Here is a 144179-nt window from a genome sequence, read left to right as displayed (position 1 = left end):
GGGCGCCATAGACGAAAGAATCTTAGAAGAACCACGAAAATGCTTATGAGTGGCATTGACACTGCTTGCCAGAAGATCGTTTTGTTTACAATAAGTTTAAGGAAAGTTTTGAATAAATACCAAAATTATATTGGTGTTTTATAAACTTACCCCCTTATTCATAGAGAAGTTACAAAACGTTTTAACTAATAAACTGTTTTGTCCCTCTCCAACAAAGAACAATTTGTTCTTTGACAGAGAGGGACAAAACAGTTTATTAGTTAAAACGTATTGTAACTTTTCTATGAATAAGGGGGTTAATATGTAATGGATTCTAAAATCAATAGTATCAATACGGATGAAGAAGCTGTTAATAAGAAAGAAAATGCCCAGCTTCCCCCAACTGTATAACAACCTACGGGCGAAACTTTGTGAAATTGAACCTGAACAATATGTAAGCATCACAAATATGTATGTAGATTGCATCACGTAAATGCCCAGTTAGGTTTATCAGTATGAGTCATATATGAATCTACCTTACAGCTAGAGCTAAAACATTTATTCACAAAAAGTAAGAAAAAAGTGAAGACGCAGGTTTTATCAGAACCTCAACCAAGACCGCGCTACCCGATTGAAATCCATTGGGTGCCAGAAATTTTACATTTTGATATCAAAGACAAACCGGTGCTTAGGAAACTGTTGTAAGTAGAAAACTCTCTTAATTTAGGCACTTACTCTAATAATACCTAACTGATTTCAGAATCGGCAACCGAAAGCTCTACATTATGTTATAATTATGATTTGTGCATCTGCAACCGAAAGCTCAACATTACAGTTATATAATAGTTATAATTATGATTTCAGGATCTGCAACCGCAGTGAACGTATCATCTATCTACAGGTGTGTGGGATACGGGGGACGACTGCTGGCATGACCTGGTCCTGCTGCCCCCGTCGCAGGATCCTGCTAGCACCTGGTCTTTATGCCCAGATCTTCATTACAGCCACACCACGCCAACCCTCCACGCCCAGGGAAGAATTCGCTACGTTAGATATAGCAGCTGGGCACAAAAGGGATTTTGTCATTGGATACTTCACTATTTGCATGCAAATTGAATGTGCATAAGTCTGAAATTCGAATTGATGACACATGTTATGTAACAGAGAATTTATCAATAAAGACACTGTGGAAGTTGTTAAACATTTTGTCGGGTCACGTTGATAAAATATTGCGGATGCGATAATAGCCACCTTGACATTGTGCATACTCAAATTTACAAGGTGACTTTCACAAGGTGGATTGAATTTGGTGTTACGTTCTCACATAATAGGTATATTTGCATAATTATTTCATCTTAAAACTATTCACAATCTATCAACGCTGCGACTTTCTAGCACATCCTGAAACTTGATTTAGTAGACAAGATTACGAAATGTCTTTCTCTGAAAGGAATATTTAACTCAACAGTTGTGGGGTAAATATTTCTTTGTCTTCAGCTGAAAATAAATATCCTTTGATAGGTTCCTGGCGCTTCCTCATTAGCCGTGTGAAGTCACGTATAATAAATTGACGTGATATTTCCAAAGAGTTGGTGCTAGAAATAGTGAAATGAACTAGCCGTATACTCGTAGATAGAAGTAATGTGGATGGAGAATGGATCCGCCTTTCTGCCATAATTAATGTTGTGTCTGAGTCATGATTTCAGTTTAAGATTGGTAACATTCTTCTCTTAGACATTCAGTCATACTTATCTAATTATATTTTGCGGTTACTCGGTTGATCGTCATTTAATTTAATATCGATAGGTGAAGATGAACGTAGTTATATATCAACTATATTACAATAACTCAGTATAATGCTTTTTATATGCATTAATTTTAATACTACACAATCATTATGTTACAAAAAATGGGTAAGTATGGAAAAACTATCCACCTACCCAATAACTACAAAATTCAAGTGATTCATCAATATGATTCATAAAACCTATTCACAATAAAATTTCAAACTATAAAATATTGTTCCCAAAGTGGGTAGGTAGGTGGGTAGTAAGAAAAAATAGGCAGTGGTTCATTAAAAAAACAGAATTAGGTAGTATACGCTACGGAAGATTCAGTAATGAAGGATTCAGTAAAGTGAAAGACATCCCAAGTGGAACATTTGCAAGTGAATACAAAGTGTGTGCCGGAAATAGCCTATATTATGAAGAGACAAGAGGCACAGGTTATGTCATGATCTTCAAATAAACTCATCAGTCCAGCCAGTGAGCCAGCTGATATGTCCTGTTACGTATGTATAATGCCTTTGCATAATGATATTTACCAATTATGCAAATATGTGGCTGTTTGATGATAGTTTATTTTGAATGATAGTTTACGTTTTGCCGGTGACTAGCAAGTGGTGAGAGGAAAATAGATTTTACGAGCGGCGACCGGCGTCGATAGCTAGGTATGAACGTATATATAGTGGTGCTGGAATGGGGCAATATTTACGTTTGTTTACGTTACACTTTTCTTTATAGGCTCAATGACACCATGCCTTAATAGATTCCTTATTTACCTATGATTTATTTTCGTATTCACTCAACGTTAAATTCGTACCTATACGCAAGTATCACTAAGGATGGATTTTGGGAAAAGGTACCTTGTTCAGTGATGGATTGGAAAAAAATCTTCTGTATTCTGAAATTTGGAAAAGATTGTCGATATCAACATGAATAGGTGATTGATGACTATGTCATCAATAGTCCAATAAGTATTGGTACTTTCTGATAATTTCGATCATGAAACCTTCACGAAATTTTAAACAATTACATAAGGAAGAGAGTGTTTTCCGCATGTGTCCATTCAAGTCAAAAACCCACATTTGAATATTCTATTGCCGTTAAAATTCCTTTGAGCTGTACATAATTATTTTTCACGGCTCATGACGTCAAACCAAATCAGCATAGCAGTCTCAGCAACTGCAGAGTTAATTAACCAAATAGTAGCGAGGGAAGGGAACCGAGAATAGAGTAGGTACCCACGTCCGGTGGTCAGCAATCGTGATTGTAGACTTGTGCGGCTTCCGGGTGCAGATTGGCTCTGATTGATATTGATTCGTATCATTGCTGCTCCGCGCCGGCAGAAGCGACACTTGTACGGATACCGGCAGATTCCAGATGGGGTGGAACAGTCGCAATGATTGTGATGTGCGCTGTGGTAGCGGTACTATTGTGTCAATCGTAATATGTGATAGCTAGACTGAAAGACAAAAGCCAAAATATCGAGCCAGATTATAAAATATACCCAGGTTGCTTGTTTATTTTACATAATCAATTTCTAATACGACGACAGGCTCTGAAAATAACCCTTTGTAGTTCCTTTGAAGTCAACATAGAGGAGATAATCTAGCGCCGCTTAACTTCTTTATTAAAACTCAAAAACATAAATGTCTTTAGCAATTCGATTTTACTGAAGCTTGTGATCTTCTAAAATGGGACACATATTATCGGCTCGGCTTGATCCCACGCCCAAAATAAAATATCATATTTCCTGTTGGGCGAGCTTCACAATTTCAAGTGTCGTTTTTTCCCCGCTGTCTCCGAAGCTTCGCGTTTTTTAAGGAACTTCGGCGCACACATGTTTCCGACACCGGCGGCCATGCTCTCAAATATTGTACGTTCTATCGGCGTCTTATTTCTCTAATGGTGTTGAATGTTTTCAAATAACTTTCGTCAGTAAATGTAAGCTTTATTTTGTTTTAGATGTTTTGGTAATCCGCTGCATCGTTCTTTTGTGCATTCTTTAGCAAGTTAAAGGTTATTTAATTTTTATATCTTCCGAATTCTTTTGACTTGTGTGTGTGGCTATGGATGATTATTTACCGGTTTCGCATTAAAGAACATCAAGATAAGCAGAGCTGTATGACATGTAGTACTGATTTGTCAACGTTATTGAGCTTGGACTTAAATTCCAGCTAAGATAGATCCAAGTGTATATATCGAAGCAGCTAGACCAGTTGCCTAGGCGTGTCACATCCAGGCCAGCAGTGCCGGTGTTCTCACGCGGCGGCGGCGGCGGGTACTTGCATAACGGCCTGCGCCTGCGCAGCACGTAACGCGCTGCAACACCCAGCATTACGCATGTGGGACATACGCTCGGTACTCGGGCGGTAGGATCAATCGCGTCTTGTGACCTCATTTTTGATAAGGAAGCGAATTCACAGTGCCCTTTGTGTTGGTTATTAAAACTAACTGGAATTATGGCACACGTCGCGATACGACTCGAATGGCGTGTAGTTGAGATTTGGATACCGGGTGTTGTTATAGTAGGACATGTGTAACTTAGAGTATGAATAACGACACTGGCAACTTAGTTCCGAAACAGTTTCATACTTAGTACCAATACATACCAATACAGTTTAGCAGATATGTAAGAAACTAATCGTACCCAATAAGTTGTGTTTGCAGAACCAGCATTCATGCTTGCGTAAGTGCCCTCTTTATAAGGTTCTGGCTCGTATTCTGTTCACGTAGATACATACCTATTGCTGAGCCCATTGTTCAACCTCATTGCAGCTACAAAGATATTGCGGCTCGCTACAGCAATCAAAAATAAGTATTTTCTATTAGTGCATAGTCATCTAGTTACGACTGCTCCGACCGAAAACTAATACTCGTACCTACGATATTTTTATCTTTACTTAATCAGCTTTGTCTGTCTCTGACATGATGGCACATGCTACTTTGTTCGCTACCACAAAAGCTCGTCCCAGAGATAACGTTTCAGGGATGACATGGGCACGAGACATCGCGATTGTCTAGTCAGATAAATGGACAAATCTCGCCTTCTCAACAAAAGATCGGATTCCGCGCCGGGACTCGAATCTGCATCCGCGGAAGCAGTAGGCGCCAGCTGCCGCATTAGGATCGAATGTCGAGGAGATAATAAAGGATTCTTTAATGCGAAAATCGAGACGCGAGTCGAGTGGTTCACGGTAAATCGGATGCAGACAATGCGGCCGTGTAACTTACACTACGGCGATTTGACTTGCGCTTGTGTGACGCGGGCACTTGGATTTACTATCGTTTCAGATTTCCGCACTTAAAGCTGATGTTGGGATTGATCTCTCGTATGTTAATGTAGTTACTATTTACTCTACTTTACTTATATGTAAATATTTACATAAATTAGTGACGCCAAAACTGTTAAAGCATAAGCTAGTGATGTTTTTAAAAGTATCAATGAAATGTGGTTGAACTTGATATTGAGTAATCGATCTAATGTTCCACAGGAGTCATCCTGGTGCGACGGCGGTGGCTCGGTCCAGTGACTCCTCGCCCCCGGACCAGGCGGAGTGGTGAAGCATCTTCATCACGATAGACAAAGAATTTACACATTCAACAGATATGACTGTCTTTTGATTGGTATCTAATAGGCTTTTTTTACCTGATGTATAGAGTCGAAATTCGTGTGTTTCAAAGTAAATTTTAACCCTGTTGTAAATTTACAATACGGTCTATGAATTTCAGGGTACCTATGTATATCTATCAGACTATGGTAGGTAGGTATATTCTTGCTAGTCTTTTATGTAAAATCAAAAGATCAAGCACAATTTCCTCCTTTTAAAAGTTGATTTCTGAGTATTTTCTACACGTATTAATTATTCGGGGAATCCAGCGTTGTAGATATTTATAAGCAGATCGTGATTTATGCAGGTGTTACCTACTTTATGTACCTGGTGTTGCCCGCTCGGGGCTCACGTTACCCATTGTGGTAGCTTGCACGCCCCGCTGGAGACGCGAGCTCGATGTCACAAGCCAGCCTTCCACCACCACTCCCCCAATACACCCTAAACCTTACCCACACGGAATAGAGTCTAAACAAAACTTAAGTAAGTACATCCAACTACTTTGTGGAAGCAGATTAGTCTCCGGTTACAAATTTAATGTCAACTTTGGAATGAAAAATAAAACGGTGTTTTGGATTGGATGAACATTGTAGTTTAAAAAAGGTTTGGTTACTGCTGTTTTAGATTTTAAATTGATTAGGATGCCGTTTTTTTAGTATTCGTCTGAGTATCAGTTTAGATGCGAATAAGTAGCCCTACAGATGAGTGAATTAATTACCTAATGGATGAATTGAATAGGTTCGATACATGGAATTAGAAAGTACTAGTTACTCGTAATTACCGATTGAACTTTAAATTTCGATAAATAACAGTTAATGTGGACTATCGTTCAATTAATTTAACACTTCAAAAACGATAAACTCTATAATTTAGATATTTATTACCATTAAATGTTCTATTAGACGTTTTACAACTTATTTCGTATAGTTTCCTGAGTCCTGTCCTATATTGAGTGGAAAATGTCAGAAGTTGGGCGGGCGGGACCGGAAGTGCCGTGACCGGATACGGTGCGGGCGGGGAGGGGACCGGAAGAGGGGGGCGGAATATCCGGTGACGTCCTCTCCCTTCCGGTCTTGGACTTCCGGTCCGCTAACAGACCGATTTTCCTGCTTCACCAAGGATATTAATAATGCGTTATCTTGTAGGTCCTAATGTTAGGTAGGTAGTAGGTTTCATTGTTCAAAGGGTTGCTGCTACTACAATATACATTGTACATAATAATATTCCTCATTTATTCTTTAAAAAAGCTCACCCAAATTTTGTCTGGAAGAGATCGTTTAGCGATAAGGCCGCCTATTGAGTAATAACCAGTGAATAAATAGTTATTTGTGTTCTGTTAAATCAATAAAGTAGCAATCTATTCTATGTACGTACATCGTACAACTTGCGTGCAGTGTCCGAGCGGTTATGTGGTATTATCGGTATTGCATAAAGTTGGATGTGGTATGTAACCGCCTGCAGTGTGAGCTGTGTAGTAATGGACCCGACCGACCACTGACCGAGATTCGGCTGCTGCCTTCCGCAAATACTTTATCACAAACTTATTAATTTTATAATATCCCCCGACGCAAAAAGAGGGGTGTTATAGTTATAAGTGTTTGTTTATTTGTCTGTGATAGAGTAGCTCTCAAACGAATTTTCGTTTAGTTTTTTCGGATGATAGATAATGTTACCCCGAGTCTACTTCGCCATATTTTATCAAAATCAGCTTAGCCGTCTAAAAGTTATGCTACTTTTAGAGTTTGCAAGAATTACACAACCTGGCAAACACCTAATTAAATATTAAAGTGCTTAAATAAATTGTTAACGATATATATTACCCGTTTGTAAGCTATAAATAAGTAGGTATATATAATTATAATGATCGACTAAGAACTTTCCTAATGGGCGCTACTACATCTTGCTTAGGATGTGTATAGAGATGACACTGCGGGTGAGCGTTTGAGCTAATAATACATTATTGTTACTTGTTCAAATCACTATAGTTAGTAGCTCGTTGTAGTAATATAGTCATAGGGCATGGCAGGTTTCATTCAAGATCCTATACATATACATAGGTATGTATGTAATCTTTGTTTAGTACACTCACGAGCAATGTAAAAGTTCCAGTGACAGTGTTTTAGTATGACCTACATAGATTTTTTGCCAATTATAAAAAAAAACAGTTTCGCCGCATAAGGGTGCTTTTCCACCAGAGATGTGCTATGCTACGATGCTATGGATGCGTTTGATATCCACCAATCATATTACACCAAGCACATAGCTTAGCACTGGTGGAAACGGATTCAACTAAGATATGTTTTTTGTATGGAATGATGCGTGCTATGGATGTGTGCTATGGATGCGTGCTATGGATGCGTGCTATGGATATGTGCTATGGACCATCGCGAGTGGTGTAGTCGCCCCCGTCGTTTCCCCACTATCGATACATAGCATAGCTCGAGATGCGCATCTTTCTCGCACAGCTACTTTGCGGCGGCGCATCTTCGTAGCGCATCTTCCTCGCACAGCTACCTAGCGTAGTATTGGTGGAAACGGTCACATATTTTCGTAGCGTAGATATCACATCTTCGCAGCATAGCTGCATAGCACATCTCTGGTGGAAAAGCACCCTTAGTATATACCTAGCATTGGTTGCCATTCAATTAAACTGTTCAAGTAAAATCGATAGTTTACGTTAGTTAGGTTCAGTCCATCTTTGGATGAAAGCTGTAGATTTTTCAGCAAAGACAAATTTTAATGAATCTACCTACCTGCCAAGACAAACCATTCCGGTTTAATGGCGCTGTCAAACAAAAATGTAAAATGTATACCTACAGGGTGTTGCAAAATTGGTATACTAAGCCGAATCCTACGTGTGCAGCATGTTATATCTAAGCCCGAAACTGAAATCAGAATTTGGAAATTCGCGAAAAAAAAAATTTTTTTTCATAGTATAAGTCACGTGACCAACAAAGTTTCTATGGAAAAATTGGAAAATGAAAAAAAAAATTCGCGAATTTTCAAATTCTGATTTCAGTTTCGGGCTTAGATATAACATGCTGCACATGTAGGTTTCGGCTTAGTATACCCTTTTTGCAACACCCTGTATATGCCTGTTTTTATAAAAAAAAACCTATATTCCAATAGTATAGTAACTAACTTAATGGAAGGTAGAAAATAGTATCAATCAAAAAACATTCATGTTATCTTTTCAGTTAAATATTGTATGTAAAACACGACAGAAAATAGCATCACACTAGTTGGCCACCTATCTACAAAATTTGTTCAAACCAGTGACTTCACTACAGTCTATTTTAACTGTTGTTAGGCACATTTCGTCACCATTGGGGTATTCCAAAACTTCATTATTTACTTACATAAAGAGATAACGCTCAATATTTACTTACACAAGAAGATAAGTTAAATCACAATAATCACAAACAAATAATTTTCAAAAAGGAAACAGTAAATATTTACCATGCCGTCATCTTGTTAGGCACGTATGTAATAGTATCTATACTACATATACATTATCATTATTATCTAATTCATGTTTCACGCTCCTCTACTGAAAACAATAAGGTACTTAAGTACTTACCTATATGATTGAGCGGTTCCGGAAACTTCTACTTGGCTCGCGATGAATATGCATTAACACCAGATAAACCTAATGCCTTATTGCAGACTTATTTAACAGGGTGTTTCTATGATAGTATTGCAGGTAGCTGCACTGCACATACTTTTCAGCGGTGTAGATATCTTGGTTTAAATTTAAACTCATGAAAAGTTTTTAGGCACATCAAAAAAAGCAATATTTTTCTTGCGCATGTCGAAGTTCGACAGTCGAACCTTCAAGCTTTAAATGCATTCCTGAAGGAATTAAAGTCTTAGCTCTAATAGTTTTATAAAGTCTATTACTTACATCAATGTTATACTACGTACGTATACGTACGTATACGTACGTAGTATGTACATACTACGTAGTACTATTCTATTCTATTCTATTCTATTCTCTGTGGGGGTGTTAGTACCTGCACCTGGCTCTCTCGAGTGGAACCTTTGTGCATATCCCCAAGGTCTAAACTGCCTTCCTAAGCTTGGACCATTTCCCACCACGCTGGTCCACTGCGGGTTGGTGGGTTCACATATCTAGATGTGCTAAATCTAGATATGCAGGTTTCCTCACGATGTTTTCCTTCACCGTAAGAGCGATGGTATACATTGTACTTAAGTTAAAAGAACTCATTGGTACATGTCAGCGACGGGATTCGAACCCGCATCTCTTGCGTGAGAAGCGGGCGCTTACCCGATTGAGCTACCACCGCTCCGTACTACGTAGTACGTACGCAGACATTTTTTTCCGCGTCAATCGCCATAATTAGCAGCTAGTGTTGATACAGCGTTCCACTTTTTATAAGCAAAAATATTATGCAAATATTACTTTAAGATTGAGGATGTAAAATCTACTGTGGTAAAATGTAAGTACATAGTTAGTTAGGTACGGATAAAAAGTTCTAAAGCATTGTAGATGCCTATTTGTGTATATCTAAATCTAATTTATGAAGCAGAGGTAGTATTATTTTGAAGTTTTTAAAATTTTGTCACAAAACGGAAATGAATATAAAGTGCTGAAAGGTTTATGTATAACCGAGTCCCGGTATTCTAACTTTTTGTAATCATTTTAATTTTAATAGTTTTATATAATACCCACTTCTATCTATTATTAGTAATTTACTTTTCTTCTAGCTAGGTACAATACATCTCGATGTCAGTTTTGTTAATAGAATGTTTGCATGGTCCCAAAAAAATCAGCAGTACATAAGTTATTAACACACCTACGATCGTATTTTTTCATATCTTATTAGATATCCAGAGTTTATGACTTTCGTATGAAAAAGGAAGGAAGGTAGGTATAGTTATGCGCACAAAAAAAAACTGTCCCTGATGTAGGTACCTGTACACTGTACTTGTTAACTTAAACCCTGAAACCCCTGTTTCGAAGCCTTGTCACTACTAGAATGCTGCAATTAATCATGGTTATTTCACAACACATCGTTTGTTGCTCAGATCATCACCTAAACTATAAATAAATGAATTGGTATTGTGGGGTGCCAGCAATGCAACTTGCTACTACTGAAACTTTCACATCATCACTTCAGGTAACCCTTCAGTGCAGTACCTAATTAATCCATTTCGCCTTGTGAAAACGCCCGTATTGCTTATTTTAATCACCAATTATGCAGCCATTAGTAGGATTCACAAAAAAACATATTCCCAGAAGCTTTCAGTCGATAACCGTGTAAAAACTTAAAAGCCTTGCTTATGATTGGAACCACATGACTCGGTGGCGACAAAATAAATTAAAAAACGATCACCAGATCGTTTTGTGTAAACAGAAAAAATGTAAGGCTCAATGCTCGCGAGACATTCGCTCCCGAAAACTCCCCGAGGGCTTCTAGTGCCATGGACTTGAGCGTTAAGTGGAAGCGTAAGCGACAGCAGATTCCTAACTTCACTTTTTCACTAACACACTAGGTGAGTGGCTGTGTCGCATCTTGCATTACTTAATATTATTATGTAGGTTGGCTTGGCTTCGTCGTAATTGGGGTTTTCGTAAGGTATACTTAGCTTATATTTTTTCATATAAGACTTAAAATTCATTTTAAACCGTTCATGCATTTCCAATAATAATCCCCTCCACTATACTCCACTTTCCCTACTCTAACTAAGTAGGTATATTTAAAAGCATCGTTATAGTCTTACGTATCAATTTCCCAATTCCTATAATTTATGTCTCATTTTCATTATACTTAACTATATAGTAGTTTTTATTATGTATCTATAGCTCTCCCGGTCGCTTATACCCATGGCTTGCGTATTCAAACGTCGAGGTAGCGTCTCAGTTCGTGTAGAAAGTCATTTGGAGCGTAAACGCTAACGGCTACGTTTTTTGTTGCTCACGAAGACTGGCGTGGGAACCGCACGGGGTCAGGTGGCGGTGCATGTGGCGCACCCCTGCGTCTGCGCAACATAAATAATAACTACACCTAAATATGTAGATAGGTACTAATACTGAGATTCTGGCGTCTTCGCGGGGGAGGCATCTCCCGGTGGTCCGTAAACAATAACACCGTTTGTTTATCTCATCTCTGATGAGCACTAAACCGCGCCGGCGCATGCGTGCTTCTAATAACCGCCATATTAAAATTCTCGATCTTCGCTATCGTTAATTGGAAGGTAACGAAAGTAGATGGTCAGCGGTGTGGATTTTATCGTCCAGCTGTAAGTGTATTATTAGAGTTTTACTACGCTGCGGGCTGTTGAATAATTTAATGTTTGGTGCTTGCTTGACGGTTTTTTTGGGATAAGAAAGTGCAGGTGATGCAAATTCCTTACTGTGAAAAATCTCGGTAGCTGCTCAGCCCCGTTTTGGCTTCTGTCACTTGAGCCCGTGGGAGGGGCTGGTGGTGCATCGGTACGAGAACCTCGCCATCTCGACGTGGGTGTCCGTACGCACGCATAATGCAAACTTTTTGCGCGGCCATAGAGATTTTTGTGCGTGAATGCGCAATACGCATTGTTCGGCGCATAACGGACAAACGCACAAGATAAACATAGTCATTGATGCGTTGTTTAATAGCGGGTTACTTGCGCGTGCTTCCAAATCTACAGGTCTATTGACGGAAATACAATGGGAAATACCTAAGACGCGGATTTTCTTGTGTGGTCCCATTCATAAGCCTCGACAAATAGTGTACGTAACCAAGTATAATACTGAGTAAAAAAAATACATGATTAGATATACGTTTCACATAGTGTGCCGAGCCGAGCACCGAACCTGTCAGCTTTGATGCGGAAGACTCGCCCACCGCGTTGCGTCACTCTCGAATCCGACACCGCCGGGCCTGGGGCCACTTCCTATTGTGCGTGCCGCCGCCGCCGCCGCCGTCGTAGGGTCACCATCACCGCACGGAAACAGGAATGAATGGTGGAATACTAAAATTTAGGACTATTGAGATTGGTGGAAAAGTTTACGGAATACGTATGAGAAACGATTCAGCTGATTGGGAGCACTAAGCTACCACAGACAGATACACAGACGCATTGAGGTAACTTTAACTAACACCCCTCTTTTTCCGTCAAGGCTTAAAAATCCTTCAAGACAACTTCTTACATGTAGGTACGCATACGCAACTTAGCCATCATGAATTTCAGCTTCTTGTTTCTGTAGGTAATGCAATTCTAATAATCACAGGCGGTACGTACCTACCTACTTACCTACCCATTTTGAGATTTTGTTGGCACTTGGAAATGTAGGAACTAAGTTTATGAGACTACTTTATCACTTTACTTACACAGAACTAATTTAATTACTTATCTCTCAACTGTAATGAGATAATTTACAAGAATAACTTTTTATCTTTTATAATTACTTAATACAGGATTTTCGATGAAGTCACGAAAATAACATGACTTGCATATAATATGTATGGTATTCTGTCTCCATCCCAATACAGTATTGTAATTAAATGTACAATTATGTTCTTGTACAATACTACAATACCAATATTCAATACAATATTCCTAACCATAACAAAAATATTAGGCATCCGACTATTATCTATTAGCCACCCACTAAAGTATTTTAGACGAGCAACTTATTAAAATAAATGTGCTATTTTTGCAAGATACTTTTTGTTTAGCAATCCGATGCTGTAATGGCTATTACAGTCTGAAGAATTTCCGGCTTCTAATTAACACTTTAGCAACGCTTCAAAAAGTACGTTCCGTATGATGCTATGTTATTTATTCTTTCAGTTCTGAAGCTGAACCTATTTTTGATTATTTTACGTACTTCCTTGTTTTTTAGGGCATTGGATAAGATATTTTGTTATTTCCTTCGATATAGGTACTTAATTAGACCGCTCATTTCGCCTTCTTTAAGAATTTTCCAATCGTTAATTAAGTAATTGTAAAAAAAATACATTATGAAAAAATCCAACCGTTCATGTATTACTTAAAAGCACTCAGATTGCACCAGAAAGTGAAATCACTAAATGTAAACGATTAGATTGTAGGCACCTAATAAAATGTAATTACGTGAATAATGAAGTCACAATCAAAATGCATACAAACCTGAAGATAAAATTTCATCCGCGGGAAAAACGATAACAACAAGATAACGTGGTTGCGAACTCGCCTCTAGATACAGTTCATTTCCTCTTCTTGTAACATGGTGACCCTGGCCGCTTCCCGGTTCAACGCTCGTCCGTCAACGAATGAGATCGCGGTGCGCCCGCGCAGCTATATGCCTCGTACTTGATGAAAGTATGTCCGTATTGTCCGGGCTCTGTATTCCCAGTGAGTTATGATTATAACTATAACTAGGTGTAGAGGTAGAGATATTCTCATATGAATAGTGTCAGCATGAGGTTGACTAAGGCGCTCGTAATTCAATGTAAGCTAACTAAAATTTGAAATAATGTTCCCTTACAGTATTGTAAGGTACTTACGAAAAACAAATTATGGTCAGCGTAGTTGATAAATAATTATTATAAAGAAATGACCTATTTCTGTAACATAATGGTTACTTTTCATGTTGACTGCAGCTGACATTAAACTTATGTGAGTGTTGTTGTGACTACCAATGTACCAATACTACCAACTGCCAATAGTCACACGTGGTTAAGTTTCGTCCGTATTCATTTCGTCTCTTTTACTCGGTTAGTTACTTACTTATTTTTTATCATGAACCACCCACAAAAAAGAGATTTGTTACGGCCTGTCCTTGACTTTAGGCTGTGGATACCAAGCTTCCGCCAAGTATGAATCTACGTTGAGATCTTCCGGGTTGCAAGATAACTTAAAGATATCTAAGCTGTCGCCATCTCCATAGCTATATTTCTACAGTGAAAATAGTTTACCATAAAACTGAATATGTGGATCAGGCGTTCATAACTTTATTATACCTCATTGAACTAATATTACTATTAGTTCAATGTGATTACCTACATAAATAAGTACTTAAGTAATTAATTATATCATCAGCATCGTTAGTTCAGAAAAACAAAATTAACTCTTGAAAATGTATAAGTGGTATGTTTAATTAGGAAGACACAATACCTATTTGGCTGCCTTGCCTAGATCTTTAGAAATTGAACAAACTCCCAGCTTTGTTTGATAACTCTAAAGTCTAATCCAAGAGAGTTTATTTGTGAAATTCCACCAATGGCTTAGTGTAAGAAGGTTTAAAGTAGCATATTCTAACTTCTATCTAACTCAGGCTGCAAGTACCTAGTCGGAGTTGTTTGTAGATCGTCATCACCATCCGACGCCATTAGGGCTACACGGAAGTAAGTGCGGGTGTGACATCGGCAATTCCAGGTCAAGAACAACCAGTTGGCAATTATTCAAACAACATTAAACGCAGGGCTTGACGGAAATTATGAATAAAGTTAATGAATATTCCTCCATCAATTAGCTGAACCTTTTAAGGTTAACTGGATCGAGGTGTGTTCGGTTCGGATGCGCTGTGTTGTGTGTTATCTAACCGGTGGCATCAGAATGATAATGGTTATACAAGCGTGCCGGTGGCTCGTAATACGTTGTGAGCGTGGAGAAAGCACGGCCTTGGCATTGGCAGTGGAGCGAGCAGCGAGCCGCGTCACGCAGCCCCGAGCTGACGCAGGCTCTAGCTCTCTACAATTAATACTGAGGTTAATTAAAATAATAGGCACCTACTATTTCTATCGAAAAGTCTTCAACAGGTGCACTACTTATATTGTTCAGTTGCGGACTACAGACTTTTTCGTATATTTCAGTAACATGGCAACTCTATCTGGATTTTCATACGACGTGCAGATTAATCAAGAAATATTCAGTAGTATGTGGTGGATGTTCTCGCTCCTAAGCAAGGCTCTAGATTTTCACGTAAGTACTCGATTACAAAATGAATGCTGGCCATGCTTATGTAGAGTCAGCAAGAGCAGGCGGCGGCAACGACCGCGTCTGCTGCTCGCAGTACTTGGTACTTGCAGTTGATAATTGGCGTGAATTTTCACGCGCTCATCACTTTCATTGTCAATGAACTTGGAAAGCGGGGATGTTCTATCATTGTCAATGTGGCAGGAATGCCGCTCTCGCCGCGACGTCGCGTGTCCGACCGCACGCGACTCGGTGACGCAATCGAATTATTCGATTCTTTCATCGATTAAACTTCGTATCGGTTTTATTAAATTGCCGATGACAAGCTAACACGCACTGGATGTTGATGGATATGTTTGATCACGCTATGCAAGGATTTTCTCTATAACCTACTGTTGTTTTTATTGTTTATAGATATTCTAGCATATAATTGATCTACTTGCAACACGAATCTGTTGAAGTAAGGCATAGAAATTATACTTTTGTTAAATGATCAAATGATCATTGCTATGGTTTCTAAAATCTCCAGAGGTGTGGCTCGGTGGGAAAGTCCGGTGAAATAATGTGATGCTTCATTGAGTTCCAATCTGAGGACACTCGGCCAACTGGCGACTTTTGCTGGACAAAAAATACTTTGGAGAAGCATAAACTTTTGCTATTCGTCCTATCCTTCCATCACATCTCATACTCATATGTAATGGAAAGTGAGACCTCCTGTGAACTGCGCTTGGGAACTACTTAAGTATAGTCTGCTCCAGCGCAGATGGCTGATGTCAATGAGATTGAAAAAAATGCTATAACTTGTTCAAATAATAGTGTTAGCTTACCTAGTTGTGGTGATCACGACTTCACCAAAACATTCAAATTTAAGGAAACAAAATGTTCCTAAACCTACATACTCCGGTAATTTTGAACAAATCAGAACTATTTGTTCCGTTTCCGCCGTAGAGTAGAGTTCCACTTCCGAGTTCCGCACTACATCAGCATCATACAATATAATGCAATAAATATTAGTATTGTGCGGTTTCCGTTTGCCCGTCACGTCATAATGATTCAATTCCTTTGTACCATGTCCTTGCCACCACACGGTAGATATTAACATTCAGTCTAGTCTAGGTCTTACCTGATTACCTAAACTAACTGTAATTTTTTTATCATTATTATTTTACTGCAAATTGGTAAGTATAACTATTTCAATTAAGTGGATTTAATTTATTTATTTATTTATTTATTTATTTATTTTTCAAAGGAAAACTTACAGCTAAAGTTTATGGAAAGATGCTAAAAATATGTAGTTGAAAGCCAATTACAAGTTTTCACTTATTAACAATGGAATACCTATTACAAAAAATAATCCTAAATGTAGCAGTAGCTAAACACGTTGCTATACACAAAACAAAATAACTACTCACAGTGTACCTATAATATGTAATTAACTTAAATGAAAAATGTATAAATACTTATGCCTACGTGTTCATTATGCAAATGCCAGAGACATATAATATCTAGTTAATAAATTACAGCACGCAATAATAAGTTGTCTTAAATAGATGAACTAAACTTATTGGTTAAATAATAGCAGATTGATCTAGCATTACTGCAAAAAATGTCTAAATCTGGAAAGTCTATACTAAGTGCATTAAAAGAACGCGAAGCTCTCAAAAGGAACGAGTTCTGCCTATAATTCGTATGAACGAGTGGAACATGCAACAGTGATTTGTGACGTAGTTGACGCTCAGGGACAAATAAATCGATTTTATTAAGTAATTCAGGACAATCGACATTATTCTGAGCTATTCTCGTGAGGAAAGTTATATCTGCTGCTTGACGCCTGATTTCAAGAGGAAGAAGATGAAATTGATTGCAGTGATACTCATAGCTGCGCCTAGGAATTCTAAATTTGTTACACAGGTATCTAACAAACTTTTTCTGAATGGACTCAATTTTAGAAATGTAAACGCCATAACGTGGGTTCCACACCTGCGACGCGTATTCCAAGTTGCTTCGAACAAGAGAGCAATAAACAATTTTAAAAGACTTCATTAAATTGAAATTTTTACAGGAGCGTATAAGAAATCCTAGTAATTTATATGCTTTTTTTACTATTTTATCTATGTGGTTATTAAAAAGCAATTTGGAGTCCATAATAACGCCCAAATCCCTTATCTCGTTACAGCTGGAAATAGTCTGATTATTAATAATATATGTACTTGAAAACATACTGCGTTTACGTCCAAAAGATATAGAGAAACATTTAGAGACATTGATATCCAACCTGTTCATTCTGCAGTAGGTAGTAAGTTTATTGAGATCATCCTGAAGTAGAGCAGAGTCCTCTGGACTATTAACCACTCTGAACACCTTCATATCGTCAGCAAACAAGAGGAATTGGAATGGTACAAGCCTTCTCAATACTTATAGTATTCTATCTACAGAGACGTGTAGAAGATATGTGGCCATTGATAAAAAAATCTTTTAAAACAAATACGACTCTACCGATTTCCATAGTAAAAAAATCACAGCTTTGTAATAAGTCGAAGGAACCGCGCCTCATTGGCCGCGTCGCCACGGTCCCTTCACTGAACCCAGAAATTGTACGCGCAGGAACAAATCGCTCCCACCATTGTCTCGGTATATCGCCTTACGCTGTGGGGGGATTGTTTTGCTTACCGTACTTATTGCTCGTTTCAACTCATAATATAAGTACTTAGATAGAAACTTTAAACTCTAAGCAAGTACCTACCTGTTATTCTTAGATAGGTTATCTATCTACTACCTACTATACAATACTAGTAGTCTAGGCTCTACTACCGGCTAACTACCGCATGAGGGACAGCGGGCTGGACATCCGCTCTGGAGCGTTTCTGATGCAGAGGATCTCTCTGGCTGAGGCAACGCTGCCAGCGCAGCGCCTGGGACCTTTGCGTCGGATGCGTTCCGGAGCGAAGACACATAGTTTTTTTTGTTTTTTTTGTTTATAGTTAGGCTAGTTAAGTACCTACAGTCATAAGTTTTTCTTAAGTTTAGAATAAGTTATTTAGATTGTATTGTGTACATAGATATTTACAGTTTGATTAAATGATTTTTCGCTAACATAACATTAGATGTTGGAAGGTACAATATAAAGGACTTACCTGAAGTATGTAAGTGAAGTGAATTTTAATAAGCACAGCAATCCCACTTCATGCAGGTGCAACTAAAATTAAGAAATTGTCTCCAACCTTTTCACAGCTAAACCAGGAAGACCCAATTTAATTAATTATGAACAAGTGGTACAACCGTAGTAACTACCTAGTGTATAAGTACCGCTACCTACAGGTGCCGTATTCAAGGCAATTCATAAATGCTAAAGCGATTCCGTAGTCAGTCCTTGAAGTTCTATGTCCCATGCCCCGTTTCTCACTTGAGTAAGTACCTTACCATATGTGGAGTTATGCATAGCTATAGTATTAGATAAATATAAATAAAAACTCTGAACTGAAAAAATCACTCTGAACAAAACTGAAGCTCACGATAAAGTACTTTTAGGCCCTACTGCGGCAGCCTGTAATGTTTATTAAATAGTAATTCGTGGGGACCTTACTCAAATGAAAAACCAGGCACTATATTTTTAACCGTGTTGCTGCGCGCTCATCTAGTTTGAACTCACAAAGCAACGAGCTATTCTAGATAGCTTTGGAACCACCGAGGTGTCGCGAATAGGAGGACCATTACAGTATGCGTAGAAGAAACTGGCCGTCACCGGCGTACTTCCTAGTGAAGGCCTGACGCCGGCTCGCGGGAAATGTCAAGGTCGCGCCGACTGGAGCCGCTCACTTCCTGAGCGACACCAGATCTAGAGCTGGATGTGGGCTTGTAGACGGCGGCGGCGATAGCAACGGTTGCTATTTTTATTAGGCTTGTATTTAAACCTCCACCAGAAATTATATGATACTGCCGCCAATAAATTCGAAATCTCCGCCAAAATGGATAAATCATCACCAAATCATGCTTCCCTAAATATTTTTGAAATGAACCAAATTATTTTTTACTGCATACTGTAAAACTATATTGACACCATTAAAATTTATTTCAAACCAAATAAAGTATAATTATCATCGCTATATAGATGTAACCAATATATTCTTTTATCAGTATCATTTTAATAATCATTTCTAACCAAAAAAAGTAAAAGTAAGTAATAAAGTAAAAGTAAGTAATTAAAAATTAAGTTTATACCAAATAATAAATAGCTTATCCCAAAACAAAGTCACTTTTTAAATTGCTTTATGAATTAATTAAATCATTAGTATGTGCCTAGTAAAATCTATCCGTTACGCCATCTCGACTCCCATTCGTGTGGCCGAGGGTTTGAATTTTGCCATGTACCAATAAATTCTATAGAAATAAGGAATTTAAATACAATTTATTATAGTTAAGTGCTTGGTGCTTGGGGTTTCTCTGATGGATCGTATCAGAAATGAGATTATCTGTCAGAGGACTAAGGTTATTGACATAGCTGTCAAAATATGCAAGCTGAAATGGCAGTGGGCTGGTCATATCTGCCGAAGAACCGATAACTGTTGGGGTAGACGAGTTCTCGAGTAGAGACCTCGAACAGGCAAACGCAGCGTGGGACGCCCTCTTGCCCGCTGGACTGACGACCTTAGGCGGGTTGTGGTTGGATGAGGAAGGCCGAGGACCGTGTGTTGTGGCGCTCCTTGGGAGAGGCCTATGTCCAGCAGTGGATGATTATTGGCTGATGATCATGATGATGATAGGTAAATGTATGTATATGAGTATGCGGGCGCGGGGGGATGGCGCCGCTCAAATTTGACCTTGTCCAGAAGGGGTGAATTTGCCGCGATGTATTGAGGTCAATGTACTAGACATCAATACATTGCGTCCACAAGCATCGCGCAAATTCAAAATTCATGCCGCACCACTCTTAAAGCCGTAAATGCCTACATATTAAAATTAACAAGTAAATCGATTACCTTTATACTATATTTTATATTGTTTTTGGGTAGGATAATTTGGTGATATAAAAAAAATTGAACACTTAGTTTTGGTGTCAATGTTTATATTTTAGTATAGCATAATTTGGTGATGATTTATCCGTTTTGGCGACAAAAAAGATTTTCTATTGTAAACTTGCAATTATTTCGAGGCGTGTTTATTTATTTTGGAACGTAAACGTTTTTTTTTAGGGTTTCGATTTTGGAGTTGATTTAATTAATTTGGTTTTAATTAATTTTTTTGGTGCAATGTATTAGCGTACAATTTTTTTTTTTGGTGATGATTTAAATTGTACCCTTTTAATTAGCTCCTGCTACCATTGCATTGCTACTTCTACTTACAGCTATCCTAATTCCCAGTTAAAAATGTTGCAGAAGATAAGAAATTATGCGAGTGTCAAATGTTAGGGATAATACCCCGAACGTTTAACCAAAGAGATTAAAAAAGAAAAGAAAGAAAAGATAAGATTTTTAGGGGCATATAAGTTCCTTGTAACATGTAGTGTAGTAAATAATATGTAGATCTGTATTTAACATTAATTTTCCGCTTCATCATAATGGTGTTTCATAATTTACGGTGTGACCATGGCTACAGTTTTCCGTGGGCCTTACACGAAATAACTTATGTCGTTTTACCTTCATAATAATATACTTACCTAATATCGTAGATGACACTTCCGCGGTGATAAAATCCATAGGAAAACCCTTAAAAGTGATATAATCTCATAAGTTCCGGGTGTCGTGGCGAGTCCCCTTGAACTTTTCTCGTAGGAAAACAAGGACAAGGGCTTTCAATAACGATGTCAAATAATAGTTTTAGTAAAGGTTGTGTAGGCAGTGGCACAGACATGGAAGTAGGATAAATAAACGAAATTACCAAAAGTACCTACTTTGTTCTAATTTTGTCAGCTTTGCTAGAGAAAAAAAATGGTAAAAGTTGTTTTTTTATTGCTATTTGTTTTTATTTTATAGGTTTATTTATGTTTTATAATTATAAATGTACCGGTGCACGTTACAGGATGTTTTTTTAGCTGCTGCTCTTATTGCGGTGGATTCTTCAATAATCTACAGTTCAGAAACATTATTTTTATAGTTCTACCTCAACCTCATTAAATACTAAATGCTCGTGCAATAAAAAGCTCTTGTTGTTATTATATGAATGTTAAAAATACCTTTATCTAAACATCAGTTATTTTATTACGTATACTTACTATACTTTGTACAATATACCTGGTACTTAAATAAAGGTGGTTTTTCTATCAAATTAAATGTATAAGTAGATTTTACAGCTGTCATATAGGACTCGTGCTTTATTTTACAAAGCATAAGTACCTTACTTACCTAACTATTGTTAATTAGATAATCTAAACGGGTCATGTATGGAGAATCGTAAATGGAGATAGGAAGCAGCCGTGTTGGCCCTCGAATGCCTGGATCACAGCAGTGGCTGCGGGCCCATTGTCAATATTGTGAAGCTTCAATAGGCCCCTCTGCGCTACCAGTGTCATTGACTTGCTGTCCTCGGATTTAAGAACTTTCTTAACGTAAATATTGCCCTTCAACTCACCACCGACCTTTCTTATCCCATTATACACTATGAAGGCAAAATACTTACTGAATATTATACTTACTTAAGCACTTAATTACTTTTGGGTATTTCCGAAGTTTATGTAGCTACCTACCTTATTATATTTTAAAAACAATATCGATCACGAATCACGACATCAAATAAACTTCTAAATTCGGAACCGGTAAGCACACAGGTTGCATAACAAGGAGGCGTATGTGTATTGTAGTTGAGCTATGTGCCTACGTGTACATCGTACCTAAGTTAAGTTATTTTATGAACAGGTTAAGAATAAAGATGAGCTTTATTTCGACTTAGAATTTAAAGTTTTAAATCGCCGTGGGAACAATGCTTCCGAAATAAACGCATTCTATCGAGACGGTTTGAAAAAAAATATTCATATTTATTGTATTTTTCATGTATTTATAAAATAGTACCTCAATAAAGATATAACTAAAATAAATGCATGGTAGCGCCATCTACTTGTTTCGTTACGAACTATACGTCCTTTAAAAGCGTTACAGCAAGCAGTAAGCATTCACTGTTTTCTTTTGACCGGTATTTTGATTATCCGGTAAGTATCGGATAATTTGCTTAAATTAATTATTCTTTTTTCGTATTTTTTTAAAGGTAAGTATTGGAACCATAAGCAGCGACGAGTGCGACGACTCGCTGCGTAAAAAGTAGATAAGCCAACATAATAGGTACTTTTAAATACTATAGGTAAGTAGGTAGTTACTACGAAAGATATCATAGGTATGTAGTAAAATCTTTAAGGACAATGGCTACCTACAACATAAACAGCTTTAGGACGCGTATTTAAATGCTGCCGTCGCACCAGGATCTGAATTTGCAATTTAACGCGTTATGGCATGCGTCCGCGCCGTTCCGTACATAGTTATTATTCCCGTTTGGCACATCGTCAACTGGGGTCACTGACCGATTGAAGGGTTAGGTACCTATCTTGGTCCATCAACCCGTCATTGGTTGTATTGCATTGGAAAAACCCTTGTTGAAACGAACGCAACCTCATTGTAGGGCAATGCAAGGGACGATGCTTCCTGCATTCTTAGCCGCTTACGCACATAATCCAGAGTTACTTACATAATAAGTACTTATTTATTCTAACTTGAAATTAAGTTTTCACTCAATTCTGAAATGTGCAGTCATTTTCATAAAGACAGACAGGCAGGCAGTTGATATTTTGATTACCGGTTTTTCACTAAACTTTAATAATAACTATTTAAATAAATAATAATTTATTTCATAGCCAAACTTAAGTGTAAGTACTTAAGTACTTACTTAAAAAAATCAAAGTTAACAAGCATAGATTAGGCTGTAAGCCATAGTGCATAAATAATATGTCCCCTGATACTCAAACTAGGTAAAAACCTGTAAGATGAGATCAGTGGTTGACCTTAGGTAAGTTTAAGAAAAATCTTGCTTCGATAACACCCTCAACTATTGCTAAGACATAGAGGTACTAATACTACTAATATCAGTCCCTCGTTAATGTAGCTTTCCATTAAAGCACGTGAACTTTTAATCCATAGTTAAGAGCATTGTCCTAACGATGTCACCAACACGACGCCACTTTGAAGATAAGTGCTTAATAAAGCTGGGCACTTAAGTAATTAGGTCGTTTGTGAACCTCACTAGTCAACTTCGTCATCCATTGCGTGAAATCCAGGAGTGACATGCCTCCCTGACGACGTGGCTTGGTTTTCCTTAACATCCGCGACTGGTATCAAGTTAGCATACAATAGACATAGACTGAGGGATTAGGGATTACCCAATAGCCAATAAACTGCAACGGTTAAGACCCGTTTCGATGTGTGGAGTGAGGAGGAAACACAATTACGTAATTTTAGTACCTACAATTTGATGATAGGATTTTTATAAACCCTAGTAAAGTATCTTAATTAGGTTATTTCTGCTGAATATCAAATAAAATACTTAATAAATAATTGTCTGAAAATTATTATGATACGTGCTTTTCTGGCCTGTATAGAGGAGCTTAAAGAGGCTTGTTTTTCTCATTAATTTCTACTTATACATAATAAGCCTAAACAGGCTTAAAATACATCCTTGAGAAAACAATATTGTTGGAAGCACGCTAGGTATATACTTTGTTTCTAATGTTGAGCTGGTTTTCGTATTTCAACCAGATTGTTTCTAGCCATTAGACGAGCTGTATGTTTCTTGGCTCCTAGTCTGAGGTCTGAGGTCTATTTAACTAGGTTCTCCGTGACATAAATTGCCAAGTCCGAAGTCCGAAGTACGGCGAAGGTGCTCACAGATTGCGGTCAGCAGGAAGCGAGTGTCAGCCCTGCATCTGCATACGGATGCGTGTTGCGTGGTCAATGTTGTAATCACTTCCAGACATCGGCAGGCACTGGGGGGTTACTCTATATACTGACGAAAATCGACCGAACGAGAACTGTCGTGCAATGGGCACGTTTAGTAAAACAAGCAGACCGAAACTTAGTTTTTGGTTTGATAGAGTGAGCCTCCAGTTCGGTCCCGTGCATACTTAGTCTTGGAGGTTGGAGCTCGCTGCATATTCATAACACCCTGGGGCTGGTCATATTTACTGTGGGGAATATTTTATGAGGATGTGTTGGGTGCGAGTTGGGATAGATCTAAGTAGGTGAGTAGTATGTTTCGATTCCCAGAATTCAAGTAAGTATTAACTATAAGTACGTAAGTACCTAGATACTTAGTTATCCAATTTTAATTAGGTATAAGTACCTATAACCTACCTTGGGTATATTTTGAGAATTCCTAAAAGTCAAACAAACTAATTCATATGCAAACAATGCCGCCAACTACTCATGTGGGTTCTTCCATGAAAGGAAGTAATAGGTAGGTGTATTACATATTTTTGTAACGAAATTCAGTGCGCATATTACTCATCAGCATTACAACGAAAAAAAGAACAATTGTTAACAGCTACTTGGGGAGTGTCAACATGAATAGTTTCGCGCTAGTTGGGAAGCCCGACCTTAGTGGAATACAAACGTTGGCGGCTCCTTATGCAAGACGCATGCGCGGTCAGCGACTCCCGGAGCCTCCCCGCCCGCCCCGCGCCCCCGCCCCCGCGCCCGCCACGTGCGGCCGTGCGCCCGCGCATACACTCAGCGAAAATGGACATTTCCACGAAACGATCAGCCATGAAATTTAATAATGTGCCGATGCCAATTTTATGACCGCAGCAGCTTCACAAAGCTTGATAAGCTTCCTATCTAAAAGTCGTAAAATCTGCCACGATCGTATCCTAAGTATCCAAATTGAGCACAGTTTCATAATAATTTCGTAAGTGAACCTAACCCATGAGGCGTTGCGTTCCTTCCTATAGGGGGGATGCTGGACATTCTCCTTTCCCAAGCGGTAGTATGTTTCGAAAAGCTTAGCTTATTCCGGAGTCTCGGCCAGTGCAATTTGGACCGAGAGTTGTTGGAGTAGAATATACATTTGGTGTGGATAATGTTCTTGTCTCATTGGGTAACCCCTTAGTGGCGCAAGTCGCAAGTGGTTGATGTAACAGTGCAACCCAACAAACATTTTACCCTCAGTTACAGCTATTTTTATAACTTTAACCTGTATAACTGTGTTATAATTATCTCAGTTCTAACAAAAAGCGATAAAGATGAGTTAACAAATGAAATTAGTGTTAACAGCAGGTTTAAGTGTTAAAATGGTATTAGTCAAAGCAATTATAATTAAGATGTTATAGGTTTAAACTGTTTCTAGAACCTAAAACTATACAAGAGTGCTCACTGACACCTGTTAACACTTATGGTTGTTAAGTGGTTTCCTTTAATACTCATATAAATCTTTAGGTGTCATATTGAATTTAGGCTGCAGGAATTGGTTATAAAAGAGATTTTGTCAAGAGTGCAGTAAGACAAGACTCTTACAGTGTTGGAAAACTCAACAATGCAGTTTTAATCTTTAAGGTTAACTTAACTTACGCTTATTGCGTTAGGCAAGTAGACTGTAAAAGTAACGGTGTTAAGCAAGACTGTGCGGATCGACTAAGACTGCATAATACCCTTGGCTAAGGGTGTTCTATTTCAAAAAGTGTAATAGATGACTTAGGTGAGTCTATATGTCTTAAATGTAAGTTCGCCATTTGCATTGGCGACCTAACCTATAAATTTCTGGGATAAACAATATTTTGCTTTAAAATACTTACTTATTTATGTGAATTTTGTCATTCCAGTCATGCCAATAAATTTATGAAACTAATGGAGATACAGCAAGGATACAAAAAAATACAAAATTGAGTCGTCTATTTTATATTTACTTATGTTTCATTTGAAATCCTTAATAAATTCGGAGCGCATTAAAATTGAGGTGGGAAATATGGTATACATTACAGTAAAATTACAATGGCATGTTATTTTCAATTCACAAAACATGTTAAGTCAAGTTAATATATTATATTTACTGTTATTTAGTAATGATCAATACTGTCACTCTAATACTGTCGCGTATGATTGCTGTTGACACTATTATTTTCAAAGACATACAACTTGTATGGTAAAAGTATATTCGATAAACGGTAACATACTCACTTAACCCTCTTTTACCAAACAAATAAGAGTCAGGGAGACAAATAACCATTCTACAACTACAACTATACCGGTAAAAGTTCTAGCTGAGAGTGATTAAACGCTCTTATATAGTAACTTTAGCACTTCAATGACACCGTACTACAGGCTTTCTATAACTTAAACACTTCAATGACACCGTTTTACAGCCTTTCTAAAGCCTTTACTCTCAAAATCGTGGGCCTCTTTCGTGGTTATAAGTGAGTTAGAGCACTCTCCTACACTCTTATACAGCTATGTCTTAACACTTTAATTTTCGAATGGAACCATTATACAAGTTATATGAGAGTTTTTTTAACGCTACCATGTTAGTTGGGAACCTTTCCGTTGACGCAACGCGGGCCCTACGGAGTCTACGGACTAAATTAAATACACGCACACTGAACGCGGAAATAACGCCTACCCTATAATGTCGCCAGCCCCCCCTGTCGGCTTCGTATGAGTAGGTATATCGAATACTTTTGCAAGATCCTGTAGGACTTTCTGTCATGAATTTGAATCAATTTGGTTTGTGGTGAATGTTATAGATTCATCTGCCTATAAAATAAAATTTAAAGTCAGTAAGAAAATGTAAAATAAGTACATAATTTAATCAGTTATACTTATCTGTGTAGTGATGATATTGCGAATTAGGTAGATGGTCGCACCCCACCACTGTCCAATGCAGTGGAGTGGAGGAATGAGCACTAATGTGCAGCTGCTGCCCGAACTGCTAGAGTGCTAGAGCCTCCGATTTGAGCGTATGTAGGTAGGTATTATTATGTTATTTCTATTTATGTATTCTATTTATACAAGTATATATTTATAGTTTATTATTATATTATTTATATTTATGTATTATATTTATTGTTAGGTACAATAATTATTGAGTGACATTGCAATTTCTTTTTTTTTTTTTGCACACCTTTAACTTAATTTCTCCTGTACTTCCTGTGGGTTGACTGGTAGAAAATGCTTTTAGCATTAAGTCCACCCTTTGTACACTTATTTATATATTTGTGCAATAAAGGATTAAATAAAAATAATAATAATAATATATGAATGGTATCTGAGTATGTATTGTGTAAGTACTTATAAGTACCTACTTAAATTATTCTATAGAAATTCACGGCCCATCGCGTTCTTCTTGGAAATTCTAGGCGCAGTTCTTTTGTTCATTACAGTCTTCATAATGGTATTATTTATTGGAAAAAGTCGACTGACATAACCGCGTCCCCTTATATGGCGAAAATACATAGTTTGGCGTGTTCCTGAACAATGGATGTAACAGTACCACAACTGCTTCTTATTCCGTTCGGATACGGACACGGGTAAGCTGCCGGGGTTACCAACTTTTACAGATTTGAGTAGGTACTTAACTTACCTACTGATGTTACACCATTACAGCACAAGACTGCTAATAGGCCGATATGAAAAATACTTAGTTAGTTGATTCGGTATTTTTCAGGTAGAAAAAGACGATAAATAACGTAAAAAATATACTTAAGTACCTATATGTCTGAAACACTTCTAAGGCACAGGAAATAGAAAGTAAAGTCTTGTTAGTTTATCTGGCGTTGGTCATTTAAGTTTGGTAAGTACTAAAAATATTTGAAACCATTTGATGAAATCCAAAAATAAAAAAAGACAGGATTAAAACCGAACTCAGGGAGAGGCGAATGTTCCTATTGTACTTTTTTGTCAACCAAAGGTTGAGGACTCCTGCAGTAGCCAGTAAATTCCATACATTGTAATTCAGATTGTGTGACGAACTACGGCTTGGTATGACACAAAGCACACTAAGCTCCCAACTACCATACTTCGGGGAAAATTACATGGACTTTTTACTATTCGGTCCGAAATGTACGGAAACTTTAGTCTTTGTTAAATCAAATACTTAACAAGAAAACAAGTTCTATTCCCAAGTTTCTAAGTAAGACCTTTAGAAGAAAGTTCAAACAGTCGGATTTTTTAGGTTCAATGCGAACTTATTTTTATTGCTAAAATATCTTCTTCATAACACCTAGGTACTGTTGCATAATATTATAACGATCCTTCAATTATTTGTTGTTGTTTGTAAGTTAGGCTAGACTATATTGATTATTTATAAAGTCTACATTCATAACAACATATACAATATATACATACAATTTGAAATTAAAAAATACCTACGAGAAAAACTTTTTTAACATGGCTCCATGTAGGTATCTATCTATCCATCTTTGAAACACCAAAAAGCAACAATATTTACTGTAAGTATAAATGAAAGCACGTGAATGTTCTCTCAAATTACATTTTAGTTTTATAAAGTTCTTTTGGCACCAGCTAAAGAAATCGCAAGTCCCATTGAAATAGGAACTTTACTAAAAAACTATAACAGAGATGCCGCACGTTTAATATAATCGCGGCATTTGTAACACCCCGTAGTAAAACATAAATAGGCATCATGTTATTAATTGTTCACAGTCTCTCCATTGTATTGAGTTTTCATTTCATATCAAATCAAACAATCAAAATAAAGTCCTTGAAGTCCTTCAGAGATCCTTTGTTGCTGGAACATCAACCCACTGGCTGCAGCACTGCTTTAAGAAAGTGCCTCTATATAGGTGAATGCTTCAGAATGTGATCTGAAGTTTACCTACCTTACTGTAGGATAGGGATGGATCTTACCAGTGTACTTACCACAGATAGTATAGGTAAGGCAATACTTATCTCACTCACTCGAAAGCTTTTAGTATTTAGGTATGTTGGTAAGTACCTACACAGTTTGGAACTTTAATAATTATTTCATGATCATGAAATAACTATCTGTTGTTAGCGTTTCCGTTACTATTGGCTTTGGCGAAGATTAGCTACACAGCGAGTCTACGGAACCCTCTGAAAACCTAGTCCGGAAAGGACTTGACGGCCCGATTCCCTTTTTTTTAACAAAACACGGTTGCCGAAGTTTTGACAAAACTTTGTGCAAGCCGCCGAATGAAAAAACATATGACACAACATTTATGTGTATGCTGGTGAGAAATGGCATTTTCTGATATTACCGATAGGTTTTGTTGTTCATTTTATTCTATAAATCGGATTACCACTCGAATGAATGTCTTTTTCGATTACAGCCGAGTTATTGTTGCTTTGTGATCGGCGGCATGTTTTGTGTAGCACTTTTTTGTGCTTTTACTATGTGCTTTACAGATTTTACACTATTTAACGTATTTAACCTATAGCTGGCAGGCAGTTGGGAAGCAAAATTTATCTATGTTAAATCACCTCTCAAGGAATTCAAGGATTGATTTCGCTACAATACAACAGTCTGTCCCCAGCCTTTCTCATTGAGCCTCTACCGTTTGATGGCCTCTACCGGCTACAAGCAAGTCTTCGTCGGCCCAGCGGGTTGGAAATGGAAGGACCCACGCTTCGCAGGATTTTAGGAGATCAAGCCACTCTAGTTAAGTAAGTATACGAAATAGGTAGAAAGGCTAAGCGCTGCGGCGATAACCCGGAGTTTCTTATTGTATACTTGCTTACTTACCGATTGCATGAAAGCTCTTTGTAACTTCTGAAGCCTTTCGTCAAATAAGAGTAGCCCGCTACCTTCACCAACCTTTTCGCGTTAATATAAGTACATCATTTAAGTTTTAAAATTTATCGCTCCGTCTTTAGAATGAAGTCCTGACCTGATGCTATCGGGAAATTTGGCGGGACCTCTGTAGACTAAGCATATCCTTTATTTTATAATAAAGAACTACCCAAAGGTAGGGAAGTAGAAGTAGGTACCTACAGTTACTGATAAATCATGATACGATTTACGACGACATGACAACGGCACGCGGCACGGGGCGGCAGCGGCGGCGTCACCAACATTATGTGTCTGACTGTCTCGGTAGTCGGTCTCCATTCACTTATATCAGTGAAGCCACAGTTCCGACGCAGTACGGGCACATGTCCGTATCAGTGATTCAGTGTTGCGTCAGTACTGATGAAAGTATAGTTATTAGCTTCTTGCTTTTATTCCTCAAAGCCATTATGAATCAAGGAACATTATATAGAAACTTCCCTAAATGTATGGTCACCCGAGTTTTCTTCCTCTGTTATTGTTCTGTAGTTTCACGAACATCCGTATTTTTCTTATCTGTGAGCTATAGTGACAGTGACAGCGACAGCGGTTTTTTTAAAAGCAACAAATGCCAAATAGAAAATAAGCTTTTTTCGCTACTGCTATATTATTCTTTCGTATTTATTACGTTTTCTCCTAATAAATGTTACAAAACTTAATATTACCGAAGGATAAAATGCAAACCACCATAAAGGAAATACTTGAAACGTTAGGGTAAGTTTATTTAGCAGTATACCGTCCAATACCAAAAATATCTAACACTGATTCATCTAATATAAATTTTACCGTATTTATACTTACTTTACAGATGTAATTTAGATGCTGATACTGTTTTGGATTACATACAGAATGATCCCAACTACGGGAACTGTAATTTGTCACCGAAACAAGTCAATGAATATGCACAAAGAATAGCAATAAAAGCTTCCAATTCCAAAGGCTTTTTGAAAAAATATGAAGATCTGAAAAACCGCAAGTAAGATTTTATTAAACTATTCTATTACACTCTCGTCATTTAAGCTAACTATTGTACATAAAATGCTATATAGACTAGACACACTTGTTTAATTCTTGTTTCAACTTAAGTACAACTTGTAATAGGATTGCATTGCATTAATATGTATGGATTTTTTAATTACAGCACAGACAACTTATCAGAAATCATTGCACTATTTTACAAACTAGTTGTGGAAGAAAAGAGGCCTAAAATATCTAAACCAAAAGTAGCTCCAAAACCAGTACTAGGTGACAACAAACATCAAATAACTAAGGATGATTTACCTCAGGTAACTATTACAGTAATTTTGTAGAATATTTGTAAGAATTCAAATTTATTCTACTTCAAAGTTTTTTTGTATCCAATACTTATTTTCTGGTTGAGTATTAACTTTTCTATTTTACCCTCAAACCCCTATAACTAAACATAACTTCTATAAAAATCCCCAGATAAAAGACAAGCTTCTGAAAGCCGTGGACGAGAGCAAGAAGCTGGTGATGAAGTCGTTTGAGGAGAAGGAGGCGAAGCTGCGCCCCAACTGGTACAGCAGCCTCGACCTGCCACACTGGCAGAAGGACCACCCCTCCATGTCCTGGGACTTCCCCAAGGAGACTGTGCCTATTGTTGCTTCCTTAGGTAAGAGATTGAAAGGATATTTGTGGATATGCTTGGTTTTATAAATTATTTTTATATAATAGGTATGTGCTTAGTGTTATAGACAAACACCTTCCATACCAATAATATATAATAATAAAATAAATTTCTGGCCCGGAAATGGAGGAGATCTTTGGTCCCTGAGGAGGGATAACCGGATTTCATCAAGTGCATTGGTATTATAAATTAATAATTATTCATAGTTTCATACCAAAATCCTGGTATTTAAGTGGTAAACACTTAAGGTAAAAATATCATAATCTTCTATTACAGCAAACATACCCATACCCTCTCAAGAAAACATAATCATAGAAGAGCTGCTATACCTCTTCAGCGGAGTGCCAGGCAACTTCATAGTGCACCAGCCGGTCAAAAACCTGTATGACCCCCGCACCTTCCTGATCTGCGAGGACCTGGACGATGCGTTGAAGCAGATCGTGCAACAGATGCTGCCGCTCGCCTCCAACTACTCCATAGTGAGGCGGTTCATTGAGCAGTGCAACATGTGGTCGGGGCAGGTGCTGCATGCTTTGGTTGCAGCTATTGAAGTGCTCTTGAAGGATTATTATGTGAGTTTACAGGAAATTTAACAAATTTTATGTTTGTTTATGCGGAGTATTGATATTTTTTAAATTATAAATTAGGTTTGATCTAAGTCACCAAATAGCAAAGTAGTAGTTTATTTCCACCTAAAAGGGCCTTTCTGTAAATGCTAAAATTAACTTCTACATTCTGGGAACCAAATTAACTTCTACAGTAGTGCACTAGTGGTAGTTCAAAAATTTCAATAACACGTGACGTGACAAATGCGTGTCGAACTTATGTTTTTTGTGGCTCTAGTTATCACATGTTTAACTATATTCCATCCCATGGGGAAAGAGGTCTTTCCCCGTGATATGGGATAAAGCTGTCGCCTTAATACCACTAACAGCAACCACTCCTCTCTCCACAGACGATGCTGGCGCAGCTGGAGACGGAACAGGCCTCCGGAGGCCTCAGCCTGCAGAAGCTGTGGTACTTCGTGCTGCCCACCATGCACACCATGCAGGTGTTGGCCGCCATCGTCACTAATATTGGGAAGGTGAGCTTGGTAGATGTTATAGTGAAGAAGTTGGATATACATATGATTATGATTGCATTCTACCTTGTGGCATTGTATTGATAAATTGTAATATGCCCTAGGAATTTCAGCATGCGGGACTGGCAGATATCAGACAGGCGTCCAGTGATTTTGAGCTCATTCAGGGTCACGGAATGAAGGCTGTACACGGTATGCGCACATCTTGCGCCAGATCAAAATCTTGAACGCATCGACTCTTGTTTTTAAGTTGGTGTTGTTGTTATGTTGATGTGGGCGGGATTATTTGAATTATTTCCATTGAAAGTTCGGAAGTTTGTTCGTATCTAATATCTTTTCTCTCCCCCCAGAGCGAGCTCCGCGGCGGCGCGGTGCTCACGGTCCTGCACTCCTCCACCCTCACCCTGCCCGGAGATGCGCGCGCGCAGGAGATATCTCTGTTCCTCACGGAACGAGCGAGCCGCCCGTACCTGCGCGCCGCCGACCTGTGGATCCACGAGGGCACCATCCGGGACCCCTTCCATGTGAGTTTACTACATCTGTAGTAGAGTTATTAAAGGAAAATGGGCTCGTATATAGAGTTCTCATATAACTTCGTCTATAGTGGAGTTCCTACTGGGTAAATGGGCCCGCTAGCCTTTTATGCCTATCAAGTATTTAGTACATAAAAGTACTTATACATTTTCTCACATACAAAGTGGCGCCTCTAGCGATAACTATCATGAAACTTTAGACTGAAAAATATTTGTAAATTTTGCATACTTTTTCCATAGACGCCACATTGTATGAAGAAACGTAATAAAACAATAAATTATCTTCTGCATGCGGAGGGCAAGTTTTGACGACGAGCTGCATTACATCAGCGCCATACAAATTCACGTTCATTTTTCACTATCCTAACGATGCGATATCGACGGTTACCTTTTCCGTCATTTGTTTTCTTGACAGCATTCCCAATAATTTCCTCTCACCCTCTCTTCCGCAGGAGTTCATGATAGAAGACAACGAGCTAATCAACAAGGAGGAGCTACCAGTAGACTATTCAGCCGACTATTGGGAGAAGCGGTACTGCATACAGCGCGAGCGGGTGCCGACGTTTCTGGAGAAGTACACGGATATCATACTGAGGACCGGGAAATACTTGAATGTTATTAGCCAGTGTGGTGAGTCCTTTTTTTGTATTATGTGTTTTGTTAGTGTAAAGGTGTGTACAAATATTGAGTGGTTGCGCGGGGCGGTCTTTCCGTGCTATGTATGTATGTACAAACATAAAGATAGGCGTTCCTGTAGTTTAGAAAGTTAGTTTCATGTACGTTAAACATTCTTTAATCATCTCCATAGATTTTATATTAAAAGTTTCATAATAGTGTTCGCTAGAGGCGCCACTTTGTATGCGAATAATATTTTCAGACTTTTATTAGTCATACTAAGGTCGTACTTAAACAAATGAAAGTTCTTTCTAATACTGTAACCATTCTCTATTCACAGGAAAGTCAATAAAGAAAACCAACACAGAAGAGTTAAAGTACTCTCTCCACGAACAGAACTACAGCGCCATTATACAAAAAGCCTACGCATTCGCCAGCAAATCCTTACTGGAGCTTCTAATGAAGGAATACGATCTCATGGGGCGACTGAAATCGGTCAAAAACTACTTCCTGATGTCACAAGGAGACTTCATCGTGCAATTTATGGATGCAACGGAGCAAGAGCTCAGTAAGAAGATCGATGATATTATACCGTCGAAACTGGAGTCGCTTTTGGGATTGTGTTTGAGGTGAGATTTGTGTTTTTTTTTATTAAGGCATGAAATTGATTTTACGGCTAGTTTAACCAGAATTAGGTAGTTTAATGGTTGGGCTAGATAATATAACTAATAAACTAGAATATTTGAGAAATGTTCACACTTTTCCTTTTACATTGAGAGTAAACAGCTATAATAAAAGCCACAATATGTCATACTTACTAGCTGAGGCCGATGCGTTTCTGTTGCTGCGTCGACACAGCTCTATCGCAAACTATTCAATGTTGTCATGCATGTTGCATGTTTAATCGTCTTATTTGTCATTTTTTTAAAATGCTTATTTATACAGAGTTGATAAAATCATTTTTCCCTTATTTCTTTGTAGATTGTCAGCGGCGAGCCACGACCCGTACAACGAGGATATGCGAGTGGAGCTGCTGCCGTACGACTTGCAGTTCCAGATGTTCAAGATACTCTCCATAGAGACGGAGGACGAAAAGGGTAAGATAAATTATCTTCAGTGAAATCTAAATCGAAATATACCTATATGTGTAAACTTTCCTCCTTATGCATAGAGAAAAGTTATAGGAAGTTTTAGCTATAGAACTGTTTTGTCCCTCTGTCAAAGAACAATTTGTTCTGTAACTTTTCTTTGAATAAGGACATTGCGATAGCATGGGTCAATTTTGCTGGCTATTCAAAACGCCTGATCAAGCTGCATCGCTTGCCTAATATTGACAACGTGACTACATTCCCTAAAGTTCCTTTGTAAAATGTTGAGCTGAATAGGTGGTCTCGGCCTGCAAGAGATACGTTTACACGGTTTACTTTAGTCACGTGAGCTACATGCATTAATCTGGGTTACCTTTTTATTAACTACTAGCTGTCCCCGCGCGCTTCGCTTCGCCTTAAAAAGTTTTCCCGTGGGAATTCCGGGATAAAAAGTAGCCTATGTTCTTTCCCAGGGTCTAGACCGTATGTATACCAAATTTCATTCAAATCCGTTCAGTAGTTTTTGCGTGAAAGAGTAACAGACAGACAGACAGACAGACAGACAGACAGACAGACAGACACAGTTACATTCGCATTTATAATATTAGTTAGGATTCGTATATTAAGATTTCCTAATTCAGTTAATTAAACTTATAGAATAAAAAACCTATTTCCCTATTTCACAGAATACAAACAGAACAAGGACTGTCCGCCATTAACCGGCATCGAGACGTTCTCGTTCGGCATGGAGGTGAAGTGGCCCGTGTCGCTGGTGCTCAACCACAAGGCGGTGGCGTGCTACCAGATGATCTTCCGCCACCTGTTCTACTGCAAGCACGTCGAGAGGCTGCTGTGTCGGTACGTACTGAGAGAGGACTAATCACAACACAGGAACTGGTAAATAAATACATTTATAAACTGAAATAGGTAGGTAAAGACACTAGCGGGATCCTCTTGTAGAGTAACTGCAAGATGGCGCTCGCAGCGGCCATGACAGACCAGTAGCGCCATCTAGTGTCTACCGGTGGAACAAGTTAAATGAGAAGCGTGCGATTTGCTTACTACTAGGGCCGCCTTGTGTCAGCAGACAGACTAGTAGCGCCATTTAGTGTCGGTTGGTGGAACTTGAGCAATGAGTAGCGCGAGATTTGCTTACAGTAAGTAGAGCGCCACCTAGTGTCGGCCGGCGCTACTTCATCAATGAGTAGATAGTTTTTTTTACCATTTGTGTATGATATGAGCTAGTAGAGAGACCAGCGTCTGTATCCATTTTCACATTGTCTCTTTACTGCGAGCATTATTATGATGTATGTAGAGCCAAACTAACCATCCTCTCCTTACAGGGTATGGCTCTACAACAAGGTGGTGAAGCGTTTCTCGGAAGCCCGCCTGTACGCCGACGCCTTCGCCCTCCGCCAGCGGATGCTGAGCTGCATCCAGCACCTGCAGTATTACATGTGTGTTGAAGTCATCGAGCCGTCGTGGTGCCAGCTCATACAGAGCTTGGATAAGGTTAGTGATACTTTCTTGTTTGTATTTAGGAGAATTCACGTATCTGAGATTCTGGAGCATGGTATTGTGAAATTTTGTACCCAAGCTTTATTCATACAGATTTGATTGGGACAAATGCGATTTTATTTCATTTTATAGTTTACATTTAACTGAACCATATATCATATGACAGTTTTACCGAGAGTGGCAGAAAAGAGCTATATGAGTTTAAAGACTAGAAACATGTCTTATTTTTAAGTGCTTCGTAATTTTAATGCTTAATGTTAAACCCTATTTAGACAATTAGAAATCAACTCTGTGGTCAAAGGTACAGAGACAATGCTACATTTATAACTGGCCTTGTTTTGTTTTATGATGGTAGAAGTAGAAGAAACCAATAAAATGCAAGTACAATGTTGTATATTTATACAGGGTGTTAACTAGAATGCGTTTGAGCGGGAAATGGGGGTTAGTATTAGTCTAACCAAGCACGTTTCTAAGAAAAAAAACATCAGAATCTCGAATATTTATGTTTAAAGTCTAAAGTAAAGTGGAAAGTTTTACCTTAATCAAAAACATGGTCACCCTACACAAACACATAACCAATGAGACATTCGATTGCAAAAGAACACACACTGTAAATTTGTTATCAACTTCACTTTTCATAATTTATTTGATGTAACTATGATTGTAATTAATTACACAGTAGGTAATAACAATTATTAAATAAAATTGAAATTATTCATGGTGATTAATGACATACTAATCAACAATTAAACAGCTGATTGTCATAAAGTTTGATAGATCGTACAGAATATAATTTATGACTTTCTAGGAGCTCAGAACAATAATTAAACCTTTTTACTCAGAATAAGGTTCACCCTTGATACTCACCACATTTTATTTTTCTTTTATTACCTAAAGATGCGTACAGACCGGCCCAACGAACGCCCACCGATGGACATTTATCATACATAATACAGGGGCAGATTGAGCAACGAAGGTCAACAAAACCCGTTTGTTGGCGTTCGTTTGGCCGGTCTGTATGCAGCTAAAGATAAAAGACCACAATGCATAACAGGATGATAACAGGGTCTACTTCAATGACGAATTGGTTTACTTACACTCGCTCATCTCGATTTGTGTTGTGTACTTGCGATTGAGACGTCTTTGATGACGAATAGTACGGAAATCCTCATAATAAGTATGGCCTCACTTTAAATACCAGTAGAATAATAACAATCTTGCGTATCATAACCATCGAGTATTTATGATAGTCATTACCTTCTCTGTGGATCTAGTCTGTCAGTCAGTCATTGTCGTTTACTTGTTTACAATAATTTTTTACAATTATTACCTAAAAGGGAAAAGGTACCTACAATTCTATCTTTTGATTACCAAGCCTTATTCCTCATTTCGTTTTATGTTGTGCTGTGCTGTGAATACGTGTGACCTATGTTATGAAGCATAAAATGAAAATGTTCTGTATTCATAAAAGATAATTGTGTATCAATAAAGTGATACTTATGGAGTAAAATGAAATGTCTACAATGGATTGGGTACTTTGAGTACCCAAAATCTCGGTAGGTACCTTGACGATGTGGCTCCACGAGTGTGGTGCAGATGCACGCATACTTTTTTATTGACCTTGGCTTTGAATTGTTTGGCCTTGATCTTGGCTTTCAAGTTCATGGTCATTCTGTCAAACGTACCTAAACCTGAATAGGGTGACTATGAAATTTTAAAATGTACTAAATAAAACTGTTTTATGTTGGTCAGCTTAAAGCAAATAAAATACGTTTTTTAATGTCTTATCGTGTTCAGTATCATCAGCTGTATCTACCATTTCCCGCTCCAACGCAATTAAGTTAACACCCTGTATAGTTTTATTTAGTATAAAATAGTATTTGAGATTCAAATTATTATTAATCAGTTAGTCTGACATAATATATTATTATAAATTATAAAAAAATGGAATCAATACTGGAAGCAATATTTTTATAAATAACTTACGATTACTTTGTAATTATCTTGTGTCATTGTTATTAGTCACTATACCGTAAAAATGCTATCGACAAGCTATCATACAATATAGCTTTAAGGTATAACACTATCTATTATCGTTTTATTGAAATAAAAAATAGCGAGGCATTACAATATTAAAAAGCATACAATACTAGATTTAGTAACAAATTAACATCAATCACTAATATTTTCGGGTGTTGGCCTCCAAGCTATTCAGGACTTTCTTTAAAGTCTCCTCCAGTCGATCAATTTTACTTTCATATTTTTCCAACTTTTCCTTTATGTCGTCAAATTCCGAGACATCATTCTTCTTGCTGATTACCTCTTTAGCGTGTTTCACAATTTTCCTGTCTAGTCTGTAGTTCTGACAACGTTCAAAGCAGCACCCTCCGGTCTCAATATCTTCGTAGTCATCCCCGAACTTTCCCATAGGCTCAGCGTGAGGTATCACTATCTTATTATCCTGATTCGGTTTTACAATGATCCTGTACTTAGGCAAAAAGTGAGGGAACAGAGTTATCCGTGTCGCAAATGGTTTGATGCACAGAGTCTTGGGTTTTACGAAGCTGATGTTCTGTAACTGCTCCGGCAACCACGACCAACATGCCCTAGAGGGCTTTGCGTACGATCTGACGTTCCCCAGCAGGACGCTTTCAAAGTATGAGATCATTCTGATTCGTGAGATGTGTCCGACAAGCTCGGCGTTGGCCCGGATCTCTTGTGTGTCGCTCACAGCCAAACCGTTCAGTAAGTTGAATAGAACGATGGGGATCATGAAGACAAACACAATAAAGATGATGTGACTTGTCAACGGGAAGGTACTGAACTTAATGGAACCGGCGTCAAACTCCCCAGTCAACATCACGAAGGTCTTGAACAAAGACTTCCCAGGGTCCTCAAAGAAGTCCTCTTCCTCATCTTCTCCGTTTTCTGTATTGTTGGGGTTCGGCGCTTTGTCATCTTCGTTTTGTATATTGCGGAATAGTGTGTAAAAACTCAGGGCGAATGCAATGATCAAAATGCAGTACCACAGTAGGAATTTAAAGAAATTCCATGAGACAGTCTTGAGCATCACAATGTTTGTGGATAATGTGGGAAACTGACCGATAAGCAATACCAATTCTGCAGACGATAGAAGAATAGCCACAGCAGAAAGTTGCTGCTTCGTTGGCTCCAATGCTGAGTCATCAAATACTATGATAGCAGTGACAAATATTAGGGCTATCTCCATCCAGTTTTCGATGCTCTGAAGATATCTTGTTGGTGATACCAAAAGTTGGAATACCTCCCGTATTATTAGAAGTACCAATCCAATTATAGCCCCAACGTGAGTCACAACGTTGAAAGCTTCGATGGAATCTGACTGCTTCTTCTCTACACCGTACCCCAGTATGATGTACAAAATTAGGCACAGCCATAGGAGAGAATAAAATGTTATATTGGCATAAAACAAACAACTTATTCTTTGCCATTTGAGATACAGGAAGCTGGTGATGACTGGATGCTTCAGTAGTGGCCGCAGATCTTCATTCCTTGTCATATACAGCAATGCATCTGTTTCTGGAGCTAAGATACTTTTGCATTCCTTCGCATTATTGATAGAGTTGTCCATGAGGGGTACTTTACACATTTCGTTTTCCAATGAGTTGTTAGGGTAGACGAGGAAGCTGTACTTCATGTGGATTTCATAGTCGTCGTCGCTCGGTCGCTCACCATTCGTCGTCAGGCATTCGTCCAAATAGGTCTCCAGGGTCTTGGCATTTATATCAGCCAGTGGAGGCTCATTAAACTTGTTTCTCAAACCAACGCATGCTCCATTCCTCAATAACTCCAATACAGTTTCTTGGTCTCCATTTCTAGCTGCATAATGTAATGCTGTATTGTCCTTGATGTCTGAACTATTTACATTGATGTTGATTTTAGGATTCTTAAGGAGCATCTCTAAGCATTCGTTAAAGTTTGCCTTTGGATTGTTTGCATACGCTCTCATGCCTTTAACAGATATTTGCAATAACGTTTCGCCATTTACAGAGTCAAAGAGAGTAGATTCGTTGTCAATGAATAGTTTGAGTATTTTGTGATATCCGTTTTGACAGGCTATAGCTATCGGTCGGTTATTGTTTCCTGGGCATGTAGCATTCGGATCAGCACCGGAATTCAGTAGGCATTTTGCTACATTCTCGAGTCCCTTTTCACAAGCCATTTGAAGCAAGGTGTTTATGCCGTTGTTAGCAGTAAAAAGGGAACGGTGGTCGTTTTTCTTCACAAGCTTCGTAAAGTCACGTACAAAGTTATCTTCTTCGTGGCGGCTGAGGTAGGAGAATAGTTTATCGCTGTCGATAGTTTCAGCAGCTTGAGTCGCCGAATCAAACTTTGCTTCAAGATGTGGGAATGCTTCTTTGAGGAAATAGCGTGCAGTTTTACCTCTATAATCCTTATACGTGTCCAAGTCTACTGGATCCTTGGCGTAGTCCAAAATCAATGAAATCACGCGCTCAAGTCCCTGCTTTGCTGCTGAATATATTGGTGTGACTCCCTTCAAGTCCGGAGAGTTGGCATTACAGCCAGCCTTAAGCAGTACCTCCACCATGTCTTCGTATAACGGAATGTCATGTTCTCTATCGTCTTCTAAATCTTGTATCTTTTTGATTGCCAGTAGCAGAGCCGTGTTTCCTTTGCTCTTGATATCAATGTCTATGCGATCATCTTCCAAAAGTGTCTTCAGCGCCTCTATGTTACCTTCCTCGACTGCGAAATGTATCGGAGCTGCGTTGTGAGTCTCGTTGATTCTGTTCACCTGCACTTCATGCTGGAGCAGTAGTTTGACGTACTCCTGTTTGTTCGGCTCGGAAACTGCCAGTTCCAGGCAGGTCTTGTAGTCGGGGTACTGGTAGACGTGCTCGAGGTCGACGGCCCCGTAGCTGACCAGCTTCTTGAAGGTGCCGAAGTCATTGGTCCTGAGGGCGGTCCTCAGCTGCACCTGCGGGTCAGCCCCGAACAGCGAGCCCCCGCGCGACAGCCGGTTGCTGTTCATCTCGTAACTGTCCCGCGTCATGGCTCACCGCCCACTGATCGCATCTGGAAAAGAAACGGTTTCGGGTCAAGCGATTATCCAATTAAACTGAATTGGTTTGCCGCGATAATCGGCGGTGCGTACTCGAAAATTGCTGGTTACATACTATCAAACAATTAATTAATGAATCGAACATCTGTGCGTAAACATTCTCACGGTTTGAAAATAAATCTCTATTACGGCTCCGCAGCTAAATATGAACAAATGTCAGTGTTAATTTCTTGAGCCGTCAGTCATGTTGATTTCATTAATGGCGTTAATTTTTTATCTACACAAGGTTGGGTAGAAATATGATGAGTTTTTTTATACAAAACACAAGTCACAGGACATAAACAAATCATAGTTGTTGCTGTAAAGTATGAGTAGACCGAAGCGCAAATAATAAGCTAAAATATTATATATAATATCTTAAACGTTTCTTATTTTTGGCCGTGTCGGCTGTCTGAATGATGTTGAACCTTTTGTACTTTTTATTTCTCTCGTCAAACGGAAGCAGATAATGATCCCTTACTATATTTTTTCTTATTTGCGGCGTTGAATCTGACTGTATGCAACAGTTGAAGGCAATTACTCGAAATTTCACCTCTCGTCATAAAATTAATGCTACACGCGTGCTTTACGCATCCATTACTTCGATTTACCTACACTCTTTTTATTCTTAATTGTGCTCCTATTATTCGACTATTTTCAAGGGGAAATGAACTTTATTCTTAAGCGATTAAAGCCTCTACGATTGTAATTTTTTTATCATTCCATGTTTGTGCTGATGCTCTGGATGTTTTATTGCAGTATAATTGAAATTAGGAGATGTGTGGAAGTAGAAATACATCGGAACATTCTGTACACGTTTGTACTTTATTTACAGCTATTTGCACCCGAACTTCTACTTTATAGTTGGGACTTTTAAGTAGAAGTTAGGCTGCAAATACCAGCATAAACAGTTCTAAAACCAAGTCCTTTGTCAGTCTCTGACTCCTAGACAATCTAATAGGAGCGCAATAGACAGAAGTTTGGCATTTATTATAATTATTTATCATTATCAATAATTGTTTATTATTCTAAGAATATAAAGATGCATCGATAGTTGTCTGTATCCCCCAAAGTACGTTAATTATTTTAGTTAAATCTAATTGAAAAACTTAGACAAGTATCCTTTATAAACCTATCAGTATCGTATAAAATTCCAATAAAACTCTAACCTGTAAAATACAACAAACTTTAAAACTAATAAATCGAGGTAGAGTGATTAATTTTTATTTTGTTTATCTTTTCTTTCAACATACATAAACGTTAAGATTTACCGTTTTGCTATTTGTATACGAACATTTTAAGCTGTACGCTCAAAACTCCCATAAGCCTAGCTATCATTTATCTTCGCGATGTAATTCGCTATGGACAATAGATAAGAAAACATAACATTTGTTACTGGATTATCTGTGGTTATACCAAATACCACGATTAAGCTTCGCTAACCTTAGACCGTATTTTAATCGTGGTAATAATTTGATTAATGTTATATTTTGATTTCTAAGTAATGTTTATGGGTGCCTCGCTTGTGAATCACTTTAAAATTAGGTCAAAAGCTCGTGCAATATGTTGTATGTTACACTAACAATAGCAGGAAGGTAAATAAATGCTTGATTTGTGGATTTGTTCGCATCGTCGGCAGAAGAGACACATTCGTTAGCAATAATAAGAAATTAATTAATTATTTGTCCGATGATCTAAATATTATAAGTGTCGATGCATTATCTTTAACGAATATAGTCTATTCGATAACTGATAGAGGAGTCTATTATTTTAAAGTAAGTTTAATATGGAATCACTTCTGATCGAGATAATATTATTTGAAACGGTACACCTACAATAAACCTACCTCAGTTGCGGTCACAGACCATATCGCCCCACTTATTGAAACATAGTACGTACAAGTTGGATAGAATAGAAATAGTTCACTCGAGCGATTTAACTTTTGTTCTCGGATGTTTACAAATTTTACATTCACACAACTGGCTTATATCTGTAGTGTTATATTGTTAACTGTGTGTACATCAAGCTACCTTTAGAAGTCAGTCAAACAAACTCTACATTCAGGACAAATGTAATATTTTACGTCTCAAGTTTATTAACTATTGTCATTATACAAAGTATAATAAATAGTGGATGATTATTGAAATTTGGTGTGTCGTAAGCCTTGGCATTTATTCTCAGATAATTGAATATAAGTACTCAATAAAGTTCAGGTCATTTTGCGTGCGCCAGCACTGATGACTTGCGATAAACATTGACATTTAAATCTGATCCTATTATTTTAAAATGCCCCTGGGCAATCAGCAAAAAAAAACTGTATGAAAGTAACCGCAGCTTCAATATATTCTATGTATTTATTACGTATCTATTATTTGTACTTCCAGAAATTCTATTTCATTTTGAATATTTTCATCTATTCTTTATCGTGTATGGTCTGAAATAACATCAGCTAACATTTACTTGTAAATGTAAAGTGTTTATCTTATGAATATCTAAATATTGATTCATGAGTAGTCGCTAGTGCTCCGTTTAAGTCGGTTTTCAAATCCATAATAGATATACTAGATAATACATACATAATATATACTTACCTATGTTTTTGAACGGCCATGTATTTACTACATCTAATCACCCATTACTGTGTCTATCTTGGAAATATTCTACTCATTTAAATTAACAGTGAAAGCTGGTTTAGTAAAAAATAGTTTAATGCCACAGGTTCCGGTCAAAGTTTTTATCTATTGATGTCCAACGAAAAGAGGCATAAAATGTGTATTTTTTTTTATGTAGCCTGGTTAGTGTCCCACTGCTGGGCAAAGGCAATGTAAATGTGTATGTACCTCTTAAATATGTACCTAGAGCTAGAGTTTCTTAAATATTTATTATGAAATTTATAAAATAATTGATATAGCCATTGTTGCTAAGTAAAGTAACTCTTTGAACACTAAATTAAAATGGATAACAGTTGCTGTAGGCCATCTCAAATCACGTAGCTACCGTCTACAGTAGTGATTACAAAGTAATTGTAAACCACGCCTCTCTTTTAGTTCAAAGATTTATCAACATCAGATTATTATACGCTACCTAATGGGATTACGGTGGGTCGGCCAAATTTATATTTCATAAGAAAGTTTCGGCTATACGTACTGTATAACCGAAACATTTACATACTATACATACATTTGGGAAAGTTTGTTTTTTTAATTGTATCGGTTGATAGTTGTTTTGTTTTATTTATTGGTTACGATTGATTAGCTTAATAGTGATCTTTTAATCTTGATCCCTATAAGCATATTAAAACAATTTACGTATTAACATAAATCTTGACCAGATTAGGTAAATTGTTTCTTGTTATGTCAGTAACATTCTTGAAATAATTTATTCACAAAGACATCTTATGCTTCAACCTCGGCTTTGACTTGTAAATAAATATTCTGTATTATGTCTGTTTAAAGATTATCTGTCGAACCTATTCGTCAACTACATTAGTCAGCAGAGGATATTTGTGTTGGTAATTTGCAATATTTTTATGAATGCGTTATTGATTTAGCAGACGATGCGTGGGCACACAGGTTTCTGTGGGATTTGCATTTGTTGTGTTTGTGTATGTGTGTGACTCAACTTGCAACCGACCCGCCTTGGCTCTGATGCAACCTTTCTGAACTCACTTTCATGTTTTCATAGTAAGTCAGTGTTTTTTTGCGACTTATTATCGAGATTTGCTGTCAAGGACTCAGAATTTAGTTATTCCTTCATCAATCTTCAATGCTTCTGACGGATCTGTAGGTAATCATAATATGCGGCTGAACTTAATCGTAATAAGTACACGCATAGACTTTAGTATGACATGTCAACCTACCATCTCTTATTTAAAATATATTTTTGAGTATTTTGGTTTTGTATTACCATTAATATGCATATAAACTAAAACTTGTTGGAGAGGCATAACTTCGATGGCGTCAGCTGATATAACGGAAAAATAAATATTAACATCCAAATAGTTCTACATAACAAAGCCGAAAAAGATTCTTGTAATTTCTGGACCATTGATGACCCCATATGGTATTGTAGCTTACAGATTATGGGCAGATCGTGACTAATATCCTCTCACGATAGAAAAATGTAATGTTCCGTATTATTATTTTACCTTAGATTAGTACGTGCTTTAGTCGAAAATCTGTTGTTACGATATATACATGTTTATGAGACTGCCAAATCGCGTATACCGTTGCCTCACATCCGCCGCTCGGCCCAAAAGCCTTCCGTTCCGCACATAACTCCCAAATTTAAATTTCGAAACGCTCGCAACATGCTCGCTCTTTGTCAACTGCTCTTCGTTTGTAACTGAAGATTATTCAAACATTTCTGTCGTGGTTTGTAAACATTATGAATAACGCAGTTGTGGCTGGAATTAGAACTGTTGGAGTGTGGATATTTTATGGTCTTGCTAATTTCTCATAGCTTGTTTGTATTGGCTACCGATCCGGTGCGTACCAGCAATTGGGTTATTAGTTATTACTCTGGATTTGATGCATTAAGTGAGCAAGAGGTTAATAGCCCGTAAATGGTGCAGCAATATGGCACATTTACGACATTGGAAGTACATAGGTACTAAAAGTGTTATAAGTACACTTGGATGTCTATTTCGAGCCCCGTGGACCGGAGCAGTCGGTTTCTGATTAGCTGTTTTTACGTCTTTATAGCTTTTTTGCTTTAACGCTTCGCTTACTGCCCCGTCTGGTCTTGTGGATCATACGCTACTACTAAGTTATATATATTTCTTGGTCTCATTTTGTTATCAATCGGCCACCTAAATCTATATCTATACATATAACTTCATTGCGTGGGATATGGAGAAAAGCCAGGCGAAATTTGCAGTGCCTTATCTTGGTAGCCTACTGCATTTTATCTTTATTGTTGTCGAAACCTCTCAGTTGGAAATATTCCTATGTTTACATAGTGTTGATTGTATTAAAACGCAATAAAACGAAACTCGTTCAGTCTTGAAACTTGTTTTTAATTCTTAATTTTTCAGCATATTAGTAGGTATAAAATATTCGCAGCTATAAGCGTAAAAATTGGTTCACTTATGAATTTTCTTCATTGAATACTTTTCTTATCTCGTAATATTTTGTACTTCACTGATTCCTTCACCTAATCACCAACAAGAACCCAAGCACACTAAACAGCAACACCATAGGCGCTGGCACCACCCAAGCAGAGTTGCAGAAGTCACCGTGACAGACGAAGCAACGCGCGTCGCTGTGACCTCTCGCTCTCTCAACAGCCACCAGCCCAAGGCAGACAGAGTCCACCTGAGCTCGCGGCACGCAGCCTCGAATCACGTCCACAGTATTTCCAGACGTGTCATCAGGTGAAGCCACCATCTTCAAGCAGCGGTATTCAATGGGCACCCTCGATGCGGTCCCAGGGGCCGGTTGCCCTAAGTTGTGCACCCATTCTGGGGACACCCAGTTTGAAGGGTCGCATTCTATCTTTGAACCGACCATGTAAGCGTGGTGCGGACGACATCCCAGACATTTTTGGTAGAAACACGTTTCTGCGTAAGCGCTGGAGAATAAAGCACTGATTGCGAATAATAGAAGTAACATTTTCACTTTTAAAATCATATAGAGATTCCCTTGTAAGACGCGTATACTGTGTGGACGCTGTTATCAGACTAATCGCGGTATCTTTATCAACTGTTGTATTTGTTATCTCTACTGAATGTATGCCAGACCGTAGGTGTTTGTAGGTGTGCCCAATTAATTTATGGACCTATTCCCTGTCCTTGCTAGGGTCATCGAGCCAATTTATTTATAATATACTTTAAATATCTGCGTTATTGACAAATATTTACGTACACAATATATCCTGATGACGCATTTTACACTAAACTCTACAATCTACATCGTCTAAATCTATTGATGGTTTCAGAATAATACTATGCTGGAATATTGCGGTTCACAACGAACGTGAGCGACTCAATTGATTAGATTAGTCTCAACTTCTTTTCTTGTTGTCTTTTCCGACTGGCCCACTTTTACTTCTCAAGTAAGATCTCTTGTAATGACAGTTTTTATTTATATTTTTGTTTATTTTGCTGTTTATCTCACTTTCTTTACTAACAAACAATGTTACGACGGATATGCGTGTTTGAGATTTGAAGCTGCCATTTAAAGAATACTACTGCATATAAAATTATATATATTTGATAGCTATGTTAGATTAAGGCGAAAACGTTTCTCAAGAAACGTCGCTGTTTAGAGTAATTTCGGATTCTGGTCTTTGCTTTTTAGACTGGCTTTACTTATCGGTTTCGATGTTAAGCAAGTGTTTGCACTACTCATTGACTAATGAATTGGTTTGAAATGTCACTTCGAATATTAGTCATCCGCCAGTATGTCACAAACACAATATACAACGTGCTCATACCTGGCTGCGAAGTGCTAAGTAATTCGATACAAATGAAGTCCATATTTGTACCAACTTATATTAGCTTCTCGTACGGAAGTCGGTAATTTATTCCGACGACCGTTCTTCGAGTTAGATCCTAAAATGGTGCCTAACGCGATATTGACCGATAAAAGTTAGGTACTAAGTACTTAAGACAAATGTATAATATTTTCTTAAGTCTTAATTTTATTTAGATGATATTATTTATCACAAATCGAGTGTCTGAAATTTTGTTCAATGAAGTCACTATTTTCAGTTACATATCTATTCTTCACCAACCTGAACTACAGCAGCTTCGGTGTATCACACACTCTTAATTCCCTCATAATTGCCAACTTAACCAACTGACCAAAGAGAGGCCATTAAAAGTAACAAACACATACATAACCAGTTTATCCAAGTCATTTGACCAGCTTAGTTAAACTGCGTGAGAAACAAGCATCAAGCCGAATGGTTGTCATAGAAGAATTGATGGTTTTCGAATGCAAGCCAAAAGCACCTGTTGCCTGTTCTGTTATAGGTCGATGTGGGTCATTTGGTTGTCGTTCAAATCCATGGGAAATATTTTATTGCCTTACATTTTTTTACATGATTTCTATGGCTTTCGACTTATGTTTGTTAAACACCTTTTAAGTTATGATCAGAAAATACAATATGGGAGTTATGCGGGTTTAGAATAACTTAAATATATTTATGTACCACGGTACAAATAAAAAGCTTGGTTACTGATTCTAATGTGTCTTATATGACGGCCACACTCGTTAATTTAAGTCTTTATCGACCATTTTAAGCCAATACTATAGCTACAATATGACAGAATCGTTTCACATCTAACCAATACCTAGGCAGCTATGTAGCTATTGTATATCTAGACCTAAGCAAAAGTAATTCTAGAAACAGGTTTCGCGAACCTCAGCCAGTTCATTCATCCGATGCATTCAAGTTATTTGCAACTTAACATTCATAGCTGTGTTATATCTTTCCTTTCCATTTTTAATAACATCACCGGATGTTCAGTGTCCGTTTTCAATAACGCAGTCGGGGGCACGCATACATTTCACGAGCACTTTATCAATTATCCACTTGTGTGTCCCCGTGTGTCTGTGTGCGTGTGTGTGTCGCCCGCATATTGTCCTGTATTCCATATAATAAGTGACGTCATGACATGACCTTGTTTTAGGGCCAAACATATGCCGAGCTCCTTTGAACTCTGTTGTGATGTGATGACTGATTTTCATGTTTTCATGTGCTTGTTTCAAAACATACACATTCGTTTTAGGTCGTTTCTAAAATCTTGTGTAGTTGAAATATTGAGTTTTTTGGAAAAATATGCCTAGTTTAGTTCGCCCTACCGATATTAAAATTTGACTTAGGTATGACGTATGTATGTATGTATTATTGTATGTAGGTATTTACACATTGTTCATAGTAATTATGTTGTATTTTCTCTTGTCTTGTCACACGTTACCCCTTTCTTTATACTTTATATTTCCTTTCAATGTGGTTGTCTGGAAGAGATTACTTTTAGTAATAAGGCCGCCAATTGTACCATTTTTCTTTTCTATGTTTGTGATACTATTTCGTTTTGTGTGCAATAAAGTGTATTTTATCTTTTATCTTTTTATCTTTATGTCTCTACCTATCTAAACAGGTAGCTACGAACGCCTTAGCGTACTGCGGAGTTCGAAGATTCGCTAACATCAGATCACTGCTTGATTAAGCTACTCACTGCACTTACCTCCAAGTAACATACACATGACTAACGATAATGACACTCCAGCTTACGAATGCACTTTGCAATACCACAGATATCCAATTGCAAAAACAACAGCACAGATTCCGCACAAACAACACAACTATAAAACACTTATATTTTGAAGTTTTTGAACCCACCTGTCGGTAAAACACCAAAGCACCGGGATAGGAAACTTGTGGGAACGATCACAATTGGCAGTTTAGCCCGCTCATGATATTTTGCGCAGGCGCAGGCGTTGTTCCTCGGCGGTATAGGAGAGACAAGTGTAGCGGCGGAGTGGGCGGCGCTTCGCCGAGCCTCGCTACTGACCACGGTCGCCCGCTTATACAATCCTACTGCTGACTATTGCCCGTTTAACATCAATGTTTTGGGCTATTAGCCTTATCTTCAGTGTTTACCAGTGATAAGCTTCCGAAGTATTGGTAACGGGAAACAATGCTCGAAAGTCTGGTTGGAAGTTTGTTTAGGTTAATGATGATCTCATCTGTACATGCAGGGATAATGTGCCCACTCGCGTGTTTGTTTGGGTCGCAGTGGTCGTTTAAATGAGCTCATTTGCAAAGTTAATGTTAGTCAAGCATTATAGTGTTGGCCTGTTGATGTACAGACGATTTAACGGTAGATGGAATGTTTTAGTTAACTAAACTATGTCTCGAAGGCAGCGTTTATTTTCACAAAATCTAGAGCTTTAATTGGGTATTCTTTTGCCATGGCTGCAATAAATCAGATTCATGTTTGGTGAGCCAGTAATGATTTATGATTCTTGAATTTTACGGATGGATCATTGTTAGTTTACCTTAAAAAATGACTGCCATTTTGTAAAGTTTTTTTGGCGAGTATTAGTATATTTAGCGGTGGGCGGAGCGAGGGCGTAGGCTTGGAGTCACAAGGTTGTATTACTCACTGCTTCTTGTACAATTGAGCCAATCCACCTGACCTATTGTACTGTTTCGTTTCGGTCGAAAGGTTACAATTTACTTTACAAGCTTTTTGTTTTTGTGTTTGATCTACACAGATGCAATCTATTTTAATTTTGCATGTAATTTATGGAAATAGACGTTTATAAATTTATTTTATTAAAATTTTGCACTTTACCTAATAAAGAAATAGTTTTAGAAGAATAGAAATGAAATAAAATAAAGATAACTTACATTACATTGACATAATTAAGTATTTCCTCTGTAATACCTACGAGTAGGTACTTATGATGTACTTACAAGACACAAGATAATCAAACCATATTTTTTATTAGGTAGGCACTTATGTCGTTATAATTTTAAATTGTATGTCTGTGTATTTTTTCCACAGGCCGCATGTTGCCTAAAAATATACTTACCGTTATTATTATTACCATAACCCCTCCCCACCCCCCAGGTCACAAACGTGGACGAGGTCCTCGAGCGGCACTCTGACTTCCTGGAGGCGTGCCTCGGCGACTGCATGCTCACCAGCCCGCAGCTTCTCAAGGCCGTCACCACGCTGTGCCTCGTGTGTGTGCAGTTCTGCACTTTCATACAGGTGGGTTGGTTTTGTAGATCGATGGAAGTGTAGGTTAAAGACAAAGAGGAGAGAGAAAGTTGGGGAGATTAAAAAATAATGAAAAGTAACTTCCTTTACCGTAATTGGGGTTTACAGTATACTCAGAGGCTGAATCAGCATAGCGATCTCGAGTGTTGTTGACTTAAGTCGATAGCTATTTCGATAGATGGTTTTATTCGTTTCTAAAGTTAGGGCGGATTAGACCCACGTCGAGTAACTTTTTACTCACGAGTAAACTACCAGTTACTCGCGAGTAAGCAGATTTTGCATTCTACCAAACCTGAAACCAAGATAAGTAGCTTATCCCAAGAATAAAATGTTATACCGCCAAAATTGACCGTGTAACGAGCTTATCCGAGAGTAATTTTGTAATGGCGGCAGCACATCAGCTGATTAGAAAACCGTCATGATGACATATAAACACATCTGTCAAAACATAAACAAAAGTACGTTAAAAGGCAAATTCTCAGAATAACAACAGCGAATAAAATATTAAAACATAAACAATTTCATACTATTATAATCTATTCAAACTAAGTTGGCAAGTCATTTCTATTGCATGCTTTGAAACGCAGCTATTTTTATTTTAGTTGCATTACAGTTTCGTTCCTCGTTCATTCAATTTAATCATGGTATAACTTGGTAGAATGCAAATGTACTTATCCCAGATATTTACTCGCGTATAAATTTAATTCCCGTATAGTTATTCTCGTGTAACGTGATGTTTGGACGAATTCACCCTTAGTGACACAAAATTACCTTTAGTGTCAAAAATATTGGTGATTCGCAGACTATATTATCGCGAATGCGAGTAGATAGTATAGTCCCTTGTTAGAGGCCTATAATGTCCAGCAGTGGAAGTTATTGGATGATGATGATGGTGATTCAAAATTTTGTCTAAAGCAGAAAGTGGACACAGTTATGCTCTTTTGCACTCTGACGTTAGCGTTTATGTTATTTTAGTTGTAGACACAGTTTATTCAAAATATATTATATTTGTTCTCTCTGGTTCTGGGTATACTTTATTACTCTACTTTTAAATTCTCATATTTAATATTGTCAGATAGACTGTCACTATTAACCTAGTGCATGCCCCCGTATACCTTATGTTTTAGTAAATAGAATTTATTAATTTCATTGTTATCCTATCTATCTATACTGACTTAGAATTTATGCCACCTTATTGAAGAAATCTTAATAGATATTATATTTATTTTCTAATACTTATATTAAATTGTTATTTACTACGTGTAATGATTTTGCTTTTTCTTTCAATGCTACCAATACACGTTAATTGGCAAAAGGAGATGCACAAATACTTCGTGGACGCGGAACTAAACAGTATGCTCGGATCTACGTATGAAAGTTCAGATTATAGTGAGGTACATAGCTGAAAAAATCATTAGTGCACTCGAAAAATATCACAAAATCTCATAACACATTCTCACATGTAAACGCAGCCATGCATTTATTTCGAACTGACACTTTAAAACCTTCCACCAATCAGAAGCTTTGTTTTTATGTTGGTGTTTTCCTATTGGTCGGAATGTTTTAAAGTTGCTCGTTCAAATTTGGGCTGTGTTTACACTATTTTGATTATTTTTAGCGCTGTCATGTGTTCTAAATTTGCAATGTATTGTTTTTCGTAAAGCTTCTTGTAGTGTTTGTGACTTAGGCTGATACATACCTACATGGTGTAATGTACAACTACTACATTTTGCTTTGTTTAAATTTTCATGACTTACCAATCATAGATGACTCACGTAAGTTAAATAACATAGTACCTAAGTATGTCCAAATTAAATGTATAATCAACCATTGGAGACATGAAAAATGCAATCTCTGATAGCGTTTTGTACCTTGATAGGGGCCTTCTTCCAGCAAAGCATTACCTTATACACTCATGAGCAATGAAAACATTCCAGTGACATATGTAACGTAATGGCAAGTGGAACTTCTTCATTGCCCTTGAGTGTATACCTTTTGCTAAATATGTAGGTACTTAATAATGTTTTCTATTGCCAACCCCACTTAATATTTTCATAGAGATGTACGGTCAGCTGCATAAGTAGCTATACCCTTTTGTACCTTGTCAAACTGACGAACCGTCAATGTTTCAATGACTTGATAGGCGGTTTCAGATTGACAAGGTACAAAAGTGTATAGCTACTTATGCTGCTGACTATCACAGAAAACTTTTCGTAATCTCAATTATTCAAGCTTTACATCTATTTCTTCCACAACCCCCAGGGCGCGGGCTGCGGCGTGGGCGGCGCCTCCTCGGGCTCGTCCGACTCGTTCGCGCGCTCCGTGTCGCGCTACGGGCTGCGCTTCACGGCCGCGCTGCTGTCCGTGCTGGCCATCATAGAGCGCATGGCGCGGGACAATAACACCAATAAACTGCTCAATATTAGCGCCAGGTAAGTTTAAGCGGCTTATAAGATCGTATGGGATATTTATCGTCGCTAGAGCGTAAGTGCTTACTGATGATCACTAACGCTTGCGCATTCAGAGACAAAATATTGGATGCAAATCGTATGTGCATTCACAGTTAAAACCAATGTATAAGAACAGCGCCTAAGAAGCAGAGTATCTGCAGGAATATTGCATCAGTATAATGCATAAGGCACTAATTAAATGCCTGCGGAAAGCTGTATCCTAACATTTCCAAAAGTGAAGTCAAAAGTAACTATCCCTACATTCCACAGATTAAACTTCAACACGTACTACGCGAAGCAGCTCGAGAAGTTCTGTTCGGACGACAAGCTGATGGAGAGTGAGAAGAAATCTGCAGCTTCCTAGCAGCGACCGCGGCGCGCCGCGCGGAGTCATAGCAAGCTCATAACACCGGTTTAAGCTGCATTTATAACGTTATATTTTATAACCCGGCCGAAAGAAGATGAAGCAATGACTATGGCTTTTAGAAGGAAGTGTAGGTTAGAAACTTGGCCACTCAATACAGTGAGCAAGTAAGGTGGCTAATCTTTATTCGCGTGGGTTATGATTTATAACAGTTGCCAAAGTTGTGAAGTTAGTGTTGCACAGTGAAAAAGACTTTGATTGGACACATTGGTATTATTAATGAACTGAAATCTCAAATAACTCGAATTGTTGATGTCAAAATTGTGTGTGTGATTAGTAGGTGTATGTAAGTAATCTCTTTTTTTTTTAAATCCTCCATTAGTAAGCAGACGAATATTTATACCGAGTGGATATTGGTTTACATGAAGACAAAATATGATATATTTTTGATATCATAAAAAACTTTCCTGCTTATTCATATTCTATTAGATAATCTACGAAAAAAGGAGCGTTAATCTACAAGTCACAGCTGTATCAGCCGAGTTAAAACTATATTTTCCAGAGAAAGAAATATTTTTTCCTAGTCTGCGGCCATAAATTCAGTCAGTATTTGTATGTGCAAGCAATAATAAAATTGGTGAGCTCTAAAACAGCCATCCAGTAAATATAATTAGATTAAATTACAGTATTTAAGTACAAATAACAATTAACTAATCCAATCGTAAACAGTATTTTTCGGACACTTTAAAAATGTAGCTGATAGTTAAAGCACAAAATTAAATATTAGAATCTAACTAAAACTACTTATTATGTACTAGTTATGTTAGGCTTATGCTTTTGAAGTCAACTCACTAACAAATATTCCTAATGTGATGCCATAACATTATTTGATAAGTTTGGAAGTAAACATAATTATAAATTTGATGAAAAAATAAGAATTCCATAGATTTAGATGTTGAGACTTTCCATTCCTTGCCATACTGATTCCATTTGGATATTTTATGCCATGACATGTTAGTTATAGAGTTAGATAATAAGGTTGTGTTGTGAATGTTAAAATTGAATGTTGTATAAAATGTTATACCCATATCTCTTCTTCCATTTAAAAAATAAATTTGTTATTAATTACATTATGTATTCCGCACCTAATTATTTGGGATACCCCCTGTAAAACTTACGTTCTATTGCAAGTTATTTTTATGATATATGATACTAAGTTTTAATGTCTAGTAAATTATTGGCTGAGCTATGTTGATTTTGAGTTGGCCAAAGAATTCTGTAGCTAGTTCACAATTTGTAGGAAAGTAATTTTGTTACGTCTGTTCTGTTAAAATATTGTTTATTAGATACTTGCCAATAGTTAATGTTTACTCATTTGCTAGACGAAAACATTAAATGTATTTTGGAACTAAAATTAAATTAGGAATCTAAATTTACGTAACTTTCTTCACTTTCCACGGTATTGTTCATGTAAATATTGCCGTTAAAAACTAATTTAATAAAATGCTAATTAACTGATCATCCCAGGGTTTTCTTAATAACACTCAAATAAATGGAAAAAACAACAGATCTTCAAGAATCCCAGTTTGCAATTTTAACTATCCAATATTTATATATACTATATATAAATATCGGAAGAAGGGGGGTAGTTTGAAAATGTATAACTGTATTCTGTCAGTTCTTTTCTAGTAACCAGTACAGTATACCTCCTCAACATTTCTCATATCCTGGTAAGTTTTGATATCTGTCGAAGGGTAGTTTGGAATTTTGGAAGTGCTCGCTGCACTGATATGTAAGTTTTAGGATAAAATTGCAAACTACCTACTACTACAGATATCTAGTAGTAGGTAGTTTGCTCTTTCACGTATACAGTGCATACCTCTTAAACATTTCTGGTATCCTAGTAGGTGAAGCAGGGTAGTTTGCTAATTCTTCGCTGTCATGTTGGCAAATTTCAATGAAATAATTCAAGAATACCTCCTAGAAATTTCTGTTATCGTAGTACTTTTCAGTATTTGAAGGGAAGTTTGAGTTTTCTTCAACGAGACACCTCCTTGATAATTCTGAGTCATACCGTAGTATTATACGTTTTCGACATCTGTAACGCTAGTGACATGACTGTAGGGGTAACGACATATAATTTAAATTTAAATCCGTTGCGTAAGTAACTATAGTAATTCTATAATTAAAATTTAATATTCCACTGTTATGCACTGGCATACTCGCATATAAATCTGTCAGCTTTCATTTCTTTCGGTAGCGATCAGATTTAATTTGAATACCTATATAAAAATTAACAAAATATATAAATGAACCAGTTTCATTATATTCTCACCTTAGTTTCTTGAATTCCGAAGGAATTATCGGAAGGTCGCAAGTGACTCATAAGCGAGACACTCGATTTTCGGTTCCTAAACTACTGTCATGTTTGATTTAAAGGATCTACGGGGTTTGAAAAAGGAATAAAACGAAGTTAGTTAAATGACAATAATTCTATTTTAATATAACAGACTTTTTAAATACCATCTTACATTGTGTAACATTCAATTGGTATTGCTCTAACAAGCGATCCACACGGGTTAAGAATATCATAAAAAGTATCATACCGTTTCAATTGATATCCACTAACTTGATGTAAAATAAATAAATCACTAACTGCTGGGGACATGACACAGATGACTCGAAAACGTGATTGTATGACACAACATGCGAAAGCTAAACAATAAATTCATAATGTGAAAGAGGAATTACTTTAACGAGTGAATTCAAAAATCTACAATCTAAAACTTCAATCGACTCAATTTTAAATACATAATTATACAAAACCATTTAACTAACCCTGTCTTTTAAAAGTAAACAATGAAATATGACAATTTCATGCACTACAAACGTTCAACAAGTCGAGACATTTGTCTTAAATTCATGACAAATAAAAAAAACATGAAAAGAACCTAAGCTGAATGAAAGTCACTAATATAATACAGCCACTATACAGTAATATCACTGGTTACAAGTACAATAAGTAATTATAATGAAAGCTAACACTATCTTATGTGCAACATCAACGAATGACCTAAAGTGACGATGTAAAGAATATGGTAACATTAAACTGCATCATATAAAGTGATAAGACAAGTACATATGTCTATAAAATCATATGCGAATCAAACAATATCACTAATATCATAACCGGGTAAAAGCTCATCAAACCAAAATGTTTTAAGCACCAAAAGGGCTACAACTTTTAACTCTCGAATCTTTGGAATGACATGATCAATGAAAACTAAATTGCGCCCAAGCATAAAAAAAACTTATGTGTACATAATTTACCGCAGGAAAACGCATTCGCTTTCATAAAAACATCTGCTTTGACTCTGTTTTTGGTTTAAACGTTTCTCCTTTACCAACTGAGAATCAGGACTAACTAAAATGCTTAATTATTAAGAAGAGAGCTGCAGATGTGGTCTGAAAGCGTGAGCGTTTGGGACGAAATTAAAAGGCTAATGCACATAATTTACCTACACTAAGAGTATGTACAGAGCAGCGGGCCGGGCCCAGTATTCACTAATTCACAGACTAGTTATCTTGCGGCGCTCCTCACCACATGTGCGTCTCTCGGATCTCGCCGATTATCTGTCCGGCGCGTTGTAATGCCTGTAAAAGAAATTAAAATGATTGAGAATGACAGACTTATTTTTCACTCACTGCACGAGAGTCGAGGTGGCACAGCGACGGCTTTAAGGTGCAGGGAATTATGCCTTCAGTGAGCGTCGAACAGGGCGCGCTTATAGAAAACATAGTGAAGGCGCCGCCGCCGCGATGCCATCGCCACCTCTACTCGTGCGAAGCGCCTAAAAGGAATCTTATATACCTGCTGTTAAATACTACTTAAATTTAGCAAAAAACAAAAGCCAACTAACCTTCAACATATCAGCAGCCTCCTTCCTCCTCTGAGCGATGTGTTCAGACTCATTGAGCAGCGTCTCCGCGTGATCAGATTTGTACAAGTGAGTCACCAGCTCCGACTGCAAGTTGTCTTGTACGAAGTTCACGAGGAAATGCATCACGGCTTTGGGAACTGAGTCCTGGATGGACTTGCGCACGATGTAGAAGTACGACTTGATCAGCCGCTCTGTGGAGGAAGGGTGAGGTTAGTTTGTGAATTGGAGGTAAATTTTTGGGATGATATTTGAGGAATTATTGCTATGGTTGCGTGTGAAAGCATCTGAGTATCTTAGCTGCTACTGTATGTACTTGCAATATTAATTCACAGATACAATATGCAACATTTAATACGTTCATGAAAAGTGCAAAATAGGAATCGTAGCATCGTAAAAAATGTTATACCGAAAATACACATAATTGCTTGAAAATAATACAAAAATATCGTTTGCTGCTCTTGTGCCATAACGTTTTTTATGTGTATTTCCGAGTTGGAGATAGTCAAGTAACAGGAAACAGGCAGTCGGTGCTTTCTAACGACATTTCATCTAAAATGTTATGGGCATCCTACGTAAAACTATCCTTAAATTACACAATCATAAACATACTAACGAATAACTGACCTCTACAACATTCACAAGACGGTTAAAATGAACGAACTAACACAACAACATGCGGTGCCCAAATGATTCAGTCACTTGTACACCAATTACTTCATACTTCACAAAACGACGACTTCATACTTCAAACGTTTGGCCACCTTTACTACATTAACGGCTTATTTTTCAATAGACAAGATAAACTTATCTAGGGAATACTTTTGATGCTGTCGCGTCTGAAAGTTATTATTAGACAGTGACAGCGCAAATGTTATTCCTAATACCCCATCCACACGCTCGGCGAACAATGGCTAACAGCAAACAGCAAACACTGACGTGTGGATGGGTGTTTGTCGTTGTTTGCCTGTTTGTGTTTGTGTTCGCCAGTGTTCGGCATCGGTGTCGGTTTTTCTTGCCAGATCAAAGGATGTTCGGCAAACAGTTCGCTACGTATCCACACGTCTGGCAGCGATCAGTATGCGCGCTAGCATTGCGGGAGGCGGACGTATCAACTTGCTACACTTTTTCGTTGGCGCGCATTTTTTTTATGTATGTTCACCGATTACTCCGCCGTTTATGAACCGATTTTGAAAATTATTTTTTTTTTGTATTGGGTTGAGCTCCCAAGTGGTCCCATTTTCTTTTCAGAATTTTATCTCACCCCTAAGGGTGGGTAAAGGGGTAAAAACAGGGTATGAATTTCCATTTTGGACACATATTAACCGATTCTAATGAAATTAAAAACATAAATATAGTTCTTGTAACAAAAAATATGATGGTGACCTTGAGCTGATCTGATGATGGAAACGGAAGGCAGTCAAGGGAACTCCTCAACGGTATATAGCAACTACCTCGTGTTTAGGCTTGAATGATTCGTATTGATTAGTAGGACTTTTTGGTATCATTTGCATCTTACTTTTGATTAAAAATTATTGCAAATAAACAAAAAAATATAATACCTATAAAATAATAATTAAAAAGAGGAAGTCAGTTTTTAATTTTTTTTAAAATTATTATTATTATCCCATCATCGTCTTTGCTTTCTTCTTATTTTCCTTTTTTCTTTCTCTTGCTTTAATTTATATAATAAAAATATGTCAACCCGAAAGTAATAGCTCGTCGTCCGCCGTGTTTGCCGGTTCGGAATGTTATGAGCGTTCGCCGAGCATGTGGATGGCTGTTTGTGTTCGGTGATTGTGGTTGGTGTTTGTGACTTTGTTTGCTGTTTGCCGTGTTTGTGACAAACAGCAAGCGTATGGATGGGGCTTTAGACAACATTTATCTGTCTATTGGAAAATCCGCCATAAGGTTAATAGGTTATTAGTGCAGCGCCAAGCAGAAGCCTGCAAGCTGATGGAAGGTGGGCGGCAAGCAGACTGGGGCCTCACCCACTAGATCACCCATTTGGTTCAGACTGACGCCAACGCCATCTGCCGAGAACGGCTTGTGACCGTCACACGCGTCGCTCCGTCCACCTAACATCAGAAACGGTCAAGGAACATGTTAGCACATTTCACATTAGTCGGTTAGTCACAGTGAACGACATTCTCACGATAATAAGTGACTATCTCTTCTGCCGGCCACATGTGCACCTCCATTTCATGCAAGCCTCGGTCTGGGCGGAGGTCATCTAGCAAAGTAAGGTTACACCATTGGCCTCATGCGAAAAACGTGAAACCATTCAGAAGTTATGCGGGAGTTTATCAGCACTGTTAGTTTTAGTACAAACCTGAATCTTATTAACAATATCAAAATTCAATTAATGAAAAATAATTAACGACGCTTGAAATTATATAAAAAATTAAGTATCATGACTGTTTACTTAAGTTTCCAACGTTCGGTACGTTGGAAACTTTCGGTACGTTAACTTCATAGCGGTGTTCCTACAATGCGTACCGATGACGTCACAATCATGTTGCAGTACATTAATAAATAAGTGTATAATATGTAAAATTACATTTAATAAATAGTATCAAGACTGTATACATTTACCTCGGAGTACAAAACGCACCAATGCGCAATGACGACACAATGAAGTTCCTACAATACGTACCGAGTACCGATGAGATTGAATTGCAATAGTGTTACAGTGTACCATAAGTACCGACAACGTCACAGTCTGAGCTACGATGACTATTACACTCACGGGCAAAGAAAAGGTTCCTCTGAGAAAAGCACCAAATTACTCATAAATGGAAAAGGCTAGCTTAATGATGCCTTCTGCAACATTGAAGTACATTTAACAGAGCATCAGGATACTGCCAACTAAAAAAGGTAATATTTTGTTAGAATTAAATGTTTGAAAAAATTGGGATAATTTGGTGTCTGATTTTAGTGAGTGGAACTTTTTCATTGCCTGTGAGTGTATTTACTACACGTATAGAAGACTCGTGTACCACCGTACAGTACGTACCGATGACGTCACAGTCGTGCTGCTCGCGGTCAGACAGCTTGCGCGAGGTCTGGCTCGGCACCTCGGGCAGCAGGTTCACCGGCTTCTGTGGGGTTAACACCTGCTTGCTGTCGGGGGTGCCGTTCATCTGGGGAATATGGCAATGTGACTGTTTAGGAAACGAATTATATCTTAATTACCTTACGTTTGAGGATTATTTTGAGACATGCGCTGAGTTGCAGAAAGAAACTTTAAACTGATGTCGATCTTAGGTAAATCTAATGCTGCCTTTTTTTTTTAATAATAATAATAATAACGTTTATTTATTGTTTCAATAGCCATATTACAACGATATATTATTATATAGTTTCACACAACTTAAAAATAACTTATAACTAACATGCAGAGCTGAATATAAACTAAACTTATAAAATTAAGAAATGTTGGGTTGTTGCAACGATAAGATACAATACAATAGATTGGCTAATCAAAGTGTACAAGTAAAGTGCTAGCGCCTAAAATAGGATAAATCCTGAGCTATAGACACTAGCGAACGCCCCTGGTGATTGTAGCCCAGTCAGTGTTAACGTTCGTATAATAAATCATCTGTAGAAAATAAGAGAGACAAAAAACCACTCGTGGGATAATAAAATTTAAATATTGAATACAAGACACATATAATATGCATTATTTTTAAAACACCAATACATATAAAATATATAAAAAGGAAATATACTGTGCGTGGGGCAAGAGCGCAGAGGTGGCTAGAGCACTATACAGCTGGGTGTAAAAAGCTTTCAGTGTCAGCAAAGTTAAGCTGTTGTAGCCATTTACTTATGGTCAGTTTAGCTATGAATTTAGGGAGATGATAAATGTTCAATAATTTATGTACTCTATTATATAGAGAGGCGCCAAGATAGCAGAAAAAGTTACGAGATAGAGTAAGTTTAAAGTTCTTAGTAGGTACAATTATATGGTTTCTTTTTTGTGCAGTCATATCATTATAGGGTGTCATAGAGTGTTGACGAAGAGTTGAATACAAGATAAAAAGCTGACGTACAGTTAAAACTTGGCAATATTGATACAGGGCATAAGTTGGGAAGCGATACGGTTTAAAAGTGGCTACTTTGAGAATAGCGCGTTGGGCCCTTTCTAGAATTAATAGATGTGTGATATAGCTTCCGCCCCATATTGTTATCCCGTACATTAAAATAGATTGGCAGAGAGCATAATAAACTGTTTTCAAGATAGGTGGATCAGAGATGTGACGAAGCTTTTTAAAGACATAAATTAGTTTACGAACTCGGGAAGCTAGAGCGTTTATATGTGGAAGAAAGCTAAGGTTACGATCGATAATTATACCTAAGTATCTGATCTGGTCGCAACTTTCTATTTTAGGACAATCACATACGTCAACTGCGCAGCCTTGACTGTGTGCGACTATTGAATATCTGCACTTTGGTGGAAGAGAGCAGCTCCGAGGAGAAAACAGCATGTATTTCGTCTTATCTGCATTAAAAGTCAGCTTATTCGTTATCAGCCAATTAAGGATGGCGCCGAGGCCCTGCTGCGCATACGAATGAACTTGATCCCAGTCGTTCCCAGTAAATGTAATTGCAGTGTCATCAGCAAAAGTGGTTATTTTACCATTAGTTATATGGAGGTTACACATTTTGTTGATGAAAATCAAGAAGAGGGTTGGGCCAAGAATACTCCCCTGAGGCACACCGAATTCAATGGGCGAGTACGAGCTAATGTGACCATCAATAATAACGGATTGAGTACGACCCGAAAGGTAGCTACGGAAAAAAGATAGTTGGGTACCTCTAACACCAGTTTCTTCGAGCCTTGCTTTGATAGTATACAGGCAGAAAGAGACAGACATAGATTTAATGCCAAAGTTCATTTCTGCAACTCAGCGTAAGATAAAGGGATATTATGGTACGAATGTAAAGGTGTCCACTACTGCCACTAACTAAAACCAAACGTACCAAGAACATTCGCCTACATGTTGCTCTTTTACCAGAAACAAAAATATTTTTTCGTTGCACATGCCATGTATACTTACAAATTAATCCGTACAACCCACCATGCCATACCATAGGATTGTGTTTTATTAATACGTCGTCAAATTAGCAACCCGCCTATTCAAACATTGACGTTTAGTGAGTTTGACAAGGTTCTAAAGTGTATAGCTACTAATAACTGGTGACATGAATCTACTAAAAGCCCGCATGAAAATAACATGACTAACATGATTACAGTTTTCACATTCGACGTCAAGAACATATCGAAAATCGGGAACCGATATCATCAACGAAATGGTTATCTGCAACACAGAAATGCGGTCGTTTACATTTGTAACTGTTAAAATTGTTCATACGGGCTTTTGTAGTCTGGTTTTGTAGTAAAACTGATGAGTTCATGCGTGTTATAATATTTTTATTGTATTCATCTTCGCACTTATTACATTTTTCTAAAGTGATTGGTTATAAACACGTTGTTTTGTTCTACGCAACTAAAGCTGTGACAATAGTTTATATCGCGACCTCTCTATGTAAACTACAAAGAAGCTGTGTCACGTAGAAGACATTTCATCTACAGGGTGTTGCAAAAAGGGTATACATACTAAGCCGGAACCTACATGTGTACAGCATTTTATTTCATTTTCGGGCTTAGATGTAACATGCTGTGCACATGTAGGTTTCGGCTTAGTATACCCTTTTTTCAACACCCTGTATTCGTTATCTTAATCGGTTACCTGCGGCGTGGTAGGTGAGTCGCTGTTGGTTTGCGACGGCGTGCGGTTCTCTTGGCCGTCGGTAATGGCGGGCACATGCTGCAATGTTATATGAACAGGTTAACTCTAGCGTACACGGCCAGATTTATGTGGGATTATTTATAAGTTTAAAGTTTATAGTTTTTTAGGTCTAAAAGGACTGCGGTGCGGTGTGGGTTTTTTAATAGGAAGTCAATCAATTTATTGATTAATTTAGCTATACGTTACGCTGTAGTATACGGAAATCTTTAAATTAAATCGGCTTATAAGTAATTCGGAAATCTCTTAATTTTCTATGCAGTTTAAGTAGTGGTCCAGAATAAATAAAGTAACTTGGATAATATATTTCGGTCAAGGAGCTATGTACAAAGGAATGGCTAACGTTGGGTACTTTACATTTGTTTTATTAAACTAAGGTTGCAATTAATATTTACCAACGTAAACATGCATTAATAAATCTATTAACTACTAATAACGCTTCTAAAATCTATGTCCGGTTCTAAAAAGCTAGCTGCATTAACATACAGAATGTGAAACTAATGACAACAATTAATTAGCAAAAAATGGGTAAAAGAGGGCCCGGCCCGTATTCTTGGCAAAATGATTATGAGAAACATAACATGAGGTAAATTAATCATGAGTTATGTAGCTATCGCGGCATACTGTGCTAGCCCAAACATGTATGTACAGTGTTTACCTGAGTGTTTGGTTCCCATACATTTTCCAACAACACTAGTGTGGACCCTCTTTCACCCATCTGACGTAGGAAGAGCTATGGACAAACTCTCAATAGAAATCAATAACATCACAGAAATAGAATAAATACATAAATATCAAATTCGTAATAGATAAAAGTATTTGTTAATGAATAGAGTACTTACGTGAAGAAATGGAAATGTGCAATATCATGCATAATTATCACATCACACGAAAAGCTTAGCAAAACTGAAATTGGTTTACTTTGATTGAAAAAGCGAAAACCCTCAGAATAGCGTTTTTTTTCCTTTTCTAATTCCAACTTTATTACTCTTGCAGAAATATAAAAACTATATAAATATGGTAGACGGTATCATGATTATCTCACCTTGTTCTAATGGTCTTTCAATACTTTCTACTTATCCCACTTATGTAACCGCCACAATTTTTACATAGTATCTATACCTGCACCAACCAAAAAAATTGTACCAACCGAATCAACCAAAACACCCACACCCACAGCATGCATAGCAAACAAAAGGTAGAGCAAATATCTACTTTGAACAGAGTGGCTACCGGTGAGGGGTTGTTCCTCGGGGTCTTCTGTCTGTAGGCCGGGCTGTGCTCCTCGACCAGACCGTCCGTGCTCTTGAGTAGCCCGGAGACTAAAGCTGCCTCACGGTGGAAGTCAGGGTGCTTGGTGTTGATGTATGCCAGCTCGATTGCTACCAGGTTCTCTACCTGGAATTGAAGATTGATTTTTGAGATATGTAGTAAGGAGTTTTAAGACAAGATCAGTCATAGATGGTGTTTGTAAAATACTTTTTGGCTGGTATGCAAAACCAAATGGGGTGGAGTAAAGTAAGTGATGTCCAAGTAAAATCTATACAGAGATTGGGTGAACAAGACTTAGGAGAATTTAGTCCTGGCTTATAACACTGTAGCTGCATAATTTTCTAGAGCTGTCTTGCAGTTGCAGTACGAAACACATACCATAGTTATTAACGCAAACGCACTACAAGATGGTGCACAATGCGGCGTCTCCCTCTCTCCAACAGACTTCCTATGAGTATAAGCAGTATAAGCGAGACGGCATACCATAGAGTTGGTGGCGGTAACCCACTTCAAACCAGTTACAAAGCTGCGAAACCATCCGATGCGAGCAAAACTCAATGTCTCGTTCTCTCCTGCAGACCTCCTGCGAGACAGCTGTATAGTCTACGTACCATGGAGTTGGTGGCGGGCAGGCGCGTGCGCAGTAGCTGCGTGACCACGTCCACGATGCGCTGGTGCAGGCGTCTCGCTCTCTCCTGCAGACCTCCTGCGAGACAGCTGTATAGTCTACGTACCATGGAGTTGGTGGCGGGCAGGCGCGTGCGCAGTAGCTGCGTGACCACGTCCACGATGCGCTGGTGCAGGCGTCTCGCTCTCTCCTGCAGACCTCCTGCGAGACAGCTGTATAGTCTACGTACCATGGAGTTGGTGGCGGGCAGGCGCGTGCGCAGTAGCTGCGTGACCACGTCCACGATGCGCTGGTGCAGTCGTCTCGCTCTCTCCTGCAGACCTCCTGCGAGACAGCTGTATAGTCTACGTACCATGGAGTTGGTGGCGGGCAGGCGCGTGCGCAGTAGCTGCGTGACCACGTCCACGATGCGCTGGTGCAGGCGTCTCGCTCTCTCCTGCAGACCTCCTGCGAGACAGCTGTATAGTCTACGTACCATGGAGTTGGTGGCGGGCAGGCGCGTGCGCAGTAGCTGCGTGACCACGTCCACGATGCGCTGGTGCAGGCGTCTCGCTCTCTCCTGCAGACCTCCTGCGAGACAGCTGTATAGTCTACGTACCATGGAGTTGGTGGCGGGCAGGCGCGTGCGCAGTAGCTGCGTGACCACGTCCACGATGCGCTGGTGCAGGCGTCTCGCTCTCTCCTGCAGACCTCCTGCGAGACAGCTGTATAGTCTACGTACCATGGAGTTGGTGGCGGGCAGGCGCGTGCGCAGTAGCTGCGTGACCACGTCCACGATGCGCTGGTGCAGGCGTCTCGCTCTCTCCTGCAGACCTCCTGCGAGACAGCTGTATAGTCTACGTACCATGGAGTTGGTGGCGGGCAGGCGCGTGCGCAGTAGCTGCGTGACCACGTCCACGATGCGCTGGTGCAGGCGTCTCGCTCTCTCCTGCAGACCTCCTGCGAGACAGCTGTATAGTCTACGTACCATGGAGTTGGTGGCGGGCAGGCGCGTGCGCAGTAGCTGCGTGACCACGTCCACGATGCGCTGGTGCAGGCGTCTCGCTCTCTCCTGCAGACCTCCTGCGAGACAGCTGTATAGTCTACGTACCATGGAGTTGGTGGCGGGCAGGCGCGTGCGCAGTAGCTGCGTGACCACGTCCACGATGCGCTGGTGCAGGCGCGGGAAGCGCAGCATCTCCTGCTGCACCTCCGTGCCGCAGTGTTGCACGATTCGCTGCATTTCCTCGTGCACCTGGGAAGGGGAGATAGTTTTATTGGACAAATTTAAGGCTGTAAAGCAATGATTTCAAAAGGAAGTATATACACCCTTCAGAACGTTTTGTTAAAAGAAAATGACACCCGCGCGCTGGCTCTAATTCATACAAATTATGACAGATTTATGATTTTTTAGGGCCAACGCGAGGGTGTCATTTTCTAGTGCAGTTGGGTCTGTCCTTACGCAACTAATATATAAGTCAATGCTGTAAAGTTAATGTGGAAAAGAAGTTTTATTTCTTGCTAGCACATGTAACAGAGCAAATCTTTGCGGATTACCAGTGTCCAATCACAAGGCTGAAATATCCATGCAATATGGACAGCGCTGTACATTTGAACTGATTCCAAGGAAACAGGGCAGGCGCTTGGATCGTTTCGATCACGTCAGCAGTAAAAAAAATCCTTACTCAACAGCGTAAGAGCTCAGATTCTCATCGCATTCTGTATCAAATTGTGACCCTACAGCAGCATACTACATAATCTGCCATAAATATGTGACCTACTATAGCCTCTAGAGACCCCGGGACCTCATACAAGGTCATAATGAGAAGACCCACGACAGGATTCAGACAAAGCAGCAGTTTGCAGCCGCAGAAATCTGAAATTTGCGAATTTTCTGGAGAACAGTACTACGATTACACCAACATACCAACTCAACACATCGAAGCGAGGGGTCCTCCAGGCGCCGGATCTGTCGCTTCACCAGCAGTTCGAACGACACCTCCGGCACGAACAGAGCGGGCCGCGGACCCGTCGCGTTGCGGATAGCCGTGAGGATGTCCATGCGGGTCAGACCTGGAACGTGGAAGGGGAAATAGTTTTACTATTATCTTTTTATTGATTGATTTTGGAAGCATGTCGGTTCCAACCATCATGCAACACTCACGAGCAATGAAAATGTTCCAGTAACATAGCACTAAATTATTCGTACACGGAGAAGGCTAGCTTAATGATGCCGTCTGTAATATTAACGTACATTTAACAGCGTATCAGAATATTACCAACAAAGAACCTTATACTAGCGTTTTCATTGCTCGTGAATGTATTATAGGTACAGTTGAATTGTTATATGCATATAAATTTTGTGTTCCCAAAATTTGGTAAAGGAAAAGACTGAATTTGGGAGGGCTTTAACAATAATACAGAGTTGGCGATGGACACTTCAATTTGCAGATTCTGCAAAGAAAGAAGAGGGCGAAACACCCACACATAATATATTATTTCTAAATGTGAAACTGTCTCTTGGTGAGTGAGATATAAGACATGAAGGCGTGACAAAATCATTTAGGCCACAGTACCACCTCAAGCCACCAGTTACCCTTCTCTTTTCTATAACTATGTAAAGTAAGTTCTTACTGTCTTTCCTTCTGTTTCTGACCGTGCCATCAATGGAGGCATTGAAACCGACCAAAGAAAGACCAACCATAAAAACAAAACAGTATAAACAAAAACCAACATACCAACTAACGGATGTATAGAATCCAGCGTCCGTCCAAACGTCTCGTGGAATATATAGCAGATCCTGGCGCCGCCACACAGCTCAGTCGTCTCAATGTTCCTGGCGGTCCCCTCGATGGTGGAACAGTAGGCGCTGGCGAACTTTGTGATGATTTGGAGGAGAGTCTGAGACTTGTCCGACACGTCTTCGCCGTAAGAGTTGAGCAGGCCTTGGAATTGGGAGATCATTACGTTTACGCGCACCTGGAATATTTGGAGAGTAACAGTAAATAGAAGGAGTATAGTACAGGAATGAAATGAAACATTGCTAGATGCGAAAAGTTGAGAAAAAAAGGGAGACGAGTACTTGTGAGAGTTTTACTTCATAATAAAAGTTTTTAATAATATGTACAGTGTGCTTCTCCCAATGACATTGGATGGTTATAGGTTGATGGTTTCATAGCATTTAAGGAAGGTTGTATAAAAAAGACAGCATTTATAAATTTAACGTTTGTATGGAAGTATATTGTATGTATTGGTACATAAAAATTGGATTTATTAGTTTAATTAGCTTATGGCATATGAATGGTGTTTCCACAAGTTTTTGTAGAACAGAAATAACTTAAATCGCATAGAAAGAGTCCCACGTGTTAAATACTTAGCGATGTTAAAAGGTTTCTCATATTTCAACATAGAATAGGAGGGACAAGATTTTATCATTGCACGTATGTAAAGATAATAATACAGCTGCGGTTTGGTAGGTGAGTATGCATTGATAAAGAAAAACCATGTTACGATAAGTATTTTCTAAGCAGTATCATTGCGTAATACGAGGGCGATACCGAAATGATCGGGAATAGAAAAAAGTACAAAGATATCATAATATTATTTACTTTTATTGTTTTTCAAAGTAGTCTCCGTGACATTCAATGCACTTTTTCATTCGATTAAACCAATCATTGAAACAGTAATTCCAGTCTGAAGTGGATACTGTCAAAACAGCTGATTTGTAAGCTTCGACCGCCTCTTCTGGGCCGCTAAACCGTTGACCACGTAGCATATCTTTAATTCTTGGGAATGTAAAATAATCATTGGGGCTCAGATCAGGGCTATACGGAGGATGGTCCATCAACTCCACGTTTTCCATATTTAAAAACGTTCTTGTTTTGCGAGCGGTATGAGAGCTTGCATTATCGTGGTGAAGGATTATACGACGATTCGGGTTAGTTTTACGAAGTTCTCTTACGACTTCCGGCAAACAAACTGTTGTGTACCAATCAGCAGTAACCGTCCTTTGTTCTTGTAATGGAATCGTAGCCACACGGCCAGTTTTTGATACAAACGAAGCGACCATTTTTTTCGACACGCTGCGTGAGCGAATAACTTTTGTTGGCTTGACCTCACCTTCGAAGACCCAAACTGCCGATTGATGTTTTCTTTCGGGCTCATATGAATAAATCCACGTTTCATCACCAGAGACGATATTGTAGACAGCATTTGAACTGCCTCCATTGAACCGTTGCAGAGCAGATCGACACCAATTAACACGAGCCGACTTTTGTTCCTCGGTCAAACGGTGGGGCACCCAGCGCGAAACTAACTTCTTGACACCCAGTTCTTCATGTAAAATGGTTTGAATGGCTGTCATACCAATGCTGAGAGAAGCCCGAATCTGCTCGTATGTCACATGTCTATCTTCTTTTATTAACTGGCGTACAGCATCGATGTTATCTTGTGTTACCGCTGTTTTTGGCCGACCAGTAGAAGGGACTGTGGTAAGAGAGGAACGTCCACGGCGAAACTCAGAATACCAACGATATATAGTCGTTTTACTTGGTGCTTCAAGTTTATAAATAGAAACAAGCTCGGCGAGACATTGTTCTTGAGATAAACCTCGACGAAAGTTGTGAAAAATTATAGCACGGAAATGTTCCCGCGTAAGCTCCATTTTTTACACCGACTTGTCAAATTCAAATGGTCAATACTCTTTTATTATTTACTTTTTTTAAAATTCGAAAATGGAATTATGTTTGAAAAAACACTACATTTGATACACCAAAAAGGTTTCACTCTAATTTATTCCTAAGTATTCTATTCCCGATCTTTTCGGTGTAGCCCTCGTAGGCAGATAAGTAAAAATTCGAACAATTCATCATTATATCACAGAAGCTATTGAGAACACGTAATTCTAATAGGAGATTACAGTATCAAATAAAGTATTGTTATTTGAACACATTCTATTTGCTTTTGATTTATTGATATAGTCACGTACAAGTGTTTCGATACTGTACGCAAATTTCGCTCGGCACAGCATGTGTCAGGATGGCCGAGCGGTCTAAGGCGCCAGCCTCAAGGTAAACCTTGCCCGCGCAGCGGGTATGAGCTGTTCTGGTCCTCTCTGAGGGCGTGGGTTCGAATCCCACTTCTGACAAATTATTTTATATTTTTTTACTCATTAATACATTGTTTCTTCATGTAATATTACTACTTTATGAACATACCTTAAGTTCAGGTAAGCAATCCCTGATGTGGTGCATGAGCAGTCTGTTGAGTGTTTTGGCTAAGTACGGAGTGCCGTTTCGTGATGCGATGGTAGGGTATTTTCTTTGAAGATACGTCGCCTCGTCTTTTAATGCATCCTGTAATAAGACAAAAATATACGACCATGACTAAAGTAATGCTTTATAGGTAATACAACTAATACATGACTTTCCGCATGATTTGACCGCCGGAAATGAATCGAAAGACGTCATACATCAATTACGTATACGGCGACATGAATAGACTATAAATAAACGATTTATGGGAACGGCGAATGTATTCCTTGTGCATAAAATAAAAGTAAGAGTGCTTCGTTTACCGTATGACTTCTATTTTAATAGATTGCGAAGATAAGTTATACATACAACGTGGTTTACTTACAGTAATAGTTTTGTTGTCTATGATGTCCTGTTGAGATCTGTTGACTACTCCAATAATGCCTAGTTTTACGGGGATCACACGACCGCATAGGATATCTATGGCATCGGTTCCTGTAAATGAACGATTAATTGAGTTTAATTAAGCCAATTAAGTAATTAGTATGTGTTAATGTATGGAAGAAAAAAGTTTGAGTAATGGATTGTGAAGATGACAATGGACCGTCATCGTCTCATGAGAAAATAATATTGCATAACGGTTGGATCGTCACATTGTATAATACAGTCAAATACTTTTATCAATTCTAGGCTTTTCAAAATATGAGTTTCAAATTAACATAGAAGCTACCAAAACACAAACCGGACCGGTACTTGGATCTTTAATTAGATTTAAGTGTAATCAATTTGTGATGTATTTTGTTTATGTGTTCTGTAAAGTGTGATTACAAACCTGCATCCATGAGATCGAGTTTGGTGACCACAGCTAGGGTCCTCCGGCCGTCAGGGTCCACATCTTTGGCCATCTTCAGCGCTTCACTCGTGGCCATGTCAGTGTTGGCCGCAGTCAACGCCAGGATTATGGAGTTGGGGTTGGCCACATATTTGTAGATAAGGTTGCGGATCTGACTTTCTATGTCTTCTGGCTGATCACCGATTGGCACCTGGGGAAGAAGTTTTGGGAATTAGAAAGCTATACATGATGACCGTTAATCGGGCACAGTAATTTTTTCATTAAGTTGACCATTTACTTAATGAAATTAATAATGTGCGATCTTTTTATGGAAGTAGGCACTTAATTCAAAATCGATACATTTGAAATTGAGCTCCAGTCCATCATTTTATCTAAAAATTACAATGTATGGGGCAAGCCAGCCCTTTTAACGATAAAATAAAGGATATGCTAATTCCTGTGAGACATTGATAGACCTCATTTATGAAGTAAACATGTCTTACAGAATGCTTTCATTATAATTACGGTGGTGGATTCACAATAAAAAAGATGAACTCAATGAATTGCATCTCATTAAAGATCATTAAGAGATAATTTACAGCATGAACTCTGGCAGGATTGTAAATAAACAATTATTATGTATTCAATGTTTTTCTCCTGATATGAATCATATTTAATGATATTTGTGTTGTTTTTGAAAACCTCATTTTTATGGTCCACCTCAGTATGACGTACATAGCTTACTGTACCTACATTTAATGTATAACGCTTTTGATTCGGAATTAATTTGTATGGCTTGAAATATAATTAGTGCAAACTGCATAATATTATCCTCCTTTTCGGGTTTAAAGGACACTGAAATCTAGAATTTGTTCCATTTATGAGGTCCTTTACAAAAACTGTATAAGGCAGTACTATAAGGGTCCTGTGAACTCCTTACTCCTCATATGAACCAAGGCATAGCTTACCTTGGTGATCCCAGGCAGGTCCACCAGCGTCAGACTGACCACCTTCGTGGAGAATATCTTCAAGTTAATGGGCTCGGGGCAGATGCCCTTGTTGCTGCCGGCCATGCGGTCCGTCTCGCGCTCGATCTCCACGCGGATCTCATCGAAGTTCGTGTACACCTTGTCCTTTGTGTGCAGGAACTTGCCCCATTCCTCCAAGTTCACTGTGCCTGCAGCAATGGAGAGTGTTGTTGAGCATTTGCGGAGTAGAAGATAGTAAGGAGAGTATTTGATGAATCTAAAGTTGTAGTCATGATCATGGTTATGGAAGGGATAAATGAATAAATAAATAACGTTTATTTCGTTTAAAGCTTAACCTAGATTACATACAAGGTTGGGACCACCTAGTAAGTAAACAATACCTGTGACAGACGGCCCCACTCTTTTAATAACATATAGTTAAAAATATTAATTACAATATAAGCTTAACTGGTTATGGAAGTGTTGAAAATGGTAATGATTGTTAAAGGAAAACGCAAAAATAATATAGATTTTTCATAATTTGTCAAAACAACATAGTATTAAGTATATCATTCATATGGTAACACTGTCCGTTTTTATAGTAACACTTGGTGGCACTATTCTAACAATTTACTTATACTAAGTATGGGGCCTATCTGATAAATATGACATATCGAGACATTCAGAGTAAAAGGGAATGCAATGAAATAGTGATGAACATACACAAATAATTATTTTTCTAAATACAAACCTGTAGAAAATATTGTGTGGGATATTTGAGCAAATGGATTCCAGGATGTGGACTCAGAATTCTGTTTACTAAGAGCTATACAGCATAAAATAAAAATATACATATAATTAAATAGATTCAATAAACCTAAAAAATACAATCATAATATAAAGCCAAGATTGGTAATCGAACATAAATTGACTAGGGTTTCTCTAGGGAATCTATAATTATTATAGTAAATAATTGGCATGCATCCAGAATGCTTTCTTGATATACCTACAAGACATGAAAGTTTATGCCACTATTAAAATCTATGCAGTATTTATACATATTATGTAATATGTACATACATATTTAGTACAGAGACAGCCTACAAACATTTATTAAGAGATCCACCCATATTTCCTTACAGACAAATCATTAATAAATCAAATGGCAAGATAAAAAGTTCACTGTCACTGTCAACTGATATCAATTGATGTTAATATTTTCTACTACTAACATCGTATTGATACATTGTTATTTATAATTGAATGCCTTTCAGCACACGCGAGATATAGCGTGAGAGCAAAGTTTTTTACATTATGATTAAGACATTGAATTTGTATGATATCAGTCAAAGAGGAAGTGCTAGTAAATGTAAGCTAATAAAATAAACAAAAGGTTAAAATCCAAATGAGTAGGATAATATTGTTTGTAAGTATTTATAGTGTTGTATGACTTGTATGATTGTGCTAATTTGAGTAATATTGAAATATTAATTATAAAGTTACATTAATATTGAGTAGGTATTTTATGTACTTAGTAGTATATCTGAAATGAAATATTCTTTAACAACATAAAATGTAACTGCGCCAAGTTAGTTAAAAAAATTCAAATAAAAAAAAATGGGCAGGATTTGAAGACAAATAATCAAAGTTTATTTTCTTAAAAAGAATAAATACTAACCTTCTTCAGCTGAGCGATGTTCTTTGCTGTCTTTAGGTGCATACACCAGCTGCAACACAAGGGGTCTCCGAGTGACAATACCAGTGCCACGAGGAAGGAATGAGCGGCCCACAAGGCTCTCAATCACTGAACTCTTGCCAGAGCTCTGGAAATAAGAAATTACTTAATATATGACTTTGCAAAATTTCAATGCTTTTTGGTAAATTATGTCCCACCATGTAAGCTTTGCAAATGCAACACATTCAGTGATTCACCTATCAATCATTACACTACAGTGGTTTATTATAAATAACCCCATATTTAGTATTTATTGATAGGTAACAATTACCAATTCAAGATACAAAAAGTTTCCTGCAGGTAGATGTGTATTACTTTATAAGAGAGAGAGGTGTGGTGTGAGATTACTTTCTCTGTTGATTATTATTATTCCATTCAGAGATTAAGCTCAGCTTTGTCACAAACAATAATTAATCAAATCTAATATTAAATTGAATCAAGAATAGTGTTATAAAGTTAACTTTTCTTATTGAATAGTGCAGGCAAGCAACCATGATAATTCTTAATGTTGAGGTATTTTAATATGTACACATCTCACAAAGGTAATTCAGGAAGTAGGCATGTAGACTAATTTGGTCTGCAGTAGTTCAATAACCCAACAAAAAGTCATTGCCATTGGCATGCTAGTCCTAGAAGTATGAATGAATGTAGGACAAAGAACTATTTTGACTTCCTTTACATAACATGCAATGAAAACAGGGATATAATGTAAAATTGTATGAAGCATGTTTATCATGCCTTAGATTACGCAACTGTTTATGAGAAAATATACACACCTGGGTTCCTAAAACTATTATTTGAGGTAATTGGATGGCATCAGCTCCGACGGTGTTAAAAACGTCTTGCAACTTATTTATAACTGGAATTAATGCTTCCATTGTAAAGTTATGATAGAACTGACCCTACAAATATTTATACAACCACAAACAACGTTTTTGTGTAAGTAAAATCTGATTTTTTCAACAATTTTTATCAAAACAGACAACAGCCAACCGGTGAATGACGGCCATATTGATTTTGAATTTGATTTGACGGAAGTAGGTCATTCGTTCATTCATTGAACTATCATTCATAAGGCCACCGCACACCGACGATGCAGAGGACCTAGCATCATGCTAGTAGCATGGGCCGCATGGCGCGTGCAGCATGGACCCCATACAGCATATGACTAGAACCTGAGAACCTAATAAAATTTGAGCTGAAACTGAGTTTTTTGTGAAGATGATGAAGCTTACGGAAATACAAAAACAGTGGTGGTAAAATTTCAGACACACCCCATTGTCTATGGTAATGCTAGCATCACAGAATAATGTTGACATTTCATTTTGAGTTTTGACGTGACTTTGACAATTCTGACAACTCGGACGGATTTCATTGTTTGTGTGCAAACTGCAAAATATAAATTAAATTTCTTTCCTTTTGTTGTAATAAAAAGTAATAGGTATGCATGAATGTTTGAGTAAATTATACATGATTTACACCACGGAAACACTTATTGCAATTATCTGATTTTACCGTGCTGTTTCAGAACCCGCTAATCTCGCTCCGCTAATCTGCAAAGGTAGCTGAACTACCGGCAACCCACAATGCTTCGAGCTACAGAGGTAAATTGATTTACTCCCATAATTTACCCTTAAATTTACAGAATAAAATCTCAATATGTGTAATTAAATTTCAGGAAATGGGCATAGATTCTGGTCGGCACCCCACCAACTCTCAGTCGATTGTGTTTGGTCCGTGGCACATATCTTACAGCATCAGTCGCATCCTGCCCAGCATCTGCTCCACAAAAGTCGTCTGTGAGAAAGATGATAATAATTTCTGCCAGTTCTGTGTGTAAGTATATTTTGTGTACCTACTTGTTTTGATTGTAATGTCACCTAGTGAATTCCTTGGTATTAAGCCTGTACATTGTACAATGATATCTCAGTTCCAATGTAGGTATCTCTGTATGTTCTACATTAAATGCAGGGTGCAAACCATAACAATTGTATCTGAGGAATAACCCTTCTCTTCATACATAATTATCATACCTAGCTATACATACCATATTACTTATGAATCTCTACTTGTTTTGCAGATATTGCAAGGAGCTCAGCATTCCTCATTTCCCAGACATGGTGTTTCCTATGAACATTCTGACATTGAAACACAATGCCGGTGCTGAGCTGTCATTCAATCCGTTGGATGCTCTAAAGCGGGTGGCCGTCACTGCGGAGGCCATTGAAGTGGCTTGTGCTGAAGAATGGCAGGAGGCTAGGTAACTGTCTGCTGCAGTCATTAATTAATGACATTTATGTAATGTGAGGCAGTAATAATGCTTAGCTAGCTGCTAAAGCTGAAATATCAGATTGTTATCCACAAACAACTGAATTCTCAGATGTCCTTCTTGCTACCCCAAACACTGAGAGACAGACATTATAACTTATTATTTTTCTAATAGACCAAAGGCAAACAAGTGATGTCAATAGAACAAAACCAAATCATATTATAAAGTTTTCATTCATCTTGCATTCAGCAGCTAAATTATTTGTTTCAAGGTCTCCTTTTTACATCATGTGTGTAACATCTACTGAATACAGTTTGCTAACTATGCTTTGGTTCAAAACCATTAACTATGTGGCTAATTGACAATAAACTTTGCCGCAATTGGTAGTAGACATTATTGTTGATTATGAACATGTGGCTCAGTCACCGCCGGTGACTTACCGGGCCACTGAGATTTGCCAGAATCAGCCTAATTTAAAAGCAGCCTTAGTAAACAATTTGTATTTATTCAATAGACCAGATGCAGCAAAGAAAAAAAAGCCCTTTGATTGGACATTCACAACAGACTACAAGGGGACACTCAGCAATAACATAGAAGTGATTCCCACAGATGAACAAATCAATTTCGAGATATTGAAATTGAAAGATGAAATACTCTTCTACCATGATCTCACTTTGTTCGAAGATGAACTGCATGATCATGGCGTATCAAAGCTGTCTGTTAAAATTGTAAGTAAAAAAATCATTTTACATTGTACCTAAGTGTGCCTCTTTGACAATCAGCTGCTTCCTATATTAAACTAAGTACCTAAATAAAAATTCCAAAAACCAGTCACCTTCCCCAGAAAATTAAAAGTTCAAGTTATTTAAATATCGGGCACATGTCCGTCGACGATGTCACACCCCACTTGCAATGTGACGTGTTTGGAATCACCCATCGGCACGAGTCACCATTCCTTCGCCGTAACGGCCCGATAGCTATATAGGAGAACTTTTAAACCTTCATCATCATCTATCGCATTGATCCTCCATCACCTTTCAACCTTATCCAGTATTTGTTATATTTTCTATACATTTGATTTCTTTTTTGTTTTGTGTCTATATGCTTTTGTTTTTGTGTTTATTAGAATATTTTTGCTGTACCAATTAAATTTATTTTCTTTCTTTATTCCAACAGCGAGTGATGCCGTCCTACTGGTACGTGCTGCTCCGCTACTTTCTGCGTGTGGACGAGGTGCTGGTGCGGTCCCACGAGACCAGGCTGTTCCACCAGCTGAATACAGACTATGTGCTCCGAGAGTATACACATAAGGAGGACTTGGCCAAGGATATTAATGTGAGTTATTCTGCCAGGGTCAGTTAAGTTGCACCAGTCTAGTACAGGTTTGATAGTTTATCGTAAACTATAAAAGTTTACATTCTCTCGCATACAAAGTGGCGCCTCTAGCGGAACCTATCAAGAAAAAGTTTCTTACGATAATAATATTATTATCTGTCAAAAGTTTCATGATAGTTTTAACGAAAAAAGTGTACGTAGATTGCAAAACCCGTACTAGTTGTACAGGCTAAAATAATCAGCTGTCAAGTTAACTAATGTTGTCAATGTTGCTGTCAACTAACTAAAGGGAATAACCCAATTGCTTTTCCTTTTTTTCAATCTATTTTATAGGAACTTTTGTCACTAGGTGACGATGACAGTCCCATCATACCCTCTAATTAACATACACAAAACAATGAACTAAAAACTAAGAATGAAACTTAAAATAATACCTATAGCAATTTGGCTGCCAATGCTGGCTGATGGTCAGAACATGGCTCAGCCAATATACTTTGGAAGACTCCAACATCGAGTCTATTAATATTAAACTAACTGCTGCCGCCGACTTGCATTCCGGACACATTCCATTAGGAAATGGTATACATCATCTTCTACTCCACATTCATCACATTTGGGTGAAGTAAACCCGATTTCTTGATTTCCAGATGCCGACCAGTCAAATGAAAGAACCCGAGGATGTCCTTCCCATACTTACAGTGAAAAAGAAAAACATGGAAAAGTTAAAAATATCAAACCCTAGCTCATAAAATAAAAGTGTAATGAATTTTGGAATAGATTAAGCTAAATATATAAACTGAATATAATTTAATACCCACCTATGTCATTCTTTTTTACCTATACTTATGATAGTAGGTTATTTCCATGTCCTTTGTCCATTAACCTTTATTAATCAAGAAAGAAATTTAATGATAACAAAACTGATTTAAAATCTTGATTTCAATGATAAGTTACTTTGTAATAATCTCGGTTATTGTTATGTAGCTATAGACATTTTTATTCAGTTTAGCAGTTATGCTGCACCAACTCAGAGGGAAAAATACTGGTTATTGGCTGCGGTACCTTGTATAATTTGTTTAAAAAACGTAACCGTTTTAGTCTGACCATTCCAAATCAGTTTTCAAAAAGTGTATAATATTTATTGCCATCATAAAGACAATATGAAAACCTTAGCATTAGGTAAGCAAAAGTGGATAGGTACTTTATTTCTTTATGTCATCGTTTTGGCTCACTGTACTTCTAACCATTTTTTGATGCTAAATCTTTTTCAGTATGTCTGGTTTACTTGGCCGATGCTGTTGCTAGCCAAAAACTGCTACATAACATAGATTTCGTATACCCTCTGGACTCCCAATACGGACTGGGATGGCCTTCTACAATAAACGTGGAAGAGGGTCACGATATACTTCTGAAGCTTTCACGGCCTTTGCCGAGCCAAGAGCGATGTGTTATTACCACGGCTAAAGGTCAGCGATTTGATATTACTACCCCTCTGAGCAACCGGTAAGTGTACCTATCGTAATTATTATTTTCTGGTTACTTTCTTAGTGAAGTCCCCTGTTCCATTTTCGCATTCAAAAACGGTGGTACGTTCCTGTAATAACGAGCTCAGTTACCACCCCTTTTGATTGTTCTAACTATATCTCTTTTGCAACACTCTGTATGCCTACAACTTTCCGCCCTTGTATCACAATGAATTTACATTCCGGGGAAATAAAACCACTGAGGAAAAAAAACACTATGAATAAAACCCTGATCCCTCTGAGTTTGCATTGTCACTTGGGGTCAGGTGTCAGTTTCTTTGCATCAGACTGTACTTTACTATAATTTTAGGTTCGAGTTATGGGGTGAAACGAAGTGCGGTGTGCGGGTGAGGAATATTCAGAAGTCTGACGAAGGGCGCTGGCGGATGACGGCAGTCAGAGGAAACTTCACGTATGTAGGAGTCAGCGATGTGTACGTCTTGGGTGAGTAGTTTACAGGCTGCCAGTTATACCTTGGTCCGCCTACGAACTGCCATATACTCTAGTACGGGTTTTGCAATTTACGTAAATGAAAACAGTTTTGGTTTCTTCTATCACCTGCATACATTATTTGTCACGGTGCCTAGCACAGAGCGCAAGATCAACAGCGCACGCCAAGACGTGACAAGCGTCGCGCTCACTTACATGGCGCGGCTTCGAGAGCGAGTGCGACGGAAAACTTTCGTCACGACTGAACGCGTTTTGCGCCCCGTGCTAGGCCTTCTGCTGTACCTAAGTTGATGGAGAATGTATCATAATATGTAGATGTAGGTAATAGATGCCTATCATTTATAATCGATTATGATATTAAGATTAAATAATTAACATTGATAACGTATAATCATAACGTAACCTACAGAACATCTATAGAATCCGCTTTAACATTTTGATATAGTATTGCATACGATTAAATATTGGTATATTATGTATACTCTAAATACCTAACTATTTTTAATTCCAGACCCTAATGTCACGTACTCTACACAGCCGATCGAGGTAGAAGACGGGGCAGAAAACGCAAAGATAAACCTTACAAACATCGACGACAGTTCATATTGCTTTGTCACTCAGCCTTTCACGGAGATATCTTCTCAACTCGTCTCTGGGAATTGTTCAGTTACTTTGGAGAGGACCAGTAGGGCTATACAAGGGACTTGGAATGCACTACTGGGTTTGCCTGGTCGAGTGGCTGAATTCAGAGTGCAAAGGCAGGTGGCTGTTAAAGGTAAGTTAAAGGTTTGTTTTGTTAATGACATTATGCTGTTATGTACCGGGTCAAGGGTTAATTACAGGCATGTATAAAGTGTGCGGATAATGGAACTATATGAAAATGGCAGCCGATGAATAAGAGAGTAGGAAGAAGTATAGAAAAAATCATTTAGATAGAGCTAGATAGCATGAGCCCGTCCGCTATTTTTATAGTGTTTCTTTCTGTGTGCGTAATACTTATTAAATAAATCCTGTATCTCAATTACAAATTGACCCTTTAAGAGGATCTAAGACTCATAGAGCTATTTTTGTATATGCAGCGGCAGATTCTCCCAATAGCAATAATTAATTAATAACTTGTAATATTAAAATATTTAGTTTTCCTTACATTTCAGTGCCTGAGAAATTGGACGTGGGCTATATCCATGACACGCAAACAAACAAACTTCACGTCTACTGCAACTTGCAGCACACGCAAAGGAACATTACCTTCTGCCGGTTTCAGCACAATACTGAAGATACTGGGTACAATGTACTGGATGGACTGAGTGATGGACAATACAGGTATAGCAGTTCAAAACTATTATTAGTGCGGTTAGATCGAACTCCTAGTTTTATTTGATTTGTCGATGTTCAGGGATGATGATTAGTTTTTTAATGCTATAATCATTCTCAGCTTAATTAGGCAGATAAATGAAAATGTCTAGAATCTAGATGTGCAGGTTTTTCTCACGATGTTTTCCATCAACCTACGGTAGGTTTATGTGGTAAAATTTTACTTGAATTCCTTAGACTTATTCTAAAGAAGTCATTGCTACATGGCAGGATTCGAAATGGCCTCACGAATGAGAGCCGTGACCATATCAATTACGCCACCACGACTCTGATGATGGTAATTCTACCTCTAATTTCTTAATAAACAAAATCCACAAATCCGAAAACATTGCAGCTACTTCGGTCGCGGATTTCTGCTGAAAGAGTGCGGTATAACCATAGAGCGGCCCACAACGGAACACTACGGCACTTGGAAGTGTTCAGTCGGGGTCCAGGAGATGGAGAAAGATAAAGTGGTTAACGGCACGCCCATGCAAGCGCTAGTTACGGTGCCGACGCCACAAAGATGTAAGTTTATTTATTTAGGCTGTTTTTAATAGCATACGGATTTGATCCCGCAATTCCCGCATGCGGGATGGCCCCGCACGCGTTCATAGGTACTTATACAAGTACTTATTCATTATAATGCGTGAAATATGCACGCGAGTCGCGGGAAAATGGCGTGCAATCCCGTGTGCGTGATGAATCCGCATACTGTTAAAACAGCCTTAAATGTATTATTTAACTGTGCATTTTTTTACATTAGTAAGGTCGCTGGCCCAACGCGTTAGCCTATTTGTAGAGGCGGCATTAGCCATCGTACATACGCGGTAATGTCAATGTGGACTTTATTTCAGTAGAGGTAGTAACTACTGATAAGTAATGTAAATTGATAATTTGACTAATCTCTACAATCTGCATAGGTTTGTAAGGTGTCTGGTCTGCATATTTTATAAGCAATCATGTTAGCCGATTTGGCGATAGCAATAATCACACTTATCTAATACCTACTTAATTAGTGAAATTACCCAATGGCGAATTATACAGGGATAAACCATTAATATTTCGCATTAGGTAATTTGTCAATTCATGCTTACAATAAATTAATCCACGTATATTATTATGGATTATGGACCGCTCAAAGTCAACAATTTATGCCGAGAACAATGCCCTCAGAAATGCACATTTTGTTTTTTCTGACCTCCTAAGAGGTACCTACAATGAAATTATACAGTAGATTGACAAAAGTTTCTTGAACATTTTATGGAGATTTTAAGTACGTAATTACGTATAGTTGTTTATTCTCATTTACGTTTTACGTATTTATAAGTATTTATATATTTTTTTCACAATTTTTTACGGTTTTTTATCAGCATGCGGAAATGTGATGGTCAGTTTGTTTCCAAGATTATATCACGGCATGCGGACGTAGGCTGTTTTATCGTTATTTCAGAGTTGGTTTCATAGTTAAGTACTAACTTATTTAATAATTTGTGGTTAACGTTACTCAGTATAATATCATTTTGTCAGGTATAATACGACTTGGCCAACGGGTCTCGGTCACTGATAAAACTCAGCCATAAAGGTTTAATTTTAAACTTATTTGTTTGAAATTATTAGATGATTTTAAGATGAGCAATATTGGCGACCAAAAACTAGTAGGTAATCCATATTCATGTAGGTACATACCTACCTAATTATGTAGAATAAAATATGCAACTTATTGATTGAGAGAGTATTGTGTACTATGTAGACATTTGGTTTCAACTAGCCTCGCCAGTCGCCACTGACGCAATACAATACCGACAAATAAGTAAGTAATTTGTTACACTTACTTACCTATTTTTTTCTACATCTGGGGTTTAGACGTTCTGAAACACTTGTGTAATTATTAATTTAGTTAATTTAATTAAGCCATTTTAAATGCAGATAATACCACCATGACAAAGTGCGGCCAGGATAGATTTTGTTCTGAAATATAAAATACCGTTTGAGTTTTCCTAGACGATGTAAAATGAAAGCGGTGGTAGAAATGTGAGTAAACTTTAATACTTGTGTGCTTCCCTGAACCGTCTTAGTCCCGATTTCACCATTAAAGAATAAGGATATTCGGAGAATAATTCCTCTATTTACAATGGTGAAATCGGGCCTTATTTCGTAGCTGTGAGTCAAAACAATAGGCACTAATTCTTAAATACTTGTAAAAAAAGATCTATCATAGTTAATTAAAGAAACCTACCTACGATTAAAATTCTTCCTCACAAACGTTTGCAGATTTGCGTTTCTACTGGTCCGATCGATTGTGGGCCATCGACTACAAACATTACAAAAGAGTCAAGGAATTTACGAAGGTATCTTAGTTACGATAAAACTCTTAATAAAAACGCCTCCACTACCTACTGTAAATATAGACTTCAAGTTAAATTACTAAGGGCGGATTCGGCCAACGTCGAGTAACTTTTTACTCGAGAGTAAAGTACCAGTTACTCGCGAGTAAGCAGATTTTGCATTCTACCAAACCTGAAACCAAGATAAGTAGCTTATCCCAAGAATAAAATGTTATACCGCCAAAATTTACCGTGTAACGAGCTTATCCGTGAGTAATTTTGTAATGGCGGCAGCACATCAGCTGATTAGAAAACCTTCATAATGACATAATTGACATATAAACACATCTGTCAAAACATAAACAAAAGTACGTTAAAAGGCGAATTCTCAGAATAACAACAGCGAATAAAATATTAAAACATAGACAATTTTATACTATTGTAATCCATTCAAACTAAGTTGGCATGTCATTTCTATTGCATGCTTTGAAACGCAGCTATTTTTTATTTTAGTTGCATTACAGTTTCGTTCCTCGTTCATTCAATTAATCCTGGTATAACTTGGTAGAATGCAAATCTAGTTATCCCAGATATTTACTCGCGTATAAGTTTTATTCCGGTATAGTTATTCTCGTGTAACGTGATGTTTGGACGAATCCACCCTAAGGGCGGATTCGGCCAACGTCGAGTAACTTTTTACTCACGAGTAAAGTACCAGTTACTCGCGAGTAAGCAGATTTTGCATTCTACCAAACCTGAAACCAAGATAACTAGCTTATCCCAAGAATAAATGTTATACCGCCAAAATTGACCGTGTAACGAGCTTATCCGAGAGTAATTTTGTAATGGCGGCAGCACATCAGCTGATTAGAAAACCGTCATAATGACATATAAACACATCTGTCAAAACATAAACAAAGGTACGTTAAAAGGCAAAGTCTCAGAATAACAACAGCGAATAAAATATTAAAACATAAACAATTTCATACTTTTATAATCCATTCAAACTAAGTTGGCATGTCATTTCTATTGCATGCTTTGAAACGCAGCTATTTTTATTTTAGTTGCATTACAGTTTCGTTCCTCGTTCATTCAATTTAATCATGGTATAACTTGGTAGAATGCAAATGTACTTATCCTAGATATTTACTCGCGTATAATTTTAATTCCGGTATAGTTATTCTCGTGTAACGTGATGTTTGGACGAATTCACCCTAAGGGTTCTGTTTTTCATTAGGGCGAAATAGGTACCTATACGAACTTCTCGTAACACGTTTTTTCTCTCAATTCCAGTCCGAAGAGCAGACGAACCTCAGGAGCCGAGGTCATTCTTCGCACAGAAAGAGAAGCCAGTGACCCTGAGTTGCAGCTCACACGTGTCGCTCAGCTACTGCTGGTTCCAGGCGCCTGATGGCCAGCAGTACACGCCGGTTCCCAAACTGGAGGCTAGTCAAGAGGGAAGCGAACAGGCGTATTGGTAAGTGGCATAGATATAGTGCAATTGGAGGCCATAGTTTCAGGTCTATGGTTTGTCCCCGCGGTGTAAGGATTAGCCAGTCAGAATAGTTTTAGTCGCTGACTACCCATGGTGAGTCGGAAGTATGATATACGCTATACAGTACAGTTGATACGTTGATGGCTCCGTTCCTGCATCGCAATAGTGTTATTTACATGGTAACTGATAAGTACACCTGATCCCAGGAGGGGGTAGGGGTATTTACAAACTTATTCATATTAGGTTCCCTACCTAGAGGTCACCCATTTCGAGATATCCGCCTTTTAGTTTATTTCTAATGTTTTGTAGTTTTGTATGTAACATTCAGCGCTATAGGATGCTAAAGGCAACCTTTTTCTCTTTCAGGTATGCAGGGAACGGACTGACTATGGGCGACTGCGGCATCACATTCGCCAATTCCACAGAAGAATTCGCCGGTACGTGGACCTGTCACATGGGTGCTTCCCAAGAAGTGGGCTTGGAGCACACCAATACTTTACAAGTCCGGTTGTCGGAGGCTCTAGCAGCAGATGTCAAGAAGATAGAGGCGGCAGTGGGAGATGTGGCGACGGTTTACTGCCGTACGGCTGATGGGAATAAGCCGTTGGATTACTGCCGGTTTGTGAGTCCGACTGGAGTGGGATTGCACGTGGATGCGAGTGTTACTGCTGACAGGTGAGTTGATGGGCTCTTGTTATATGCGAAATTACGATATTCAGAGTGCGCAATTTCTGACAGTTCAGGGAATATTCCTTTTGAAATCTTCCATAGGGATATACCTATAGTTGGTCTAAGAATCCAAAGTATATTAAATTTGATCTAGTGAAAGTGTTATAACGTTCTCGCAGATAGAAGTAAATTTCTTAACCCTCTACTGCATGAATTATGAAGGGATTGAGATAAAAAATATTTTTTACTTGAATATCGTTTAATAAGGGATAATAACAACATTTTTAAGTAAAAAAAAAATTTAGCTACTTTATTTTAGAAAAAAAAATTAGGAGCCAGAAATGGCTTCGTATGCACTTGTACTTGGTATATCTATGCCATTTATGGCTTCCCATACACTACATAGACAGATATCAGTTTTTTGTGAAAATATTTCATTTAATTAATTTTCTGATTAGACCTACCAAAACTATAAACTTTTCATAATTGGATTGAAAAATGGTTAATTCTGTTTGTTTCTATCAAATTCAAACACAGCTAAAGCAGGTCCTCATCTCTACAGGTACAGTTTAACCTTTTTTTTTGGGATGGTCCAGGAGATTCGTGTCTACCTGTAAGATTGTCTGTTCTGCTAGCATTTGATAACATTGAGGAGTCTCCCTTGCCATCTATCCTGGGATATGGTAGCTGGACTACTGCAGGAGGCAAATAAATACTATCACAATTCCTGAATTGCTTTATTACAGCTCTTTTTTCGGATCAGCAATTTATCAGTGACAAATTATTTTTAAATCAGAACATATTTATATATTTAAATAATACAAGTAAATTTAGTTAATTAGTAAATTTTTAAATTTGTAAAATAAGTCATTAGTGAAATTACGTAAGGATTCAACATCAGGTATTGTATTTTTTTGGGTATAAATAAGCGAAGTATTTATTCTGAAAAGATAGGTTAAAAATCTAGTTAGTATGTACGAGTGCATAGGAAGCCATTTCTGGCATAAATAATATAGCCTCAACGCATAGGAAGCCAGAAATGGCTTTCTCAGATAATTCAGAAAATAAGATATATAAAACTAATAATAATTAATTAAATGACAAGTTCCAGAAAATATAAGGTATGCACAAAAGGAAAACATTTTTTTTACTACCAACAACGTACTTTTTATATTTTTTGCAGAATTTCAAAGTTTCAGAAAAATCACATTCACAGTAAGCAATCACTGCACCTGGGATAAGTTGCGATTATATTCGCAGATGACACATACCATGGACAAAAAAAATATGTTTATATAAACAAAGAAGTGACTAAAAGTATAGCGATATCATTTTTTAAATATATTTTTTGGTTGGGGTAGAATAAAATATTAAATTCCAAGAGCCATTTATGGCTTCGTATGAAGTAAAGGGTTAAGGAAACGCGTAGCACTCGGTAGGCTAAATGGTAAACTCAATCCTTCATATATGCCAACTGAGTATTAACTGAAACCCCTATTATTCCTATCTTCCAGGGCTATTCTTGGCAAGTACTACTTCACCCCAAAACGAAGCTTGGACTACGGAGACTGTTCGCTGAACATCGTGTCGTTTTCTGACGAAGATGCGGGCGTTTGGACGTGCGCGGCCGTCGTGGCTGACGACTCTGTGGAGTCGAGAGACTCTATTGAAGTCATTAGTGAGTATTTTTGATGTTATGATTAATTTTAAGGTTAAGGTATTGCGATGAAATAATTAGTTTTATGCTTGAATCATCACAATAAGTAAGTGTTGAATTGTTGCACAAATTGGCAATAGTCTGACCTAAATGTTTATGTTATAAAATGATTTTCTTCCTGGATAATGGCAGCCTAGCTACGTAGAGCCGTAAACTGCTCGTTCATGATTTATAATATAAGTTAAGACGGGAAAAGAAAAGAGATTTATTTAATTAAGTTAAATACATTCTTTTTCATTTCATTCAGCTCAAGCTCTGATACAATTCGACGGCCCTAAAATTATCTCCTATACCTTTCCAGGGTCATCATACTCCAGTCGCAAAGTTTCGCGCGCCGGCATAGCGGGAATGTCAATCGGGGCAGCCCTACTTGTCTTCATTATAGCTGGATACACGTGGAAACGGCAAGGATTACCTACTCCTTGGAGGAATACCAGTTCCAGTCGAATAGTCATCATGTCTGAACTACAGCAGTCGGGCAGGACTAGTGCAAGTTCATCATCGACTGTGTCCGACTCCTGGACCAATGGCCGATCGGATAACAGGAATGGGCAACTTGCTCGCGATTAATTAAGTGTAATTTTTTTTTTTTTTTTTTTTTTTTTTTTTTTTTATAATTTTTTATTTGCCAATATTTGGGTTACAATTAAATTAGTAAGATATATTAGATACGTTACAAGTTGGCTATTTCAATTTATAGGTGACATAAAAGGTGACAGCCATTGCCTATAATAGGAATAGACCTGTGCTATAGACACTGGCTTCCACTCCCCAGGAACTAGCAGCCATATATGACTTATTATAACAGAATTGTGGTGTCTTAGGCTTAAATAGTATACACAGAAATATATTGATTATATTTAAGGTTTAAGATTAGATTTACTTAGTTACACAAGATAAAATTTTGTTATGTGATAGTGAACAAAATTAACATTTATAACATAATTTTGATGTAATATGTGCAACAATGACTTTAGGAGCATACCTACCACACGTCCAGTGTAATGAAAAGCATACATTTTATAATCAAATAATTGTAGTTTATTTGAAAGTAGGTACGTTATTAAGAAATTGATGCATATTATGAGTTGGAAGGAATATGTAAGCATAGAATATCGCCATGGAGTTTATTTCTGACCGAAATCTTGTTATAACTAACCGAAATCGGCCGTTTCTGACTCGGCGAACATAAACCTAAACCTAAATCATAAAAATAAAATAAAAACACCTTTTAAATATCACAGTTTTATTTGAACTAATTAGTGCTATTAGAGCGACGAAGTTCGTCGTAACCTATCATTATTTGTGGGACGGTGACTTTGGCGAAGAATTTGTTGATATTCCTGATCGTGGTCCGGACTATCTGCTTGACGGCCGGCGGGGCCAGGTCGTCCATTATCTGCTTCCAGTTCTCGTTGGCGAACTGGTGTGTCGCGTCCGCTAGAAATAAATAATAATTTAGTGCCTTTGTTCCTCAGTGTAAGAAATATTGGGCTGTTGTGTAAAAAGTGTAGTAATGAATTGTGACGCCACGGTAACCACTATACTCGTAGACACGATAACAGAGCATACTATATATTTTTTAATCGTCTCAATTGGCTCGAGCTCGCATGGCGCCGATTCGTAGTTTTGTGTACTGGCTCTGAGGGCGAACTGACAAATTTATAATTACACTTTTTAAACACGAAGCACGAGAGTGAAAAGAAACGCGACACTGGGTTTGTTCACACAAGATTGGCCGCGGCTGTGGTGGATGTTGGGAAATAATACGTAAACAATGATAAAGAGAAAACCTGTTATAAATTATCAGAATAATGTAACTACGAAGCTTATATTCCTACAAGTTTAACAAGTCCAACATTCTTTAATCACTATTATTGACTGTGTTCGAACTACGATTGATTCAGAGATGTGAAATACGTATTAATGTTAATCACCTATTGTTATGGTACATGATCTTCAATGTATTTTATTGTAAAAACTTCGATTGATATAAAATTACAGATTTGCATTACAATTACTCTTCAGCTATTAGCTCTATACGTCGCTTAAGATACTATTGTTATGTTTTTTTGATCAGCGGTAATGCATTGTTTGTTAAACGTGCTTGCATAAAGAAGTAAAGTGTCGCGTGATGCATTTTTTGCTATTTTGTACTATAACACTTCAGTGTTATGAGTTTCATTGTTGCAAAGTGAAAAACACTGAAAGTCCACTAGAATGATAGCTGTAAAATTAATTGTATTTTTGCAACACGAATTTAGAAATAAGATTGACTTTATACGATTATCGTACAGTGCCTCAGTCAAATAAAAGAAAACCTGAAGTAAAACTGAATGAAGCGTTTGTAAGTTTAAATGTGAGCGGTGGTAGCTCAGTCGGGTAAGCGCCCGCTTCTCACGCCAGAAATGCGGGTTCGAATCCCGGCGCTGACGGCGGCCGTAGTGGGAAATCGTCCAAGCTTAGGTAGGCAGTTTAGACCTTGGGGATATGCACAAAGTTTCCACTCGAGAGAGCCAGGGAGAATAGAATAGAATAGAATAGAATAGAGAATACGATCATCGTGACTTACTGAATCGCAAAGGTAGGGTAAATACATTTTAATTACCTATGTAGTATCTATAAATAAAACCAATAACTTAAAATGTGGGAATAACTTACACGTGTGTCTTTGTGTAATATCGTTCATATTTTTTTTATAAAATATAGTATTTCTTCCCACATAAGAAGCATTGTTTTCATATTTGTTTGAAAAGGAAAAAGACAGTTCAATGTTCATGTCATACTTAATTATTATGTTTCAATCCATTTCAATCACATACCAGATAAATAGATCTAAAATAGGATAAAGATGAAAAATTGTACCTATTGCATGACATACACGAGACACGAGATCTTTTCTATTACTCGTAGAAGTAGGTATAGGTACCTACGTTACATAACTGGCATAGTTACTTACTCCCTTTTCAGCATTTAAACTTGAGAAGGCGACCTTTGTTGCTTAATTAGTTCTTCTATGATAAATTATAGTTTGACCAGCTTATTAAATAGTCGTTATAAAATATAAAGTTAAGTATAGATAACTGGTTCATCTTAAGTTCCCACACTTCCGGTAGTAAGTATTTTATTTATGAAACCAGTTATTTTTTGCTCTTTACGATAATAAATCATTGTTTATTTGTTGGTAGTTAGATTCAAGGTGTTCAGCAGGTTTTTATATTATTATTACAATATCATTAGTATTCCGGTTTCTTTCTTCGTTTATATTAATAAAATATCCATCTGCCTACAGGCCTATATAATAGATATTAAGTAGGTATTCTATGTTCGTAAACTGGAAATAATAAAAAAAGTTAAATTAGGTGTTCCGTTTAATTTATGGTAGGTACATATCCCTGATGGAAATGTACCTACAGCGCTTAAGTTCAGCTTAATACTCGAAGCCGGTTAGTAGTCAATAATTAAAGGCATTTAAAAATATACCTATCTTTAGCCACTTGGCTCATCTCTTATCTGAGGCCGGCCAAAAAAGAAGAACATTCAGTCTCTCCTATCTGCCAGCCCAAAAACAAAATAAGGTAAGTATAGAAATAAAAAGATTGACTTACAAAGCTGTTTGTTGCCATTGAACAGGTTCTGAAACTTGAAGGTAGTTTTCTCTATTTTGTACGTGTAGCTGGGAGTGTTCAGCTTGAGGTGTTGTCCGTCTGATTCGTTCATCACGTTCACTTTGCTCTTTATGAACACCTCGATGTTACCTGTGGGGAGACACAGATTATGCAGAAATTAACAAATTGGAGGTAAGTAGTTAGGTACTTCTTTGTGGTCCCGCCCAGTTATGAGTAAGCAATAGTAAACCAAATAGTATAATGTGGTATTAGTGTGGTGATTCGCAGTAATTTACTACCACAAACAAATTTACTGACTTTGTAAGTAGGTAACTACTTAGGTACTAGTACTGCAATAGTACGTATTCCATTTTTGGCAAAATCATCCCGAAGATGAGTGACTTGCGATGATTTACGTAGATTTCACAGAAATGTTGTTAGGTTCGTAATTGCCTTTCGTATCTCTTCGTTCAGTAACTATTCATTAACTACAATAGTATGGTTTAAAGACACGTGTATAACCTACAATACGTAGGAAGATACGCGTCTGTTGTGCATTTTCTTATTGACATTGATATTCAGCAAAATTATTACCTGCTTCCTGCATTTTTTATAGGTCATCAAAACTTGTTTAATTACCAGCCTACGCTACGTTAGATATAAGTTTTTTTTCCTATCACCTTATGCTATGCATACGTATATTATATACCTACCTGGTAACTTGATAAATATTCAATTAACACCTAATAATGTTTTTATTGTTTTGTCTCGTGAATGTTAATCGCGTGATTAATAAAAAATACGAGTTTCACAGATTTGCATAATGGCTTGAATCTTGACCCTGACATTGTCTGTAGCCAGTGACCACTTCACATGGCTATAATAAATATTAGGTAGGGTAAAAGTACTAGTAACTGGCAGTTTAAGCGACTAGCAACACAAAAAATTATATTAAAAATAAAGTATTGGCCTGATTTAAGCACTGGTAGGCTTGAATTACTGGCAATAAGATGACGAACAATTATAGGCATAAATGGTAAAGATATATGATTAATATTCGATTTTAATGAAGTTTATATCCACTACCCCCAAAAAACCTAGTAACTGGCAGTAAAAATTAGTAACTGTCACATGATGTTTCAGTAACTGGCACCTTTTAAAAAATCATGCAATTAGGTCAATAAGTACTCTAAAATCAATAATATATTTGATATTAGGTAATGAACAATTACCTGTCTAGGTTCTGTACCGGTAAGACTCAAAATCACCGTTTTAATGGTCGACTTCTACGACAAAATGACAGTACAAGTATGCGACGAATCGTGGGTCAATATGAATGCCATAAATCGAGAAACCCTTGGATTTGGAAACGGAAATGGAGAAAGCAAATGCTTGTGGACCTTGATGTATTCATTCAGCAGCTTGGGAGAAGTGACCTGGCTAAGTTGAAGACTGCTGACGGTAGTATAGATGCCTCTAAGCTGAAATTTCTTGCGGAAATTGAAGGTTTTTACGGCTTTCAGCTTCACATGCTCTGGGTAAAGACAGAATTAGTACAGCTCTTCTGAAAGCTATTACTATCCTTGAACAGCTTCAGAAGCTCTTTAACCAATTTTGTTTATAAGTCATGTTTTGAAGCTGTTTTATAAGGTCATCACGAACCGTGTTTCTATCAAGTTCTTCAAGGACTATAAGAAATCCTTTGATTCCATTTAGACCTGGGCAGTTCTGGAATTCCCTCGTTGTAACATGCATAGGGGCCTTAATGCAGCAACAGTATATTATGTCTACCTTGGACAGTCTATTCGACTAGGCAGAAGGAACTTCGAAAACGAAGCTGTAAGGTGCATAAAACAAAATATGTATTACTGGATTGGACTGCATAAGGGAAGATTTGACAAATTTTCACATAAATGCCTGAAGGCAAAGGTCTTCAGTTAATGCGTCTTACTGGTGATGACGTATGGATCATAGACGTGGACACTGACGGTTGGACTGGTCCACCGATTCAAAATCAATCAGCGGGCATTGGAAAGATTGGTGGTTCTTTGAAGGACCATATCAGAAATAAGGTAATCCGTAAGAGAACTTGAGTAACCGATATAGCTCTTAAATTCTGTATGCTCAAGTGGCATTAGGCAGGCCATAGCTGCCGAAGAACCGATGACCAGTGGGGCAAATGCGCTTAGAGTGGAGACCACGAACAGGCAAGGGTAGCGGCGGATACCTTCGGGCCAGCTGGACCAACAACCTTATAAAGCTGACCGGTAGTGGCTGGATGAGGAAGGTCGAGAACAGAGTGCAGTGCCACTGCTGGTGAGAGGTCCAGCAGCAATTACAGACTACTGTAGATTGCCTTGATTTTAGTCATTTTTCTGAAAAGAAACATGAAAGAAATGTTTACCGCACCAGTAAGTGCCAGTTATTGGTGCGTAAAAAAATGTATGCAGATTAGTAACTGGCAGCCCCGTGCCAGTTATTGAAACAAAGCTGCCTAGACACTGGGGGTTTTTACAGTGCACTTTAAATCGTATTTTCTGTCGATAGAAGGTATAAAATAGCTTAAAATCACAAAACCCAAAATATTAGTAACTGGCAGGGGGGTGCCAGTTACTAAGTGAAGATATAAATTACATTTCAGTAACTAGCACCCTCAAATATAACTCAAAAGCAACTAAAATCACAGTGAATCGGGCTATTATGATATTGTTTAGACCTTCCCCTACTTCCTTGTTATTGTCACACTATCAAAAACTTATTTATTTTCGCGAAAACAGGCCATACAAATTTTGGTGTCTCCTTAAGAAAAACTTAACGAACGTGCATTTTGTTGGCGATCTTCGCCGCTTTGACTGAGATAATTTCCAGCGCCGGAAAATACCCACCTAGCGGCGTAAAATTAAAGTATAATATCAATGAATAATTGGAGATTGCTGTAAACACATCAAAGATGGTCTTACTATATCCAAAAGCTTAATATATTTAGTTTTATTGTCAAAGTGCCAGTTACTGACACATGCCAGTTATACCACGATTTACCCTACCTAACAACAACATTATGTCGAAGACTATAAAATTTTATGCCACGTTTTTCCGGTTTCCGCGCGTAGCGTACAAATCTTCAAAATCAAATAAGCAAATTAAGTATCATATTCTAAATTTTTTTTTTTGTAGGCTTTTGAATTATTTTTACAGATTAGTATGGGTAGTGTTATGAAAATGTAAGTACCTAATTACACAGAATATAATCTTATGAGTCAACATGCAGCAGGTATACTTACCGTTTATGTACCGTACCTATCTTCATGAAACTCTGAACACGTCTGACTGTAAAAATGCCGCCGTTTTGATCGATTTCGCGAGGGCACTACCCAAATTACCAACTATCTACCTTGTTCCACGTATGAAGTAGGTAGATGCTCACAGGACTTCTTTTATGTGAAGCAAGTTAAGTACCTACATGTAAGTGAAACTTACACTAGGTACCGATTCAAAACAGTTTTATAAAAACAAAACACTCACGTGCTTTGACGACGGCGTCCCCCTTCCCCTTGATGGGCAGGATGAGGATCTGGCCGTCCACCACGTACTTAGCCGCCACGGTGATGTTCACGCGGAACGACAGCGAGAACTTCTCCTCCAGGAGGTTGATTCTGCAACAGATAGAGGCGGTTTGGTTTCAGAGGCTAATTTTGGAAAACTTATGTTTTGAAAAGTCGTGATATTTTTTACGTGAATTTTCAAAAGTCTAAAAATAAAATCAATTATAAGCTGAGACATTCTTTTGGTATACCGGTGGTATAGCACATTTGCAACAACCTGTACATAATGATATGAATGATAATGACTCGTTTGTAATGAATTATGGACACGCACCCGCCTCGAAAGTCTAGCGGTCGAGGATTAGAACGGAGAGTTTTTCAGTTACAGCTGTAAATTAAGGGAAGATAAATATTGATACTTATAAGCCTAAGCCAAGTGCTATTATTATTATTTTTGGCCTTTAATGTAGGTACCTTAGTAATTTAAAATATTTAAGCTCTTATATTTTGGTGTACAGTCGAAACATGTAATTGGCATTTTAGTTGTAAGTTCTTTAGTGATAGTTTATTTTAAAATAATGCTGTTTGTTTCGCTATTAAATAAAATAAATAAATAAATATATAAGTACATAATATATATTATTTGAACAATAAAGGCGTAGACATTTTGTTAACACATGTCGTTTTCCTGCCCGCCCCCACAGAGAGTGCCTAGGCACTTCCTAGAACCTACCATCCATTGTAATTTCGTAAAACGTGGTAAAACTACAAAGGGCAGACCTTCAGATATAATTACAATGTTTACGCAATAATTATATGAGTACCTACAGATACATTTCTAGAGCGGCTGCTTTGACCGCGTATGCGTGGTCACCAAGATAAACGTCTCCCATCATTATCTAGTTAACCTGTTAACTTTTAACAATGGCTCCAGATAAATCAGATACCGATTAACATACAATGTGAGTGATGTCTGTTTGTGTATGAAGGGCTATAGGACGTTAGCAGAACGCGCGTGCCTTGTGTAATTGATGACGAGGAAATATGATCGCTCAATCGCTCCATTTGTAATGCATTAATCATCCTGAAGGAAAACAAATTATTAGAAGTACCTACGGGTGTGCACTCCAGCTGTGTTGGTGGAAGGCAGAAGACGAAACTATCTACTTACATCTACTATTGACAAAATTGATGACAATTAGGCGTAAATAGTATACCTTTGTTTATCAGAGATGGTAACTCATCATCTGATCAGGTGAGTTACGCAATGATAGGGTGTACCTATAAAGTGAAGGCACCCATAGCAGGTTGTTAGGTAAGTACAATTTGATACAATGTAGGTAAGTGTATCAAAGTGATCCTGAAATTGACCACTTTATAAGAAATAAATCTTAAAGCGTAGCATTACATTATACTTGTTTACCTAAATCCTCAGAAATTATCTGGTAAACAACTATAGACATGATTATTCGCTTCGCAGCATAGCTGCATAGCATATTATTATGTCTGGTGGAATGGCACTCTCAGACCCCACACGCACTAGCAGCCAGGTTGCGGCAGCCACTAAAATATATGTAATATGGGAATTCGTGGATGCCTAGTGTAATTTGGTATCTAAGAGGTAGCTAAGACCCTGGATTAACACAATACATAGGCTACTTTTAAACGCGGTATTCCCACGGGAAAACTTTTTAAGGCGAAGCGAAGCTCTCATAATAGATAGTAAATCATAATTATGCTTATCAGCCTTATCAGGCTGCTGCAACCCTGGCAGCGCAGCCAGGCTGCCTAGTGCGCAGGGCCCCTATACTCACTTAAAGTCTGACAGCTTAGCAGAACTCAGGCCCAGCATTTTGGCCTCAGTGAAGAGCAGCTTGAGGCCGTTGCCGTCAATCTTGATATTATCCAGGTCTACCGGGTCTATGGACGGTACTCCCAGCTCGGGGATTCCCTTGGTGAAGTGTGGCAGGCTGATCTCGATCTGCTTCTTGACGCAGCTGTCGAAGTCTTTCATGACGTCGCAAGGCGTTATGTAGTCGGCTGGAAAAATACAGGACTGTAAAAGAACGGACGTAAGTTTTTTTTTGGAGGTACCTGAGGGCACCGAACTTAGTTCGAAATTCAACTTATGATCGGCTGAGTAATTCATATTTTACAGCATAGGTTATTTTTATTGGCAAAATTATAGATAGTCCGAGGACAGGGGTGCCTTGCTCAAGAGGCCATTCATGCAGTGGACGATTACGGGCTGGTGATGATGATGAAAAACTATTATTTTCGATATCGTACCAAACAGTTTAACATCAGCATCAAAACATTAAATTGTACCTACCTCAATCAATTGTAAATTGAAAGGAATTATCCTTATTATTATTAAATAATACCCTAGGACAGTGTTTTTCAACCTTTTTCATGACGCGACCCCCCTGGTATAAAAAAATATTTCGCGACCCCCTTGGCCCTTTCGGTTTTTTATCATGTATGTATGTGTATGTAACAGTATTCCCAATATTCATTCCATACGACGTATTGATGGTTTCCATGATTAGGATACAAAGATTACAAAGTAGTACATACTTATCGGATTTAAAAACACATTATTTTAGAATTACACACTTAGAATACGTGTGGCCATATACATAGGTACGTACAACTAATGCCATTGCGACCCGGAATTTCTTTTTCGAAATTAGCTTTTTTTATCTGACTTTTTTGAGCATTTCAATATCTTGAATAAAAGTTTTCAACGGTGAAATGAAAGTAAAAAGACAAACTACCTGGCAAAAAAATAAATACTTGTGGTCGTCGTCTTTGAACCAGGCAGGAAGACCTACCCACGCTACGTTTGCCTATTCGTGGTCTCCACTCGAGAACTCGTCTACCCCAACGGTTATCGGTTCTTCGGCAGATATGACCTGCCCACTGCCACTTCAGCTTGCATATTTTGACAGCAATGCCAGTAATCTTAATCCTCTGACTGACGGAAAACCTCATTTCAGAAACCCCAAGCATAGCTCTCTCCATAGCACGCTGAGCGACTTTAAATCGGTGGACTAGTCCTACCGTCAGTGCCCACGTCTCTGCACCATATGTCATCACAGGCAGGAAGCACTGGTTGAAATCTTTAGTCTTCAGGCTCTGAGGGATGGCCAAGGAGAATTTGTGCTGACGAAGTTTTCCGAATACAGCCCAACCCATTTGGATGCACCTTGCAACCTCCTCGTCGAAGTTGCTTCTGCCTAGCCGAATTTGCCTTTTGTCTCCCCGAGGTAGACATATCTTGCACAAATTCGATTGTTGCCTCACCAACGATCATCGGCTCCAGTTCGATGTGAGCATTGTACCTATATGACTTTCGTCTTGTCCAAATTTATACCCCGAAGCCTACACGTTGGGAAGCAGCATTTAGGCCACTTCCATCATCCAGCTGAGTTCCTGCAGGGATTCTGCCATAATAACGATGTCGTCCGCGAAGCAGAGAGGTGTGTCATGTACTCGCCATTTATACATATGCCAAGTCCGGCGGCATCGTACAGACTCCTCAACTCCTCGATATAGCGCCATTCGATTTGAAATCTCTGCAACGCTACCAAAATTTCCCATGTCTCGATGGAGTTGAAGGCGTTTTCATAGTCCACAAAGGCTAGACACAGAGGCTGATTATACTCTTCGGTATTCTGTGTAATCTGCCTTACTGTGTGGATGTGGTCTATTGTACTAAAACAGATCCATGAGATAATTTAATTAATAAAAAACAAGCTCAGCCTTCGCACTTAAGATTTTTTTAAATTTTTAAAGTATGAGTACTAATTGTTTTTATTGTTTTTGTACTAAAGTTCCCAGTTTTTTCGCCCTTTGGCGACCCCCCTACAGAAGCTTCGCGACCCCCCAGGGGGTCGCGACCCACAGGTTGAAAAACACTGCCCTAGGAAGTCACGGAAAAATCATGAGAAGATAGTTAGATAAAATTGTCCTGTCGTGTATTTTTAGAACACTTTTTCTCTTGATGTCTGTACTTATATTTTTATGGAAAGTTTCATGATCGTGTAGGATCGGCGCAATTCAGACAATAGTTATGTAGTCCATAAGTACTTAAGTAATAGGATATGATCATGAATAACTTATTAAGTAGGTACTTTAGTAGGTAGAGTCCTACATGATCTAAGTAGCTACTTTAGTCTAGAACAAGGAACATTAGTAAATCTAACGAGAATGTCGGATGTGAGCATAATAAAATGTATTTTCAATATTTCATCCAACACACGTATCTAAATCCTACACGTACCTATCTAAAAAAAGGTTTGTAGAAACCACGAATGGAGTATTTGTCTAAGTCAGTGTTTTTCAACCTTTTTCATGACGCGACCCCCCTGGTATAAAAAAATATTTCGCGACCCCCTTGGCCCTTTCGGTTTTTTATCATGTATGTATGTGTATGTAACAGTATTCCCAATATTCATTCCATACGACGTATTGATGGTTTCCATGATTAGGATACAAAGATTACAAAGTAGTACATACTTATCGGATTTAAAAACACATTATTTTAGAATTACACACTTAGAATACGTGTGGCCATATACATAGGTACGTACAACTAATGCCATTGCGACCCGGAATTTCTTTTTCGAAATTAGCTTTTTTTATCTGACTTTTTTGAGCATTTCAATATCTTGAATAAAAGTTTTCAACGGTGAAATGAAAGTAAAAAGACAAACTACCTGGCAAAAAAATAAATACTTGTGGTCGTCGTCTTTGAACCAGGCAGGAAGACCTACCCACGCTACGTTTGCCTATTCGTGGTCTCCACTCGAGAACTCGTCTACCCCAACGGTTATCGGTTCTTCGGCAGATATGACCTGCCCACTGCCACTTCAGCTTGCATATTTTGACAGCAATGCCAGTAATCTTAATCCTCTGACTGACGGAAAACCTCATTTCAGAAACCCCAAGCATAGCTCTCTCCATAGCACGCTGAGCGACTTTAAATCGGTGGACTAGTCCTACCGTCAGTGCCCACGTCTCTGCACCATATGTCATCACAGGCAGGAAGCACTGGTTGAAATCTTTAGTCTTCAGGCTCTGAGGGATGGCCAAGGAGAATTTGTGCTGACGAAGTTTTCCGAATACAGCCCAACCCATTTGGATGCACCTTGCAACCTCCTCGTCGAAGTTGCTTCTGCCTAGCCGAATTTGCCTTTTGTCTCCCCGAGGTAGACATATCTTGCACAAATTCGATTGTTGCCTCACCAACGATCATCGGCTCCAGTTCGATGTGAGCATTGTACCTATATGACTTTCGTCTTGTCCAAATTTATACCCCGAAGCCTACACGTTGGGAAGCAGCATTTAGGCCACTTCCATCATCCAGCTGAGTTCCTGCAGGGATTCTGCCATAATAACGATGTCGTCCGCGAAGCAGAGAGGTGTGTCATGTACTCGCCATTTATACATATGCCAAGTCCGGCGGCATCGTACAGACTCCTCAACTCCTCGATATAGCGCCATTCGATTTGAAATCTCTGCAACGCTACCAAAATTTCCCATGTCTCGATGGAGTTGAAGGCGTTTTCATAGTCCACAAAGGCTAGACACAGAGGCTGATTATACTCTTCGGTATTCTGTGTAATCTGCCTTACTGTGTGGATGTGGTCTATTGTACTAAAACAGATCCATGAGATAATTTAATTAATAAAAAACAAGCTCAGCCTTCGCACTTAAGATTTTTTTAAATTTTTAAAGTATGAGTACTAATTGTTTTTATTGTTTTTGTACTAAAGTTCCCAGTTTTTTCGCCCTTTGGCGACCCCCCTACAGAAGCTTCGCGACCCCCCAGGGGGTCGCGACCCACAGGTTGAAAAACACTGGTCTAAGTAGTACCTTCATCATCCTTTAGGGATTCGGTAGTAATTACGAGCTACTTATAGGTATAAATGCACTAGGTACGCTACGCTATATCTAAATATGAAAACTGTATGGGATGGGATGAATAGTGTCATAAACTAATAACCTTACTGAAACTAACTTTATGCTATACTGTAAGGCTTATACTTGAAACATTATTCTTACATTTCCAAACATAGACCGATCATATAACGATAGTAGGTAAATCCGTGACGAATCCTATTAATAATCAGCGACCCGAAAGACTAGATAGAACGATTATAATTATTTATATAAGTAATCTATACTGATTATCATTTTCAGATTTTTCAAAACATTTCCCACTCGAGGGGTAGAGTCCTGAAAAATCTGAAATTTTTGATTAAGTACGCTCTTTCGATCGAGGTGAGCGACGACAAATGCTAGATAACATCACAAGTTTATGTTTACATGTTGGGCAATAATGATTTGTTTTGGATCGGCTGCAGGCTCTACAAAAAATCTAGACTTCCAACCATAGAAAAACGCGGACTCGGGTATATCTACTGAATTATGCTTCCAACGAAGTATTACTTGGCGGTAAATAAAAAATATTTTCAGTTTCAGTTACGTTAGTTAGGTTTTCTTGCAAACATAACATTAACCTATCATTTTCATCAGTCTTAATCCGATGTAATAGATATGAGACCTAATGAAATCTTGCGATAAAATGTGAATGATCGAGTCATGTGATCTAGATGAAAAAACCCAACAAATATAGTTTCATAACTTTTTTTTCCGAAAATATCGGCGATAATTCTATTATATCAACTAACTAGATACCCAACAAAATTATGGTAAACTTCTTCTTCGTATCGTGTCGGTGACAAAAACAAGAGCTAGGCTTTTTCACCGTGATGCAAGCATTGGCCAGTCATGATAATGTTTAATACTTTACTCGACTGTTTTCATTGTGACGAGTAGTAGAGAAAAATTTACACTATGTGACTAGACAATAATGATGTCTTAGGGCCACTTGCACCAACATATTAAATCTAAATTTAGTGTTAAATCTCGATTTAGTGCCAAATTTTATATGGATTGACGTTTCTGAAATCGAGATTTGACACTAAATCTAGATTAAAATGTTTGTGCAAGTGGCCCTTATATTACTCTGAAAAATAGGGGTACTTAATTATTTTTGCTTCCAGTAAGTATAAACTTATTAGGCATCGTGACTTTTTACAAAATCTTTTTTTTCTGAATTTCAAAAGTTTACTTTTTATTTAGTGTAAAGACAATTACCGAAAAAAATATTTAAAATGTGAGTTACTCACGTATAGTGATGTTTTTCTTTTCCTCTGTTTTTTCGTCCTTTTTTTCATCTTTATTTTGGTCCTGCTTTTCTTCTTTTTTGTCGTCGTTTTTTTCTTCTTTCTTATCTTCAGCAGAGACTAGACATAACGCAGCCAGAAGCAAGCAAAGAGTTATTTTAAAATTCATTTTTATATTATCACTATTTTTAGTACTTAGCTAAGTTTTTATTTACAACGTGTACTTCCGACTAAGATTATAGTTGCCAGATCGGTCAGATCCTGCGCCTCTGAGAGCACTCTGTTTACTAAACAAGAGGACCGTCAACCCAAGTATAAGTAATGCGTATGCTAGCGGTGAATCTTGATCACGGACAAAACTATGTTATGACTCTTACAGCGTTTCGCTATAAAGATCAATGTCTGTCTAATTAGCAAATCCTACAGATGAAAAAATATATTATATACATACCTAATAATATATTACCTACCTACCTAAATAATTACTAATATATATTTTTTTAATACGCATAACTATTTGCGTGTTGAATTTATCTGAATTGTCAGATTTGTATGTTTCTTTTTTCATGCAGAGTTACCGCTCGCTAGTGGAAGCGGTTTGAAAATTTTGTTTAGTTTATTAATTTTTTAGGTAAGTTAGTAGGTATGAATAACAAATCTCATCGCAAATGCGCATGACTCTACGATTTATAGGGTTCTGAACCCACATGAAAAGGGAACAAAATATGTAACTATAATCGCTTTGTTTATTTCGCAAAAGCGTGGAGTGGAGACCGAAACCCAGTTGAAATTTGAACCAGTTGAGATTGAAAACGATGAACGAATGAAGAAAATAACACGGCTTAGTACTAAATACGACTTTTAAAAGTACCCGAAAATAAATATTGGTTCTCCATAATAGTATAATTTTTGGTCCCGTGACTTTTTTACTATAAGTATAGTTCTTTTCACGAATTTCCATAAGTCGTAGAACCAAAAATGTTCAGCATGGCCTCTGAGTCATCCCCTTTATTATTACTATACATATAATTATCAATGGGTGTCATTTAAACGATCGCCAATTAAATCCGTTTTGAATTTGCTAAATAATAGGTTTGAAGGCAAAATAGTAGATTTGCCAGCAAATTTTTGCCCCCAAACAATTTTAAATCAATTCAACAATTAATCACTTAAAATTGCCGGGATTTATGATCAAGTGGCAAGTTAACATTTATGTATATATTTTAATAGGTATGTCCACATAACTCGATGTTATGTTTAATATTTAAATGAAACAAAAAATTAAGTTTAAATCATCAATATTCTTAATTAAAAACAACATAAACAACCTTCTTCTAATTATAACTTAAACCTTAATCTTCTTCTAATCAAAAGCAATCTTATTGTAATTAAAACTTAAACTTCCTCTTTTCATCATCATCATCATCAGCCAATAATCATCCACTGGTGGAGATAGATCCGCTCCCAAGGAGTGCCACAACATTCGGTCCTCTGCCTTCCTCATCCAACCACTATCGGCTATCCGCCTAAGATCGTCAGTCCAGCGGGCAGGAGGGCGTCCCACGCTCCGTTTGCCTGTTCGTGGTCTCGACTCGAGAACTCGTCTACCCCAACGGTTATCGGTTCTTCGGCAGATATGACCAGCCCACTGCCTCTTCAGCTTGCATATTTTGACAGCTAAGTATGTCGGTAACCTTGGTCCTCTGACGGATAATCTCATTTCTGATACGATCCATCAGAGAAACTCCAAGCATAGCTCTCTCCATAGCACCGTCTCCGCTAATTTGTAAACTCATGTATTAAATTGCTAACGAATTATAATGTTTTAATAACTGGACCAATCATAATGTAACTACTGCAATGCTGATAAAATATGAATTAAAAAGAAATCGCAACATGCGACCTAGAGTCAATATATTTGCTGGCAAATCTACTATTCTGCGGGCGCAGTTATTATTTGAGGAGCAAAAATAATATTCTGCATACAAAGTTTTTATTTATGTAATGAACTCAAATTTTTTGGCAATCCATCTATTATTTTAGATTTTTGTATTGATATTATTTGCTGATTCATACCAGAGGACACTTTTTATTTATTTGAGGACAAAAATATATTGTTGCGGTTGATCTATTAATTTGCTGATACAAGTTGATGACAAAAATAAACTTTGCTGGCAAGAAATATAGTTCCCATTATCAATTGGTTTGTTTATCACCCTATGTATTGATTTAGTACCTAACTAGGTACTTCCGGTTTATGTAAGTATTAGGAAAGTCCTCACCTCAGACAAACAAATCTGTTAATTATCGTGCAGATTAAAAATATTTTGATTAGATCTTTCGATTTGATAAGCAATTTTAAATAAAAACAGTGATTTTTCTGGACTATCATCAGTGTGAGTGTACCCAGTTTCGAGATTCAGACATTAATTCAAGTAAGTAGCTTTTATTTTTCTTATAATACTCACATTAAAGTACTTGTTATTAATAAATCAAAACGATGACTCCCCCTTGTGAATTAAGCATATTGGATTTAAAATTGATTTTCCATATTTGAGTTAAATAATATAATATAAGTACCTATACTCAGTCAAAATGCATTTTTTTATTCGCAATTTACCTACATGTTGGTTTCATTCCTAATAGAGATAGTTGCTCGCGTCGAGACATAATTATACCTATATACCTAGTAAGTTCGCCTCTTCTTTATTCGTGAAAAATTATGCGTGTCTCAAATTATTCTAAATTTTTACAGAAATTAAATAAGAAATGAAATTCCTCATTATTTTTGCGCTGGTTGCTGCCGTGGCCTCAGCCACCGTCATCAAGCCTTCCCATGACCAGAAATTCCGCGAGGGAAGCAATAACCAGATGATCGTCAATATCATCGGTGCTTCTGACGTGCTTCCGGTTCCCCCTGCTCCGCCTGGACAGCCGATCAACGTGGTTGAAACGGGATCGAACAAACCCATCACCGTTGCTGAACCGAGTACCAACAAACCTATCTTCGTTGCTGAACCGAGTACCAACAAACCTATCTTCGTTGCTGAACCGAGTACCAACAAACCTATCTTCGTTGCTGAACCGAGTACCAACAAACCTATCTTCGTTGCTGAACCGAGTACCAACAAACCCATCACTGTTGCTGAACTGAGTACCAACAAACCCATCACCGTTGCTGAACCGAGTACCAACAAACCTATCTTCGTAGTGGAACCGAGTACCAACAAACCTATTTTCGTTGTTGAACCAAGTACCAACAAACCTATCTTCGTTGTTGAACCAAGTACCAACAAACCCATCTTCGTTGTTGAACCGAGTACCAAAAAACCCATCACCATTGCTGAACCGAGTACCAGCAAACCTATCTTCGTTGTTAAACCGAGTACCAACAAACCTATTTTCGTTGTTGAACCAAGTACCAACAAACCCATCTTCGTTGTTGAACCAAGTACCAACAAACCAATCTTCGTTGTTGAACCAAGTACCAACAAACCTATCTTCGTTGTTGAACCAAATACCAACAAACCCATCACCGTTGCTGAAGCTTAAATGGTATTATAAGTACCTACTTTCATATTGTGTATATGTCGCAGGCAACTGGTTTAATCTCCTGTTTGATTGAACCACTAGCCCGTTCATTGGATGGCGCTGTTCAGTTGTATGACTAGGCCGAACGTTGATTGTACAAGCGTCACAAAACGTCCAACTAGTTAGCTGACTTAAAATCAGTCAGGTGGTGAATAAAACAAATATGGCGTCTAACAGCGAACAGCTGACACAAAAAGCACTAGTATTGTTATTTTTTGCAAATAAATTAGCTTTAAAGTGCGTTATTTATGTTAAAATAGTGTGACAACATGGATTTACCTATTATTACACCGCCGGCGGATAGTTTCAAAGAAAAAAAAAGTGCTGAAACTGGATAATTATGAACAACAATATCAAGGTACGTTTATTGTTATTGTTTAGTTAATTTGTGAGATGAGAGCTTTGTAACATAGATAGATAGATAGATAGATAGATAATTCTTTATTGCACACACAAACATAAATTACACAAGGAAATGTACAATATAGACGGTACAAATGGCGGCCTTATTACTAAGAGTAATTTCTTCCAGACTACCTCGGAGGAGAGAAACTATACAAGAAAAGGGGAAAGTGCAAAAAATTACAAACAGAACATATAACAAGGAGAAAATTACAAATGTATATACCTAATCATAGTCCTAAACATAGTCTTTTGGTTGACTCTTGTCAGGTCATGTTCATCTTAACCAGACATTACAAAGTTGCTATACTATATCCCATTTAACGACTTCGCTGAATAACGTTCAGTCAAGACGTTGGACGTTACAGTCAACCACTTGACGAGTTGTTCTTTAGTCATACAACTGAGTAGCGTCATCCAATGAACGGGCTAGCGGTTCAATCAAACAGGAGATTAAACCAGATGCCTGCGACATATATAATATATTATGAATAATACTTTACTTATGTTCATTACAATTGGCATTGCATATAATAATAATGATTTGAATCAATACATTTTAGTGTATTATTTTATTTCCTAGCCAGGCAGAATAATAACTAGTATCTCCCTAGCCAATATTTAGTAGTACAGCGACATCCTTGCAGTTTATCCACGTCTGGAAATTAAAGTCGATAAGATTACCATCTACATTTTCATAATGTAAAACAGTTTGGCCGTAGGAACATCATCAGCCTGAATTTGTCCACTGCTGGACCTCTACCAAGGAGCGCTCCCACCACTCTGTCGTCGGCATTCCGCATCCAGCCCGGTTACTGTCTAGTGTCTAAGGTCGTATGTCCAGCGGGCCTTCGTCCAACCATAACAACTACCACTTGCCTGTTCGTGGTTTTAATGCAACCACTCGTATAAGTACCCCATGCGTCGGTCATCGGTTTTTGGGCAATTATGACAGGCCCACTGCTACTTTGGATTGAAGTTTTTAAGAGATGAGTATGTCGGTTTCTTTAATTGTCTAACGAATTTCCTTATCGTCGTATCATTGCGATCTTTGCCAATTATTTTTTTTGCGAATTTGGTGACAAGACCTTTAAAAATCGATAGGCCAGTTTTTTTAACCAAAGTCTTTCGAATGGTGACATTTGGAGGGATACGGAAAAAATATGTTTGTAGTTTACGTACGTAAACCGCTGGCGATTAGTGACCCGGACTACCGAGCCGAAGGTCCCTGGTTCGATTCCCGGCTGGGGCAGATATTTGTTTAAACACAGATATTTGTTCTCGGGTCTTGGATGTGCCCGTAAAATGCCCCCCTATTACATTGGGACTAAACACAACACTGGCGAAAAGTGGGTGCAGCAATGCACCTCTGCCTACCCCGCAAGGGAGTACGTTAGTACAAGGCGTGAGTGTGTGCGTGTTTACGTAGGTACGTACTGAAAAATTTATCGCCTGTTGTATGAAACACGCAAACTCTACGATATGTGAAAAACGAGATCGATGCACCATGTCGATCTCCAGGCGCTATGAGGCCTTCCTTCCTCATCAAACGTGAATGAGTAGCCTAATGATTCTATCCTAACAATAGAAATGAAAATGAAAATAACATAAAATTACTAAATAATTGATAGTACACATATTAAAAACCATCGTTCCATAGCTAAACTAAAACCTAAACTTTTTTCAAAATACACTGGGCAACAAAAATAAGTAAGGTACTTAGTTACCTTCTACATTTTTCATTTACAATTCGAATTTTCTTCGAAAAGTCGCAGAACAAAAGTTGTTCAGGATGACCGGCTGATTCACACTCTTTCGGCTTACTATACTACTTTTGCAATACGCTGTTTATTGTTGATTAGCAATAGCATACAAAAAGAACCTCGGCTATAAATTATTAGCCTAAGCAAGCTTTTGTTCTGGAATCTGGAAGCACTATAATAGGTGTACAACGAAACATCTTGCTACGACGCATTCCATATTCATACTAGTGGTTTAGTTTTTGGACAAATAAAGCTAAGCTAAAGTTTTGATTTTATCAGAAAATAAACACGTCATCTGCGTACTAATCGCGTACTTTTTAATTGTTTGAAAACGAAATATTTTATTATGTTGTAAAATGAAAACATTCTTAACGACAGTCAAGTTAACTACATTCGAAAAAAAAGTACTTAGTTATCTTAAATTCTACGGAGAGGAACGACGTTATACCTCGACCCCGACGTTCCTGGAACGTGTATAGTATGTTTTGTTTGGTAGGAAGAGGTAGCATGACACAAACTTTTCTCGTATTTAATCCAGAATGATATATAAATATTGATTAACTTTTAAGTAATTAAGGTGATGTGCCCTTACATCGATCTAGATTGCATTTTATTACATTAAAATATAATAATGACATTACCAATATCATTATTATATTTTATGTACTTACGTAATATTGAAATAAAATATAATATTCTGTTAAAATAGTCACCATCATCATTAATTATTATCTCAGTTTTATTTAACATTATTTTATGACTACTGCGGATTTTACCATTGAGCCAAGCTTGTCGCTTCCCAGTTATTTTCATGTTTCTGTTTCTTATACTGATTGGTGTTAAAACCCAGTTTTTTGACCAGTTTAAAAAAAAAGATTACTTATTTACTTACTAAAGTATAAACTATTGACAAAGTAAGCAGTATAAAATAAACACATAAGAAAGTACCTACACAATGCTAAATATGACCGATTTAAGGGAGGTTTACCTTAGGTACATCCTTAGTGACTTTTTGGAATTATGAATTTATAACTTATCATTCAGATTAAATATAATTTCAATTAATCTCCACTTAAAACCTCAGATAACACATTTTAAATAAAAGCGTTGATTTGTTGGGGAAATCATCAGTGTTTCGAGTGTTGTGATTCGGACATTAAAGTAAGTACCTTAGCAAAAATAATAGCTTATATTGGAAATGAGTAAAACCAGTAGTTTTGTAAAAACAATATTTTTTATCGTTATCAGTTGTTTCATAATATCGTAGGCCTCTCCAGTTGGTATTTGTCTATCCCTATCCAGATTTTTACGGCCACGTAGGCTAGTTATATTATTATGATCCTATTACATCATCATCCCTATCATCATCCACATCCTGTACTGCCCTACTTTACCTCACCCAAAATTGACCAAATTACTCATTGACTCATTATTAATTTATGGTTTCTTCTACATCCTATAATAAAGTACCTATACTACTGTGCATCTATTTAGTGCTAAAGCGATCCCGTTATTTCTCTTTACAGAAACCAAAATGAAATACTTCATCACCTTCGCATTGATCGCTGCCGTGGCGTCGGCCGCCATCATCAGGCCCGCTCAGGTCCAGAACTTCCCCGAGGGAAGCAAGGACCCCCTTGTCCAGATCATCGTCAACGTCATCGGTGCTTCTGAAAATGTGGAGGTTCCCGCCATCTCTGCGCCCGCCATCGCCGGCCCTGCTCTGCCTGAGGCTGCCCCTGCCGTGCCTACTCCCATCATTGACGCGCCTACACCGATCACCGTAGTTGAGGGTGCCCCCACCCCCATCACCGTTGTTGAGGCCGCACCCACCCCCATCACCGTTGTTGAGGCCGCCCCCTCCCCCATCACCGTGGTTGAGGCCGCCCCCTCTCCCATCACCGTTGTTGAGGCCGCCCCCTCCCCCATCACCGTGGTTGAGGCCGCCCCCTCTCCCATCACCGTTGTAGAGGCCGCCCCCTCTCCCATCACCGTGGTTGAGGCCGCCCCCTCTCCCATCACCGTTGTAGAGGCCGCCCCCTCTCCCATCACCGTTGTTGAGGCCGCTCCCTCTCCCATCACTGTTGTTGAGGCCGCCCCCTCTCCCATCACTGTTGTTGAGGCCGCCCCCTCTCCCATCACCGTTGTTGAGGCCGCCCCCTCTCCCATCACTGTTGTTGAGGCCGCTCCCTCCCCCATCTCCGTAGTTGAGGCCGCCCCCTCTCCCATCACTGTTGTTGAGGCCGCCCCCTCTCCCATCACCATCGTTGAGGCCGCTCCCTCTCCCATCACTGTTGTTGAGGCCGCCCCCTCTCCCATCACTGTTGTTGAGGCCGCCCCCTCTCCCATCACCGTTGTTGAAGCCGCCCCCTCTCCCATCACTGTTGTTGAGGCCGCTCCCTCCCCCATCTCCGTAGTTGAGGCCGCCCCCTCTCCCATCACTGTTGTTGAGGCCGCCCCCTCTCCCATCACTGTTGTTGAGGCCGCCCCCTCTCCCATCACCGTTGTTGAGGCCGCTCCCTCTCCCATCACTGTTGTTGAGGCCGCCCCCTCTCCCATCACTGTTGTTGAGGCCGCCCCCTCTCCCATCACTGTTGTTGAGGCTGCTCCCTCCCCTATCTCCGTAGTTGAGGCCGCCCCCTCTCCCATCACCGTTGTTGAGGCCGCCCCCTCTCCCATCACTGTTGTTGAGGCTGCTCCCTCCCCTATCTCCGTAGTTGAGGCCGCCCCCTCTCCCATCACCGTTGTTGAGGCCGCCCCCTCTCCCATCACTGTTGTTGAGGCCGCCCCCTCTCCCATCTCCGTGGTTGAGGCCGCCCCCTCTCCCATCGCTGTGATTGCCCCTGAGAACCTCAACTAAGTTAACTCAAAAGTCTTACAAAAGGCATATAATAATAAGTTCGAAATAGTATTTTGTATTTTAACGTAAAGTTATAGAAATATATTACTAATTTGAATTTATCGAAACGTTTTGTTATTTTAATCTGTTACCTATCTAAGTATTATTATTTGGTATCGTGAATGCGTGGAGCCCTTTACATCTACAGACAGCAGTGCTAAAGTGATGATACAGTATGTGGAATCAGAGCAGTACTTTTACGGAAACATTCGATTTTGGCAGAAACATCTTTACTTAGGAAACGCAGGGAGCTATGATGGCGACCAATATTCAGGTACACCTTGAAGCTGGGAAAGATTGAAGCAACAATATTCATTCAAAAGTACAGTAGACTTGATAAATATATAGAACGGTAAGTAAATAGATAGAACCATTTAAAATAAAAAAAATAATCGCTAAAAATATGCTGGTAAGCGCATAACACACGCCTAGAACGATATTTGTTGAATTTCAAGGATGGTTTTTACAGCGAGAAAATTTGAATAATTTCCGAGAAAACGTCAAAAATTCAATGAATAGGTCGATGGGTCAGCGAAGAAATTAACCAAATGATAATAAAGGGAAGGGAAGGAAGCAGAGGGAAAGGAAAGACAGGGAAGTGGGAGAAAAATAAAGGGCGAAGGAAGGGTAATATTTTACGGGTAAACCTTTTAAAGCAAAGCGAAGCTTGTGGCCAACACCTGCTAGTAATTTATTGGTAATTATCCTAATCTTCATAGCATACACTGATATACGTAAAATATGATTAGGTACACAAAACATGCCTAAATCCTTTAGTTATCATTATCAATACTAATGTTATCGGCGTTTCTGCCAAATTTCTAGAATGTGTGTCCACACCCACCAATAAATAATCATATCAGGAGAATGTTACACGCTATGCAATGCTAATATTAATTATACTTAAACGAAGTCCGATATTTTATTAGTACTATCATCACAACGATTAATAAGTGCGTAAACCTTTATTCTTACTGATAGGTATTATTGAAAATTTTACTTCCTGAAATTACGCAGACATTTAAACAGTAAGGGCAACCTAATAAATCATCACGGTAATCTTTAGTTTCGTTTTATTTATATTCACTAGCCTAGTGAAAATACTTCAAACTTAGAGTATATACTTCAAGCCTGAAACTAAAAGCTTGCTTCAAGAGAGACCAATACAAGAATCAGTCTTCAGTCTACGAGTACTTTGTATAACATTCAGTCCTTCAGTCTTGTCCGCACCACTGCCGTGGCAACATGTGCCGTCAGTCGCTGTTCCAAATATATATCGCACGAAACTTTCGCATACCGGGGTCGCGTGATTTGCGTGCTTAAAAAGTAACGACTCGAAATAAAATATTGTAGTGGTGGAATCAAATAAATGGGCAAAATGTTATAGTGATGGTCAACTTTATGAAACTTTCAGCAAGGTATTTTATAGCTATTGAAACACTTATACAAGAAAAAACTTATTTAAAAGCTCGGCGAGCTTTTAAATATATTTTTTCTTAAGTAAGCTTAAAAATTTAATACACATTATGACAATAAAAACGAGTTCCGAAAATTTTTCATCTTTCAAATATTAAAATGCAATGCTTTTTCAATTTGTTTCGGATCTACACATACAGTGGTATCTAGATACCTACTAAAGGCCAAATGTTTAAATACCTACTCACCATATCAATACTTATTACATTGGTTGTAGGTTAGCTTTGCGTGTAAAGGCACAACTTAGGTCTGCTATGCTTTTAAGTTCTAAGTCGTGCGAGCAGCCGCAAGCTCTAATCAAAAAGCCTACATTTGGCTACTTGCCACTTAGAGACTTGGTTTTTGTACACAGTTGGTAGGTACAAAATTGTCAAGGCCGGAGTCCTGGAGGGTTACTCTATACTGACGAAAAACGAACGAACGAGAGCTGTCGATGTCGTGCAATCAGCACGTTTAATACGAGATAGAGTCGGGGCTCGCGCAGCAGCGCTCTCAAACTTAGATTTTCTTCATATAGAGTGACCCCCCTGTAGCTTACATAAGTTTCGGGCAATGCAGAAAATACCCAATTTGCCGAAATCAAATTAAAATTCGGGTCAATGCTAATGCAGTATAGAGAGTTGTTTTTCAGTCGTCGTTTTTTTTCTATCAGTTTTAAGTTTGGCGTGTGTTTAGGTACGAGTGACTAGCCAATAATAATAATAATAATAAGCGGCAGGGCAGCTTGTGGCGAGCTGTTGGGCATTAGCGACCCCACCCACCCGATGCCGGGGAGAACACCTGTTCCTCATCTCTGGCTTGCCTTTATTGGTTGTCCAGAGTGAACACTGACGAGGAACAGGATCTCCCACCTCTTGCTTGCCTTCATTGGCTGGCTTGAGTGGTGTACCGCTAGAGCAGAAATGCTCGGAGGAAGGATGTATATCCAGTAAGTGCTTGTAGGGGTCTTGACCGGCATCCGCGATTGCTCTGAGAGCCTTTGGTATACCTCTCCACCCTCAGCACCTCATGCCATGTTGCCCCCTTGTTACTACGTCACTGTAATGTGCTAGCGACTGTTTTGGGGGGCCCATTTAATGTGTGTGCGAGTCACCCCCTGCCTTTTTTATCCGTATGTAAAACATATAGGTCAGGCAGGGGCCATAGTCCTTCCATAGTCCCAGTTACCCAGTCCATTTAGCACCCCACTCCATAACCCTGTATTAGTTTTCTCCATATCCTACAATAGTCCTGCACTAACCGGGGATTTTCCTTGGGTTTACTTCCTATAGTCTGCACAGGGAAAATCGTCGGTTGGTGTCACATTTCATATAGATTAATGTTGTCAAACGGGCCTCTACATGTTGGCTTCGGCCCCATGCACGCCTCCCAAATGCCCGGGACCCCATGGTCCCGAGACGGTAAAGACACAACATAATAATAATATTAATAATTTATTTATAAAACCAATTACAAGGAACAAATTTGTTATGTATTGCCCTCTGAACTAGAATATAATTCTGTATTTCAGAGGACAGACTATGTAGCCTATATTATGTAAATACCTATACGATCTTTAAAGTTTCAGTTACTTACCTAATAAATAAGACTACCTACTTATTCCTTGAGTGAATGTTCCCTTATCTTCGAAATAGGTTTTGGCGCACGTGATAAACATATAAATCACTTTTTTACTGTACAAGCTCCATCTAATCTATCTCAATATCACCAAAAGAAAATGTTTACACAAACACCAAACAATGAGTCTGCATAGTTTTAACTTATCGGCTGTATTACCTAACTTATACCTACGCATTTAAAATCGTTAAACTGACGAAAGTAAAGGATGATAGTTTATAGTTATATCTAAGTATTATCAGGATTTCGTAAATTCACTAGAGGTAGGTAGGTACTTCACTAAATTATCAAACATGACTAAGTTCTGTGTTCAAATCAACAACCCTTTGTTTAATAAACAAAAAGGTCTGCGGCTCATATGCCTCACACCAATTTGCCAACTTAGATAAGAAAATAAACCGCAACTTGTAAACAAAATATACTTATTAGGGAACTTTTATCTGGAACTTGCAACAGGAAAGTTTGTCGGGACGTGACTTTTTGCCATCTTGGGGTAGAAAATAACATCACGTCTCGTGTTTACCCGTAATGCGCACGTGTCGCTAACTTAAAAAAAAACAACGGAAGGGGTAGGTAGGTAAGGTATCAGAAAAAATGCAATATGTGTAAGCTACTTATGAGTTAACTTGCTGTGCTTAACTTAAATTAGAATAGCACAGGGTATTATTCATTGAAAAAGACTAAGCTAGTGGTTCTTTTCCCTACGGATCCCTTTTTCAGTTCGCCGTTTTTTTGCGGAGCCCTAGCTTAGGCCTGCTGCCTGCAACCTATCTCCATATACCTATTAGTGCTACACGTACACACACAAGTGCTTGATTTCAGGATTGTTTTTTTTTGGTACACCTGAGGGCCTCAAACGGAACATTTGGGTTCCGCGGAACGCTAAACGAGAACCGCTGGTGTAAGCTATAAACTAAAGCTAAAACCACTACACATGTGCTTACAAGTTTAATAAGAAACGAGATAGTGAGTAAATATTTCCTACATTTTATCCCCTATGGCTAGGTATATTTTATATTATCCTGAGGAGAGTAGGGATTAAAAATGTACAACATCTGTAAGTTAGGTGAACATAACTGTCTAGGGAAATCTATTGAGGTCGTTTTTAGAGGTAGCAAAACTTCTAGTAATCCTGTAAGTTAACAGTATGTAGTTAGAATCTACCTTCATAAATGTCCCGAATATTTACAAGCTCTAAGCAAAAATCGATCTCACACGAGAATACGATCACTGTAACACAGACATGAAACTAAGGTGTAGGCCGTAGGCCTTCTGTTCTGATAGATTATGTATACGGAACTATCGATAGACATAAATAAAACAATATGACCATTCTTTTAGTTAGTACCTACGTAAAACTAAAAAGTTTTTCACGAATTCGAAAAAACAACCGAACAAAAGTTATTCAGAAATCACCGAGTCACCCCTATCATCTTACCCACATTTTCAACACCCTGTACTACCACTCCTTTCAACTCCCCAGGTCCCCATCAGATGCTGGCACGCCATGCATGGTGCGGCCAGTGACCCCGTGACGTCATGTGCCAGGGAATGAAGGTGCAATGGGAGGCCGAGGCGCTGATGGGGTCGCCGCCGCCGGAGCCCGGCTGGCGGCGGTTCTGCCCGCGCGCCGCCCTGTCTCATGTCGGGCTGCTGGTGGCCCTGATGCTGTATACTGCTGGTGGGGGACTGGTAAGGGTTTGATCACACTGCTTTAGTTGCTTTTTAGTGGTAATTAATGTGGTCATAGACCTCTTCACCTAACTGGCAGTTAGTAACTGCCGAATAAAAGCGTAGACTTACCTCAATATCCGCAGATTCTGTAAAACAGTTTCAATACGTGTGTGTTTTGTAGTGCTGTATATAGTTTGTGAATTTTGAGAGAAGTGGCGGGATGACCTAATTAGCAAAACACCGTACAGTAACAAACCTGAGATGAGCAGTAAAGGTAACTTATAATGTACTAAGAAGGAGCGCAACTTGATACGCCTATAGTAGAAATCATTATTACTCGTAACTAGAGGGTTGTTTGTAAGCCATCATATTTTTTAGTAACACATAAGACTACCTAAACATTTTATCTCAATGATTTCAATACAATAATTAGACGACTGACGGAAGTGGAGATAGTTAAGGATCTAGGCATAACGTTGGACAAAAAATTAACCTTCATTCCACATATCGATGAAACTACAAAACGAGCTAATAAAATGCTTGGGTTTGTAATGAGGAATAGCAAAGTATTTCGCAAGCCTAAAACTAAAATCACTCTTTACAACACACTTGTTCGCAGCGTACTGGAGTACTGCAGCGTCGTTTGGCGCCCACATTACGCTGTTCATATGTTGCGATTAGAGCGAGTGCAAAAAAAGTTTCTTGCGCACCTAGCTTACACGTCGGGATTATCAAAAAGGCTAGCAGATTATCCCACCCGACGTGAAACCGTTAGAGAAACGTTATGATTGGCTGGACATTTCCTTTCTCTTCAAATTGTTTCATAACAAGATAAACTGTCCCCAGCTACTTAGTCGTTTCAATCTCAGGGTGCCATCTAGACTACCTAGGTATCCAATAACTCCATTGTGCCCACCACGGCGAAGAACCGTACTCGGGGCCAACTCTCCAGTCCCCAGACTATGCAAGCTGCTCAATACACACAGTGGGTTGATTGATCTTCACGCAGATTCCTTCTCACAGTTCCGTAAAATTTTGTACGAACAATTATAACACTTAGTCATACCTAGTTACAAATTGCTGTTGGTTTAGAATATTAACTTTACACTATTATATAATATATTAACACTTTAGAATAAGTACGTAGTTAAGTAAGTTAATACGTATGTCAGTTTAGAATTTATTTATTTATTTATTTATTAGGTTCACCAACATCAGTTACATTATACAATCACTGTTTAGAATAAGCCTTAATTTTACATGTAGTGTACACCTATAATTATCAGTGCATTTAGTTTTAAGTCTAGTTTTAAACAGTGATTGTATAATGTAACTGATGTTGGTGAACCTAATAAATAAATAAATAAATAAATTCTTCATCTACTTTCTGTTGAGATAGTTATACTAATAATGCAAGTCCTAAAATCAGCCAATTAGTATTTATTAATATCATAATTATATTTTAACATGTTTATGGAGTTCACTAACCCCTTCTGTAGGTACTCTTACAGCTTATTAAAACAGTATCAAAGTGATTTTATGAATCATACACACTCGAGCTTTTCTTTTCAAGCGCCGGAACTGCATAAATGCCAAATTGAATTCACCTCGTTCGTTGCCAAATTCCATAATGGTGGTAATATTTAAGCCAAGCTTGGCAACAGTCTCATTTAGTCTGAGACACTCTGAGAGAAAAGTACCTAAGTAATATAAAATGAAAGTACACACGCTAATTAATTTACTAAGCATAAATAAATACACAAAGGCTTGAAGTTGAAAACAATACCTACATAAGTAACCTTACATTTAAAGTATCATATAAAATAGTAGTCATAGCATGAAACCTATTCAAAAGTCACTGAATTCATCTTCAAACAAGCACTTATCACTTTCCTTAAGTTTCTGGTCCTCATAATGGTCGAAGTTGCTGGTGTCACACGGAGACTTCACCTTCGGTACGATCGGGGCGGGCACTCGGTTGATGAGCAGTTTCTCCCAGTCCACCGACTTGAACCACTTGTGATTCTTGAAGTCTAGGACACCGTCCTTCAAGTTTCCGTAGCGCTTGCTGATATCCGTCTCCAGAGTATGAGACAAAACGTGTTTTAACTCGCTGGAGAAGTGGCTCGGAACCTTGTACTTCCCGTGCACTATTTTCTCGTAGATCATCATCGGATCCGACGCGTAGAAGGGTGGGAAGCCGGCGCTCATCTCGTACATGAGCACGCCGAGGGCCCACCAGTCCACGGAGGTTCCGTAACCTTTGCTCAAAATGATTTCCGGCGCTAAATACTCTGGAGTGCCGCACAGCGTCCACGTTCTGCCTTTCAATATTTTGCAGAAGCCGAAGTCTGTTAGTTTGATGTAGCCGTTGGGGTCGATGAGTATGTTCTCGGGCTTCAGGTCGCGGTAGACGAGGTCGCAGGCGTGCAGGTACTCGAGCGCGAGCAGCACCTGCGCCGCGTAGAACTGCGCCGTGGTCTCCTCGAACTTGCCCATCTTCCGAAGGTGAGTGAACATCTCGCCCCCGGGGATAAATGGCAGCACATAGTACAGATACACGTTATCCTTAAAGAAATATTTCAGGTACACCACAAACGGAAAGTTGAGGCCACTGAGGATCTTCTTCTCGTAAAGGCTGTGCTCAATTTGCTTCAGTCTGAAGATTTTCTCCTTCTCGAGCATTTTCATTGCGTAGTATTTTCCAGTGTCCTGTTTTCGGACTAGGTACACTATGCCAAAAGCACCTGTGCCTAGTATTTTTATCTTCAGGAACTCTTCAGGCGAGGACACTTTAGCTGAATTACTGTTCCAAATCTGTACGAAATGCTCGTGTAACTTTCTGAGGTACAGATTGTATGCCTCTTGCTTAGTTGGGGAATACCCACTAGCAGTGAAAAAATATTCATTTTTGTCCTCGTTTGCCATTTTGGATAAAGAGCTGCTTTTGTGTGAACTTCCAGAATCGGTCATAAGTGGTCATCAAGTGTTCATATCATAAGAAAGAAATGATAAAAACCTATCATGTCAAACTTGGCACCTTTCATATTTATAGTATCTGTGATAATGTACTCAAAGAGGTTTTCGACCGTAAAGCGCTGAACTTGTGCTTCTGCTGGACATAACATAATAGACCCCTGCTCCTCAGAGGTCTGACGCAGATTGCTATTGTGGTGTGCCATTATTACATTGACAAAGGAATAAAGAGAGGACATGGCATATCCACGAAAAAAATGCGCCTACCTAAACTTTGGTTTCAATTAAAATGGCGGCTTTTTTCTTGAAAAATGTAAACAAACAAATTGTTTGACAGCTGAAGTACCTTGTGTTTGGATGTCAATCAAAATGGCGACCGGTCGCAATGTTGTAATTTTAGGCAAAGACAAAACTACTGTTGTCATTTTTTACGTAGGATAACACCAATAAGTTAAAAAGAGACGACGATATATTTTTAAGTACCGATTTTTATGCCAGGTCCTCTCTTTATTCCTTTGTCATTGCATTATTACAAAACTCTTGACCTAGTATAGTAGTGCCTGTTTACTAGAAGTCGTCCTTATCTTTCAAGGGCATATGTATGCGGTTCAAATAAAGGTCAAATATTATTTTTAATAAACTTGGTTATTTCAAAATTATACCTCCATAGATATTTTTGATTATAATTTATTTTTGACCGAGTAAATCATTATTGAAAAGTAAGTACAAAAAAACTTTCGTAAATTCAAATGTTTGAAACATGACGCATTTTCATAGAGCGAATATGACGTAAACTATGTTGATTTGTCAATCTCTGAATATTGTAATCACAATGAGCCGTTTTCCTTGACAGCTGTCAGTTGAGCTTTTGGGTAAGCCGATAGATGGCGTGAAAACGCAGTGTACCAACTGTCAAAAATTACATAGAGAGCAAAGAGTACTAAACTCAGAATAAGAACTCACTAGTTGTGATTAAATGTCGGGTGGTAGCGCGAGCCATCCTTCCGAGGCTCAGACTGCATGTGGCTTGGGATAGTGCTAAGTATTCTGTGAATAGTTCTACCCAGTTCTTCTATCAAGGGAGGAGGAGCAGATAGCTCAACTACAACTCAATTAATACAGGAGAAACACAAGGAAACTGAGAAAACTTGAAAAGAACGGCTGTACGCACAATCGCACTGAACGCTGAAGCAACAGTGACATCGACATCATAGAGAAAATAATACTACAATTCTACCTACCTACGTCACTTTCACATTTCGTTAGCCTCACAGAATAACATATTGTGATCTGAGTGTGTTCTGAGGGTTTAAAAGTTGGTACAACCCCAGACAACGCCATCTATTTCTCCAAAAAGGAACTTTTTTTTTTTTAACAAACGCCTCATTGTTTATTTTTTCTCTATGATTGTAATCTATGCCCATAGAACTGAGAGTCGGCGCGACTGGCAAAACTCATTACTCTGAGCTGAATAACGAGGGTATGACGTCACACAAAGTTTTGTGTGTTTTATGTGGTCGTGTCGGTTATAAATTTTTGACTTTCTTTAAAATACCTTAAATTACTTTTTTTGGCGTTGAATTTGTTTTTACTATAATAAAGCAATGTAAATCTATCGAATCAGAATATAAAAAAAAATACATGCATATTCCCTATTGCACATCGACACCTCGACAAATTAAAAAATATATTTGTTTAGAGAGCTCGCGCTATAATAGGCATTTATCATGCATTTATAAATAGGTTTAATATATTAATCATTGAGTCTGTGAACTTTAATTGCCAACCTCTGTAAATTTTTGTTTACAACTCATAATACAACTTTACATTTTCAATTATTTAGTTAAAATGTAAATATTATCATTTTAATTTACGTTTTAATATTTGTAAATAAGAACCTCTGCAGATAAAAATGGAAATTCCAAGACGTTACACTAAAGCGGATCAATTGGAACATTTAAATTACCTGAATAAAGTAAAGTTAGAATTTTATAAGAAATTCAATGCCGTATCTAATACCAAAAAAGGATCGAAAGATTTTGATCAAATCACAGTCATAGGGACTGGCGCATACGCTGTAGTGTACTTAGTAAGGGACACAGCGACATTATCATATTATGCCATGAAAGTAGTCGAGAAAAAAATGGTTGTGGACAAAAATCATGTTAAAAACTTAATTCTAGAAAAGAAAATCACTGAAGCTATAAATTTTCCGTTTCTTTTATCACTACACTGCGCTTTCAAAGATAACGTGTACCTTTACTTTGTGTTGCCGTACATTTCTGGCGGGGAAATGTTTCATTATTTGCAGAAATTTGGTAAATTCAGTGAAGAGCTGTCTAAATTTTATGCGAGTCAAATAGTTCTGGCGCTGGAGTACCTACACCACTGCCAAGTAATCCACAGAGACATCAAACCGGAAAACATTTTGATAGACAGCACAGGATACCTGAAATTGTGCGACTTCGGTTTTTGTAAAGTTGTGACGAAAAAGACATGGTCTTTATGTGGGACACCGGAATACATAGCCCCTGAGATCATCAACTCTATGGGCTACTCATTCTCCGTCGACTGGTGGGCAGTTGGGATTCTCATATATGAGATGGTAGTCGGAAACCCTCCCTTCTTTTCAACAGACCCAAAAACGTTGTACGACAAGGTGCTATCATGCCACTACAAGTTTCCAGACAACGTCAGAGCAGAGTGCCGGTCGATTGTGAAAGCATTCCTGCAGTTGGAACCTTCTAAGCGGTTAGGAATGACCAAGGATGGGGCGTTCCAGGTGAAGAGTCACGAGTGGTTCAACGACCTCGACTGGGTTTCCGTCTTCAACATGCGCATGGAACCTCCCTTCAAGCCTCAATGTGGTCAAATGGGGGACACTGGTAACTTTCCCGATTTAAATTCCGTGATCCTTAGGAAATCCTCTAAATGCTTGTATAAGGAAGAATTTGAAGAATTCTAGTGCTAATTACAAAATATATGTTATTTTGGTTAACTTGTGATTTGGGTATACCTACAACTTTGGTATGTGGTATGTGGTTCAGGAACTTTACGTTGTTCAAAATTGTGTTGTATTGTACAATTTAATAAATAACATTAAATTGTAACTATGTTTTCTGGAGTGTTGGTAATTTATTCAGTATTTAATTTAGGTACATGAAGGTGTATTTACGTGAATAAACACTCATACAGAATATTTATTCTGAGAACTCATTCTGGGTTTGACAAGCCATAGAAAGATGGGGAATGTTTTCCTATTTTCGATAATGTTTAGCCAGCACATCACAGACCTACGTTTTCATATTGTCATTTAATGATTGATGTGATGTGATTGTGAATTTATTATCAATTCCATCAATTCGTACGTACTCTTATTTAAAGTTTAATATTATTTATTAAGAATATACTTAAAACTGTTTGAGTTAAGATGACAAAGGAGAAACCACCTTCCTACACGTATGATTTGCATCTGAATCATAAGCGGTATTTGGATATGTTAAGGATTGAGTTTGAAAAGAAAATAATTGAGAATAAAAAATCTTTTAGAAATCCAGAAGAATTTGATGTTATAAAGAACATCGGTTCAGGAGCCTATGGCACAGTATACTTGGTCCGTGATAAAAGCTCCCTTCAATACTGCGCCATGAAGGCCATTGAAAAAGCAGTAATCGTCCAAAAGAAACTTGTGAAACAGTTGTACAGAGAAAAACAAGTGTTGGAAAGCATTAATTTCCCTTTTTTATTAAATATGGGTTTCTCATGCAAGGATAACTTGTACATTTATTTTATCACATCTTTTGAATCTGGAGGCGAATTGTTTCGGCTCATCCGCAAATCAAAGGGGTTATCTGAAGAAATATCTCAGTTTTTTGCTGCTCAAGTAACATTGGCTTTAGAGTATTTGCACAATTGTTATATAGTACACAGAGATGTGAAACCCGAAAATATATTCATAAATGAGTCAGGGTATATTAAGCTTGGTGACTTTGGTTTCGCTAAAGTGGTAAAAAATAGAACGTGGTCTACTTGCGGCACCCCAGAGTATCTCGCACCAGAAATAATCACTAGCAAAGGGTACTCATTTTCAGTTGACTGGTGGTCGTTTGGAGTTTTAGTTTTCGAAATGGTTTGTGGCTACCCACCTTTCTACCACTCCGATCGTTCTAAGCTGTATGAATTGATAACGATCGGTAATTTTAAAGTTCCTAACGAGATGTCGTCGAGGTGTAAGGCGTTGCTTAAGAGGATACTACAGGTGGATCCAAACAAGAGACTGGGGTCGATGAAAACTGGAGCTTATGATATAAAAAGTCACCCTTGGTTCGAAAACACATACTGGGATAGAATATTGCAGCAGAAACTGGATCCACCCTACAAGCCCCCCCGAGGGGCGATGGACGACACCAGCAACTTTGCCGACATTATGGAAACGAAAATAATGAAGTCAAAAATCAACACTTACGAAAAAGAGTTTGCTGATTTCTAACAACAGTTCATTATAATAATTCCTAAGTTATGTATTCCTAATATAAATCTACCACATATAATTAAACAAAACGACAGTATATTGGTTTTATCTTTATAAAAAATCAACTTTGTGTTTCTGCAGTTAGTTACTTTGTGTCATTAACACGTATTAAAGCAATTTAAATTATAATTAATACAATCATATTATTGGTATTTAAGCATTAACAATAAAATCAAAACTAAACAAAATTTTAAAAGTCTTTTAAAGTTAATCAACAGTTTTGAGATATCTTTATCTCTTATCAATTATTCAACTAAGGTAAGATCATGGTTTCATTAAAAATATTTTAAAAATTGTGTTCGGACAAGTAGAGGAATAGTGACATCTAGAATAACCTAGCACTGGATGCTTCTTACAGGCACATATTTTAGTAGAACACCTATTCGTTTTATTACAGGAACATTTTCAATAACCTTGGGATCAAGGCCAAAATGTTTTATCTTTATTCATTAAAAAATCTACATTATTTATGGAGGTATAGGAATCCTACATTTACAATACTTTGTCGCATGAACAAGTATTAAAGTAAGTAATTGAAATTATAATTAAAGCGATAATATATTAATACGATATTTTTTGGAATTTAAGGCACAATTAAAACTAATCAAACAAATCTTTTTAAACTAATCAACAGTTTTGAGATACCTTTATTTCTTTTCAAGCAAGGTGAGATCTTGGTTTCACTCAAATAGCTATTTCACTAAACTTAATCTAGTAATATAACTATATCACTAAACTTGGTCCGTTTTATAACTATATTCCTAGTGAGATAGTAATGAATCGCTTTCGTATAACTATGTTCCGGTATATAATCATATCCCTAGGGATATAACTATATTCCGGCTATAACTATCTTACTGCGACATATATACGTAAACATTTCATGATAATATAATGATAATAATTCGTGATTTTTAAGTATACTTAAAATATTGTAACATTTCCAAAGCTATGTCATAAATTCATAAATTATATCGAAGACCTCTTATCATTTTAGCTAGGATTTACGAACTAATGAATTGTTATTTACCTTTATCTTGCAAATAGGAAAAGATTCCACTGTGCTTTTGCTATAACTGTTCTATAATCCATGGATAACACTGATTAAGACAGGCGTTATTACACGTGGTCAATCACTATTCTATCAAACACATAAGACTTTTCACGCTTACGATATCAATAACACGAGGTAAACAAAACTTACTCCTGTGCAACACAACAAAACTTAGTTCCTGGGGGGCCATTACAGAAATCCAACGAATGCACGAACGAGAGATGTCATATAATAGGTCTGTACGGTTAATGCAACGAGATAAAGTCGTGGTTATAGTTATAGCGGAGTGGTTGTGTTTTTCCTAGCATCAACCGTGCCGATTGCGTTGCAACTCTCGTTCGTTCGTTCTTCGATTAGTGATGTTAATCTTCAATGACTTAAATTATTTGTATGTACCATAGAGCCAAGAAACTAATAACTTTATGGTATCCACCCAGGTGTTCAGAGCCCTGGAGTATCCGGCGGAAGTGGCGAAGCAGGAGTACTACCGGCAACGCCTGATGGAGGAGCGGGAGAGCCTACTGGCGTTCGTGGCGCAGAGCGGCGCCGGGAACGCCAGCGACAGCTATAGCGTCAAGGACGTGCTTAGCGATCATCTTGCTGCTTATGAACGGGTTAGTTAGTATAAGGTCGCAGCATACATAAACGTAACGTAAACGGATCGTCACCGTATCGCCTTTCACCCGAGCTGGTCCCAAGGAGAAGCCATTACGTTCCGTTACAAATTAGTGTGCGTTGCCCGATACGGTTACGATTCCTTTCCGAGTTGATATACATGTGTGCTGTTAACTAGTATATTCATATTAGGTATAGTATAGTATAGCCCATAAGTGGTATTAGCAGTCTTCTTAGCGACTCGGAGACAAACTAGAGCTGGATTATGGCTTGTCACTGTGGTGAAAGGATTAGATAGGTAGATAAGAAGGAGTGAGTAGTGTTTCGTAATAGTAATTACCTAAATCTTGACTTTTTGTTACGTACCTATATTATCTACAATTTATTCAGTAACGTTAATAAAAGAACTTCAAGCGACTCTACAGTAACGAATTTTTTGCAAAAGTCTCCATAAATTATGCGTCAAAAGAATTTGTACTCAGTTTACGTATCCATTCTCCAATACGTGTCGGGATCTATTGAAAAGTATCTCTACCAGAGTATTTTATGTACCTATATGTATCGTGTATCGGTAACGCTAACATAATTACGTTGAATCAATTTTGAGTAACAGAGAAGGATGGTGCTACCCTTTCGAGTTTATTTTGTAGAACAGCTCACCGAAAGTTTATAATCAACCAAGAATAAAATAGGAAAGAATCTTATTTATTGCTCGAAAAATTTTACACAATAACTTAGTTTGTCATGATTATGAGTTTACCACCAATTCACATTTGACAATACCTACGAGTACTTAGTCACTGAGGAGAAGACATGGCCAAAGAAATACCTCGAGCATTTTTAACATTAGAGTAACCCCCTCTCAACTGCAACCCCTGCGACAAGCAGTCATGATTATTGCCGGACCAGCCGTATCAGTTTGCATTACAATCTGGTTTTTAACCCTTGACAGTGAAAGAGCGGTGTTATAGGTTCAACATGTATGTGTATCTGTCTATGGTAACCTAGCTCCCAAACGGCTCAACAGATTTTCGTTTTCATCACTCAGGTATTAGAGGAGGCATCATCCAGCGGGCTGGCGTTGGAGGTGGGCCGGGACTTCCCCCCCGTGGAGGAGAAGTGGAGCACAGTGCAGGCCGTGTTCTTCTCCTCCACCGTCCTCACCACTATAGGTGTGTAGATACATGTAAGCATTGTTACTGTTCACTTTGTTAACCACCGATGTTAAAGAAGGGTGTTATAACTTTGTGATAGCGTAGCTCCTAAACAGCTGAATGGATTTTTGGTAAAAAAATCGGGTCTTAGGTAATGTTATCCCAAATGTTCTTAGCCTTATTTTATGAAAATTGGCTTAGCCATTCAAAAGTTATGCGACTTTTAGTCTTCCCGTCCGCTATGTGACCGTTAGGATCCCGTCTCTTCATGTATTCAGGGGAAACAATCTATATGACGCAGGCAATTTGTAATATCTCGCCGTTTACATACGGCGTCGTCAGTTTACAAACGCTCGCTGTTTTGTAATTTGCCGAAGGCATATTGTTAACTCTTTCAATCGTTCTGATTTCGATGTTAATTGAAGTTTTAGGGTGACCATGATAAAACACAGTTTGAACTTTGAACAAATGGAAAATCTGACTTTATTTCAGGATTTCAAGTAAGACTTTTTACTTTTATTTTCTAAAGTAGGTACCTAAGCAGGTACTACATAAGTTTAAATATTTAATAAAAAGATACATTTTAATAAAAAACGTAGTCATTTACACAGAACAATAAAACTAGGCAATTCCAGATAAAAACAATCACTGGTGCTCGAATGCATTAAACTGAGGAAAACGCTAAACCCTTTACTAAACAATTTATGAAGTTCTAAATTAATATCCTGCATGTGTCTTCCGTACACCGGGATCTAAGGATAACGTAGTAGTTTTTAGGTGCGGGATAACCTCAAAAACTTTGTCGTTTGTCTACGGCCTCTTTAATGCTCCTGAACTGATAAATGACTTTAAAGTCACAATTATTTGGTGAAAATGCTTCTACACACGTAATATTTGCACTGTTTTGAGTATTTATTGAGTCACAAAACCACTACTTTACGCCATTTTTGTTGTCGTGATCAACAGCGCCGCGCGTGGTAAGAACCAGAACTAAATTCTTCAATTTGCCGCGGCATTTTGTAAACGGCGTATGTATTGTCAATGAAATGTTTTGGCATATTATAAAATGACACGGCAATTTACATTTTTCCTTCGGCATATTACAAAACAGCGAGCGTTTGTAAACTGCCGACGCCGTATGTAAACGGCGAGATCTTACAAAATGCCTGCGACATATACACCAACTTATACTGTGGACCTATAAGCACAGAATAAAAACTGTTTTCTTTATACCTAACTAAGTAATTTCCCAGGATACGGCAACGTGGTACCAGAAACGTTTTGGGGGAGGCTATTCTGCATTGCGTACGCGCTAGTCGGCATCCCGCTGACTCTGACTGTGATAGCGGACTTGGGTCGCGTCTTCGCTACAGTGGTGTCGGTGCTTGCCAAACAAATGCCTGCTATGCCCCGTGAGTACACATATACATGCAGATAATTATCTGAAGATAAGAAACATGTAAACAGGTATAGGTAGTAGATATAGCAGTAAAAATAAATAATCCTTAAAGTTTTTATTTTATCATAATATTATCATGTTTCTTGTGTAATCTTTTGTTCATAGACATATTTTTTCCAATTTCCAAAGATTATGTAAATACCTACATACAAATGTGAATTCAGTAATCTTTCCGTAAGCCTAAGGGACACCTTACGAATACATAACACATATTTTGCTCCTTAGAAAAAAAGGCTTACGGAGAAACAAAAACTCTTAAAAACTGCGTACCTACAGATAGTTAACCTATCTAAACCGCATGTCGGGTCGACCTTCAATCCACTAGACACTTCAGACAGGCAATCTACGTTGGTCGCCGCAAGTTGCTCGAGCCAGGTGTTTTTCAGACTATCGTTTAATAAAGACTTTTCAGTTTCTGATGAGAATTAAATTGTAAAACTACTTACATGATTATCAATGAGAATAGTAAGTCACTTATACTGTAATTAGTAATCTTTACGGAATTCTGACAGTTATCAATTTTAGACAAATCAGAGATCACAAACCTTTTTGGGCTGGGCACTTTTTCAATACGAGTCTGGACATCTGAGACTATAATATATTTTTTTTAGTCCCTGTATCCATTTTATTAAGTGCGGCGCTCCAAATTAAAAGGTGAGAAATAATTACCGTACCTAAATATATCACAAAAAGTGAAAAATACAATTAAAGATAATCTCAATTTCCTTTTAATTTCATCATAATTATGTACATCTATACGAAATATCAGCTTGATATCTTTACCCGTTTCCGAGAAAAAAGGTGGTGACAACAAAGTGTGATGCTATAAGGGTTCCTTTTTTCCTTTTGAGGTACGGAACCCTCAAAAAGAATAGTGACAATCGGATCAATCGTTTCGGAGATATGCGTGGACAAACATACATACCAACAAGCATATAAACATACATAGGTAAGTACTTTGCCCATTGAAATTTCAACAGCGGAAGAAAAAAGTAGCGAAGTACCTACCTACCATTTTATAATATACTTAAAATATACAACTGATTCAAAGCAGTTATCCTTTCATACCATTACAGTAAACCTGATTTATTGAATAGTATTTTGTCATTGACGCTTATTAATTTGCAAGCTACGAAGCGTCCGTAGTCGAGCGGGCCTCAGTGATCGTAACTGATCGCTGAGGTTAAGCAACAACTGACACGGTCAGCCATTGGATGGGTGACCAATTTCAAGTGGTGCTTTTCTGGACGCTTCCGTGCTTCGGACGGCACGTTAAGCCGTGGGTCCCGGTTGCTGCTTCGGCAGCAGTCGTTAAGCCTAGTCAGAGGCCTTCGGGCGGCTTGAAAACATCTGACAGTCGGGTTGCCCACTTACCCGACAACTCTCTCAGCACAAGCTTGCTTGTGTTGGGGTCCACCAACCCGCACTTGGCCAGCGTGGTGGACTAGGCCTAAACCCTTCCTTCATTGGAAGGAGACCCGTGCCCCAGCAGTGGGGACGTAATGGGTCGTGACGAGGTAAGTACATAAACATTTACAAAATTTTTAATATTTGTTTATTAGCCCTAATATATTGTCATATGTCAATATGGTGCAGATCCAATAATCTTACATAAGTACATAAACTCAAACTCTCAAACTCAATTTTTTTTATTCATCGTAAAAATATAAAATTTTCTGATGAACGTCAATTTTTACAAACTACTCTCCGTTCGGATAAGGGGGGCTCTTTCTGTCTAAGGAGAAGAACGGAGGCAAGAAACGAACATATATGTACTTACCGAATAGACAATCTTTTTTTGAAATTGATTAAAAAGGTTTATTATCCCTGAATTTAGTAGGAAGTGATGCCATGCTAAAGAATAAAATAAAGCAATTAAAATTAATTCGATACATTGGTCGTGAGTCGTGATCCTACTTCATATTATAAATGCGAAAGTTTTTAAGTGTATGTGTGTATGTAATGTTTGTATGTATGTGTGTATGTTTGTTATTTCTTCACGTCAAAACGGCTGAACCGATTTTAATGAAATTTGGAATGGGGTTAGCTGACACCCTGGACTAACACATATGTTACTTTTTATCGCGGAATTCCCACGGAAAAACAACGAAAAACTTATTAAGGCGAAGCGAAGCTCGCGGGAACAGCTATTATATTGAAATATTTGTTATTTTTGTATTAGTTAACTTGAGCAAGTAAATTTATTTAGATTTATCTTTTTGTATAAAAATATTAAGAAAAAAATATTGCCCAGAAATGGATCGCAATTTTTCCTTTTTTCGGTAAAGAACTTTTTTAGTAGCATCACTTATAAAATGTCAGAATTCTTTTCAATAAAAAATTAGAGATTAGGTACATAATGTATAAACTAAAATGTAGGGCTTGGTTGAATCGGGTAAAATATCTTGGCATAGACTGTCTCAGGCCTCTTCCATTACATGTGAAATGAGGAAAAATTCAGTAGAGTACATACGAGTACAATGAATATCTGCAAATATCTTTCACTGCTGAGCCAACATCTTATAGGGGCTCCACAAAAATCTATTCTCAGCGTTCTTAACAAGCTGTCTGTATAATAAGGTTCCTTACACGGGGATGTAGTCGTATCTTCGGATATAAATATTAACCAAGGTGTTCAAAAAAGGGTGTAGTAAGCCGAAAGGGACTGACTCAGGAAGTCTGATTCAATGTCTTTTGTTCTTACGCAACCAACCACATAATTATAAACTTTGGTAGCAACATAACATTTTACGTTTTACAATAGCAATTTTTAAGAATTTCGAAAGTGGTAAAACAAAAGTTTTTTAGTTCGACCTGCTACCGTACAAACATGACCACCGACGCATTAGCAAATTAAAAATACGTAAGCAGCGTCGCTCGATGTCAAATACCTGTCAGATCCATACAAATTACGTCAGATTTGACAAGCGAAGACGCTACTAGCTTAGTAATTGCCATGGAAGTAATAATACAACAGGAATGCGCACTGCACCAAAAAAACGAGCCGACAGAGATAGTCAGCAGGGAGCCCTCCATCTCTTTCTATTTTTGGTGACCATAATTTTAGGTAATTCATGAGACATCACTTCTAATCTATCATGTCGCGAATAGGTGTCGATGGTCTCAAAGTCACCTATTATTCGAATAATTCGATTGCAATGTAGGTACGAATGTATTTTGGTGATATGACAATTGAGTAAACAAATGGGGTGAAGGTAAAATTTGTATAGATTGTCAAAACAGGTTAACATTAAACGCAACTATGTACCTAAAACTTGTTTACTCTGTGGGTGTTCCGTTTACATAGTCTAGTAAAGTGTAGTTGATGAAAATCATAAGATTTCAAAAAAAATATCTCAACCTAAGTGCTTCCGCCGGTTTTAAGCTTGATAAATTATCTTATATTACTCATATCTATCACATATGCTCATAACTCTTTACCAGCCTTATAAGATAACAGTCACAATAATACCTAATGATACTTAGGTATAAAATAAAACAAAAAGTTGAATGAAACAGGTCCTTATTAATGGAAAGTGATTCAAAAGTACGAATGAATGGTCACCCTAACCATAACGTCTCTCACAACAGTATAAACGTCATCCGTCATCTTGACAACTTCGGTCTTGTCGTAAAGTATTTAGAAAAACTACCAATATTTTTTATGAAATTATTATTCATACAAATACCAAATATTTCATTAAAATTACATGTTTATAATGATTTATTATAAATTTGTTTTTGAAAATGATATGATATACAGTAGTCTATGAGTTAATTTAATATTTTTTTGCATAGCTTTCTTCGTACAAAATCTACTAAAGTTTACACAACTAAATCCTGGCAATTGTTAGAAAGAGAGGAAGGGCTCTGTGGTAACCCTCTCTATCGGCTCGCGGCCTCTTTCACTTCAAATATAAGTCTTAAGGTGAATACGTTAGGTCTATTTTTGTTTGCATCATTTTGGTGAGTGCGCATTCCTGTTGTATTATTACTTCCATGGTAATTGCTAATGTTTTGTGGTAGTTTACCCTACGCCTGAGTCACCCTCTTCCAATTACCGCTTTCGCAGCCTTCAATTTTGTTTTTTCCTAATAGGCTGCTCTCTTTCGCAACACTCAATTGTTTTTCCTTGCCAGGCTGCTGCAGCCGAGTATCAGAGGTGAACCCGACGGGCCAGCGCTCGCTTTACGCCGTGTGGGGGGTGGGGTTCCTATTCGTGTACCTGTCCGCTGGCGCTGGACTCTTCAAGATGTGGGAGGAGGACTGGACCTTCTTTGACGGCTTCTACTTCTGTTTCATCACGATGACTACAATAGGGTTCGGGGATATTGTTCCAAGTGAGTGGGGGTGGTTTTATGTTTCTGTAGCTTGATGTAAATATTATTATTAGGTCTGTGTGATTAAAACTAGCTGGATGATAATGATGGAGGAAGAGGATTAAAACTCGGGATGGAATACTTTGTATGGACCTTTTAGTCAATTTGTCAGTGAATATATCCCTATAGATTTGCTACTTGTCGAAGGACAAATCATAGTTTTGTGTCCGTATCTAATAACTTGTATTTACGTATATGTAGAAATATTCTACCTTTAATAAACTTTTTTATTTCAGTACAAGTATATGTAATATGTATGTCTATGTATGGGTATACTTATCATTTGTATTGTAACATTTGTAACTGCGCAGCTAATGTTAGCAATAATGGTTAGCATTGACTTGAACTTTTGCTAACCTATTCTATGTCGCATGCGTCTCTGGAATTTAGGGCCCAAGAAAGGTAGACGATTTTATTAAGCTACCCTTTAACATCTTAGTTTGCTAAAATATCCAACTACTATATGTATAATTAGCTTAGCGTATATCACACTGCATGAATAATTTACACAGTCTAAAAGCTTACACGTACACTCCATTAAATATTATAATGAAGGATGACTGATGATATTGTGCTGAGTTAATGACAGAGTAACTTATCTCGTATACGTATGTATCAGAAGCTTTTAAAATATAACAACTTTATAATCCCATGGATGTTACGCAACAAGTAATTTTACCAATTCAACAACTTTTTCTAAAAAAGCATTCCTACTATTGGAAATGCCCTTCTTTGGATCTCTCACACAAAATTTCTTTTACACACAATGCAAATTACTATTTGCAGCAAAAATTATTATAATGTGCATTTACCTTTTCGCCACCTCACTTCTAGCCTTCGCTCCAACACCACTACATATCAAAGTTTCAATTCTAAACCTACAATATCATTTTTAGGACCACCATCAAACTAGTATATTTTAGAAACTTTCGTGCCAAATCCTTGAAACACCACCTCTCCCCAGAGAAACCCAACTACATGCTGCTCTGCACGCTCTACATCCTGATCGGGCTGGCGCTCACCTCCACCATCATCGAGCTGGTGCGGCGGCAGTACGCGCGCTCGTGGCAGCAGCTGCGCGCCCTGTCGGGGCCGCTGGCTGACACCCTGCGCCGGCTGGGCGACGCCGGCCGCGGGGTCGACGTGTCAGCCCTGCACGATCTGAGGAAGGTGCTTACTGTGGTGAGTTGGTGTCTGAGGTGATCGGCTGCTCTAAACTGAAAACAAGCGACTACTGTTTTGGAAGTTTTACACGAGAGCAAAAAAACGATTTTAAACTTTAATTGGCAAGAAAAATATGAAAAAATAAAACAGTTGCTTGCTTTATGTTTAGTTAGCCGTGCTAGGTATAAGGCTGCTATAAATAGGGTTGTCCAAACTTATCTTCTAAGTCTGAAATATGAATTACGAGAAACCCGAAAACCCTAATATCCATTTTTTTTTCATAAATAAACGTTTTTATTATTATTATTATTATAAATATAAATTTACCATTGTCTAAACCTAAAATTATTTGTAAAATATTCTATAAATGTTACAGTGCCAAAAATACTTAGTATGACATTGCTAAAATGAAAATTTGTGCCTTCAGAGTCGGCATTAAATTTGACAACTTGTACATGCCTTTAGAATTGGATACCCTGTAACATTTCGGTCTGTAAACACAATATAGATCCACAGCTCAAGCTATCACCAGCAATTCGCATTGTAATCCCGTACTTCTTGCTCTAAACATTTGCCTAAATCTTTAATTTATATGCGATCTATTGCGATCAGGGATAAACCGTCTCGTCCGCATTAATTTCTAGCGATGTCACTTAGCTGTTATCTGCTGAATAATTTTCACCCCCAACTGTTGTTGTAGGTATCTATATTACTGATTGATAGGTACTCAGTTGTTACGGTCTTACCACTTAAACTAGACACACATAAAACCGATGTTTAGCGCTCTTTTTACAAGAAAAATAGATTATGCATTTATCAAATAGGTAGGTACCGTGACTATGACTAAATTAGTTTTAGAGTGACCATGTTTTGTGGCATTGAATTCAAAATCCAAGTTACTTAGATGATAGCAAGGAGAAAAATTAAATAAATTTTATACATACACAAATACACATTTTTACTATTTATACTTCTACTCACAAACTCGCAGTCATAGTTTACGATTTACGAGTAATCCCAGTAATCCAAATAAATACTGCTTACGTCATCGGACGATTGAGGCGGCATGACAGATCCCATCCACCATGTGTCGGATCGAATAAACACACGTCAGAAACAGCTGACAGCAGTGTAAACGGCCCCAAATGATCGGTCTTATCTTATTGAAGCGAGGCGTGCTCGATCCAAATTCGATTTTGTTTTATACCCACTGATGTTACTCCTTTGTGTTCCATTGTCTCGAGAGTATGAGAACTAATAAGCTTTTCTTTCCCAAAGTATTATTTTGGGAAAAAAGTATTTACCGAGGAAGTTTTATTCTCGGTTGTGTAAATGTACTTAATAAATTTAAAAGCAAGGCAACAACATGGCCACAACACGTTTACATTGTTACAGTACACAAATAAAAAAAATATCTTATAATTACTTATCCACTTGTCATCAAAGTTTCCAACGTATTGGATTTAGAGTACAAATCCATCGTACTCTAATCGTAGTAAAACCTGGGAAAAAGCTACATAACTACTATGATACAATAGTATGTATGTATCCGTTATTATACACATATATTATACATATCCGTATTACATAATATAGTAAGTGTATAATAAGGTTGATAGGTCGAACGAAATCAACTATGACTCTTCCACGATATAATAAAATCCCAAAAAATAAAGTAAGTAGGTGCTTAAAATTCCGAACGGTGTAGCGCTTAAATATGAATCTATGGATCATTCGCAGTTTACGCCTCCATTAGTTTATTACCCATTACTTTTTGGCCATTGCCTTAAAGCTTTGAACTAATAATGCGATGATTTTATGGATATATCCAGTGTTTTTCAGTATCCGACCTTGCATAATATAATTTTGCCGAGCTACGAAATTCATAGATCTGAAATGAAAAACTGTAATTACCTACCCGAATTCTCTGAACCTTGATCTTTTAAATTTTTGTTACAAATTTACTGTTTCATTTATCTATTACTGTGATACATCTGGTTGCGGGATTTAACGAGCTTCATTGAAATAAACATTTAGATCCTACATTTCATATTTTTGACATGCCTTTGCTTACATTACCTACCTCTAGTTATGTTTATTTGTAAGTATTTATAAATGTATGTATGTATTTGTTGTGGCCTAATATTTAATGTTCCATGCTATCGTCAAGGAAAAATATAGCTTTAATGTATCAATTTCTTTCTTTACGAACTCAGACGTGGATTCTACAGTATGCATCTATGTATGTACGTATCGATCAACAATTTAGTCATCCTCCTGCACAGATAGACCAAACCCCAGGGTCTAGAGAATCCTCTTAGCCGGATAAAATTAATTGCAAAAACCCGCTTTAGCCACAAAATTAATTTAGGTTGTTGTCTCTATAAATTAGTCTAGCAGGTAACAGACTTAAACAACTTTTAATAACGTACGTAGGTTTCTATATGTTATGTATTATACTTGATTGAACTTGAATACTGCTAAAAATTTGTAGAGCCAGACTGTTCAGCAAACCTATACGAGAGGTCGTCCGAATGTTTCAATGTGGTAACATTCCCCCTTTTACTTTTATGGCCTAATAAAAGCGCCGAATGGTTTGGAAACGTTTGCTTATTGGTATTGGCCGTCTTTATGGAAACTTGTTTATTTTTCTACCAATTTTCATAGCTTTTATTTGTTTTTAATATGAATTAGGTATAGTGTTTAACCACTGATTTGCTGTGGACCAGTTCTCATTGTGTATATCGTAAAAACAATGAGAAAATCATTATTGAAATTCATGGTATCGTTTCTTCCTGTATAATAATATAATCTAGAGTCCGCTCCACCACTGAACTCCGATAGACTCAAGTCTCAAGGAACATAAATGTACCTACTCATCTAACGAGAAGGTCATACTCGTGTCAGATCGTATGAATAAGTACCTATATCACTCCTAGTTCCCGCTTTTGCCGTAAATCTTCCGTGATGACAAGGACTCTACAATAAAAATCGGATTACGGTGAAAATAGTTTACTTTGAAAATGAGATGTTTCAGCTTACAAATACATGAGAAGTCCTTTTACACCCTGTTTAATTAAAAATGTATGAGGTGGACGTTTTAATAATTGAAAAAATGTTGTTACATAAAAATCACGCGTGATATTTTATTATTTCCGATTAGGTAGGTCTTAAATAGTTTATTACAGACCGATTAAAAGTCATAAAACGATTACGATTTATCATTATCACTCATTAATACTTATATTACATGTAGATATAATTAATAATGTTTACTTTATCGGATTTCCTAATCTTAAACGAAACGATGTTATTTATTATTCAATCAATCATTGTTCCTTATGTGTTGATAGTGCTTCAGCGGGGATCATCGTGCGCTATTTTGAATATAGGATGAATTAATTGTTGAAAGGGTTCATCTAAAGGGTTATTAATTATGAATTAATTTTTGACATGCACGTCTTTTTGAAAAGATAGAGAGTCTGGCCACGGGAGTTATGTATGTATTATGTTATCTGCCGCAGGTAGCGACAAGATACGGTATTTATACAAAGCTTTTGCGATGCGATATGATATGTGATAACATACAACACTTATTTCTTCGTTTCATAGCTTTTAAATTCGATCGCATCTATTGGTAAAGTGCGTCAGCATCGCTCGGCCTTCGGTTTCTATTTTTTTTATCGTGTCAATGCTAACATTCGATACATCACAAACTTTACTGCCAAAGAGTTTACTATTCAGTCATAGGTATAAATAAATGCTTTCAGTCATTTTTCTTTGCTTGGCGATAACAAACACTAGATCTGGACTAGGGTTTGTTCTGTGTGTTAAAAGGGTTACATGCAGTCAGCACTCTTTGACGCAGGATCGACCACCTTAGTTTAAAGTTCGTTCGTATAACTCAGTGACACTTTCACTGAGTTATACGAACGCTTCACCCTGTATGAGGTCAGAGTTGGTATAAAAAGCGCCTAGGTATTTTATTAAAAGTTACATAGTAAATACGTAATTATTACGTAGGTAATAAAATTCTAACTCACGACGACGTTAAAGTTAAAAATCATACAAAATAATTTAATTCATAAAGTTCACTCTCATAAAGTTAATTGGGTCTTTCAGTTATTAACCATTTTCTTAAAATACCTAAATAAGAACAATTATTTGAGCTCCAGCTGTTCTTTTGGCGCAGGCATAAAACTGAAATATTGTAGTAAACTCAACTACAATGTTTCATTTAAGAATTCAAGTACTTAACTCTTAAATCACAAAAAAAAACTTAAATAAATAGGTACGTATTTATTAGGTAACGTATTTATTAGGGACGTTTTAGTAACTTAGAACTAAATATTTTTTCTGAAGACAAAATAACAGAAGAAAATGAAATGTTTTACATTTTTTTCTGCTAAGAATGCGTGATCGTCTTTGCTACAGCCGCCAACATTCCCGGCGGGTTACTCTACATGACGAAAAACTAAGTTTGCATCGCTACTGCGCGACTCTATCTCGTTGTATTAAACGTGCTGATTGCACGACAGCTCCCGTTCGTTCCTTTTTCGTCAGTATAGAGTAACTCTCCTGTTCTCACGAACAATGAGACGAAGAAATGAAACACTCACATTGATCATTACTGTCAGACATTCTAATTTAGTATCTTATTAGTGAGAGCTCAAGCACGCACGCAGGTGGAGTAGCTACTACTGATTATATATTTACTTATGCCTATAATGAAAGTGTTAAATATATTACATACAGGGCGGAATTTTCACTGACTTTAACGTTAGTACTTTTACCCGTCACACATTTTTATTGAACAATAACACAGTATACAATAAAGTGTAAACAGTTTAATTGTGTAAATGAATCTGAAAAAAACTGTGATACAAATGAAATTGTGTTATTTATTTTAGGGACACAATTAAAATAATGTTCCCATTTCAACTAATTCCAACAAAGTGAGGAATAAAAATCCCCTCGTGTAATTTGGTTGTGGCTAGGCTTTGGGCATACTTAATCTATGTCATTATGCTGTGGCTTTATTTAAAATCACATTATTTCTCTACATAAAGCGGTAACAGTATATTATGGTCAATTTAAATACTCAATAGCATTAGGATCCACATTCATCGAATCAAACAGATATACAGGGTGTTACAAAAAGGGTATACTAAGCCGAAAGGGGGTTAAACACCCTATAGTAGTGAGTACTATTCAATATTGGTAGAGAAAGATGTAAGCAATATAGGTAGAAAAAGATGTAAGTGCGTCAACTTCAGCATACCATCCGTGATGAACCTTACCCAAAATGTCTTATTCTTCTGAGCCTATCGGTGACAAATTCCTAAAGCTGACCAATGGTTTGTTTTATAATGTACTTCATTTGTCAGATGTCGCTAACACCTTCGTGACTAACCAGCCCCAAGGGCAATAACACCGTTTATTTTATTATACGCAGATTAACCGCTATACTGGGGCTTAATTGTTTTTACAAAATATGAAATAAATGTAACTGAAATGGCGCGTTTCCATCTAGCGATCTTTTATCGTAAACATGAAATCTTCATGGTCGAGACTGGTTTAATGAGCTTTTACTAAAGCTACTGTTTAGTTTGTTTCTGTTATTCAAGTTGAACTTGTGGGTATTGTTGTTCAAAGTTCACCTATACGATTACACTAGTTCAATGCGAAATATTATATTAACCTAGTTTTATTTTAAATACTTAAACCTACCTACCTATATAATTACAAAGTTCTCGAAGGAATTAAAACTTATCTTAACTGTAGTAGTTAGAGTAACTTTAGTTTCCTGAAATATTCAGAAAGCAATCGTATCACTCTTACTTTGTGTAAGGTCACCAGACCAGTATCCTCGAAAGTTTTTGATATCCCAGCGTATGTGAAACATTATGTGGGTAAATTCATTCGATGATGCCACTGGGACTGACTTCCTGCTATACAGAGAAAATGCCAGTGTTTGGTGCAAATCGTTTTATCCTACCCGAGGGGTAAGAAATGAAATGAAAGTTTTCTTGTGTTCATTAGAGTTTTAAATTGGGTCACGTTTTTCAACACCAATCATGGATATTGCGTGACGGAATAATCTGTTTCTTTGTTTACAATACATAGATCTGTATTTGATTGTACAAAGGGTAAATGTAGTAAAAGATTACAATCGATTAAGTTTTCTTTGTTTCTATTTTAATCTAAATATACCTACATGATTTTACAAAAGGGACGTTTCGCAGTTATATTATTAAGTAGTAGGATTTAGGTAAGAATGTCCGTAAAAATATACTTAGGATAAAATCAATGTAACGATTTGTCGTCGGTAGAAAGTCCGCCGTGCATTGGAGACGCTTATCATTTGATTGAATCTTTCTGCAGCTCAAAAATATTTTCAGGGTACAACGTGATTCTCTTCAACTCTCATTTAGTTTGAATGAAGGCATAATCGGGTCTTTGACTCGGAATTGATCCCGACATGTTCCTACTTCATGGTAGGTTAGGTAGGTTGGATGCAGAGATTGCAGAGAACGGCAAAGTCCTAACATTAGAAGTAGATACTAGATACCTAAAAGTTAATATAATATACCTACTGAATTAACTCAAAAGATAAGTTTATTATTATTTATTTTTTTCTGTCTGCAAATATGCATTTATTGGCCATTTAGGTACAGACTCAGAAGCTTTCAATGTAGGTACCTAACAAAAAAATTTCATAATGTGACATTAAAACTAATTATGGGAACTGCACGACTGGGTATCGGAGCATTTGGTGCTTGTTTTATACCGCTGCGCTGGCTCAGCATCCTAAAGTGGGTCTTGGCCAAAATTAATTAGGTGTCTTTTTTACTTAAATCCAGTATTTAAAGTTATACCTGTCCTTGTCCCTCCCAGGTGACGATGCCGCGGATGAACAAGGACGGCATGACCGACAAGCGGCAGCTGGAGTGGGAGGCGGCGGTGGAGGCGGCCATCAGGAACATCACCGCTCCGGCCGAGAAGCCGCCCATCGTCCAGATCGTCATCTACGAGTCTTCCGTGTAGAGAGCAAGACCATCTGAAGCTATAGGCCAGTCGGCAAGCACAGAGAAAATCGAACATTGACCTTTGCATCTCTGCCGCTGGCCATCAAGGTTACTGTGCGAGCTTGAGGGCACTATAAGTATGAGCGTGCGACAGAGACGAATATAATAAGGGCAATGCCCGTTTTTCGCTGTGCTTAGCGACCGTACTTTAGCTACGAAACATTAACCAATAGGCAAAATGCAACTGTAAGACGTTTCGTCGTTCCCGTCTTGCGACCAACTTCAGACACGCACACTTATCTTGCTAGCAGAATTTTGTATAAGTAACCTCTCACGTGCAATAAGGGAGGATGCCCCTTGAGGGAATGTCCGTAGGTACCTCGAGTGTGGGTTCCATATTTAACCTAGCCCTGTAGCACAGTTCTCCGTCGGGCTCGCTCTTGAGGCTGCGCGATGTGAGTGAGCGCGATGCAAAACTCTTGTCACGTCTTAAATGCGCCCCGTCCCCGTACTAGCCCTTCTGGAAGAAAAACTTTGCATATTATTTTATACCAGCGCCTCCTAGCGGTCACTAATAAAACAAATGACGAAGATTGTACGCTGATGACAGATGAAAACGCACCTCTATTCATTATAACTTACACTAAAGGTACATAATAAACACTAGAAAGTAGTTTATTTTTCAACAGAACCAGCAAGCACGCTACAACCCAGGATTAGCCATAATCAATTAAATTAAACGAATGTCACTATGTTTTGAGCTTTAACACATGGATTATTGTTGAAAAAATGGTTTAGTCGTGCTCTATCTGGGGTACTTAAATTGGGACTAAGTAGCTTATAACACTACTGAATAAATAAAAATCAATACGACTCTGTGACATTTCAGCAGGGGCACTTTAAAACGAGAGAATTAGAAAGAACAAACGAGAGCTGTCATGCAATCCGTAGATAATTACGCATATTACAACGAGATTTTTGGAATGAAAGAAGATCGAAAGCTTTGTTACAAAAACTAAACTGCTGCGCTTACTAAGAGCTCTATTGACCATACCGATTGCGTGACAACTGTCATTGGTTCGTTTTAGATTTCTATAGTGACCCCCCTGGGCCAGCTGGAACCATGATAGATAATTTAACGGGTATTGGAGGTGAGTAGATATAACGACATTACGAGTAGAAATGTACAATTAAATAATTTTCCGAATCAGCAAATGAGCACAATGTTTCTGCATTACATAATAAAATGTAATAAATAGGTATAAATGAATGTGTTCATGTTATATTTACTAAAAAACATATTTCGATAGTTGGCAGCTACCGAATCTCTTCTATGTATCAATAAGTTTTAAGTGACTCAGATAAAATAGTAGGTGAGTAATTGCACCTTTTGTGCACCCATAAACAGTAAACACATCTTGTGCAATAATTTATAAAACAATAAAATGAATCTCTACGTCAATAATTTTAAAGCATCGTTAATTTGTAATTTTATTGAAACAACGACTGTGGGAAATGGCATGATTATGTGAGACAACGAGACAAATATAAAAGATGAAGCGAGACATCACTGATTCACTATACAATATTAGTTAGGTATAAGTACACACATTGTTTTTTTATACATACAAACAATCTAATTTACACTGCACTGACCAGCAATTAGGTACCATCAGTATTATATGTATAAAATAGTTCACAAATTATTTAGTTTATCTAAGTAATATCCTACATTTCTCTCATTTTAAAATGTGAAATTGCAATAGCACCGTTTTGTACTGCAGAATAAGGTGAGCCGGGATACTTGACACGATGTTGCCACGCCGATCCGTGCCAAGCCAGAAATAATGTTTCAGTTTGGACAATGAAACTTTTACCGAGTTACATTTCTGACTTTGTTATTTTTGGAAAGCCATACATCAACTATTCTCTGAATGCAAAAACTTGTTGTTGATCTTTTCTCATGTACTTGATTGAATCTCCAAATAAATACAATTTAATTGTTCAGATATCACTATAATAATAATAATTACCTACACTGTAATGATCACTCTGATCTCTTAATAAGCTGTAATATAATTTGTCACGAATGAATTCGGGTTCTATGAGCACTAAGCATAACATTGTACTTAATAATGTATAGATTAGGTACTTTACTTTTGTAAATATAGATTAAGTCTGAGCTCCTGAGTCATAATTTATTGAATAAATACCAAAAATGATTTTTATAAAGTTATATTTATTTACCAAAAGAACCTACTACAGTTCATTCACTGGTAACTATAAGTACTTATGCCATTTTCAAGTATCCTTGTTATATTATTTTATCTTGGCATAATAACCATGTCATCTTTTTGTGAACTTTACTTAAGTAATAATGTCCCGATTCAAAGCAATATAACAATTTTATAGTACTTATAGTATAAAACCTTGGAACTATTTTTGTAGTTTACGTCTCTTAGAATATGTTATTAAAGATGTGGGATACCACTGTATGTAGCATTCGATTTTATGGTGCTATAAAATGCTCGATGCTATGAAGTGCTTTAAGATCGAATTTATGTAGGTATTTGTCGATTGTTATTATTTTTAAAATTTCATATTTCATACAGTGTGTTGCAAAAATTGGACCGTAGGCAATGCCTGGTGTGGCACTTAATTCTGAAGTAGGTAAGTTGGTAACTTTTGTTGGTCTCTTATTTCAGGCCTTTGGTGGATCAGCCTAAATTAAGTTTTGTATGCTATGATCTAGCTAGCCTATAGTCGTCCACTGATGGACATAGACCGATAAGGAACGCGATTTATAAAAAAAAAATTAGTTTGATTAGTACCTCGGTTCTTTCTGAAAAACCACTACTACCTATATAGCTACTTTTTAATTAGCGTATTGAAATCAAGTAAGTAAATGGTGTTACATGAATGACACGTCGTGACTATTGATACAAACACAAGAAGCGAGGGTGAGTGAATGTAGGTATCTAAATATATGTAGGTATATTCACGAGCAATGAAAAAGTTTCACCTGTCATTGGTGGAACTCTTTTATTGCTTGTGAGAATATTCATGTTATGTAAGTACTAAAGAAAATAACCTTCGTATTCATAATTATCACGTACAAAGGGTTAATAATAGGTTTTTAAATCAGAGAGAAACAGACGAGGCCATATTATTTATGTCGTTTATGAACCTCTTAAAAAAAGAGTGTAATTTTCTGAATTTTTAGTTAGTTAGAATTAAATATTAATAGTAGTAATAGTTAGTTAGAATTAAAGTTACATTTTTTCCTTTTTATCGAATGCATCGTCGATAGTACTCTTTGGGCATCCCTACGGTACTCGGTGTTTGTGTAATATTGTAATTTATAGCATAAACACGCCTTTCTAGCTGTAATGGCGAGCTTTTAGGAATACATTCAATAGTATAAAATATGTTTTGTTTGGCGAACCAAGAGTTTAGCTTGCAATCATAATGTGGGTTTATTTTGAAGTCTTTCACCATGTTTTGGTATTATGCAGTCTTCAAAGAAGAGATGACTCTATCAGTGTATGTATTTACCTACACTAATAAAGTATGTAGGTAGGTATAGTAAATAGCTAATGTAAGCTTAGCTGCTAAGTATTTATGATTTAATTTAAAATATTAAATGTATGTGTAATGTAGTATCGTGACAGGCTGTAAAAAAGGGTAAGTAAGTTCCTATAGTAAGCTCAAAGCGGTTTAGAGACTTAAGAGAATCATCTCCTTTCGGCTTATATAGTACAAAGGTACAAAAACAATAAGTAGCACACATTTTTAATTATAATAATAATATAATATCAACATTTGACAATGATGACCCTACGATTTTTACAGGCTCACCTCTAGCTCGACATAGGACTTTCAATTTAGCTCAACATAGATAGATACGTTGGATATTGTTGGGCGCAATGTTCCGCTTTTGTTTGGGCGGGCGGCTCGTTTCACAACGGTTTATGTTACACTATCTTATCTACTGTGCAGTGTAGAGATTGTTTTTGTTACTCTGAAACCACCGATTTGTATATAATATTCCGCTGTACGGCTTTTCATCCTTACTAATCCTTACTAATATTATAAATGCGAAAGTAACTGTGTCTGTCTGTCTGTCTGTCTGTCTGTCTGTTACTCTTTCACGCCAAAACTACTGAACGGATTTGAATGAAATTTGGTATACATATGGTCTAGACCCTGGGAAAGAACATAGGCTACTTTTTATCCCGGAATTCCCACGGGAAAACTTATTAAGGCGAAGCGAAGCGCGCGGGAACAGCTAGTATAATATATTGTAGCATGGA

At 37.8% G+C, this 144179-nt stretch overlaps 12 protein-coding genes and 2 non-coding genes across 19 annotated transcripts; 10 read left to right on the top strand and 4 right to left on the bottom strand.

The window, feature by feature from the left end:
- Window positions 1-296: 296 nt before the first annotated feature.
- Window positions 297-1175, top strand: LOC105391073. Its single transcript, XM_011562482.3, has 3 exons — window positions 297-433; window positions 523-680; window positions 844-1175. Exons 1-3 carry the CDS (start codon window positions 338-340, stop codon window positions 1103-1105), a joined length of 516 nt encoding a protein of 171 aa, XP_011560784.3. The 5' UTR covers window positions 297-337; the 3' UTR covers window positions 1106-1175.
- A 29423-nt stretch (window positions 1176-30598) lies between these two features.
- Window positions 30599-55704, top strand: LOC105391064 (gamma-tubulin complex component 2). The gene is made up of 16 exons (XM_048625089.1): window positions 30599-30760; window positions 30855-31022; window positions 31188-31332; window positions 31493-31679; window positions 31971-32266; window positions 32650-32778; window positions 33126-33299; window positions 33761-33938; window positions 34264-34552; window positions 34905-35020; window positions 35698-35869; window positions 36355-36523; window positions 51217-51360; window positions 52686-52763; window positions 53632-53801; window positions 54090-55704. Exons 1-16 carry the CDS (start codon window positions 30690-30692, stop codon window positions 54181-54183), a joined length of 2580 nt encoding a protein of 859 aa, XP_048481046.1. The 5' UTR covers window positions 30599-30689; the 3' UTR covers window positions 54184-55704.
- On the bottom strand, window positions 38421-50351 carry LOC105391063 (transient receptor potential cation channel protein painless). Its single transcript, XM_011562470.3, has 2 exons — window positions 49980-50351; window positions 38421-41605 (listed from the first exon to the last, which is right to left on the bottom strand). The coding sequence occupies exon 2, from the start codon at window positions 41580-41582 to the stop codon at window positions 38709-38711; it is 2874 nt and encodes a 957-aa protein (XP_011560772.3). The 5' UTR covers window positions 41583-41605; window positions 49980-50351; the 3' UTR covers window positions 38421-38708.
- A 956-nt stretch (window positions 55705-56660) lies between the features above and the next one.
- Window positions 56661-75625, bottom strand: LOC105391061 (dynamin-1-like protein). Of its 3 annotated transcripts, none has more exons than XM_048625081.1 (15): window positions 75377-75625; window positions 74544-74688; window positions 72866-73074; window positions 71898-72108; window positions 71451-71560; window positions 71030-71167; window positions 68552-68792; window positions 67741-67886; window positions 66925-67068; window positions 65150-65332; window positions 63878-63955; window positions 61138-61264; window positions 60113-60199; window positions 58104-58315; window positions 56661-57837 (listed from the first exon to the last, which is right to left on the bottom strand). In XM_048625081.1, the coding sequence occupies exons 1-15, from the start codon at window positions 75476-75478 to the stop codon at window positions 57781-57783; spliced, it is 2190 nt and encodes a 729-aa protein (XP_048481038.1). In that variant the 5' UTR covers window positions 75479-75625; the 3' UTR covers window positions 56661-57780. The 3 variants fall into 3 exon arrangements, with proteins under 3 accessions (XP_048481038.1, XP_048481039.1, XP_048481040.1); XM_048625082.1 differs by having other exon boundaries at window positions 65168-65332; window positions 75377-75624; XM_048625083.1 differs by lacking the exon at window positions 60113-60199 and having other exon boundaries at window positions 75377-75624.
- On the top strand, window positions 70845-70959 carry Trnal-caa. The gene is made up of 2 exons: window positions 70845-70882; window positions 70915-70959. It is a non-coding gene; the product is annotated as a tRNA-Leu (tRNA).
- Window positions 75626-76186: 561 nt separating the features above from the next.
- LOC105391059 (TIP41-like protein) lies at window positions 76187-78231 on the top strand. The gene is made up of 5 exons (XM_048625035.1): window positions 76187-76204; window positions 76279-76436; window positions 76681-76860; window positions 77384-77597; window positions 78046-78231. Exons 1-5 carry the CDS (start codon window positions 76187-76189, stop codon window positions 78229-78231), a joined length of 756 nt encoding a protein of 251 aa, XP_048480992.1.
- Window positions 78232-79151: 920 nt separating this feature from the next.
- LOC105391057 lies at window positions 79152-88980 on the top strand. Its single transcript, XM_048625090.1, has 11 exons — window positions 79152-79383; window positions 79476-79707; window positions 80038-80171; window positions 80689-80952; window positions 81332-81500; window positions 81886-82058; window positions 85151-85334; window positions 85719-86027; window positions 87536-87699; window positions 88040-88317; window positions 88640-88980. The coding sequence occupies exons 1-10, from the start codon at window positions 79365-79367 to the stop codon at window positions 88306-88308; spliced, it is 1917 nt and encodes a 638-aa protein (XP_048481047.1). The 5' UTR covers window positions 79152-79364; the 3' UTR covers window positions 88309-88317; window positions 88640-88980.
- Window positions 88968-102386, bottom strand: LOC105391058 (circadian clock-controlled protein daywake). The gene is made up of 5 exons (XM_038111981.2): window positions 102088-102386; window positions 96703-96928; window positions 94869-94999; window positions 91347-91496; window positions 88968-89178 (listed from the first exon to the last, which is right to left on the bottom strand). The coding sequence occupies exons 1-5, from the start codon at window positions 102251-102253 to the stop codon at window positions 88994-88996; spliced, it is 858 nt and encodes a 285-aa protein (XP_037967909.2). The 5' UTR covers window positions 102254-102386; the 3' UTR covers window positions 88968-88993.
- A 2003-nt stretch (window positions 102387-104389) lies between these two features.
- LOC119692227 lies at window positions 104390-105442 on the top strand. The gene is made up of 2 exons (XR_007266921.1): window positions 104390-104519; window positions 104840-105442. It is a non-coding gene; the product is annotated as an uncharacterized LOC119692227 (transcript).
- Window positions 105443-108855: 3413 nt separating this feature from the next.
- LOC119692232 (foot protein 1 variant 1) lies at window positions 108856-110801 on the top strand. Of its 3 annotated transcripts, none has more exons than XM_048625086.1 (3): window positions 108856-109001; window positions 109367-110022; window positions 110143-110801. In XM_048625086.1, the coding sequence occupies exons 2-3, from the start codon at window positions 109375-109377 to the stop codon at window positions 110698-110700; spliced, it is 1206 nt and encodes a 401-aa protein (XP_048481043.1). In that variant the 5' UTR covers window positions 108856-109001; window positions 109367-109374; the 3' UTR covers window positions 110701-110801. The 3 variants fall into 3 exon arrangements, with proteins under 3 accessions (XP_048481043.1, XP_048481042.1, XP_048481041.1); XM_048625085.1 differs by having other exon boundaries at window positions 110113-110801; XM_048625084.1 differs by having other exon boundaries at window positions 110053-110801.
- Window positions 110802-111894: 1093 nt separating this feature from the next.
- LOC105391056 (TWiK family of potassium channels protein 7) lies at window positions 111895-140287 on the top strand. Of its 2 annotated transcripts, XM_038111951.2 has the most exons (9): window positions 111895-112157; window positions 115316-115524; window positions 124505-124681; window positions 125731-125854; window positions 127090-127248; window positions 131435-131635; window positions 132065-132076; window positions 132639-132856; window positions 139736-140287. In XM_038111951.2, exons 2-9 carry the CDS (start codon window positions 115372-115374, stop codon window positions 139883-139885), a joined length of 1194 nt encoding a protein of 397 aa, XP_037967879.2. In that variant the 5' UTR covers window positions 111895-112157; window positions 115316-115371; the 3' UTR covers window positions 139886-140287. The 2 variants fall into 2 exon arrangements, with proteins under 2 accessions (XP_037967879.2, XP_011560763.3); XM_011562461.3 differs by lacking the exon at window positions 132065-132076 and having other exon boundaries at window positions 111900-112157.
- Window positions 117228-118634, bottom strand: LOC105391054 (cAMP-dependent protein kinase catalytic subunit alpha-like). Its single transcript, XM_038111952.2, has one exon. The coding sequence runs from the start codon at window positions 118477-118479 to the stop codon at window positions 117355-117357; it is 1125 nt and encodes a 374-aa protein (XP_037967880.2). The 5' UTR covers window positions 118480-118634; the 3' UTR covers window positions 117228-117354.
- Window positions 120276-121606, top strand: LOC105391055 (cAMP-dependent protein kinase catalytic subunit 1). The gene has a single exon (XM_011562459.3). It carries the CDS (start codon window positions 120395-120397, stop codon window positions 121445-121447), a length of 1053 nt encoding a protein of 350 aa, XP_011560761.2. The 5' UTR covers window positions 120276-120394; the 3' UTR covers window positions 121448-121606.
- On the top strand, window positions 121858-123105 carry LOC119692231 (cAMP-dependent protein kinase catalytic subunit alpha). The gene has a single exon (XM_038111953.2). It carries the CDS (start codon window positions 121913-121915, stop codon window positions 122969-122971), a length of 1059 nt encoding a protein of 352 aa, XP_037967881.2. The 5' UTR covers window positions 121858-121912; the 3' UTR covers window positions 122972-123105.
- Window positions 140288-144179: the final 3892 nt, after the last annotated feature.

This window comes from Plutella xylostella, chromosome 13 (assembly GCF_932276165.1).
Source record: "Plutella xylostella chromosome 13, ilPluXylo3.1, whole genome shotgun sequence".
Classification (NCBI taxonomy): Eukaryota; Metazoa; Arthropoda; class Insecta; order Lepidoptera; family Plutellidae; genus Plutella; species Plutella xylostella.
This window is presented reverse-complemented; position numbering and strand designations above follow the sequence as displayed.

What these genes read in the sequence shown, in the direction of transcription:
- LOC105391073 (XM_011562482.3), top strand. Translation starts at nt 338, where the DNA reads ATGAAGAAGCTGTTAATAAGAAAGAAAATGCCCAGCTTCCCCCAACTG. An exon ending in AAATTGAACCTGAACAATAT is followed by an intron (nt 434 to 522) that starts GTAAGCATCACA and finishes TCTACCTTACAG; the next exon opens with CTAGAGCTAAAACATTTATT. An exon ending in CCGGTGCTTAGGAAACTGTT is followed by an intron (nt 681 to 843) that starts GTAAGTAGAAAA and finishes TTATGATTTCAG; the next exon opens with GATCTGCAACCGCAGTGAAC.
- LOC105391064 (XM_048625089.1), top strand. Translation starts at nt 30,690, where the DNA reads ATGTTACAAAACTTAATATTACCGAAGGATAAAATGCAAACCACCATA. An exon ending in CCATCCGGGACCCCTTCCAT is followed by an intron (nt 33,300 to 33,760) that starts GTGAGTTTACTA and finishes TCTCTTCCGCAG; the next exon opens with GAGTTCATGATAGAAGACAA. An exon ending in CTTTTGGGATTGTGTTTGAG is followed by an intron (nt 34,553 to 34,904) that starts GTGAGATTTGTG and finishes ATTTCTTTGTAG; the next exon opens with ATTGTCAGCGGCGAGCCACG.
- LOC105391063 (XM_011562470.3), bottom strand. Translation starts at nt 41,582, where the DNA reads ATGACGCGGGACAGTTACGAGATGAACAGCAACCGGCTGTCGCGCGGG.
- LOC105391061 (XM_048625081.1), bottom strand. Translation starts at nt 75,478, where the DNA reads ATGGAAGCATTAATTCCAGTTATAAATAAGTTGCAAGACGTTTTTAAC. An exon ending in ATTGCTTACCTGAACTTAAG is followed by an intron (nt 68,793 to 71,029) that starts GTATGTTCATAA and finishes CAAATATTCCAG; the next exon opens with GTGCGCGTAAACGTAATGAT. An exon ending in GCACGACTGTGACGTCATCG is followed by an intron (nt 60,200 to 61,137) that starts GTACGTACTGTA and finishes TTCTGATGTTAG; the next exon opens with GTGGACGGAGCGACGCGTGT.
- LOC105391059 (XM_048625035.1), top strand. An exon ending in AATTTCTGCCAGTTCTGTGT is followed by an intron (nt 76,437 to 76,680) that starts GTAAGTATATTT and finishes CTTGTTTTGCAG; the next exon opens with ATATTGCAAGGAGCTCAGCA. An exon ending in CAAAGCTGTCTGTTAAAATT is followed by an intron (nt 77,598 to 78,045) that starts GTAAGTAAAAAA and finishes TTATTCCAACAG; the next exon opens with CGAGTGATGCCGTCCTACTG.
- LOC105391057 (XM_048625090.1), top strand. An exon ending in CAGCGATGTGTACGTCTTGG is followed by an intron (nt 80,172 to 80,688) that starts GTGAGTAGTTTA and finishes TTTTAATTCCAG; the next exon opens with ACCCTAATGTCACGTACTCT. An exon ending in AGACTCTATTGAAGTCATTA is followed by an intron (nt 87,700 to 88,039) that starts GTGAGTATTTTT and finishes ATACCTTTCCAG; the next exon opens with GGTCATCATACTCCAGTCGC.
- LOC105391058 (XM_038111981.2), bottom strand. Translation starts at nt 102,253, where the DNA reads ATGAATTTTAAAATAACTCTTTGCTTGCTTCTGGCTGCGTTATGTCTA. An exon ending in GGACGCCGTCGTCAAAGCAC is followed by an intron (nt 91,497 to 94,868) that starts GTGAGTGTTTTG and finishes GTCTCCCCACAG; the next exon opens with GTAACATCGAGGTGTTCATA. An exon ending in CAATGGCAACAAACAGCTTT is followed by an intron (nt 89,179 to 91,346) that starts GTAAGTCAATCT and finishes ATTTATTTCTAG; the next exon opens with CGGACGCGACACACCAGTTC.
- LOC119692232 (XM_048625084.1), top strand. Translation starts at nt 109,375, where the DNA reads ATGAAATACTTCATCACCTTCGCATTGATCGCTGCCGTGGCGTCGGCC. An exon ending in CTCCCATCACTGTTGTTGAG is followed by an intron (nt 110,023 to 110,052) that starts GCCGCTCCCTCC and finishes TCCGTAGTTGAG; the next exon opens with GCCGCCCCCTCTCCCATCAC.
- LOC105391056 (XM_038111951.2), top strand. Translation starts at nt 115,372, where the DNA reads ATGTGCCAGGGAATGAAGGTGCAATGGGAGGCCGAGGCGCTGATGGGG. An exon ending in ATCTTGCTGCTTATGAACGG is followed by an intron (nt 124,682 to 125,730) that starts GTTAGTTAGTAT and finishes TTCATCACTCAG; the next exon opens with GTATTAGAGGAGGCATCATC. An exon ending in CACCGTCCTCACCACTATAG is followed by an intron (nt 125,855 to 127,089) that starts GTGTGTAGATAC and finishes GTAATTTCCCAG; the next exon opens with GATACGGCAACGTGGTACCA.
- LOC105391054 (XM_038111952.2), bottom strand. Translation starts at nt 118,479, where the DNA reads ATGACCGATTCTGGAAGTTCACACAAAAGCAGCTCTTTATCCAAAATG.
- LOC105391055 (XM_011562459.3), top strand. Translation starts at nt 120,395, where the DNA reads ATGGAAATTCCAAGACGTTACACTAAAGCGGATCAATTGGAACATTTA.
- LOC119692231 (XM_038111953.2), top strand. Translation starts at nt 121,913, where the DNA reads ATGACAAAGGAGAAACCACCTTCCTACACGTATGATTTGCATCTGAAT.